Source organism: Condylostylus longicornis, unplaced genomic scaffold (assembly GCF_029603195.1).
Source record: "Condylostylus longicornis isolate FDR11 unplaced genomic scaffold, ASM2960319v2 ptg000018l, whole genome shotgun sequence".
NCBI classification, from domain to species: domain Eukaryota; kingdom Metazoa; phylum Arthropoda; class Insecta; order Diptera; family Dolichopodidae; genus Condylostylus; species Condylostylus longicornis.
The window spans coordinates 9775355-9899467 of record NW_026577987.1 but is presented as its reverse complement, the minus strand read 5'-3'; the positions used below and the strand labels follow the sequence as shown (position 1 = coordinate 9899467).

The window sequence follows — 124113 nt, the reverse complement described above, 5'->3', positions numbered from 1 at the left end:
GAGCAGAAAAATATTTATAAACTAAAAATAATTGTCTTATGCTTTTATAAAACTGGTTTACCTTCATTCGGAGGTAATTTTTTGTTTAAATATTATCAGAAAAAAATTATATTGATGAAACAGATTATACTATAAATTTCTTTATTAGGTAAGTACTTATTGTAAATACTACATACAAAATATTTTCGTAGTTCAATTCGGTTTTACCAGTTTCATGTTTTCATTCAGAATTCATCCGCCTTAACATAGTGACATTCATAGTGTGAATGTCAAATTTTAATTAAACTGCAAATTGAAAATTGTACTGCTAATATTATTAGTACATATTAGAGTCTCGATAATTTCGCTGTTAATGCCAAAGTCATCTGTTCATCGGTAATTGTCACCGTACCTATTCTATGTTTTCATTTTGATTGCTTTTAAATAGAAAAGATTTTATAAAATTTTTTTTGCGAAAAAATGGCTGGAGCAGGTCGTGAGGCTGTAAAAGCTGCTGTACGTCAAGTGCGGCCCATATTATCAGTAGACCGTGAAGAAGCCAAAAAAAGAGTTCTGAATTTATATAAGGCTTGGTACCGCCAGATTCCTTATATTGGTAAGTATTCAACAACAGCAGGTTATGTCTACTATTATGTCACCTCCTTAAAGAAATTTTCGCAATTTTCCTTCATAAATAAACAAGTTTTTTTATTATATATGCTTTGATTTTATTAATTAAGTATTTAAAATATAAAACACATAATATTGCTAAACTAATTACATACATACATACATACACAAGTTTTGAGAGTTTTGTTTGGATATTAAAAATTAAATGATTACTTCACGTCGTTAATGATATTTTGTTTTAGTAATGGACTATGATATTCCAGTATCTGTTGAAGATTGTCGAGCTAAACTTCGAGAAGAGTTTTCAAAGCAGAAACATGTAACAGATATTCGTGTTATTGATATGTTGGTTATCAAGGTAAAGAGTTGATTTAAAAATGGAAAAAATATGCAATCAAATATTCTATTTTTGATAGGGTCAAATGGAGCTTAAGGAAACTGTAAAAATTTGGAAACAAAAAGGTCATGTTATGAGATATTGGAAAGAAACTGTTGAACCTAAACCAACAGATTTCCTTTCGAAATTTATAAATAATCAAGTTTAAGTAAATAAAAGCAAAAGAAAACAGAGAAGTTTAGCAAATTAAAATGATTTTTGTTCGTTACAAAATTTTTTGTTTTAATTTGCGATAATATTCAAAATATTTAATGCGCGCGAACTACTATTGGTAGGTAAATTAATAGTTTTAAAAATGTAGTACCAGAGTATATAATTATATATATACCATTGAAATGTTTGGATTTTTCAAGACAAAAATTTAGCGAAAACTTATTATGTGCCGAAAATTGAAATTCAAAATTTCATATTCGAATAAAACGGAATTTCGTACAAGAGACTTATTTGTTTTTGCAATTTTTAATTCCATTTTCAAAAGATACAAAAATAGCGTGATTTCTTTATAATTTAAATATTAACATAATTTTTGATAACAGAAACAGTTATAAGTAAGTATATAACGTGTTTCGGCTTTTTAAGTTTTTAGAAACACAACAGAACCGTTTGGGCTTACTGCGCACAAATTTGGTCAAAATAATTGATTTCGAATTTGAATCAACAGTATTTTTTTATATTGATTAATTTGAAAATGTAACATTTATTATTTCCAAAAATTAGAAGCGTATGCCTAAATAAATAGTTTGTTCGTATATTCTTTGAAAATATTTTATTTTGTATAAGTACTACATGATCTTACATATAAGATATACATATGTATAGGTGTAACATCTTGCAGCATATATACGAGTATATTATTCTTCCTGAAAACCATTTCAATTCAGGTCTAATTAAATAGTTGTAAGTTGATACGTATTATTTATTTGAAGTAACAGGGTACGTAGTCATATTCATAAGTTTATATATTATTATCATCACAAGCACAACCGTTTTGATAATAGAGATTTAACAAAAGAGTAGTAACTATCAGTACTAGAATTATATTAATACATATTTTAAGACTTATACAATATTTGAATTCGTTTAATAGAAAATACAATATTTAATAACTAGATGCAAACATATTACAAAATAGATATTTAAACAAAAAAAATGGATGTTGACTCTGAACTAAAGGCGTAGTGTAAAGAATAAAAAACAAAAAAATAAATTAAATCAAAACTATTGTAATGTATAATCGAATAAAATCACTTGATGAATATAAATTAGAGTTATAGTTATACTGTATGTTTATGAATGAGATTTGATCATTGAAACGTTAATCTATTCGAGTATACTAATCTCTAGCTATATTAATATAAATATTTGTACTATGTACACATTTACCTTATGTTTAATGCTTTTATAATCTAAGCATCACAGGTAAAACCTTTAATGAAAAAAATCAATGTCCGTCTGATCTATCTAATTCTACATTAATATTTTAATCAGTTATATGCTTCAATAATTTTTTATTTGCGATATATAGATAGTGACATAGTCAAATATAGTTAAAAATGCGGTTTCCCTGCCACAGAGTAGTGCTAGTTTAAGATAAAGAGACAAATGCAAAAAAAAAAAAACGAAAAACAAAAAAATAAATTTTTAATGTACTACATGAATACTTTGTTGTTTATTTTTATTACAAAATTTATATTACATTAGTTACCATTCCGTTTATGCAATAAGTTTAATATTGCTGAGCATGAATTTAAAGCCGCCATCATAATGATTAAGTATTCAACAGGAATATTTTTCAGTTTTTGTATTTTTATTATTTAATGTATAAGTATTTATAAATTTATATTTATAGGTATATTATATAATATGTATATAGTATATAAATTCAACTAAATAGCGTCAAGGTATTTTATACCGAAACCTAATATCTATATACATAGTATGAAATTGTATCGGCGTATGTATAAAATATAAGTGTAGCAAGATCAAATCAAATTAAATCGAATTGAAAAGTGAAAACAAAAATTATGTTTTGAAGAATAAATTAATTTAAGTGCTAAAATATTATAATGTATTATAATATATATTTATACATATAGGTATGTATATTTTTATAAGTTCCTAAATATATGAATATAATGTTGTAGGAGGACGATGGATATCATTATTCATTATTTTCCATATTATATGAGTGAACCCATACAAAAAAAAAAAATTTCTGTTGTTCTTTTTTTTTTGGTTTTCTGCACAAATATTTAATATGCGTGAAAGCAAGACAAAGGGTTGACATAGGGCGTTAAAGTTATGATAATATCATAAAAAAATTATTCAGGTCATTAAAGAAAAATGTTTGTGTATTATGTACCATTTTATGGACTTAGTCAGAGAAAAGGAATTTTTTGTGAGAAAAACTTGTAATATGCTACACAAGATCTTTGTATAAATATTAAATAAACATTTTTGAAAAAAAAAAACATTTTATTTTCAAAATTTGTACACACAACACTCATATATGCAATATTTTTATACCTCTGAAACCTAAACTAATAAGAAAATAAACAGAAAATTATAATCTTTGTTAATTTATAAACAGTGCAATAATATTTATATTTGCTTTTTTTTTTGCATTTAATATGCAATATGTTGAATATCTTTGCACGCAAGTTATAAATCAAAACAAGTTCATGTAGGTACAGAGAAAAGAAAATTTTGAAATGTTTATGTGTATTTTTCCATTTATTGTTTAATCTTTACAGATCATTGAACTAGAATTGACATTAAATATTAAATTGGAATTAATTTTAAACATTGAACTCTATAAAACTTTTAGACAAAACTATTAAAATCATGTGAATTACGAGTATATGATTTTTTTTCTCAATTATATACCTACACTTTTAACGGAACTGCTAATAAATACATAGATATGTTAAATTTTCATTCAGACTTCTAATGTAGAAGATTATTTTCCATATTTTATATTTGAATATACAATCTGAACTTGTACGCATTGTACATCTGTTAAATTTATTTTTAGAGTTTTATATAAATAGTTTTGTTTTTTTCTGAATACTATGAATACGGAAATAATTTCATGGTAAATGTATTTTCATGGTAAAATTATATTAAATATCTTTATTTAGTTAATATTAAATTTTAATATTTGAAAAATGTTAATATTATTTAAACAAATATGATCAACAAGAGTTAATAAAATTAAATTATTAAATTTGCATAACTAAACAAATATGTATGTATGTATAATATGTGCGAGCATACAAATAATAATTTTTCTTATGAAGTAATGAAGAAATTTATAAATTTATTTTATACGCATTTTCTTGTATAGAAATGCGAGAAAGAATAATAAACGAAAAGAAAAATAAATAGTTATAAAAAAATGTACGAATATTATTATAGAAAAATAAAAAAAACAAAAATACACTATACATAGTAGTGTATACTTTGGTAACCTTCAACTTTAAAATTTTGTTGAAGAAGATTTGAAGGAAAAAACGCAATAAAATTTAAAAACCACATCAACATCGTGTCGCATCACATTGCATTGCAACTAAATATTTTCTTCTATCTCTAAAGTAATACATATAAACTTACTGACTATATTATGCTTTTATCATAGTTTATTAGTTAAATTAAATTTATTTAATAATAGTAGTTTTTCTTTTATATTTTTTTTATTTTCTTCTATAGTTTTTTATTACTTTTACTTACTTTAGTCTTCACGTATTCATTTAGCATTACTACTAACCTGTTTTTAACTTATTTTCATGCGATCACTAAAGAATTTTTGATTTTTCTTTAATTTTGTTTTTATTTCAAAAGAATTTTTTTACTTGCAAATTTAATTTTTAAAAGAAATGGTGAAAAGTAATTTGAAAATATTTTTACTTGGTTTTATCGACTACTTATTAGTTTGGATTTTGTGCCATAGAGCTGTAAGGTATGATTCCATTAAAAAATTATTAACACTTGATATTCCTTAATCAACCTTTTATAGCTTTCAGAACACAATTTAATTTGAAATTTCATAATGAATTTGAAATGATGAGTCCCCGCCTGCGACTTGGGAAAGTTGCGCTACATTATCGTTGTTATTATTAAAGTTTACTCTTTCTCTTGAATTTCTTTACTCCTTTTCCTGAGTTGTATTATATAATTAGATTAGTATTGTTGTCAGAAAAATTGAAATTAAAATTGTTGTCAGTGTTGTAGAAATAAATAATTCATTTTTTTTCTAATATTAGTTTCCTTTATTTGAATTAATTTGAAGAAAATTCATTTAATGCTTGATTTAAATTAATATAATTTAATTAAATAATATATTATTAATATTTTACACCACAATAATATAGTCAATTTTTAAAAATATTTAGAATTTAAATTTTTATTTTCTTTTTTCCAAGATTACACAAATTTCTACTTAAAATTAAAGGACACAAAAATTTATCATTTGGTACATTTTAAACCAAAAGTATATTAAAAAGAATGAAAAACAAGAAATTTATTTTAAGTAACTATTTTATTTTTTCTTTTTGCTTGATTAACCGGCTTATAACGGAATGTATTATATAATTTCGTTAAAAATAATATACACAATATTTTAAAATCTTAATGCAATTTCTTATTTCAACATAATTGCAATTTTACTTAGAAATTAAAGAGTAATACCATTTTTATTGAGGAAATGTGATTTAAAAAATTTTTCATTGCAAGAGTATAATGATTAAAACTCACATCAAACTTGAGAAGAAGAATAATTTCACTTCAGAGTAATTTTTCTGTTTTATTGCATATAAATAGGAGGAGAATAAAATATTAGCGTAAAACTTAATATAAATTATTGAATTGGATGAACTTTTTTTCAATTTAGAAGGAAATTGGGGTTTTACTATTCTAATCAAAATTGTCAACTTTTTATCATGGAGGGACGAATGCTGTGGGAAGTAAATTTGGTAAAGTGGAAAGTCAGACAGTATGGAACTACAAATAAGTATTTTTTAATAGTTCTTAATCCAGCAGAGCTTTTTATGAGAATTCAGTTGATTCGTTTACCCAGTTACTTCGCCAATCATGAAACTACCATTTAAAAATTTTGTTTCATTACATATATTTTTTCTAATACAAAATTTTTTTTCTAAATTTTTCTCTTATTCGCCTGAAATGAATGTATCAGGACAAGGGCTATAGTGTTACCGGCAATTTTTATTTTTGTAATAACTTTCTTTAAATAAAGTTTTCAAATTATATATCTATACGTGAATATGAGGATTATATCACATTAAAATCATTTTAAATAGGAGAACTGAAACATTCACAATTTTTTATTGAGTATTTATGCTTTATGATCTACTATTCAACCTAGTCCTTCAAAATGTTGATTAATACATTCATATTTTCACATTATTTAAATTTTTTCAAAACTGAAAATGTAGTTTTATACAATATACAAAGTTATGATATGACCACACAAATTAGAATTTTTTAATATTTTCTTCAATTAAGTTCCAATTATTAAATGGTTAAACAATTATATTTCACTAGAAAACTTGTTGTGTTTCCCACGTGTTAGGGAATTAAGTTGAATAGTGGATGTTGAAAACAAATTATTCATTACATTATTTTTTTCCAGACTAAATTTTTTTAGCTTGTTGTAAATTGTAGTTGTTAAACATAATTTTCTAACCGAAGTTGTCATTTTTTATAGTTGTCTAGTAAAATTTTTGGAACAAATCATACACTTTTTTGAAACTGATTCTATGATACAAGAATTATGCGGAATTATGTTCGAAATTTTAAAAAATTTATAATTGCTAGAGTTAATTTTTGTTTTCATTTGTATGCAAACTGAATAAAACTATAGTTGAGATCATAGTGAAAGTATTAAAATCTTTATGGACAGCTTTGTAATTCTGATAATAGTTGAAAAAAAAGCTAAAAATAAAAAATTTATATAGTTTAATTATAACAGTAAAACATATGTATTCCAATAGAATCATTAATTCTTCATTGAAAACGTGATACATTTTTTGCTGGGAACATATTACAAATATTATTTATATTTTATATAGTATATAGATTTGTTATAATTCGCTACACAACTTTGTATTTAAATACACAAAGTTTAAGCTTAATACATTAACATATTCAAAAATAAGAGGAAAAGAAAAATTTTGTGATTCATCCGAATGAATCATCTGTCAGTTCTAATAAAAATTAATATAAATATAAAACTTTAAACTTTTTGTCTAATTAAATTAAATTGAACTTTGATCAAATTTTATATTGCAGCTTTTTGACGTCGTCATATTTATTTCTATAATATTCACCTATTTTTCCATAATATTTTGTTTCAAAAAATATATGCTTTCTATATTCAATATGATAGTGTTATAATAGTTTCAAACATATTCAGTCAGTAGATTTATTATTTTCTAAGTTTTCTACTGATTTCTATATGATTGCACCATATAAAATTACAAGAAGCACGTTCATCACATAGATTTTAGTTGATCTCATATTCGAGCACGTTCTTTTCCTTGAAATAACTAAAGTTGATTCATCTATTACGGCGTTAAAAGAATAATAGTAAATAAAAAATAATTAAAAATAATATGAAATAAGTATGAAAAATAAAAATTATCGTAATAAAAATATTCCTTTAACGAAAAAGCTGTTTTTCTTTTATATTATGGAGTCTAGTATTTAAATACATTTTCTGTTTTAATTTTATTTAATTATAAAAATAATTCAATACAGTGTTGGAACCGATTTTGTCTGTCCATTTATTGAATGCAGTCATTATTAGTTATAATACTTTATTATCGCTCAACTGATTTTAACATATTAAAATTGTACGAATATTAAAAGTTGTTTCTAATGGTGATCATTTTGTCGCATTTTAGCCGTGTTATATGCAATTTATTTTTTATTTGTTATTAATTATAATTATTTCCAACTGGTTGTTTATTTGTTGTTGTACTTATATATTATGTATGTACTTAATTTTAATTTGCTTTGCAGGTAAACTATAAATTAAAATTTGAATTATGCTAAATTTACAGGGGATTTAGAACGATTATTAGTTAACACCTATTTTATCAACAAATTTTAGCGTTTTGTAAGTGCCATTATCTCGCATCTCTTTTGCCGCCAATACGAATCCAGCACGAGTTAACGTGATTGAGCTTATATTATAGTAATTTAAAATAAGCTGCATTTCTTTATTTCAATAAGTATATTTAAAAAATTTTACAAAATTGAAAATATGTGAAGTATTATCGCCATATTTTATTTCAAAAATACTTTTAATTTTTAAGATTTTTATAATTCGAATTTTGTACTAGCTATAGTCAAATAATGACGAAAATTTTCTTGGGTATTTACATAGAATTTCTAGACTAAATTCACAGTGGTATAAATATGTTAAATACTTTGAGTATGACAGTTTATTTTGCAGTGGACACTGATTTACGTTGGAGATTCGATTCCCAACTTTCGGCTGATATTAGAGCCCCTTAATATTCTCAGCAATTTTCATTTTAGATTTTGATGGTCAAGACTAGGATTTAAGTGTGCCTTCAATACACAGGAAGAAAATTTGGACAACCATGACCCCTTACGAATTTTAATCTTTTGAACTTTTTAATGGCAATTTCTTTAACGAATTTAATTTTTATAAAAATAAAAATTTTACCAAATTGCTTATTTTTCTTCTTCTTTTTTTTTGTATTTTTGATTATTTTTTTTTTCTTTTACTTTTATACAAATTTGTAAAAAGAAATAAAATAAATTTTGTGGTGCGACTTTTATTATATATGAATGTAAAAAAGCAAAAAAAAATATAAAGAAAGAAAAAGAAATAAAAACAAAAAATGGAAAGAAAAACGAGTAAAGAGCAGAACAAAGCTTAGGTATACAACGATCGTGGCTTGATCACAGTTTTCGTTCATTTTTTGTTTTCTTTTTTTTTTTCAATTTCGTATTGAAAAAGTTGTAGCGAACGGCGGCGCGACTCTTTTTCGAATAGTGTAGTATCTGGTGGTTCATAAACAAAACTGCTAAAATAAAAATATTTTTTTTTTTTGTTAACTCCCGCGCAAAAAAAAAAAACAAAATTTTTATTTTTTTGAACTTTATTTGGGTTTTAAATTTTGAGCAATAAACACCGCATTAAATTATTACCGGCAGTTTACAGTAAAATTTTTCTTATAAATTTTTGTTTTTTTTTTTCATTTTTGCCAATAATGTTTTTTAATATTTGCTTATTTTGTTTGATTTTTTTCTTAAGTGTTTAATAATTTTTTAAAATTGAATATCGTTTAATGTTAATTGGAGTGATTTAATAATAAAATTATTACTTTGCAATTTATAATTAAATTTAATTTAAAAAATATAAATGAATTGTGCAAGCAAACCAAAAAGTAAAAATATTTTTGTTGTTAGTGCAAGAGAACAAATACAAAACAAAAACAAAAAGTAATAAAACTAGATTATTAACCGTTCTTAAGTGGAATTTTCATTTTTAAAGTTAAATTTTTCGATATCAAACTGGTATACATTAATATATTTACAAACATAAATATTTATGTACATTTTGATATACATATGCACCTACATACTCATAAGTGAGTGAAAAAAAAAATATAGAAAAAATTTATTTTTTATTATTATTAAAAAGATAAAATCGTGTAATCTAATCTTATAACGGGAATTTTAAGAAAGAAAAAGAAAAATATTGAAAAATTTTGATAATTATTACTTTATTATTAGAATCAGTGTGCATAATCAGTTCTTGCCAGAAAACCTACATAATATGCACACACTTAATAAGTATATGATTATAAAATGTGCATGAAAGAGTAATAAATATAACTATTGTGAAACAAAAACATTGTACACACATAATATTTTGTTGTATAACAGTTATTATCACAGTTTAATTTGTTTTAACAAAAAATAATTACATATATATTTTTTTTATTTACCTATAAGTACATTCTAGGTAGTTGATAAAATTTCATTTTAAATACAAAAATAATTATTACTTTTAGAAAAAATAGTTTTGACTTGAGATTTCAAGCGCAAAGCCATAAAATTTTAGTATAACATAAAAATATTAATTATAATTTTAAATTTGTTATCGATTCAAAGGAAACGTGAAAATTATATTCGAGTGGTAAGTTTTTGTATAACAAGAGTTAATAACAAGAAATATAGAGCATTGGTAATTATAATAAATTTCTAATAAAATTTTTAAATACACAATTAAAATTGTAAATTTCGAGTCGAAAATTGTAATTTTAATTGTTAATTTAAACTTTGAAAAATTTTCTTCTAAAATTTGAAAGATCATAAGGAACAAAGAACTGTCATAATGACGTAATACCAATATAAAAAAAATTTGTACATATAACAACATACTTGAGTTTTATAAACTTTACTGTGTGGAGAGAAGAATGTGATTTATAAAACATTTATAATAAGTATAACACTATGTATATATATATATGTATATGTATATATATCTATAGTAAATGGTTTGTGACAGAATTCCTTGTTTTGTTTTTTTTTTTTTTGTTATAAAGGGAATAAAAAAAATTTCCTTTCATGTAGATACCTACATACATAAATGTATGCTATCCATAATTCTGACCAAATATGTTTGTTATACCAATATGCACATTAATATGTATATATACATGTGTGTACATAATATGATGAGTTCTTTGTTTGAAGAAGAAAAAAAAAATAAGATAAAATAAAAAAAGCCGGTATGAAAAATACTTTATTTGTGCTTCCTCTCAATCAAATATTCAAAAATATTTTATTAAAATTTATTTTATTATTGATGATTTAAAATATTCAATCAAAAATCTATATTTATATTTGTACACACATTATGTACATATACACACAATTTTACAATATTAAATTAAAAAATCAAATAGACATTCTTATAAATGTTATGTATGTATACGTATGTACTCGTATATTATGCCGTATATTATAATTTTAAAAATATGTACACAGGAATTTGCATTGTTTTCGGAAAACATGCGTTGAATACAATCAATTGTCAATTCAATTCGATTCAAATTCTAAAGTATAAGTAAATTATTCTAATAAAAAGAATTTAATAAATTTAATATTATGCTTTGTATTTTAATTTTTATTTGTTTTGATAGTATAATAATGGGTAAAAAACCTATTTGTATAAAATGAAGCATGAAATTAACAAATAATTTGATAGAATAATATTCAATAAATTTTTTATTATTTATTATACGTTCTATATTTCATTCATATTATTCATATTACATTCACATTCTTAAGTATTCAATTGAAATATTAAATGTGATATTTTTGAATTTTGATTAACTATTATATTGTTGTATATACTTAGGTAATTATTGTATATAATTTAAAAATAATAATGATATTATTTGTAGAATAAATAACAAATAATTTATGTTGTATTCAAAAACATTGAAAACTAATTACCAAATTGAAAAAACACAATTTGATTTGGAAATTCAGAACGGGATTAAAACCACCTCAGTATTTAAGTCATCATTTTTCTTTACAATCTTATAGGAACATCACAATCGACTTTCACGATCTTACTGATAATACAAGAAAATATTGATATTATCTTCCAATATTTAGTGATATTTACATCGATATCAAAGATTCGATAATACCGATATTGAAAATAATTCGATATTGAAAATAAGTGAATATCAACCATTCGATACCCGTTCAACAATTTTTGTTAATTTTTTTATTTCTCAAATGCTTATATTTTTATTTAGATTTGTGCTATATAAGTATGTTTGATTAAAAATTTACCACTGTTGCCAATTATACATAGAAAGCTGGCTTACAGGGAAGAGCAAGAAAAACTGAACGTTTTTCATAAATTGATATATATATTCATCTAGCCCATTAATTGATCAAAAGGAAACTTTTCTGAGCATTGAAAAAGCATTTAAAATATTTAGAAAAACATATAGGAGATCGACTTAAAGATTATTGAAGAAGAAAACTAGTTTTTATTCTAATTTTTTAATTCTGGTTCTACATACTTCGTTCCAGAAGTGGAAATTAATTTTGTTTTTATACAAAAATTTATTTCGATGTTTCGATTGATTTTTGATTGACTGATATTAATAAAATCGACATTTAGATTCGATAATATCGAATTGTCAATATTGTATTTTAAGTGTATAGCGAACATCGGGCATGAAATTGGACATATCGTGATGTCCCTGTAGTAATTTAAGACTTTTAAGTTGTAGTGTGAGTCTAACAATATTAAATAGGATCATTTTACGAGTAAAATTGTGTTGAATAAAATTCGATTTAAAGGATTTTTTAGAATATTTCTTAAAAGCTTAATACTCCATTTAATGTCAACGTACTCCAATTTTTTTTTTATAAATTCCTGTTTTCAACGAAACATAATGAACTTATAATGAAAACTAATGTTTAAACAAATTATTCTATAAATTTTTCATAAATTTTCGTCTTTGGTTTCTTTAAAATATTTAGATAAACATTGTTTTTCGTGCCACCATTATTTTAGTTTTACAATATTTGTTGTTAATAGGCACTTATTTGCTACACAGTTATGTAATCATGCATACTGATGTTAATCCTAATTACATATTATTTATATAGGAGATTGCAAATGATTTTGTTTCTTCTCACACAATATTATGTAATCAAAATATATTAGATTTAAATATTCAAACAAAGTATATGCTAAATAAAGATTTAAGCAACACATCATGTATTTGTTTCTGCATATACATTTAATATTTTGTGCGCGCATTTCTTGCATACTTTGCATTTCACATTAATTGTATTTTTGTTGGTAAATCAAATTAAATTTTTTGTTGATTTTGGTTTCTTAGGATCCTCTTTTTTATTATTTTATTGTTTTTCAGTTTTATTTTCGGTTTTTTTATTTAATTTATTATGCACGAAGAGAAATTTCGAAAAATTTTTATAAAAGACGATTTTTTGTAATAATATGTGACATTTTGTAGAAAAGAGTAAATCTCATGTTCCATATTTAATTTTTGGTACAAAATTATGTTAAGAGTAGGTTAAGTTGGGTGATAAGTTCAGAATATTTTTTGATTGTGTATGCTGAAATCAAAGTATTTTTTCATGTCAATGTTAATAAGAGTATTATGAATTAAGTGTGCACGATCGCCGATTGAAGTGTAGACTTAATATTAACCCGATTTTTTCAGCAAAACAATTTTAATTGCTGATTGAAGTACATTCCATATTAATTTGCATTCAGGTAAATCTTATCCAGATCTTAAATTTTCAATTATGATTGCATACTTTTAGGATACATCCAATAATAATAATATATTTCTTTCTTATAGACAATTTGTGTTACACAATATAGTATAAATGCAAATATGTTTTCGTTTTTGAAATAATGTAACTCAATAGACCTACACATAGTTTCAGTTTCCTTCGAAATACAGATTATAATAAAGTTTAATAATGATTCATCTATTTCAAAATAGAATATATATCAAAACTATATAAAGTTGGGATGTAGCAATAAATAAGGTTCCAATGCATTTCTTACAAATTTATGCCTTACTGTAAATATAGTTAGTTTAGATCTATATTATATTTGAACAATTCAATAAATTTTTCAATTATGATTGTATAAATAGGTATAGTTCTTTTTTGCTGCTCAATACAAACCATAAATGCGCATTTACATGTTTATAAATTTATATATTAAGAGTAAAAAACTATTAACATAAACTATACATTAATATTATTAATATACAATATTACAATGGATAAGTTTTTGATATTTTAGATTTCAACATTATCACAAATAAATCGTTTTATTTATTACAGTTTCAATAAAGAAAAAGGGGTCATTTTAGCTTATACCGAACATAACACACATACCAAACATAATTTATTTACATTAATAAACAAAATATAGCGATTTTAAGTGATAAGAAAACTTTTATTAAGTTTATGCGCGAACATATACAAAAAATGTTTTTTAACCCACGCGCTAAAATTGTTGTTAACTCAAGCACAAATATACTATACGGAATATTATAACGTATATAATACTCGTATGTATGTATGCATATACGTATATTACAATTTTCTGTCAACTTTTGATCAAGATCTACATATAAACACATACTTTATAAATCCATCTCTTTTTTTTGAATTTAAATTTAGAATGCTCTTTTTTTTTCTTTATAAAAATGCTTGTAAAATATAAACTGGTTTTAAACTTACTCGTAGTTTATTTTTTCGGATATTTCATATTCTACAAGTTTGCGAGTCTTATATATATATCATACCATTCTAGCTTTCCATTATATTTAATTTAATAGTAAAATTATTCAAATTTAATATACTTTCTGTTAAAATTATGCATGAAATATAGAGGAGAGGAATATAATTCACTTTCGTTCTAACACGTACTTCTTATCGACTATATTTTTGGTAATTCAACTCTAATATAATAAAGTAGAAAATCTATATTATTAAATGAAATAATCAATACTGATCTCATCAATATTTTAATTGTAAAAATTTTAATTTTGTTAACTATATTTGAAATTATAGTAAATATAGAAAAATTTTTTAATTCGCAGTGTTTAAGGAAATATTATGTAATATCAAAATATTGTTTTTACATTCCGAACAGCATGTTCAACAGCATTTATTGATTGTGTTGACATTTATGCAACTTCTAACAACTAATTGTTTATGATTCTTTTAGCATGAAAAGTAAAATTATCCAGATATTTGCGTACTCAATGAGGAAAATGGACTACTTATTAGCGCCTTGTATCTTACATCAATCACTAAATGAATTAAAATAAAATCCAAAACAACTTCTAGAATCTAAACTAGATTATGTTTATATTATGGAGAGATTTATTTATCAAAGGTTTGATTTTTATAGAATTTTTTTGAATAATTACGGATAAACAAAAAATTTATTTAAGAAAATTTCGTTTTGAGTTAAATTGGAATCAACTATGCAGCTGACTCTAATAGGACGAAAAAAATGCAGCCGATCGATGCATTAACGATATAAAACTCGTTTAACCAGTTAATGTCTCTTGTATAACACGCTTAAATATTCAAAATATCTTTTACAATTCCTTAATTGAACTCAATTTTATATAATTTATTGCTATGCCGTAATTAACTTTTTGCAGTACTGGCAAGGGTCTGCTAATATCTGTTTTGCAATATCATTCGAAGTATCTAGGTGATTGTACAGTTTCATAAAGTCCAGATTTGAACTTGAAATTTCTTATTGCCAATTATTACGAAAATAGTTTTGAATGTAAAAATTATTGAAAAAAATTGCCTATTTTTAGGCATTTCATTTGATGCTCAAAGCCCATATAGCCCATACACATTTTCATAATCGATTAAATTTTTAAAATACTTTGAACCATTCTAGATTCACATTCATATTACTTTAAAAAATATTGAAAATATTTAACTTAAGGGTTAAAGAAATTCAATTATACTTGCAAATACATACATTATAATCTTATAAATTAAAAATTCATTTATTAGCTAAGCTGTTAAAGTTCAATTAAATATTATTTATATTTTCACATAAATTCAATAACATTATTATTATATGTTTTTTTTATATCTTAATTAAAATTTACAATAAGAATCTTAAATACTTTTCCAATGACATCAGTAATGTTTGTAATGAAAAATCTCATTCAATATAAAACTTTTACATTACAAATTGACAATCGTTATTTTATTTATTTTTTAAATAAACGCTATAATAATTCAACAATCAGTACGCGTTACCATGACTGATTATCATATAAAGCTCTTTAAGTGTTTACTTTTTCCCAAGAGCGAAAAAACATAAAGTAAAAGAAAAAAACAAGAAATCATGCTGAAAATGAGTAATCGGCGCTTTTTTTTTTTATCAGAAACGAACACAACATTTAAGACTTGTGAACAAATCTGAAAAAAAAAAAATAATAATTTTGATTAAAAAGTTTCTAATTGAGTTTATTGCGGTCGAAATTTAAAGATTAAATCACTGAATATATTCAATCTGTGAACTCATTCATTCATTCTATGACTCAAACTTGTAAGGAGTTTTGTTTACAAATACGAGTACATTTGATTTCTTATAAGAGATGCGATGCGATGATTTTTTTTTTGTTTATAGCGCCAAAAAAATTAAAATTTGATTTTTTAATTATTTTTTGAATAAAAAATTTCCATAATGATTCAAATTTTCTCAAGATTTATTTTATATAATTTTTAGAATTTTATAATTATCATATGTTTAAATATTTATGTGTTCAATATATCTGTAATATTAATTATTAAAGCTTTCTCAAGTACTTTTTATTTAAAATTTGAATTTATACAATAATCTTTGAAATAATTATAAGATTATAAATCAGTGATGATGACTAATATGGATTTAATGGCGTTATTTAAATTTGAAGTATTATATTTGTATATATAGCTATATACGTGTGAGTATATTTAATATTACAGTATGCACTATGAATATTAATGAACCCGCTATTAATATTGATATTCCGCGTATTATTTGCAATTTAAAGTGTCATGTTTTAAATTGTGTGAATTATAAATAATTATAAAATAATTGTATTGTTACACAATTATTCTATTTGTACAGGGTGTATGGAAACCCTATGTTTTAATCCTGAAGAAGGAACTTAAGCGGAAAAAAATATGAAGTAGTTTTTCCCTTTTTTCTTCATTATGGTAAATATTCAATTAAAAGATGGTTTTTCAATAAAGAATATAATAAATAAAGGTCTGGTAGTATGAAAAATAAAGAAAAATGTGTAGACATGTTTTGAAGACAATGAAATTCTATTTCTGGCCGAAACAAACCGAAATAAATTTTTTGAATTTCTTAACTCTTAACTTTTTCCATGTTAGTTCATGATATACAAAAAAAAATTTTTTAACATTATTTTTAAGAAGCAGAAAATCAAGTTCAAATTATTAAAAATAATATAAAGCTTTTATCAGAGCAAAAAATTTTGCTCTAGTTATCATCTTTACAACTTACACAAGACAAAGTGTAAAAGTCAAATAAATTTCGCCTATAAATAAATTTTGAGGCACAATAACTTAAAAATCAACAAAATATATGAAATGTCGCTTAATAGTTTTTGGTTATGCGAATCTATTATGATGTCCACATTTCTGAATACTATCAGATCACCCTATAAACATAGATGTGGAAATATATAAGTACATTTATAATATTATGTTTATGTGTAAACAGATTTATACTTGTAGAACTGCTGTACGAAAAATAAGTGATTTGCGTGATATTGCATGCTGGCCGGCCTGAAAATCATTGTTTTGTAACAAAACAAAAAGTTTCTTTGACATAAAAGTTATGTAATTATCTGAGGCATTAATACATATGAATGTTATAAAGGTAAAGAATACAGTATATATGTTTGAGTTTGAATGCATACTTGTAAAGGTCACTGACTAACTCTATAAAACTAGCAAATAATTTATGCTTTTTTTTTTAACAATAATGTGAATTAATTTGAAAATTGTGAATTAATGAACTACATTCATTCAATTAAAAAAATCTACATAAGAACTTATTATTAGTGAATTATAATTAAATATGAGAGAGTGTGGCAAAGAAGTGATTTTTTATAAAATTAAATTTTACCAGATTAGATTCAATAAGTCAAATAAAAGCGAGGTAACAATTGAATTTTAGCATATTTCATATATTTTTTCTATTGGATCAATGTATTGTAGTTTCTGGTATATTCTTCTCTTTACTAACACTGTGTTTGGTGTATAATGTGTGAGTTACGAGTTATGACTCATTAGTTTTTGTTCTTAACGTAAAAAATTAATTAAAACTTGTTTAGTTTCAATTTTAATATTATTAGAAAGAAATTATTTTAAGATTTTTCATATGTCCGACAAAACAACATGTTAAAATTTGGTATAGAATTAAAAATTGTGTACAGAATATTTTCTAATTTAAAATTTTTGTATTATTTGTAAGTAATTTTAAACAGATGTATAACTAATTTTCGCCACTCGCTTTTATATTTTAACTATATATAAATTACTCATAAATCGTCTTCTTAGAATTCGGAATTGAAAATCTGTTCAGAATTTTGATGATATTGAGTTCGGGAATTGTGCCTTGGTACGGGTTTAGATCCAATTTTGATTAGCGTGAAGGTTGTTGACTTCAAATTTCACTTCAAATCAGGGTCGGGGTTGAAGTAATATTCAAGGTTGGGGTCGAATTTGAAAATTTAAAGTATATATGTATATTTTTGTAGGGAAGTTAAAGTCGTGCTGTTTCTGAAGTATTCCGAAGTCTGGTCATTTCCGTAAATTTTATAACTGAAAAACTTTTTCTTTCAACACAGTGTAGTTTTCTACAGTATTTGAATACTTGTTTCTTTATGTGATTGAGGAAATATTCTATTTAATATATTTTTTTTTTAATTCGAATAACTAATTTTTCGGTATTTTTTTCCAATACTATACCAGACGCTTAAATAATTTAAACTCCAATATACTAAAAACTCCAATAAAATGTATATTCATGTATAACGTGTAGATAATTTCAATCTATATGAAATTTTTATTATTAATTTTCGTTCAAAGAACTTTGAAAAATTTTAAAATTAAAACCATTTTTCGTGTTGTAGTTTTAAATATTTTTTTTCTGTTTTTTTTTTTTAATTTTCAAGTGTTTTAATTTTTATTTGAGTCTTTTTTTTAACAAACATATTTGCTGACTTAAAATTAATGTGCGAAGGGAATTTGATCTCTTAATTTTTAAGCTTATAACATCAGATTTATTTAATTCTATCCAAGCTGTTAAGAAAAACAAATTATTAGTATTTAACAATAATATGAAAAATGTGTGTACATACCTCTATCTATGTACGTCCTCAAGTTGGTTAGTACTACAATAATATTGTAATTAATATAGTAGTAAAATCTTATAAGCTATATAAAAAAATAAAAATTTTTTTTTAATATACTCGCGGTACAGTACCATTTCGTTATAGTTACATGGTCATTTTTCTTGTTTTTTATTTTTCATATCCAGGGTTAAATGGTCAATGATTATGCTTTTAGATGATTTTTTTTTTTTTGAAAAAATATAATAATATTGTTTTCCTCTATATAATAAGTAGCTGTATAACACAAATATTATAAACACAGTTGTTGATTAAAAAGGCAACCATATAGAAAAATGGAAAATTTGTTAGAAAAATTTTTCAAGTAAATTTTTATTAAATTGTATAAATTTTCTGGTTACTATTTTTTTTGTTTTAAATTAAGTATCTTGCATTTTATACGTTAAGTATATATATATACTAAGTATAATATAATAAAATTTTAATAATGAATTAGAATGATGAATGTATATCTACATCAATTCACTTTGTTGTTGTACAATTTAGTTAAAAAGAAAGAAAAAAATAGAGAAAGAAAAATTTGTTAAGTTACTTAAAAAAAATTTTCATAAATTTTCATATATATATATACAAGAGTATGTAGGTTGAACTAAAATAGATAAGGAAATCCGCATTTTTGTTTTATTGCATGCACACGAGACTGAAATATTATTCAAATTTAAATTTTATAAGAAATTATCTTAGAAATAAGGTATTTAAATTGTATACCATATGTGAGAAAATTATACTTAATATTGTATGCTAATATCGAATATATAGTACAATAAAAATTTAAAAATGAAGTGATTAAATAAAAATTTACAAATTAGCTTGTAAAAAAACATCTTTGCTAGAATTTTGAAAGAAATTAATTCAATACGGTGAAGGAGGCTGGTTGGGAATTTGCAAACTAATTTTGTATTTAATTTATATTATTCACTGATTTAAATTGTATTTTTTAAAGATGCATTAACTTGACTTCTGTTCAATCTGTACCTCAATGGGATGGAATTTTTTTGTTTAATTAAAGCTAAGAAGCTATTTGAATAATGAGTCATTAGATTAGACTCAAGATGAGGTGGTAAAATTCAATATCGTATATAAACACGCCGGTTAATATGAATTTTTGTTTACATATAGCCCATAGAGCAATAAATTATCACTTGTATGCGTATGTAAGTATTATGATATTTTCCATCTCTTATTTAAAAAAAAAATTTATATCTTATTTTTCTAAATTATTTTCGATTTTCGGATTATTAATTTCAATATTGTTGAAAATAATAATCCGAAAATCAAAAGTAATATGAAAATTTTTTGGCTTTCCTGTTAACGTGCCATGTATATAAATTTGTTTTTTAAGTGTGAATTTAATGTAGCAAGTACAGATTTAAAATAGGCTACAAGGCAAGACAAGTAACTAGAAATATTTCTGGAACTTAACCTATAATATCCTATAAAATCCATATTTAATTTTCTACATTTGAATTTTAGTCCATTCCATTCTAGTCCATTCGGTCTGTATATTTTTTGAACATTTTTTTAATAATTTTTGTGCACTGTGCTTCTATGTTTTTTTAAATAATAGAGGATAAAGCTCTTTTATCTCTATATCATCCATTTCTTAAGGCGGGCCCCTTTTCCAAAAGTTTGCTTCTATTGATTCATTATTTTAATGGTTTTTTTTTGTGTTGTTTGCTACATTAGGTATAGCAAGTCGAAAGTTCTAGGAATTTCATCAAAAGAATGATCAGATTTATGCTTTTCCATAATTAATTTTCTAATATTTTAACAAATAGGTTTGCATTTAGCTTAAATCATTCAAATTATTCTTCTGAAATTCTGCATAAACATAAACTGATTTTTGCCGTAACTTTTGAATAAATAAACTTTTGAATAATAACAAGTAGTGCCGCAAATTAAAGGTCAATATTTTTAATTTTGAAATTATTATATAATACAATATTTTTTTTTTCTAAATATTTAATTTATAATAAATTGTATATTGTATATTCAATGGTTATGTCGTCTTGTCTTTTATTATAATGCTTCATATGTTTCATTCGAAAGATTAGTAAAGAAACAATAGGTTTATAAGAATAACTAATGGAAATTGTTACATACAACTTTAGAGCAGATGGATGACGTGATCAAAGGAACGTGTTAAAGTAGAAAGATTTCCCTTTACTGCTATTATACTAGGCGAACTGAGCCACAGAAGTATGGAGAAATTACCGGCAAATTATTCTTCACATTCCTTTATACTGTTATCCAAAAAATTACCAAGTATTGTTTAAGAGAGATGTTACATATACAATCTTCTATTTGAAACACTGCACAATCGCAAGAACATATAAATATTTATTGTGCCTATTACACTAATGATATTATTAATTCTTATAAGAATAAGTAACAAAGATTTTTTTACAACCATTTACAATATTTATTTTAAAACTGACATAAACGATTATTAATAATTTCGTAGCAAAAAAATTTTGAGCATTTTTGGGCATTTTTAATCCCTCTTGACATATTATTTTTTCTTTTAAAATTTTGACAATTTCATTATGTCAAGATCATAATTTAAGCTGATTACAATTATTGAGATTTCTAATAATTCATTTATCTTAATAATAAATCATTAACCTCCCTCACAATGTTAATCACTCCCATAGTGAAAAATGTGGCTGATGTTAGAAAAAAATGTTTTGCAAACTTTCCATTTATTTCCTTTCTTTCAAATAATTGATTTCTAATGAGATTATTTATTATTCTTTTATATTTTCAAATTAAGTAATAAATGTTTTCAAATATAATTAAAAATTTTTCAAATAACAAAATTTAAATTAAAGAAACGAAATGTACAAATACGATAAACTTTATCAGTTAATTTTACTTTAATTTAAAAATGAAATTTATAGGTAGATACAAACAACATAATTATGAATAAATAAGTATTGTATGTTTGTATATATATATATATATATGTACATATTAAATACAGGTAATAATAAATTTCTGAGAATTCCGTTTTTCACTTCTAATTAAATGTCATCATTAAGCGATAAGATTATCCAATATCAATAAAAGAGTAATTAAGAGAGAAATAATGAAAATATTTTGTGTGTCTATATACATACATATATAATAATATTATTTGATTTATATGCCTGTTTCTATATTATTAAGTGATTGTATATTATAGCTTGGTAAAAAAGAAAAATGTAATAGAATTGGAAGGGGAATAATTTTGTTATTACAAGGTTTGATCAATAATATTATAGGGTACGTATAATATTTTTTGAATATTAAAAATATTTCTGCTACTTCTTAATAACAATTTTGTGGTAAATAAAGCGAAGGTGAAGAAAAATATATATATAGCTTACAACAGTTTCCAAAACAACATAGAAAACTGGGTCTTAGAGGTATTAAGAATTATGGATCTGCTGTCACTTATTGTACAAATGTTTCTGTACAATTTTCTATTCTGGAAAATTCTTGTTAAATTCAAAAGTTTCTTATTTTAGTTATGAAGGTGAAAATAATTTTATATTCTTGTAGTATTAAATTAGAAATTAGTTCCATTGGAGAATAAGTACTTACTTAGTTCATTGGTATTGAGGCGAATTTTAGCTCGAACCCATATTTATTTGGAATTTTTATGCTTGTGTAATTGCATTTTCTTTTAAATATTTTTGTTTGTCCCTCTTAATATTTAAAATTTTATACTTTAGAAATCTGTTCAAATTCCAAAAACTTTTATTGTAATTTGTAAAAATTTAATAGCTTTGAATTATGCGTGTAATAAAAATTTATAAGAATTTATTCATTTTCATATTATTTCGGTTTTAAATTTACACATGCCGTAAATAAAATTTATTATATTTAAACTTCAAAGTCAGAAACTATGATCTCAAATTAAGACCTAAAGCTTGACTAGAATTCGAGTTGATTTTTTTGCTGTATTAAATATTTTTCTTATTTAATAATTATGATATACGTGTACATACACAAGCTTCTGCAACCTAATTTTATTTGATATAATTTAGTAAAAATTTTTTAGAAATTGTTAAAGAACAAACAGATGCGAAAAGATTTCAGTTTTAATTCTAATCAACTCTGAAAAGCGTCGTCAATTCAAATATTTTGCTTGCCTTCTAATTCCTTACTTGAAAAACTTTAAATTATGGAACCAAGTTTCTTTTATAATACATTTTGTTTTATATAACAACATATACTATAAGTATACAGTTGCAATAAATTTCAAGGTAATTTCGTGTTATCTTCCTTTTTTATTTTGCAATTTTGATTAAAAAGGATAGGAAAAAGTTGAATATTATTTTAATACTCGTACGATAGCGTTTGCAAGTCAAATTCCCTCACAAATTATAACAATTTTATTTTTCATGTTTTAAGAATTTTTCTTTTATTAGAAATCATAAAATTTTGCGATTTATTGTCATTTTGAATCTGAATGTGGATAAAACTTTTATGACAAAATTGTATTTTTTTTATTTATTTCCTATTTAGAGAAAGTATGCGAATTTACAAATTGGTGCAAGTTCAAATTCGCCATATAGATTCACATCAATTAAATAACGTTAAATATGGTGAAAATAATTAATTTTTTTAAAATAACTATTCTATTCGCCTCAGTGTTCTTTTTGAAACTGAAAATTATACAGGATTTCTTAACAGTTAACAAATAACACAGAAAAAAAATCTTAGAAAAAAAATTTTTTTTTTTTAACTGGCTTTAGTTTCAAAGTTGGAAGTGTAACTTATGGGCAACATAATTTTATTTTATTAAATAATATTATTTTCATCTTTCATTGCATTCCAGACGAAAAACAATTATAAATTAACTTTTATTATTTATATGTTATCTTAACAGATTCCTCATGTCTAGCTAGACAAATGAAATTTGGTTTTTTAGTAATTTCTAAAAAGAGACGAAATCATAGATGTAATGGTGATCCAATAATATAATTGGAAGGTATATTTTCATAATTTTAGATATGATCACATTCTCAGATATCATAATATTACCATATCATTAATTTCAAACGCAATATTATCAAGTTTTTTATTTTTTTCTCAAGTTTTAATTTATCAAACGATTTTTAATAACAACAATTTGAATTAACATATTTTATAAGCTTAGTATCCTGGAAATTTTCTTTATATTCAAGTAATTTCGCTCTGATTCCAGTCGAATTCTAGCTTTAGGTTTAATTCAGCTCAAACATATACTTTTTCATATTCCTGTTAAAATCTTAAAGAGAAAATTTTCATTTAATATTAAATTTTTATAAAATAATTATAAATTTAATTAAATGAACAAATTAAACATTTAAATAAAATTATAAACTAATAATTTTAATAAAACTTAAATTTTTTACCTTCACATTCTGAAGTTTCCATTACCTGTACCTATATTTTTTTCCTGTGTAATTTTCTTTCGAAAAAATTCACTTAGACAATAAAATTTTTTTATTTCTGCAATAATTTTGCACAAAAACTAACAAAAAGGAAAAATGTTTGAAGAGGATTAAAAGCACGTAAGTTTCTTAATTACTAAATTGGATTAGAAAATAAAAAAGCATAAAATAAAAATTGGAATTTTTTTGTTTTTCAAATTATGTGGGTACGAGTAACATACACATACACAAACACGTGATGTAGGTGGGTGTATATGTGCATAAAATACAAATATAATTTTATCTATTTAATTTACAATAATATGAGAGAAGAGATAACATTTTGATTGAGAACATAAATTTACCGTTGATTTTAGACATGTGCTTTTAATAATAGAAAATTTTATTATATTTACCGTTATATAGTAGTTTTTTCTTTTCTTATCAAAATGATAATCAAACGGTAATGGCATCAATTTCCCGTCTTTTCACAAAGCAAAGAACAAAAATTTTTTGTTTCTATTTTCTTATCCACTAACATTTTTGCTTGTTTTTTATTATTTATTTCGTTACACGATTTATGAGTTTTATAAAGGTTCGTTTTTTTCTTTATCTGACTAGTCTTATACCGTTAAGAAAGTACATATCTATCTTAATATATAGCCAGGATATATTTGTATAATTTTATATATTTGTATGTGAATAAAATTTATATTTTTAGTACATTATTTTGTTGATGTGCTAGTCGTCCTAATTTAAGTGGATATGAACATTACATGTGAATTTATTTTCTAAAAGAAGCATTAAAATTAAAAAAATAAAATAAAATGTTTAGAGAAGAGGACATGGACTATAAATATAAAAAAAAAATAAGAAAATAAAAGAAATAAAATAAAATATATAAATAAAAATAAAATGTAGGTATGTAGTATGTGAAAAAGGACATTTGAAACAAGGTTATATAAAGTAGAAGCAGGCTTGACATTCATTCAATGGCATCTACATGGGTATGAGTAATGGAATATGAATTTATTTTCGCTTAAAATAATTTGTTAAGCAAATCGATTTTAAATAATATGCTTATATATATACATACATATATATGTCATTAAATATTATAATCTGTATATATATGTATATATGTAAGAACTAATAATAATATTTTAATCATATATAATTTAATTAATAATATAATTATTGTCTAATTGGTTTTGAATTAATAAAATAAATAAAAATCTTAATCTGTGTCTGAAAATTATTTGAAATTCATTTGAGAAAAACTTTAGAAATTCATAGTATATTTAAAATAAGAAATACTCTCGAATCTGAAATTTCAATTTCTTAAAGCAGTTATGAATTCAGAAAAAATTAATTAACTTGTTAAATTAAGAGATTTTCAAAAATTCATGAATTCATTTTCAAAACAATAGATGCCGGCTTAACTCTTCGCATAAAGCAAATATTCAAATATTTATCAAAAGTTTATAAAACAAAATTTTTATTATATACTTAGTTAAATTGCAATTTATGTATATGATATGGAAAATTGTTTAGAAATCAACAGTTAATTCAAATTTTATTTCAAAATTTTCAATACCTATAAGCAATTTAAATTAGTTCAAATTCAAATATTTTTCTTTTCTCTGCTAAATTAAAATTGTTTATTGTAATCCAGAGTAGAAATTTTGTTATAATTTTGCAATTTAAACAATAAATTCACTTTTTCTCATCTTAATCCGTCTGTATAGAAAATTTTGTATTAATCGAATTATTAAAATTTGATCACACATTTCTTTAATATTTTTCATTGTATATTTGCCAATCATATCACAACTCTATACCATTGTGCGTAGCATTTGTAATAATTATTAACTATATATGTTTAGATACTTTAAAATGTGAAAGTTAAATACAATTGATTTATTATAATAAATTGAAACAATAGGCTGCTGATTAAAAAAAAATTAAAATTGTATTAAATTCATATATAAAATAAATTCATTTTGGTAAATAATTTATATAGTATTTCTGCGTGTGTGTGTGCGAATATAAAATTTTTAATAAAAACAACGACACCAACATTGAATTGGTGCCGTTGTTATATATAATAATAACAGTATTTTGCAAAATTTTAAAATTTTCTTATGAAATTAAATTTATTTGAAAATAATAATCAAAAATATTTTGAAAATATAATTTCTATACTCTTCTTAAGTAATGTTTTTATAACACACTACCCGAATTTGATTTTCATTATAACAGCAAATTGCAATACACCTTGTATAAAGTTCGACGAGCCTTTTGGGAAAATATTATGTGCTATGTTGGTTGCATTTATTAATCTTTGAATAAAAACTATTATGAACTTCATTTAATGTTTATATGTATGTATACATAGTATTAATACTTTTAATTAATATGAACTTATGCATTATTATACCATGCTTGTAGTAGACGTTGTAATGTAACATTGTGTTATTTAATGGTCCAATTGAATTTTTATAAAAATTTCGGATTTGACTTATTATATTTGTTACTGATATTGAAAGTAAATTAGCAGCTATTATGGGGCAATATAAAAATTAAATGTCATACATATTATAACCTTAATTTTTTTATATTAAATCACTGTGATTGTTAAAAATGTTAAGTTAAAAATGAATTGACAAAAATATAGAGAAATTTCAAAGGCAAAGAGCTCAATCAATATTTTATTTATGAATATTGAGTTGAATGAAAATAAATTCGATTTATAAAGAGAAATTTTATTTTGCAATACTCATAATGTGCTTAATTTTAATTGATTTGAATTGACTTCTTAATTATTGATTTACATTATTAATTTAGAAGAAATTTTTAATTTACTAAAATGATATTGAAAATTTTTATTTGATTTTAATATTTCTCATTGCTACGACAAAATAAAATATAGTTAAATACACCAAAATCCAAAAGTGATTGTTAAATTCCAAAATAAATTTTTATGTCCAAAAAAAGTTTTGATGAATGACAAATTTTTGTGGTCTTCAGTGAATTTCTCGTCTCACAACATTAAAAAAATTTGGAACAAAATATATTAACAATTACAAACTGTAAACAAGAAGTTTAAAACTAAATCCGTTATGTTTTTCTACGGGTTCAATTGTATATACGTAGTATTAAGCGTCCGTGCCGGTAAAATATTATAGTGTCATAATGCATGACATACAACATAGAATACAAAACCATTCATCATTTTAATTCAAAACAAAAATATTTTTTTTTAATTTTAAAAATTTGTATGAATTTAAAAAAAAAAATAAATTTTTTCCTGTACCAATTTTAAAGCCAAAATTGTTAGTAACCTAAAACACATACTAAAATACTTAACAAAACGTAATAATGAAGCTTAAAAGTTCCTCTTAAAGTATTCGAGTAATAACGTGCTTGTCTCAATTATATTGTTTTTTCTCTAAAATTAATCAAGTTAAAGGTTAAAACTATAAGCATATACAGGTACGAGTAATAAAGTTTAAGATGTTGCGATTATAAAATGATGAAGGTTGAATTACAGAACCTTTTGTTTTTTGTGATTAAAGTCAAAGTTACAACATAAAGAAATTCAAAATATACTTTATTTTTGAAAGAGTGTGTTTTGAATGTTTTTTAAAATTTCCAATCTAACTTTTATATAAAATCAATTTTAAAATTAGGTCAAAATAACGATTGATGTTTTTTTTTTTCGAAATAAAATTGCTAAATTGAAAAATGGAGAGAGAAACACAACTCTTTTAAAAAATAAAATCAAACAACTTTTTAAATGTTTTATTCTGCTAGAGGATTACTTTTCTAATTAAACATGTTGTTCATATGATGATGGCATTTTAAAATTTAATATTATTTGCTATACTATATAAAAACCATTAAGTATACAAGAAAATATATATATATATATATGTATATGTATTACAGTTTTAAAAGCGTTAACACGTTTTTCTTTTTAATTTCTTTGAGTTTATAGAAAAACATTGGTTTTATTCTACAATATATACTTATATAATACACTTATATATATATAATATTATATTGTATGAAATATATGTATGATATATAACTACATTCATTACAAGTACATATACAAATATAATATTAGGTACATTATAAATAATAATAAAAAAAGAAAAGTTCAATATATTGTATGGGAGCTTTTAGTGAAAATTCTGTACTTACACAATATTTTTTTTCATTTCCGAGGAAAATAATTTTTCTCTTTACATATGTATTATGCATATGTATATGTATGTATGTATGTATATGTTAACTTTTTGCTTCATATTTATATGATATATATTTGTATATATTTTGTACATTAAATAAAATTAGGTTTTCGAGCTAAACCTCATAAAATGAATTTTACTCAAAATTGTACCTACATACACATTATTATATTATGTATGTAGGTATATTCTAACGTCTATTATATAAATATGTATTGTATATATCCAATAATAATGGAACTGAGCATAATATAATATACTGAAGCTTTTTGTTTTCATTTACAATTATAAATGCCTACAATATACATATTATATATGATATTGATATTATGTATAAAATTGTGTCTGTGTATATGTCAATATAAACTTTTGCTTTTCTTGAAATCTTAACTATTTTTAGAGGGATTTCAATTGACATTATGTATATATATGTATTTATATAAATATATATTATATATTTTCCAAAAACACACATATAGAAGAGAGAAAAATATTCGAAATAAATCGATATTTCTGTCATTGCAAAATAATAACATTTTTCAGAGTAGAAGTAAAATAATAATAAAATAATAAAAAAAAAATATTAAGTGAAAAAGAAAAACATCCTTAATACAATAATGTTGTCTTTTGCGTTTCTCATTTAAGAATTTGCAAAGCTCGAATAAAGTTCGCAAAAAATTATTTATTTATTTTTTTTTTGTTTGACTCTCGAATGAAAACTGGGAAAGAAAAATAATAAAAATTGTGTATAAATTGAAATTTTTTATAATTATTTTAATTTAAAATAAGAAAAAATTAATTCGGAAAAATTAAATTCGGAAATTTCGTAAAAAAAATATTGTGTGTATAACCATTTAAAATTGGAAGCGATAAAGGATCATAAAAAAATAATATTAGATCAAGATGTAAGGATTCTGTAAAAGAATAAAAAAATTATTCCCTTCTTTTTTATGGTTTTTGTTTCCTTCATTATTTAGTTTTTATGCTGTTCTTATTATGCCCTATTTATTTGAGATTTTTATTCATAAATTATCAGCTGATATTTACTTAAATACAAAAAAAAAATCACAGAAAAATCAAAGAAAAGTAATAATAAAAACAAATAGAAGACACAAAAAAAGAAATTATAAAAAAAAAAAACAAACAAAAGTGAATTTATTTTGTTATTTTTTTTTTTTTAATATTTAAATGAAAGTGAATCTTTTCCTATGCCTTAAATTAAAAGGATTATAAAAGTATCCGAGAGAACAATATAAAAAAAAAACTAAAATAAAATCAAAATAATAAAATGAAATCAAAGGGAACTGTTATATAACAATAAGGCACCTATATCTAGGTTTTAATTTTGTGCCTATACATTTTTATATACACACAATTATACATAATAATACCTATATAACTATATGTACGAGTATGTATATGCATAAAACTAATTGTATTTAAAGGAAAAAGAAATTATTTCCATTAGAATAATAAAAGTTCCCTGTGGATAAGTGAATTTGTTGCGATTATTTTTTATTACAAAAAAAACAAAGAGAGAGAAACAGGAATAAAATATAAATATATATAAAAATATTATATTAATATTATATTATTAATATTATTAATATATATATGTATAAGGTGTATCTACATAATCGCAATTAATAGAAATATTAATATATAAAAAAAATGTAGGTTAATTCTTGTTGCTTTTTATAAAAAAAGAAAAAAAACAAACAAAACAATAAAAAAAATCAAAAAAGAGAAAATTTAAAATTGTTGTAATTTTATTTAATGTGTGTATTATGGGGTACTCGTGAATCATATAATAATATTTATAAGGGCTATATAACCTCATTTTTAAGGGCATATAATATGCAAATCGTATGTACATTATTATTTGTAATTGAAGTACTTAAATATATATGTATATGGTACTTCAATAGGTTATTAAGTTTTCAAAAATAATTATAATTTTTTATTATTTAATTTTAATAGAATTACCATAAATTTTTGTGTTTTTGTATGGGGAAAATTTTTGAAAAGTTTTCTTTTCTTAAAATTTATTTTAATTCTTTTACAAAAATTGAAATATTTTTTTTGTTTTTCTATTCATAACTATGATATGCACATAATATATGTATATAAAATTTGTAGGTATACTTGCAAATATAATTTGTAATTTAATATATAGGTTTTCAATTTCTTTGTTTTTCCGAAAATTGTTTCAAAAAATAATTTACATATTGGGTAAAAATAGAGCGTGTGAAATGATTCTAATTACCAATAATTTACGAAAAAAAAATTGCATATTTTTAGGAACATTTGATAATTTTTTTTAAATTCAAGACAAAAGTATATTTTTATTTGTAAAGAGACATAAAAAGTAAAATTAAATAATAATTAGTAAATTTCGATAATAAACATTAAAATTAAATAAAAAATCGCGAAAGTCTCGTTTTAATTTCATCAAAAGGTTAAAATAAATAAGTGGTATATCTATGTGGATTTAATGTTGAATGGCGACTTGTCTACACTTATCATTAGTTTGTATATGAATATGTACTTATAATGAATAACTTGAAAAGTGAAAAGTAGGAAATTATTAAGAATAAAATATTAAAATAAAAAAATATTAAAAAAAGGATAAAATTATTTTTTGAAATTAAAGAAACAGAAAAAAAAATGGAATAAAATTGTACTAAAAATATAAATTTTTGAATATGTTAGAATGGCGACACTCTTGTTGTTGTCTGTTATAAAAAAAAATTTCCGCATATCCATGTACATAAATATATAAATTTTTTATGATGTCTGGGAAAAAAATGTCTGTGAGAGAATACTGCAAAAGAATTGCTAAAAATGTATTATTCAAGTGATATTTATTATTCAATAAACTGTGTTTCAGTATAGAATAAAATTAACTTTTAGAAAGTTAGCAAAAATTTAAAATTTTGAGTTCTTAGTGTGCCCAAATTAATTGCAACATCAGCGAACAACAAATTTAAAACAACTAATTCTAAAATATTCATTTTCTTCTTAAAAAAATGTTACAATACATTTAATTTAATTCAAGGTCAATGAATTACATATTACAAGTTAAAGCCAAAACTGTGGTTGTCTCTGAATTAGAAAAATATTAATTAATGGGTTAAGTGCTTAATTCTTAATGAGAAATAAGTTCTTTATAAAATTATTCGCACTTAAATTGTTGAAAGATTAATCAAATTCAAGTGTTTTTTTTTTGTTGTAATTTATTACAATATTGAAATATAAAATACTCGGTTTTACTAGTTTTAGAATGTATTAAAAGTTATTTAATTTAAAGCACAAACTGATTATTTTGTTTTAAATGTAAGCTTAAATTAAAATATTCTTACAAAATTATAATTAAAAGCAGACTTATAAATTGATACAAATAAATCAGCGATTTTAAACGTGTAACATGACAAAATGTTATTCGAATAGTTCGAATTTTTTATGTTTTAATTTATAGCTTCGGAACTCATGATATTTTCTTCGACTTTAAATTAAATATAGGAATATTAATAAAATTATCATAGAATATGATAGATTTAATTTGCAAAAAATTTAAGATTCTGATAAAATATAGAGTTCCTTAACTTGATTTAGATAGATTTTGCTTGTAACCACAGAAAATTTGTAGTATAAGCACATGTATAATTTGTCACTTGAATAATAAAAAATTTATTTTACAAATGGGCTGATAAAAAATAATAAATTGTTATATTGAATATTCCGTCATTAAAAGTTGTAAAATTGTGTGTAATTGAAAATAATCACATTTCTTAAAACTTTTAAGAACACTTAAAAGAGAGTATATAGATTTTATTATATAGTATTGATTTTACAAATAAAAGCTTTTACTATAAGAAAATTAATCTATAATAAAAATTATTTTTCTTCTTTTTATTTTAGGTTCAATCGTAACATCAGAATGTCAACTACGGATAATAAAATCAAAATACAATTAAGACCAACTTTACCAGGTTCAGGTCCAGGTATAATAAATCGACCTGATAAAAATCCATCACCATCAAAATTAATGATAAATCATGGTAAACCAAATTATACAATTAATCGTACCACCAATACACTAAGTCCAAAAAATAAACCATCAACCACCGAAACAGTAACATCACCGTCATTAGCATTCCCATTAAAACCAACAAACAATCCATTATCACCGGTACCATCAACAGCATCAGTAGGAGCAACATCTTCAACAACAAATCAAATTGAAAAAGTCATTTTAAAACATGTACCCTCAACAATAAATGTCAATTCAAATTCGGAACCAATAACATATTCAAATAAACCATCAGTTGTTTCACCAGTTAATTCATTTGTTTCACCTGGAATATCATCAAAAGCAGCTGCAACATCATTTGGTGTTAAATTAAAACAATGTAATAATAAGAAAAATATTCAAAATGGTGATATTCCGACAACAAATGGTCGAGATCAAAATCAAAGTGATGAACCAGAATTTGTTAGAAGACAAAAACAAATATTTGAAAAATTACAACTGAGGGAGCAGCAGCAACAACAACAACAACAGCATCATCAAGTAGAAACAAATACAATAACCACCAAAACTGAAATAAATTCTTCAAATGATTCAATTAATAATGATAATAATTACCAACAAAATGGACATAGTAACACATTAAACAATAATTCATCAATAAAACAAACTAATGGTTATCATAGCCAGGAGAAAACAACAACAATAATTGATAGTCATGTTAAAAATGTTACAAATCGTTTGGAAAATGTTTCATCAACAATAAATTCTAATATTAATAATTCAAATATAATTGATCAACAAAAGAGTTCTTCACAACAACAAAATAATAGTTTTAAATTACCACCGGGTGCAATATGTGGTAAACCAGCTATACCAGGTAAACCAGCAAATTTACAAATACCACCATCAGCTGCTAGATATCAACAACAAAATAATTTATTAAAAAATCAAAATAATTCAATAAATTCTAATAATGATTTGTCAACAACAGTAACAAGTAATACCGAAACAACAACAACAACAGCAACTACACAAAAACCAATAACACCGACTGTTAATGAAAATAATTTTGTTGATAATTCAATTGGTGTTAATTTTGAGCAAAAAACTATTGTATCATTTTCAAAAGATTTATCAACGGAACCAAATCGTTATCCAGATACTGTTAAAATAACAAAAACAATTAGTAATGGTAATGGAATTAATAAGAGTAATGATACTATTAATTTCAATGAAGATGATGTTGATGATGATGATGAAGGCCTTAAAGAATTTATTGCAATTGAAAAAACATCAAAATTAGCTGAAGAAATGGCACAAATAAAATTTGATATTAAAACTGATGAAGAAGATGTTACCATAACACCAGTTGTAATACGATAAATGAAGAAAACAAAAAAAAAACATAGAAAAAATCATAGAAAAAAAAAAACGTATTCAAATTCTATTTAAAATCAAAAATGAAAATATTTACGAAAAACGACTCCTTTTAACTTATAAAATAAATCCTTATATATTCATGTACATGTATATGCATAAATATGTATTTGTTATTTTCATTTTATACTTATACATTTATATTTATAACAGAGAGTTGTGATGGTGTTTAAATCCTGTGGTTAATTAAACTTTAACACATTCTATTTTTATAATATTATTAATTGTATAAAAAGGATTTTATTTTAAAATAGTTATTGTTTTTTTTTTTTTTTTGTTTTTTTCTCTGTATAGTTAATAATATGTTTGTATATGTGTTTTTATATATATTTAAGTATCTAATGTACTTTATTTTTTAAATAATAATTTTAATAACATAATTTTTGCTGTGTTTTTAGATGTAAATTAATTTAATAATAATTAAATAATTAATATTGAAAATTTGTTTTTTAAACAATAATTTTGTGCAACGAAATCAATCCTATAATGTCTTATTAATGTTGAAATTTGTTTAAAAAAAAAACAACCTATAAAATGAAGGAATAGAAATCAATTAAATTGTATTTTGTTCCGTCAATTTTAGATTTAATAAATTTAAGATGATTTTATTAAAATTCGAAGAACAATTTATCACAAGTTTTTCTAAATCTTAAAATTTTTTGAGCTAATAATATTCCAAAATTACTTTAGTAGATTAATTAATTTTTCAACAAATTAATTAAAATATTATATTTATTGTTAATGTAGTACAATAAGCTTCTGACTTGGGCCATTTTTGATAAAGCCAAAACAATATCCTGCTTTTAAGAATTGCATCAAAAATATGAATAAATCTGTAATTGCATTACTTTAGCGATATAAAAAGTTTTCTATAGATTTGCTTTATGTAATGTTATTTTCAATTTAAAAAAGAAACCATTATGGTATTGTCTGCTAAGATGCAATTTAAAGTGCAACATTGCCCACCGTCAGAGTGTCTTTTTTTTGATATTCAATTTTAATAAAATTTATTAGTTAGTCCGATACTTTACCGAATAAACTTGAAATAATATGAAATTTCAAAAAAGTTCATCAATTATTAGTTGTCTTTTAAATACATTGAAAAATATTAAATTCATTCTAGTTGCTGGAATGTAAGACATAATGTATTCGAATGATCAATATCTTACCTTTAAAAATCTGATACGAAAATCTTGATACAAAATTTTCATTATATTCAGTTCAGTTATGAATTGAACACTCACTATGCTACGTTTGTTCATTAAAAATACTTACCTTTGACATCTTTCCTTTTTAAATTTATCACATTCTAAATGTATTCGAAATTGACTGATGGTTATTATAACTTTGGTGTTATTATAATATAGTGCTATTTTTAACTAAAATATAAGATTAACGGAAGTTATTGATACTATATCCTGTTAGATCATTTTAGTTTTATTTACGTGGTCTAAATAATCCTGTAGGAATTTATGAAATTAAAACTTCTCATAATAAATTAATATTTGATTAAAAAATTGGCATAATTACAAAATTTTGTCGTCTTTACAAAATTGAATTTTTGAATAATTTTACAAATTGCCCTCAAGTCTTCTGGATCATTTGTCTTGCATGAATATTAGTTTTATAAAAGATCAAGACAAGTCTCTTTATTAAACTCTTATTAATTTTTATTAAATTGAATCAACAATTGTTGATAAAAGGAAAAATATTTAGTTTATTACAAGTCATATATGAAATTTTTATAAGCTCTTCTATTCGCTGAAAATTGCATATATGTATGTATGTAAATAGATTAATAAAATTTTTGTGATTAAAAAATAATTTGATTTTAAAAAATTATTGGTCTGTTTTAATGTACCTAAAATTAATCATAGTAGTTAAAAGGAAAGGATCATTATGGAAATCAAGTGAAGTTATTGAATACAGAAACTCTAACTTAAAATATTTTTTTTGGTTCCCATTTAAATTTGAATATTGTTCACCCTTGTTTTTTCAAACCAATTAGTTAGATAAGAATTTTAAATGCTTTTATTATAAACGAGATACGAGTAGCATATCCAAAATTCCATTAGTAATAATCCTTCTTATCAATATTGTATTAAAAAATTTTATGGTAGTTCGATAACGTAAAATTATCATAAAGGACTACACTTCTTATATTATAGAATATATTGCTTAGGTTTGGAATGACTTGTGATAATTTGGAATAGAATCGATTTTATTTTAATATGTACAATTAATTAATAGATAAAATATTGCAAATTAATTTTAATATTTTTTACCCAATTAATATAATTTTTAAGAAAAAATTTGTATATTGAATTTATATATGTATGTATGTATATATAGATATGTGAATAAGCAAATTAAATTCCTGATTAACTCTTGTAATAGATTTTTTTTATTTTAAAATTTTAGACTATTCATTATCATTATGTAACATCTTAGATTAAAAATTTATTAAAAAAGAAAAATTCTGTTGCCATATACAATTATTTTAATATTTTTATGGTATATGTATAATTTATACATATGAAATATATATATATATACAAATATGCATATATTATATACATTATTATAAATATATTACGTATATATTATAAATTTTATTGCTGTTATCGAAACTAATTTAGAAGTTAAATAAAAATGTATAATGATTAAGTGTTTTTAAATTATTATCTGGCATTTTATTAATAATTTTTTATTTTTTTTTTTAAAATTTAGCATTTTTTATAATCACATAATTTTTGTGGCATTTTAGCGAACGATTTTTTAAAATTTATTTTCTTGTTTTTGTTTTTTTTTTAAAAGAATGTTTAACAATTTTATTTTAAAAGTTTAAATATTTAAAATTTCTACAATTCTAATTCTAAAGATGGTGGTACCCAACCACCGAAAGCTTTTTCTAATTCTTCAGCAACAGCTAAACATAAACGATCTTGATTATGATTTGCAATCACTTGAATTCCTAATGGTAATCCTTCACTACCAATTCCCATTGGAATTGTTGTACATGGAAAGCCCATTGTATTAAATACAGCAGTATATGAAAAATTCAAAACTCTTGCTATCGGTTCGAAATGATATGGAGCAACTGTTGGATGTGTTGGATATAAAAGTACACCATTATCACCAAGTAAATCTTGAATTTCTTTTAAAAGAACATCACGTTTCTCAACAAATTTATAATAGATATTGGAACCATGACTAATTCCAATTTCTTCAAAGAGCGCATTAATAACACCCATAAATGTATGTTTTGAGCGTCCAATTATCATTTTACCTAATTCTGTATATGGATTAACATTACCATTTAAATTTGTTAATAATTTTTGAGCTCCAATACCATGTACATTTTGTACATTAGCATCAAATATTTCAAATGATTGACGAAGTTTTTCAAATTGAACTTGTTTTGGATTTTCATTTGTTTCATTACTGATATGTTGAATGATTTTTTTTAGTGCATCTTGTATTTCTTTATCAACAGATTGAACTAATGGTGCTCCACCATCATCAATTTGATAAAAAAATTTTATATTTTTTATATCGACTTTCTCATCTAAATTTAAATATTTTCTTTTGTCATTTGCAATAATTTTTAAAATTAATTTTAAATCAGTGGCGTGCCGACACATTGGACCCATACTTAAAAATCCTTCTTTTTCGTCATCATAAAATGAAGGAAATTGTCCATGATTTGATACAATAAATTTTGTTGGTTTATGTCCAAAAATTCCATTACAAAATGCTGGTATACGAATTGATCCACCCATATCAGAACCTAAACCAAAAGCTGATCCACAAGAAGCTTGTATACAACCTTCACCACCACTTGATCCACCAACAGTACGATTTGTATCGTATGGATTATTTGTTCTTCCATATATTAAATTAGAACATTCCCACCACATACACAATTCAGGTACATTAGTAATTGCTAATGGAATTGCACCAGCTTCTAATAATAATGTTATAGTTTTTGCATTTTCATCTGCTCTATAATCTTTTCTTAACCAAAGTCCAGCAGTATTTAACATATTTTTAATTTGAATTGAATCTTTTGTTGTAAATGGAATACCTAATAATGGTTTTTGTTCAGCTAATTCATCTTTTGTAAATTTTTTTGATTCGATTAATGTGTCAACAAGGTAAGCATCACTAATAGCATCTTCAAAACGATTTTCAACCATACAATTTAAAATTGGATTTATATCTCGTATACGTGAAATATAATATTTTACTAAATCAACGCTCTTTAATTCTCCATTTCGAATTTTTTCAGCTAATGATGTAACGGGCTCTAATAATATTTTATTTCTTATTGGAGGTGCTCGTTCACCTTTTCCATATATTATAGATACACATTGTCGAACGAATAACAAAAAAATACTATATACTATTTTTATAGATTTTTCTATAATTGTAGGCTTAGAATTTTTACTTTTTTTGCAACTATAATTTATATGCAATATTTCGTTATTCATTTTTTATGATTAAATCGATATTGTATGTAGGTTAGGTGCGTTTCTTTTCTTTACAATACTGATATTATTTAAAATTTTTAAAATTTGAATAAAATATAATGAAGAAAATTGTTCCGAATTTTAAACGAAAAAAAAAGAACAAAAAAATTCAAATTCAATCACAACGCTTAAGTTTCTAAAATTTTACTGACTAAAGTAAAATTTAAATTCACTTTGTGTTTATTTTATCACACATTATTATTTTGTACTTATCGAAGTATATTCTATCTATTATCGACTATTATCACATATTTTTTTTTTGTTATAATATTATAAATATTTATTTATGTGCGAAAATGCAGACCCGCTTGTTCTATATGTTCACTTTCTATAACCTAACGCTTGTCTGCTACCTATCCAATAATATGCTTTTAAAAGTGTATTATTATCTAATACTCATGTTGTTATGATTTTTGTTCCTGAAAATTTGTATATATACAAAAAATTACATATATGTATATAAATGAATATAGTGTTGAACTCATGTTGATATTGTAGTAGATTTACTACATATTACATAAGAATTTATTCCAGTCTATGATTTTATTTTATTGAATTAATTAAGGCATTTCATTTAAATATGTCATGCAATTGCTAAAATTTATAGTTAAAGGTATGTAGCATAATTAAATCTCTTGTTACACAATAAATATTTGAAGGGGGAAGATATTTGAAAAATTTTTAGAAATGTGGATTGAGACCCCCATTCTTAAAGCAAAATGTTTAAGGAAATGCCCCATTGATATATGGTTTGAGTTTGAGGTGAATTGTTTTTCAATATTTCTGCCTAAGACTCGTTTCTTTCCTCATGCCATCTATCTGCAATGCGATTGTATATAAAGAAATATTCATTATATTTTTCATATAAAAATGTTTAAATACATTTTGTAAAATATGTTAAATAAAATCAACAACATGTTGTTGTTATTATTTTGTACCCTGGAAATATTTACTGAAGAAAGGATAAAATAATTGAAACTTTTACTTAAGAAAAGGATAAACTAAAATTATTTTTATAACAACAAGAATTGTTGAGTGATTATATAAGATAAAGATACAGGTATTATGTGTACTATGTGGTTGAAATTCAAGATATGCACTTAAGAATTGTGTGGTAATAGCAACAATATCGATTTGACAATAAAATTATTATAGCTGCTTTGCAGTATAATTAAATATATTGGTAACTTTTAAAATGGTCTAATTTATACAAAAATTATTGCCAAAAATAAAAAGAAGAAAGAAACCAACATAAAATATATTTTTAAATTGTACGGGCAAAGGTTCAACATATCTATAGTATTTATTCTATGAAATAATTTAAATTTGAGACAATTTCTGTTTCTATTAAAATAGAAATGCGAGTACTAGTTCATTCGCACTACATGTATAATATTATTGATATTCATTTTTTTTATTTGGCATTTAATTGAACATTACATTCAATTGAAAGAAGATTGAGTAAACTCTAATTTAGCATAAATATATTTTTGTTTCTTTTAGTAAATAAAAACTTAGTTGTTATTTAATTAGCGAAGTGATAAGGTCAGGGTAAAAATTAAATCGAAATGTTATTAGAATTAATTGGGTAATAAAATGATATAGCGTAAAAATCAAATATTAAGTATTTATTTTTCAAAGTATTTTATAAGTAAATATTTGTATGTATGTATAGGTATATTGAAGCGAATTCCAAATATTTTGTTTGTAAAAAAAAATATAGTTATCATCCCAAGTAGCTGAAATATAATTTTGTTACATTTTAGTTGAAAATATTGTTAGACGACAATGACTTGGTTACTTTTTTCAAATTTTACAATCATTGAAATTAAATCAGAAGATAATTCAATTCTTTGTAGTACATACAACCCTTATGTCCTATTTCATTGGTGCAGTCCAAAAATTATTAAAGAATCAAGGAAAAAGACGAAAATCACCGTTTAATCTAATCACCCAATGCAATTCTACATTACAAAGATATTCACAAAGAAATTTGTTATTTTCAACAATATTATCTAAACTTGTTTGTAGGGCAATAGTTTTAGCTAATTCACAATGGTGTAATTATTTCGATAACCGATATGGGTTTTTTTTTTAATATACTTGTACTCTTTTGTAGTTATAAAAACAGTTAAGGTGCGGTTTATAAATTTTTTTCTGAACTTTATTTTCCTGTACTTTTCTCAAAGATTGCTTTAAAACTATAATTTTGTTTTTTTCATTTATATACCAGGGATCGCCAAATAGCAGTCGTAATTATATTTTACAAATTCATCAATTGCCGAATTTAAAAATTTGAGAACTGTAAAGTAATTTGAATATAAAAAAGATTTCAACATCAATATCATAAGAAAATTTGAATATTAGGTATTTTATATGTATTGGTAAATTGTGGGACTTCGCATTCTTAAAATAATGCGTGCGTGTATAGATTTACTTTGTATTTACTTTGTATTTACTTTACTTTGTATTATACTTAATTCTTAAGATTCACAATATGAGCAAGCAAATTGACGAGAACAAAACTTTCCGATGAAAATGTGAAAGCTTTTTTTGATGCTGTTTATTGTACTGAAAAAGCTTAAATATTGTATACTGTGCCCACTCTGAAAATATGGTCGTACATGATTTACGAAATTTTAATTTCCTTGAAATACCCATACATTCACGTACGCAATATATGTATGTGATGTGTGTTTAAAATAAGTTAATAGTCTAAATTAATAGAAATTAATTAATTTTGCCATTTTTTTAATTAATTTTGCCAAATATAGTTGGGTCATTGATTATAAAAGGTTCGCAAGCTCTATGAAAGTTTTTTTGTATAGTAACTATAGTTTTCATATATAATGTAAAATAAAGCAGGGCGGTGTGTTAAAGCAGGGTATTTGCTAAAGGTATCAAATGTTTGATTTAATTTTGTTATTTTAAGAAATTAATAATTTTTTATTGACAATTTTTTAAAAAATATTTTATTATTGGTTTAGCAATCTCCTTATTTCCTTATTAAACACTTTTTGTTTCTTTAATTTATTTGCTAAACACAATGTGAACATTTGTCTGTCGCATATTTAAAATAATATAAAACTAAAAAAATCACATTTTGCAAAAAAAAACTAACAAAATTAAATTTTTTAAAAGCCTATATTAAAAATTTTTTTCAAATATTCCCATGATATTTTAAATTTTATTAGCAGCCTGTTGGTGCTACCCATCCTCCAAAAGCTTTTTCTAATTCTTCAGCAACAGCTAAACATAAACGATCTTGATTATGATTTGCAACAACTTGAATTCCCAATGGTAATCCTTCGCTATTTAAACCTAATGGAACCGCAGTTGATGGTAACCCCATACAATTAAATATTGCTGTATAAGAAAAATTGAACATTCTTGTATATGGTTCCCAATGGTATGGTGCAACTGTTGGATGTGTTGGATATAATAAAACTCCATTCTCATTTAATAAATTTTGTATTTCTTCTAAAAGTTTATCACGCTTTTCAACATATTGAAAATATGCTGGTGTACCATATTGTGTTTGAAATCTTTCTATAATTGCATTACCAATAGCAATCAAAGTGTGATTAGAATTTCCAAAACAAAATTTCAAAAGTTCTGTGTATGGATTTATTTTTCCTTCTAAATTTGCTAATTGTTGATCTGAACCAATGCCAGATGAATCTTTCATATTTGTAAACCATATGTCAAGTGATTCCCGAAATTTTTTTAATTGAATACATTTTGGTTTTTTACTAAATTTTTTTTCAAAATGTTTGACGACTTCAAAAAGGGCATTTTCAATTTCTTTATCAACTGATTGAACAAGCATAGCTCCACCATCATTTAGTTGATAAAAGATGTTTACATTATTTAAATCAACTGGTTCATCTAAATTTAAATATTTAGAATTGTCATCACTAATTACTTTTAAAATGAGTTTTAAATCAATAGCATATCGGCACATCGGACCAATACTTAGAAATGAATTGTGTTCGTCAGAAGTACATGGAGGAAATTGTCCATGATTTGATACAATTAATTTACTGGGTTTATGACCAAATATTCCATTGAAAAAAGCTGGCATCCTAATTGAACCACCAATATCTGAGCCTAAACCAAATGCTGAACCACCAGATGCTTGAATACAACCTTCCCCTCCACTTGATCCACCAACAGTTCGTGTTGTATCATACGGATTGTTAGTTCTGCCAAAAATTGTATTAAAACTTTCCCACCACATACATAGTTCAGGTACATTTGTAAGAGCTAATGGAATTGCACCAGCTTCTTTTAATAACTGAATAGTTTTAGCATCTTCAACAGACTGATAACCTCTTCTTAACCAAAGTCCAGCAGTATTTAACATACCTTTTACTTGTATAGAATCTTTTGTAGTAAACGGAACACCTAGAAGTGGTTTTTGGATAGCTAATTCTTCTTCAGTTAGAATTTCTGATTCAATTAATTTATCAGCATTGCAAGCATCAATGATAGCACGTCGAAAACGATCCTCTATAACACAATTTAATATAGGATTTATTTCTTCGATACGTGAAATGTATGCATTTACAACATCAATGCTTTTTAGTTGTTTATTTCGAATTTTTTGAGCTAATAACGTTGCTGATTCCATTAATAATTCATTTTTAATAGAAGAAATTTGTTGTCCTTTTCCATAAATTTTTGATAAACAGAATCTAACAAATATTAAAAAGATGTGGTAAGCTACTCTGGCAGTTTTTTCGAATATAAAAATTATGTCAGAATAAATTGCACATTTCGAATTTCTTTTGGCATCATCGCTAGAATTTATGTATAGTACTTTTTCAGTCATATTATTATTATAAATTTGACTTCTGTCTGCAATATTCTTAAGTGAAAAATTTTATATTTAGTTGTTTAATACTACTAAGCTTGAATACAACTACTTTTAAAATTCAAATTTTAAAAACAAATTAAAAAATGTAATAAATTCAAAATTCTAGTCTGTATCTGGTTTATCATCGCATATGTCGCTGAAACTTTCTTGAATTTATACATTTATATTGCTATAATAACGATTATAAAAATAAATGTTATCGTTGGAATAAAAGTTTAAGATATCATTTAAAATAATAAAAGTTAATTGTATGTGTGAGAAATATTAATTTTAGCTGTTATTTTTAAATACATATTTCAGATTGGAATGTATTTACATTAATAAATCGTCAATTACTCAGTTGTGAGATTTTTTAGTTTATTTTGATACTGCCACTAAGGCTTACTTAATATCGGATATTTTACATGTTGAAATGAGAATTGCAACTTTGATTACGAATTTATGTGAAATAGCATATTATTCATAAGGCCTCGTATGCAGTGCTTATGGGTGCGAGTTGCATAAACTGAATTTCCTTATCTAACAAATTCAATGTTAAGTCAATAAAAGTCTCCGAATTATTTCTGTAGGTCAACAATTTCAAATAACTCCTTCAAAAATAATTCATTTAAATCACGCAGTTGCTTGGTTCGCGTCATACAGAGGCGAATTAAAGGGATTTTTTTGTTGACTATATTACCATTCCATTCCGCTGTATTTCACGTCAATAGTTTCTACCTACAACTTACTCTCCTTCTTCGGTTACTCGGAAAGTATATTTTCAAAAAAAATGTAATAATAAGAATTGCATATTGCGTCTTGCATGCGTGTCTATACATTTTGGTTTTCCTTCCTATCAATCATCTGCCAAACAGTCTCTAAACATTTTTAAATTGAAAGTTTTATGAAAATTTATTGTATAATGTTATAAATCTATATGTTAAGTATCTACATAATGTGTACGTTATTTTAGAATAAAAATTTTTTATTCTATAAACGCATCAGTGTACCCGTTTGTATATATTACATACATTGTACATACTATACGTAAATTGTTAGCATATACTATTAAAAACTTTTATATTTTGACATTTCCTTGGCACGGATAACGTCATTGAATCAACTTCACATCATTTTGTTTACTTTTAATTTGTATTACTCATTCCATTAGAAAATTTCTAATTAAACTTATTAAAAGTTCTTTGAAACAAAAATTCACCATCTTTGCTATTCAATACTCATTTTTATTAATTGAAAATATTTCTTGGAATACTCGTAAACCTTGCCTTCAATGATTATTCTATTGTGCATAATGTTATCCTTATTACAAAAGTTTATTAACCTTTGAACTTACTGATATATTTCTTATTTTTAGATTAAATCAGTGAACACCTCAATTTCTATTCGTCAAAATTTCATTTTGCAATATACGAAATTTTCCTATCAATATATTTAATAGTTTATTCTTAAGGAAGGTAGGCATGTATAGCACACTATTAAAGAACATATAAAGAGCACTATTTTGATTGTTGAACTTGAGTTGTTACAACCATGTCAATAAAACTTGAAATTTATTGTTTTAAAATTTTCTATAATAACAGAATATGTTTGTGCCCCATGCAGCAATTATTGTTTTATTTATTTGGCTTCTAGGAAAAAATTCGATTTTACTTTTAATAGTTCTCCCAAAAGAGAACTTGAATCTTGAATCTTTACTTCGATGTTTCTTGTTTGGAAATTTTAACTGATAAATTCTTTAATCTTAAATAAAAAAATTGTCGAAAAAATTATTCGAACTACAAGACTTTGCAGTTAAAATTTATGTCATTAACGCCTACTGTTATTAGATCGTGACACACAAAAGTCTAAAAATTACGCTGTAATTGTGTGATTTGAAGTAGTTTGCAAATGAATCGCTGCTTTGTATGAAAATTATTTTACATATGACTGTGGATTTGACGTCTATTTAAAAATGTTAAGCCATTTACAGGAATGCAGCTCTTTTGTTCTTTTTATCAATGATAACATTTTCGATCTCTTAATTAAAGTTTTCATGTCAATTAATTTAGAAAATGTAAAGGTATAACAATATGTTTAAAATTTTTGACAGGTATTACGCAAATTTTTTTATAATTCATTCAAACTTGACTAACGGGTTAATTTTTCATTAACGCAAAATTTTAAAGGTAGTAGAGTTTTACATTTTTTTTTTGCTGGTTTTACTAAATATATGTGAGTACACAAAAATAGAATTAATGATAAGCAGTTGTTCTAACTTCCATATAATTTTAGACATTCTCTAACTACGATACGATGGTTAAATCAGTATGTTCAAATGGAGTTATTTTGACTTATCAGTTAAAAAACCGCTTTATCTTCCCAAAGATAATAAGTTGATAATAAAATGAAATTTTGTATTTTGGTAATTTTTAGTTTGGTCATCAAAATAAATGAAACCATAACAAGAAGCAAAATAAATAATAAAAATCAGATAGGCGACATCGACCTAATAAACATTCTAATTCGTCATAAGAGCTTTTTTGTGATGAAATTGTGCCAAATTTGCATGTAAAAATTGCTTAATAATTTGGCTTTAAAATATTGTTGGCATCTAGTGATATAATTTTTGGCAACAAATAGTTAACGCACTTTTGCTTTTCACTTTTCTTTTTTAAATATTTATCTACTGCATTGCATAAAACAAGAGAGGTACCAAATTTCGAAATTCGAGATTTTAACGTTAATGCATATCTTCTCTAAACGTAAATCAACTACTTTTAGCGACATGTCGCTTTATTTATATGTTCACTTGTGCATTCAAATTTACTTTATCATCAGATTCATCATGGTTTCAAGTTTTTTAATAAGCTATCCAACTTTTCGAGGAAAACGGGTATCAGCAATTCTACAGGTCGAATTTACATTTTTGTTCATTCACAGTGAATTAAGTATTTAATTTACTTGAAATTTAATGTTAAAACAATGAACTATAGAAAATATTTTGGAAATATCAGAGCTCGGATACCAAATTTTTGCACTAAAACTAATTTTTCATTATCTGATAAATTCCAGTTCTATGTGTCAAAGGATCAAATTTTTTCAAAGAAACTAAATCGGACGAACTTTTCGGAGAAAACGGATCACCCAAGATAACCATCTACTAAGAATAACATTTACATTCTTGTACATATATCGTCCAAAAGTTTACTAGCTCCATTCAAATTTTAAACAATTATCTAAAAGACATTTTTATAATCTAAACCAGAAAATACAAATTGCAGTCGGTTATGTGATGATCACATCCAATTTTTTATATTGAATTATTTGAACCTATATAACCTAATTATCAATTTCTAAATGTTGGTGTCCTATACAAATATTCCACTATATATTGCAATATTATTTATTTCAATTAATAAATATAGGATTATGAGTTTTACGTAAACATGCGTTTTTGTTCCATTTCTATGTGCAAATATAAGCATATAAGAGCACATTAATTAATACCAATTAAAAAAATTATGAAAAACATGTTAATTTAAATTTGATTAATTTATTTTCCTTATTATAATCTAATGAAAATTTTTTATAACTTAAGCGCAAGGTAAAACAATACTCATTTAATACAAAATAATGGCAAACAACTTGTATCTTCTTTCTTTTACTCTATTTTTGTCTTATTTGTTAACATTATCCTTATACTTTTAGCACATTTTTATATCCTTGTAGTCTTTATAATAATATCAATGAAAAAGTCTTAGTTGGCGTGTAAAAACAAGTGGGAGAATGAAGCACCTGCCATTTTCACCGTAGAAAAATTTGGAATTTCTCATTAATTCTCTGTAAGTTTAATTAATTGATAGGTAAAAAAAAAACATTTGTTTCTTGAATAATAAGTAAAAAATTTTTTTGTTTCATTTTGGAACACAGTGTTTGTGGACAGGGTGTTTCGCGTTAGGTGGCAAATAATTTCAGGGATGATTCTTTGATCAATTTCCAGCAAAAAACTGTATGTGGGGGGGGGGGGGGGCGGAGTGCAGATATACTCGTTTTCGAGCTATAGCCTGTTGAAAAAAAGGTACCAGACTTTTCCCGCATATAAATAAATACTTATAACTTCGAAACCATACCACATAGAGTTATCATTGAGAGCGTGTTCTACAGGCGATTGATTGTTATTTATTTTGGTCTTACAATTAATTTGATTTGAGCTATAGTTTTTGCGATACAGCTCGTCATACATACATACATGTGGATAATATGTAAATCAATCATACGCAGCGGTTGATCTACCGTATACACAAAGTAATTATATGCAATGAGCTCCGGTAAAGTAAGTCAGAATTTCAATAAAAAATGAAAATTCAAAATAATTTAATAGTTACAGGTAGGCTTTGGTAAAATTTATAACTTAAAAGTTTTGCAAACCTAAATAGCTCCAAAAGTTACTGTAAGTTACAAATTTATTTTTTGAAAAACGTTTTACCTATGCAATATCTTTGATTATAGCTCTTATCACAGCTCATTTTTAATTCTCTATCTTCAAAAAAGCCGGATAATTTCTAAATTTCACTCAAACTAGTGAATACTGTTTTAACAAATATTAAGCAGGTTAATTTAAAATTTAACAAGTGTGATAAATTCTTATTTTCAGGTTCATTTTTATTCTCACTTGGTAAACTTATTCATTACAAGAAGTTATAAGTGATTAACCTGTCATAGCATGTTATGATTTATTTACCTAGCAAATAAACTGTAAAATGCTAAGTAATAATAGCTTATGTATACAAAAACAAAAACTTTGAAGATTTTGTTTTGGCCAAAAAACACCTTAACAATATTGAATGTTTTTCTTTTATTCATTCATACATTATTTTCTATGTACAATATTAAATCATAGTAAGAAAATACAATCGATAATGCAGTTCAAAACGACCTTTATAATAGAATCTAGTATGTAATTGTGTTTATATATCCCCTAATTTATTGCCATGTGACCGACTGTACGCATATTAATAAAACATATTATTAAATATTTTACTTAAGGGGAGATTTTGAATTCTCCTTGGAAAATAAAGTATGCTTTGAATATTATTAAAAAGATTTAGTTAGCTGTCGGCCTTCAATCGATTCATTAGTAGGTAAATCACATGTACATAATGTAAAGGATAACTAATGAAAACACAAAATAAAATAACAATAATAAATATTTACAATATTTTGAGGTCTGGGTTATGAATATTATGGACTTGAGTTTGCGTGGTTCTCAAGTAGGTTTTGTTGTGGCTTTTGAAAGAAGACGAATAAATTGTTTGAGGAAAATTTTATTAAAAAAATTTTTTGGTTTAGATTAATTTAGCTGAAAGATATAAAACTAAAGTACCAGCTACAAAAATTGCAGGAAATTGTAATCAAAGACCAGTTTCGGCTACTTATACTTTAAATAGAAGAACAAAATCAGAACATACAATAAAAAGACCATTATCAGCCGATGAAAGATTAGCAAGAAGTTTAAATAATTGTATAAAATTTTCAGAAAATATTTTGAATGAAGGCAAATTAACAAAAAGTGTAAATAAAATTTTTTACATTTCTTTTGAAGATTTTTGCTTTTCATCAAAACAATTTGATTTTTTTAGAAAAAATATTCATCGGCATCTTCATCTAGTTTATTAAAATTTTTATTAGAGGAACCAGTTCGAAGGCCGTGGTTGTGTCGTAATTCACCAGAAAATAGTCAAAATCTAAAAACTCTACGTCAACGAACTTATCGGCAATCGGTAAAAAAGAGAAGAGGAAGTATTCGCAAAAGCTCAAGTTCATATGAAGAGAGTAATAGTAGTATAGAAGAGGAAATAAATTACCAAAATAGTTGTGTGCACGATAAAAGAAATTTAGAGGAAAAATTACAAAAAAGGTGTTTCAGATTTAAAATTTTTATTATATTTAATAATTCAAACCAATTGTTACTTTCGAATTTTAAGAATTTCTGAGGATAAAGTAGTTTCAAATCTTCGTGCAATTCCAAACGAAAAAATGCAATCAAATTCAGGTTCGTTTAATTATAAGGGTTATAAGTCAACTTCAACATTATCTGAAGGTCAATCACAATTACCAAATATTTCAAATGACGACTTAAATGGATCATCTCATAAACAATTACCAGGTACTTTAAATAAATCCAAATCTTCTCCAGGAGATTTCTGGCACGATACAAAACCTGATCTACCTGGTCGAGTCTCTTTTGGAAAATCTGATATTTATGAGGTTGATTTGAGTGATATTGAAAACGAAACACCACCGGATATTACTGCAAGATCAACTGAATCTCATGTTATTCCACCAGCCAATATAAATTCGCAATCAGCATCAGTAGCACAATTACCATCAAGTTCATTAGTTGGTAATAAAAAAGCCGTTCATTTTGGAGGAAAAAATGGAGAAGTTCAATCTCAAACTTTTGAATACCCTAAATGCCCATCAGATAATTGCTCTTGCAGTAATCGTTCTTCGATTTCCACTGTAAGTGCTTTGGAGCCAAGTGACAATGATAATTCCCATAATAATTGTGTTAAATGCACATGTGATTTTGCATGTAATTCCATGGACTATACAAATTTAGCATCAACAAAGGTTCAGGAACCTATTAAGAACGACGACGTAACAAATGATACTGAGAATTCGGTTATAAAGGAATACAAAAATGCTATTAAAGATGTTGAAAATGTTGGAAAAGAACAAAAGATTTTTAAAATAGATAAACCAGAACCGTCAAAAAACGAAGAATTAGTAACTGCCTATTCCAATCATGATTTAAATAAAGAACAGGAAAATCAAGTTTACAAATCGGAATCGAAATTGACCCAACCTCGACGCAAAGCATCTACCTCTTCGAATTCAAAATTTCTAAAGAGCTATGATGCTTTTTTTGTGAATAATTTTGAAGAACGCGATATAAATGAATCAAGATCAGATATTTTATCATCTGAAGATAACACAAAATGTGAACATTTGAATAATTTTTCAAATACACGTTTTGTTAAAAAATATTCAAGTGAAATGTTTGAAGAGCAAAATGAACCACCGCATTCGAAATTACATATATCTAAATCGTTAAATAATATTCATTACAGTAGTAATACTAATAACTCAAATAACAGAAGTGAACGTGTCATTACAAATTATTTAAAAGTAGCAGGAACAACACAAAATATGACTGCACCAAAGAAAAAAGTTAATAATAGTTCAACATCTAATGTTGGTGGCAATAATGTGCGACAACAGCATTCTGCTCCTTCGAAGCGAAGCTCCAAAGCTGTGAAAAATCGGCGATCAAAATCAGCTTCTCTAACAAGTTCAGAAAGTTCAAATCATACAAAAATGAAAAAATCGGGAACGTATTCATGTTTGCGTGAGGATTCTATTTTGGATGAATTTCAATTAGATAAAGTTGACAGTTGGATGTCAATGCACTCAAATCAAAATTCTGCACGAACACCGCAAACAAGTGCAAGAAATCGTAGACTACAAAATTTTCAAAAATTTTCTAAAGTACAAAATCGTAGGGGTGATGGAGATCATTTAGGTGATACAGAAGAGGAAATTTTTGATAGTAATGGATCACCAGAAACTAGTGAGACATTGAAATCTGAAGAAAATTCTCAAGATGGTTCCACTTATGATGAAATAGTTTCGGTTATTAAAGAAATCGAAGAAGAGAAGAAAAAGCATGGTGAGCAAATAATATTTACGGTATTTTTAAGTGCGACTTTCAAAAAATTGTATTTTTAATTTTAGATGAATATAATTCGAAAAAGTACATGGATAACATAAATTCGAAAGATGTTAACTTTATGAAATTACAAGCTCTATTAGAATCTCAAGGTGTTAATAGTAACAGTCACACTGAGAGTACACAAACTTCAGGAAATGGTTCACCGGAATCTTCTGATAAACTAAAGTAAGTTCTTAATAATTAACGATTTGTTTATATATATTGAGCTTTTGAATTAATTTAAGAGATATTTTGGAATACCTGGAAGATGTTGAAAATGATTGTGATCGAACACTATTAGAGACAAGGCGATCAATACCAGAAACGAATAGAACTGAAATTGAGTTTTCAATTGAACCTGACATAGCGGAAGATGTACCTAAGTAATTTTTTTTTTAATTTTTTTATTTTGTGTGGTTGTGTATGTGTTTTCGTTCTCTGAATTTTACTAATAAATCTTTAATATTTTTTAGATTAGCAGATTTGTTAATGTTGCCAAATCATCAATTAGCACGTCGCATTATTTCCTTAAGTTTACGAGCAAATGAATTAGCAAATGGAATTCAATTGGCCAAGCAACATGTTGAACATATTCGTCAAGAAAAACAAAAATCATTACGAGTAGAAAAACAAAATACTTCAAAACGTATAGAAGAGCAAAAGAAACATTTTGAAAGCATTATTTCACGCCATCAAACTTTTATAGAACAAGTAAGTTACATTTTATTTAATATAACTAAATAAAGTTATAGTAGTAACTACAACTAGTTAGAATAAATTTCAATATTTAATGTGAATACAATGACGTCCTAACATTAACATTAATTTAATTTGATCAGTAACACAATTTAAATTGCTGAGTAAAATAAATTGCAGTACTAATTTTATCTTTTAAATTTTTTTCATAATCGAAACTGTTAATTTGAATTTTAGTTGCTGAAAGATAAGGGAGTTTTATGTGAAAAGGTAACAGCATTAACAAGACGAATGGATAGTCAAAATCAAGCTTGGGAACACAAGTTAGAAACGGAAGTAGCTAGAGCTACAGAAACTACCTTAGCTGGGGAAAAAATACGTAGAGAAAGATGGGTTCGTGAAAACACAAAAAAGATTAAGGTAAATATTCGCAACAAAAATATTGCAAAATTTTGTTTTACTCATTATGAAAACCATTAGTAGAGTTAACAAAATTTTAAAGAAAATATTGCATACATTCCGGCGAAGGAAAATTTTAATATCTGTACTACAGTTTAGAAATATTTGGTTGCAAAATATTTAAAATTTAATAATTTTTTTTTTTTTTGAAAATGTTAGGAATTAACTGTTAAAGGACTTGAATCGGAAATAAATCGTATGCAATTAAATCATCAACATGAAATTATTGAAATGAAAAGACAACATCAACAACAGTTATTGGATTCACTTGAAGAAGCTCGTTTGAAGCATGAACAAAATGCCAATGCAATTCGTGATACATTGGCCCAAGATCGTGAAATGTTAATTGAAAAAGAAAGGACTACAATTCGAGAAAGGTATATGAAAAGGAATATAAATTATGTTTTAAGAATTTAAGGTTCATTTTTAAACATTCTCTTCAACCATGTGTTATTTGTGAATTTAAGATTTTAAAATTTTATCTTGCATAACATTTTATAATTCAATACATCGCCCTACAAGTTCTTTATACATTTATAATTTACTAATATCCGAATTTTCAATTCAATTTGAGAAAATATCCTTAATAGTATATGTGAAATAAAAAATATTTAAAATGATTTTCCATTTAATATTTTTTCTTTAGATTTGAAAAGCAATTGGAAGAAGAAAGAAAATCTTTTGATGAACAAAAAACAAAATTAATTGAAGGTTTTACATTTGAACGTGATCAGATTCAAGCTGAATATCGTCAAAAAGAATCAGAATTTTTAACTAGAAAACAAGAGTTACTCGATGAAAAAGATGCTGAAATACAAAGAGTAATTGCAGAATTCCAAGAAAAATTAGTTCAACAGGAACAAAAGTATCAGGTGAGTTTAGAAAATTTTTCTTAATTCGATTTTTTAGTATGAATTGAATAAAAAAGAAAGAAAGTGTTTATAGTACAGTTCAATTTCCTTTTGATTTTTTTCAATTCTTTTATAAATTTCTTCTATTTTTATAATAAAATTTAAAAAAAAAATAAATTGAAAATCGTTTTCTATTTAATATTTGTTGTAGACAAGGATCAATGCAATTGAAAAACAATTTGAATCTGATTTTATAATTTGGAAACGTGAATACGAAAATTCATGTAAATTAAAGGAGGTTGAAAATGAAAATACCATAAGACAACATTATAGAACTGAAAGAGATCGACAAATTGATGCAATTGTTAGTAGAATGGATGCTGAATCACAGAAATGCCAAGAAGAATTTGAATTAAAATTAAGGTTTAAGAATTTTATTTTTTATAATTTTACAATGAAATCGAATTTAAAGAGAAAAATGAAAAAAAATTTAAAATATTAATGTTTTCGTAGAAAACAAGAATTCAATTTTAAAAATTTACGTATATTTTTTTAGCCGCTTAAAAGAAAAGTACGACAATGATATGAAAGAAGCCGAAAGTGTTGAAAAATCATTACGTGATAAATATAATGAAACAAGAAGTCGATTAGCTGAATCTGAAGCAATGGCTCAAAATTTTCAAGCTGAAATCAAACAATTACAAATGGAATTGGAACATAGTAAAAAGGTGAAATATTTTTTAAGGTATAATATTAATAAAATCTAAGATAATGCTCAGGCTCAGAGAGCAAATCAAAATAAATTCCAAATTTATATGGAGTTTAAATGGAACGGGTGTCGGAATTTATTTGTGTGAAGAAGATTGATTAATATAGCATTAGCTAAGAAGTAATTGAGCTGGTTCTTTAAAAAAAAATTATTAATTCCTTGGAGAGCTACATTGTCTTTAAAACTGAAAAAATATTAATTTCTTTTTAGAATTTATTAATTTGTAGGTTAATCTTTTATTAAATCGCTCATTCGGAGCCAGATTTGGTTAAAAATTGAATTTGACTGCATTTTTCGGAAAGATTTAAAAATTAGTTCCATGTTCCATGGCGTCGCTAATTCTGAAAAAATTCGTCTTTTAAGACAGTTACTTAGAGGAAATTATTTCACTAAAGAAAGTTTATAAAAAAATTGTCTAAAATAATTTTTTTACTGGTTTAAATGTGCCCCTAAATCTTTAAATAATAATCCTTAATAATCACGCTAGCAAAATAATATCAGAATTTGATATAAAACGCTCTTAGTTTAGCTATTCTGTTTAAGTTTACGCTCAAGTGTTAAGTGTTAGTATTAAAATTTTTGATACCACATCATTTGTATTAGTTAGTGTTCATTCGCAATTTTTGAACACACTGCCAGCTTCTTTGTTGCGGCCTAATTAGGTTACAATGATATAAACTTGTTAATGCTTTGTAAGGATATTCAACATCTTTTACAAGTTAATTTTTCCTTAACTTTTTTTTAATTTTTTATTAATTTTTCGTTATTTTCATGTAAAATTTTTATTAATAAAATGGCGAAGATGAACGATGATTTTCTTGAGATGAAAGAAAAAGTAAAAGAAAATGCAAGAAATGATGTTCTTACAGAAATTGCAAATATAAAAACTGAACGGGATAATGAAATCCAGAAAATTTACAAGAGGTGAGATGCAAAATTAACTTTTTCATTGCATTCCTCCATATTCAGTGTTTTGTTATTTTGTTTTCATTATCTTTTATTTTTACTATTAAGAAAAAGAACTACATATTCAAAATATAGAGAAATATTTTATATTTTTAATTTTAGAGTACAACAAGCTATTGAGAAAAAGGATTCAACTGTTGAGTTATTACAAAAAGAGAATGGAACATTAAGGGAACGTTGCGTTAAATTAGAAGCTGTTATACGGCAACAAAGAAAGGATTATTGTATTAAATAATATTGTGTCCTCTGATTTTTTTTTTTCATTTCTAAATTCATTTTATATTTTATATGATCTGAGAACTAAAAATTAATTAAATGAATTTAATACTTTGACAAAATTAAATTAGAAATATGAAAGAAAACTATAAAAAATAAAAGAGCAATCAAATAAAAATTTACTTTACTGTTGCTATTCTCTCTATATAACAGCAATGAAGTATTGTAATGTTTTTCTAACATTTTCTAAAATACAAGGATTACAAGCAAATTAATTTAATAAAAATGAAATGAAATAATATTTTTGCATTAAATTTCAACAGGATAATTTTAATTTTATGATTAATGATTTAGATTTAATTTAATGGTTTAAATTGAAAGAAATAATTTTTGTGTAAAAGTTTTTTATATACGAAATATAATCTTGGACAAAATATTTTTGATAAAAACATATTTAAAAGTTTGTGTTTTAGTTTTTTATGTAAAACATTTCTTAACATTCGCTTTTTTCGGAATTTTACAATTTATTATTTGTACAATTTATTTATTTATTACTGAGTGTTAGCAATAGTTTGTAGGTAATGTAGGAATGCCTTCACAAATAATGTTATTTGAACTTAGAAATTAGTGCTTGAACTAGAAGGCAAGTATAATTTTATACAGAAATCGTATGGTTATGGCTATATTTAGAAGAAAAGATGCTGTTAAATCGAAAAATTAGCTACTGAAATATCAAAAAAAATTTCCATTTTGTTATCCATATGATAACGTGAAAAATTTCCCATACAGTATAAGACTCAGAAATAAATGTTATACATTTATTATGAGTAACCATATTTTCCTTTGTTCTTTACTTTGTACACATAAGAATTGAATGGATGCCGCAATATTCTAAAGTAATCTGGAATCAAAAATGACTTGCAGGGCTGTATCAATTAAAAACTCCGTATGATATTTTTCGGGCCATAAATTTTTCCAAATAATAACGTTGTTAAGTTAAACGGTTCCATAACAGAAGAGAGGTGCCATTTTAAATGGTTGTTAAACATTTTTTTAAGTTGAATAAAAAACTTTGATACAAAATAACATTTGCAATAACTTCTAAACCAGAACAAGTAAGGAGCTCATATAACAAATTAAAGCTCAGTTGATCAGATTACCAGTTGTGCCAAAATAAATAAAGCTAGAATATTTTAAATTACAAATGTTTCGAACTTTAAAAACTTGTGATTCCGAAATCTGATCATATTGTAATTAATGTGGATAAGAAGACCATCCAATTTTTTCAAATCATATTTAATAATGCGACTCTCTGATACTGGTCGAATACTTAAAATTCCAAAAAGTAAAAAAAAACATTGCGCTTTCATACTAGACATCCTATATATAATACATATTTACTTGTTTATCTTTTCATTGGTTATATTCATTGGTTTTAACCATTTTCATCAGTTCTAAGTTATTGTAAAAAATGGGGATTTTCGATATTTCAACTTAGTATTTCATCAACTTTCGGTATTTTAACTTAGATCTTAATATAGCATATGCAACTTAAAACTTCAAAATAGCTATGGTAAATTTTGATAATTTTTTGTTACAAAAAATGCTTGTCCGAAAATAAGGATTGGGCTTAAAGTTTTTACGGAATTTTTAAGATTTTTTGTAGCTACTCACTACAAAATATTTTAAGTTAGAAGATTAATGTAAGAGAAATTTAAAATAATGAAGAGTACCTTATTTTTTGTAATTTTCGTGCTGTTTTATGATTAATAAAATATTCAGTTTTTGCAGATCTACTACTAGTACATTTAAATATAAAAATGTATAGTCAAATATTTTTTGATTTTAATCTTTAATTTTCACTTTCATAATAACACTTTACACAAACATCTATACAAATATTTTCTCTTTCTTAAAGGTATTTTTGTTTTGTGGGGTGAATGAGAACAAAGATAATTTTAAAATTATTTAAATTGTTTTATTGTAAATAAAATATAAAAAAAAATAAATAAATAAATAATAATTTCAGTGACAAAACGCTGAAAATAAAATACAAAAGAAAAAAAAATTGTTTTCTCTGAAATTCAAAACAAAAGAACCTGTGAAATGAAAATAAAAACAAAATGATGAAAATTATCTAATCAAAACAAAAATATAATTAGTCATCTTGAAAATAAAAGTTGCGAACATTTTCAAGGTTATCTAAACATTAAAATTCAACCCTCTCCCGGCATAATCAAATTTTAGGCATAGCAGGCAAGTAAAACAGTAATAGGTCAAATTGAATTTTTTCTTGTTCTTTCTCAACTTTATTTTTTTGTAGATTTAATTAATCATTTGCAAACATTGAAATATTCTTGTAGTATAAACACAGATACATATATACGTTAAATGTACGTAATACTACTTAATACTACACTAATATTTGTATGTGTATAAAATATAGAAGCATGAATATTTTCAGTAAAGTTTAATTGTTTATAACAAAATTATAACCTTATACAAGAAAATACGGTATGGTATAATATTTTAATAATTTGCTTAAATGTTTCATTTTATCACAGAATTTAAATTTTAATACATTTCCAATAAAATATACTTTTTAGTTTTTTTTCGTTCATCTGTTCGTGCGTCCATCTAAGTTGTCGCCAAATTGTCAGAAAATTATTCATACGAGTATTTTATGTGACCTTAATAAACTATAAAATTCGTTCAATTTATTGTAGTTGGTTACTGATGGTGTGGAACAATTATAAAAGAAACTATGTACAATTACAAGAATTTCGAAGAAAAATAAAATTTTCTCTTGGAAATGTGCTAATTTATAAATGATTACTCTGATCCAGAATTATCACTCGATTTCATAACATTGAAATTTGAGATTTCGTCAATTTATTGTTGTGAGAATTCTTTCCAGTTAATTTTTTTGTTTTCTTTAATTAAAAATAACATTAACCAAAAATGTAAATGTTTAGCTATTGGCAGGACTAAAACAAAATTAATGGTATATTAATAAATATATATGTACATTATGAAAAAATGTTTTAGGGCTTCCAGCCGGTTAATTTTTTTTTTGATTATAAAAAATTGAGCCTAAAAGTGAATTTACTTTTACTACTAAAAATTGAACTGGTTTTCTTTACTATAGTACAAAAAAGTGAATCAGTAGTTTAAAAACTAGGACCAAACCTTCCAATTACTTTGACTTCTGACAAGAGTTTCGGAAATCCTCTATCGTAAGCTGAAAAAATTAATTCCTAAAATTGCGTAATTTAATAATAAAAGATTTGCTGCGGCAAGTATAAACGAAAAGTCTTTAATGAATGAAATGGGAGGAGATAATTTTCCAAATATTTTCTTAAATTTGTAACACCTTAGCCATGCTGTGTTATTCAAAATATAAATAACTTCGAAATTATATTAATTTATACTGGTTATAATAATTACATTTGATATTAATTTTTTACATATTAGTGTGCTGAATAATATATTGGTTAAACTTTTTTGGTCGTTCCTAGAAGCTTCTTTTATAATGCTCATAACATTACAAAAAATAAGAATAGTTCAAATTGAGATATTATTATTTCTATCAAATATATATATATATATTTTCCGTAGTATTTGTTTCAGATGATTATTAGAGAACATAACTAGAGCCTGTTGCTTTTATGTTCACATATTTTTACTGAAGAAGAACAATAACATTATAGTAGTTATTATGCAATACTTAGCTAATACCGTAATTTATTAACAGAAATTGAGAACTAATACATATGCATAAATTCCTACAATTTTAATTCAATGCTAAGAATGATAAAAGCCCTATTATGAATAAAATAAATGAAAAAATTTTAAATTTTAATAAACCTTTGAAATAAAAATACAATAATTACATTAAAAAAATACTACAAGCATATATGTATATAAATACTCACTCAACCTTAAATTTTTATTTCTCAAATGCTAAATTATAGTGCAAAAATCTATGTATATACTACCAATTTTTTGCCACAGCGTTTGGTAACTCTGTAAATCGTAAAATATTATGTTAGAATTTTATACAAAATAAAAGATTGAGAAATTAAAAACAAGTCAAATTTATTGTTTAAATTTATATATTATATATTTATCATGTATTAAATACATATACATACATATATTTTATTTTTGGTATTGAAACAATTGAATTTTTGTACATGCTTGTATTGTAAACATATGTTGGTGTTGGGAAAATATTAGGAACATTTCAAAATCGTAATTAGTTTTTTCATTAAGATTTTTTTTTTTAATTATTATATGAGATCATTTTTGGTATACAATTAATTACAATATTAGATTTGAACAAGTACACTTTTGAACAAGTATCGTTTACATAATATTGCTAATATGACAGCTAAATATACATACATAAGTAAAGTGTGATATGTTGGAATTTATTAATTTCATTTAATTATAAAAAATTAAAATTTGGACTAAAAAGACTGTTTTATCTGTTTATAAGAATTTTAGTTATTTACAATTGCGACACATTGAGTAATTTTTCCTTAATGTGCTAGAAACCTGTAAAAATATTATTCTTAAATCTTAAAATCATTTTGAATGTGAATGCTACACTTGATCGTAAATTGATATTAAGAAATTCTAGAGTAAAAATTTGGCTAGGTAGATAATTAAAGTACTAATTTCAAACATTTTTTAGACTGACTAAACATTAATAAAACGAATTCCATAAGTCTTTTTATGTACTGCTATTCAAGTTAACTTTCCATATGACGCATAGTTTATTTTCAAGCAGTATATTACTGCTGGTATTAGTTTCTAGATAGGGGCAGTTTGTTATATAATGAAACTTTTTTACACTCAAATTTTTTAAAAAATTATCTTACTAAGATGATATTTTAAAATTGGCGTTACATATATACTTATTCAAAGCTGTAAACAGTGTGTGAATGTGTATTGTGTTAATAATTGCTTGATTTTGCATGCATTAATAAAATAACTGTTATTGAGTTCAGTAAAATGTTTATACTAAAGCTTGTTTTCGGAATTAAAATATTCTTTGTTAAACAATATTCGAAATTCAATTATAGCTAGACTTGAATATGAAAATTCGAAGAAGGCTTGTTGAACCAAGTAAATTCAAAAAACACTTAGTTTTAGCTTTTGTTAAATTGCTTATTCATTCAAGAAAACTTCAAGATTCAATAATTTCATTGAACATTAATATTTCATTTTAACAGACTATTTAAAAATCACTTTAGAAATAAAATAATTTGTACTTGAACTGCTATTCAAAAATCTTCTGAGGCATATTTGGAAGTCATTTATTATTGTATGCTGTTCTCTGTACATTATTTTCAAACTTCTTCATCTTTTAATGATGAAAATGAATTCTTTTGTCCTTAAGTTTACAAGATTTCTGGTAGCTTTTATTTCTTCCTCATTTCAAGATTCGAAATTGTTTAATTTTTATTTCGTTTGTTTCTTTTTCCTTAAAAAATTACTTGCTTCTTGTTTTTTTTTTTTTATTATTTGTATGAATATCTGACGATGATAAAAATCTGAGAATATTACGTACTTTTATGGAAAATGTTAATGAAAAATAAATAAAAACAAGTTTCTACTTTATTTTTTTTTTTTGTAATGGGTTAAAAAACTTTTGAGTTTTTGCTTTTTAAATTGCTCTTTTCTTATACTCCATTTTGGTTTTTGTGAGTTAAAAATATGTATACGCATTTTTCGGAGATTGTATTTTTGGAAATGATGAAAATTTTTAAAATTGTTCCAATTAAATTGAATTTTTTTTAGTGCTTTATTCTTTTACTTCTTATTTTTTTCATTTAATTTTTTCGGATATAACCGTGCCTCGAGTGGTGGAGTATTCATGAAAATGATGTTGAAGAGAAAATGTTTATTTTTAGTTATATTTTCAATTAGGAACATATAATTGAATTTGGTTTAAAAGAAATGTTATTTATATATATGTAGAATGACGAATTCGGGTAATATAAAATTTTAAATTCAAAATTGTGTGTAACAAACACCTGGCACAGCTAAGTTATTTACTTCAATGTGTTGTTTTGTACAGAAGTGTGATTTATTATTTGATATAGTATAAAAATTATATGCCTGTGTAACAAAGTTAAGCTTTTCAATTTAGAATTAATACATGCAGTTTAAATATTTAAATTCTTCTCTGGAAAATTTGAGAAGCTCTAATAAAAATGGAGTTTACTTAAGAGTTCCCTTTCGTTTAGAAAATGTGCTAAACCGAATTTAATTCTGAAAATCATAATTATGTTTTTCCAAAAATAAATTGATCAAATTTATTGAAAGGCGTAGGTTGATCTGAGGTTAATCACCTTAAAAATTTTGTATAAGATAAATCAGAAAAATTAAATATTTTGATATCAAAGTTAAGGCGAATATTTGCAAAATTGTGCCAAACAATCTGCCGTATGTTTGTATATAAAGTTTGCAGTTTCTTAGATAAGAATCAAAAGTTTTTTTTTATATATTCAAAATAATGAAACAGAAAAAAAAAATGTATATTTGAAGCAAATTTGTCTGATTTTGGTTTAGAGAGAAAAAAAAAATTAAGAAGAATTTTGAAAATTACAGTGAAATTCTTACATATCGATTTCTTTAACAGTTAACTGTTATTTCCGATAGGTGACTGTACACTCAATACGTGCCTTTATAAAATATAAAAATTTTTCATTTGTATGTCTGTTGCGCTAGAAAATTGAAATACTTGATTAATAGTGAAAGTAGAATTTAGTAAAAAAAGAACATTATTTTTTTTTTCTCAGGTGTCAATCACTCAGTGTTGTTCAAATTAATCTATCTATCTATCTTTTCTAATATACAACTGAGATATTGAAATTTTTTTATGAAATTTTGGCAAAAGAAATTTTTTTTCTCATATAATTATCTGAGAGCTCATCTATCACGATCAATTTTTTAAATTTCTATATATCTAACTATGTAGATGAAAAGCTAGGTAAAAGTTTCACGTCGAATAAAAAATTAAAACTCTACATTTATTGCATTTATTAAATTTTATTTGAATGCTAGGCAAAAATCTTTGTATTAAGATTTTTTTACTCCTCTTGTACATTTTTTATATAGAGATATTTACTTTTTTTCATAATATAGAAATTAGTCTGTTATATATAGAAATTAGTCATAATATAGAAATTTATATGAAATAGTTGTACTTCGATTTTAATTAACATAGGTATAGGAAAAGTAGAATATATACGTACATGCACATGTATAGTTCAAGTTTCATTTCTATGTAGGCCCAAAGCAGGTTCTTCATTAACATCTTATGAATTATACGACCTGATCAAGTTTTCCTTTGAGAAAATGTACATTCTTATTTATTATATAAAAAATAAAGAGTGTGCCAATTATTTGTATTTAGTAATTTTTAATTTCACTTTTGAACATTTTGTTCTCAAAGAATTTGTAGAAGAAATTGTAAAACCCCGGGATAAAGGATTTTAGCTCACATATTAAATTATTTGATGAAAATTTAACAAAAAACAAAATATTTGAACTCTGTTTGTCAACGAAACTATGTATATAACAAAGGATCTTGGAGAGGGAAAATTTATTAAGATCCAAATTTAAATTTTTAGAGGTTTTTTGTATAATTTTAAAATTCAATGAATTTTCACAGTATTTACTAGAGTTTCCAATATTAATCGGAAAATAGTCCAACACGATCGGTTAAGTGCTATAAATACATCAGATTTACTCTTATTATTAATATTAAAATAATCCTAAATTCCTGTGTTGTTATAATTGCTCGATTGATTAGATCTAAGTTGCTATTGGTACATTATTTTATGTGCTAAATAAACAATGCACGGTTCACCATAATAAATAAAATTAGTTTAAAATGCGATTCAATTACATAATATGATTATTTACTATACATAGTGTTAAACTATGCTTTTGTAATTCAGTGAAACGTCATGGATGACGTCTATTACTTATTTGTGATTAATCATGTGGAAAAAATGTAATACATAATATATGTATGTATGTTAGAAGAAATTTAAACAGAAATTACTTCATATAGGAATATGCGAATGTGTTATATGCTACTATACTTAAAATATGAACTAATTGAAAAAAAAATCAAAAAATAAACAGAAAAAGAGCAATAAAAATTCTAATGTTTCGTATACAAAATATTTTTTTATGGTTCATTAGAAACTTGTGTAAATTGATTTCTTAATTCTTACAAGTACTTTTGGCTTAACATTACAAGTAGTTTTGGCTTGGTAAGATGCATGGATAAGACTTTTTAATAAAATTAAGGTTTGAATTTTAATTATTTACTTGAAAACTGTTGTTTTCAAATAACAAAAATCACAATAAATTGTGGAGGATATAAAACAGTATTGTGTTTAAAAACCAAATTTACTCAGTAAGTGCAAATAATTATAATATGTTATGGCTACAAAAATTTTACTTAAATACTATTACTATTAAGTATTCCATTATGTCTAGCAACACTAAGCAATATTTTAATTTCTCAACATTTTGCTATCAACATATTTATTTGAACAAATTTTATTTCAATAGCAAAAGTTGAGCAACTTCTTTATATACATGACACTAACAGCAATGTTTTACTTTCGATACCTTTTATATTTATGCGTACATTCAACTAAATAACAATTTGTATAGATATTGCCTATTTTTGTTTTACTGCCATAATGATGCTATCGCTGTGCTACTAAGTCTTTTTCTGCATTTTAAATATTTGATGAATTCAACATTCATCTTTATTTACTTAACTTCAACAATCAACAAAATTTCAACAACAACAATAAACATCATAGCATAGTGTTTAGTTAAGTTCAATTGTACTGCGGTGTGGTGAATAAATAGATTTTCTGTTGTAATTTTTTGTATTTTGAAATTTCAACACTACTATAATACAATTTAATAATATTGTTGTGTTGTAGCAGTAGGCATAAATTTTTTAGCGGTAGAATAGAAGAGAAAAAAAAATAAATTTTTTAGAAAAAGTTTAACCGCAGAGCTGTGAACATTGCGTTTCGATTGAAAATTGTTTCGATTATAATAATTCTGAAAATAATACATAAAAAATATTTAAAAAATAAATAAAAGCAAAATAATAATAAAAAGAGTGAAAAAAAATTTAAAAAATTAAAAACGTGTAAAATATCGTGCGGATTTAATAAAAAAAATCTAATATAAAAAACTTTTACCAAAAAAAAAAAATTTTTTTTTGTGGATTATTTGGCAAAAATTTTAAAACATCAACTCTGTGAAAATGTTCAGCTCATTTACAGGTAATTTACATACATATCTACATTTTATATTATAATCTGATTGTACCTTCTTTAATATTTTTATAAATTTAATGCAATAGTAATAGTCTCTGCTCTATAATATTTTTGACATTCAATGGGAGAGTGAGTAAATTTTCCAATTTGAATACATATTCCTAACATTCGTACTAACTATGGGAAATAAACAACAAAAAAAAAAATGGACAATAAAAATTAAAAGTCTCAAGGATAATAATTTTTACTTTAACTTATTATTAAATTGGCGTCAGACTATTGATTTCTATTATCCTAGATATTTTGTAATAGTTATTTCTCTTTTGTCTTCATTCTCAACATATGTATTTGAAGTAAAATTATGTCATCAGGACTTTTTTCGATTCCTTGAATAGTTGAGTTCTCATAATGTGATTCAAATGTAAATGTATTTGTGAAATATTTTAACAGGATTTTGTACATACATACAAATATATACAATGTATATAATTATAAAATGTTATTTTGTATACCGATTTTTATGTGACCAGTATTATATATTGCGTAGAAAGGTGAATATAAATTTTATAAGGATAAAAATTATAATAGTGCACCATTTGTATAAGAAGAAAAAGTAATAAAGTAATTTTGAAATTTACATTTTTAAAATACAGCCAGTTCTTTACAATGTTATACCAATTTTTTTTTTAAATTCTAACAGTTATAATGTTATGTATGTATTTGAATGTGTAATACAGCATGATGTAATTTTATTAAGCAAAAAAAGAAAAAGGTTTGGTAATATATGAACTGCGCAAAATGTTATTGTCTTCCAAGGACATTACCGCATTAAAAAATTTTCAAAAAAAGGAACAAAAATAAAGAAAGAGAGTAGAAGAATTTTAGAATTTTGATTTTAGAATCAGCTGTTTTTCATTTGTTTTTATCATGTGGTAGCCGGAGCAAACATTATGCCAGAGTAGAATGGAAAATTTAACTTGATTTTAAATAAATTATATTAATATTTAAAATTTTAATTTTACTTAATGTACATACAAAAATACATTTTATACATATAAGCCCACTCGTACAATTTTAAAATTAATAGCTATAAACTTATGCATACATATTATGTATGTACATTAATTAAACTTTATATTCCCCCAAAAATTAATGAAAAAAACTATGACTTCATAGAGAGAAGTTAATTAATTATTATTAAAACTTTTCATTTTATTAGTATAAATTTTATTAAATACAAAATAACCGGAAATTATATTTATTAATCTTGATTGTTTAAAACTTTTTTAGTAAGCAATCATTTAATATGCTTGGATTTATTTTTTTTAATTATGACCGCATCTTTAATAGTATGCATTACAACTCTACATATTATAGACATATGACGACGACTACATATGTATATATATAAATATATGTAAACATATTCGAGATACTTGAGTATTTATTTTAAACTGGATATTAGTAAAGTGTAAAAATGGAAAAGGAAATCGAAAATTGTTGCATTTTTAATGACCTAAAGAATCTCAAATTTTTTATTTTAAGACCTACACAATTTAATTTTGTTCATTTTAATTGGAAGTTGAAGTTTTTAATTTAATGGTTTTTTATTTAATGTGAAACCGAAAATGGTAATAACTGGTAATACATATACAAAATAATCTGTTTTGTTTTTTTTTTTTTACTAAAATTAATTTAAAATTTTTTATCCTCCTCTTTTCGAATTAAAATTTTAAATCAATGAAATAAGAATATTATTTTTTAAAGCATTAAAAAATATGCCAAAAAAAAATTTAAAATTCAAATCATATAAAATTGTTTTCTTTTTTCGTATGTACATATACATACATACAATATATATACATATTATTTTTTGGAAAAAAAATTTACATATTTTTCAGGTAAAGGTTATTTTTAGCTAGAGTATAAATTATTGCTAAGTTGATATGAAAAAAATTCAAATAAATTGTAGTAGAAAATTTAAAAAGAATATTTTTTTTTAAATACTTTTTTTTCGCGATTTATCACGTTTTAGTTTCTTATTTGATTTTAAAATATAATATTATAAATTATAAATAAGTGTACCTACATAATACAGACGTACATAAGTATATTAAATATTTTTTAGTTGTGTATTTTGTCTCGGTTTACCAATTGAATTCGAAAGAAAAAATGGACATGATAAAATTTTTAATATATAGAAAATTAGTTTCCGCTTAACTTTAGTTAAATGAGTATAACTTACAGTTTTAAGAAGAGTTACCCATCGTATTTGTATATAAAATCAATTTTTTTTTAATTCAAAATAGCGTATTTAATTTGAAAATACTTCTGTTCTTAAGCTTATTTTTTAAAATATACTTGAACTTAAGGACTCAGGGAAATGTGCAATTTTTACTTTTGCTATAACAGTTTAATTGCAATTAATTGTAAAAAATTATAATCTGTTTGATTGTCTAACTGCATGTGGTCATACAATTCCATATGTTTGCCTTTGAATACCTCTGAAATATAAATAAGCAATCAAATAAAAGCAAAATTATAAATTGCATGTCTGTCTGAACCCTAATAGTCTCTATATAGGTATTTCGAACTTATACTTTCGAACTTACATATATTCGAATTATATGTTTAGATTATTTTTGATTGTATGCTACTTATTTTAACTAAATAATTCGAACAGAGATTGAATTTTTTTTGAGATAAGTTTGAAGTAAATAAAAACTAAAAATAGAATAAATTCTTGAAAAATTTCTTAAAAAAGTAATAATTTTCAAATAACTAATTGAAGAATTAAAATATAATTTTGGATTGACAACATTTTACAGTTCTTAGAAAGTATAGCCATTTACAAATGATATTTGAACTTGATTAACTTATTAATAATTATTGTTTGGACTAAAACTTGTTTTGTTTCAAATCTTGGTACAACTTTCAATTGTTTGGTATTTAGTACTTCATTTCAGCAATTCGAACATAATATTAAAATAGATTTGGTACATTTGTAAATTGTTTTTAATATTGAAATAAAAATTTTCAATAATAGTTAAAATATTCTGGTAAATTAGTTAAAATGAGTCTTGATTAAAAAAATTTATTTAAAATTTAGATGTTTTCAGTTAAAAAATTTATTGTAAAAGTTAAAGTACAGCACTAAACATGTACATATGTATATGTATGTACACTCATATTGAGAACTTTTCGAAAAATATGAAAGGGTGAAATTTAAAAGTTTCCATTTTATTTCTTTTGTCCACAATTTCCTATATACATATATGCACATATGTATGTATGTATGTAATGAAAATACAATTTTTCTTTGTGCTCTTATTTGATCTGTTTTTTTGTACACGGTCTATAGTTTAGCTATATTAAAAAAGAGAGAGAGAGATTTACGCTTTAAATCATAAAAATATTTTTATAATAACAAAAAATATAATTTTTTCTTTTATTAAATTATAATTTCATGTTATTTTTATTAATTTTTTTTTGTTCAACTTATTTATGTATGTATGTATGTCGGTATATTTAAAGTATGACTCATATATTTAATATAACAAAGTGGTCGAAACAATAACTTTTTTGTTAATAATTTTTTTTTTGTTATACTTAATTAATAAACTACAATATTTATAAAATATCGAATGAAAATTCAGGTTAATAAAACAATATTAAAGAGAAAAAAATTCTTAAAATTAAATTTATAAAAAAAATTTAAAATAAAAATAACAAAATTATGAATTCATACTAAATAAATTAATTTAAATTATTCTGATTTTTACTGCAAATTACAGTTTACAAAAATCAAAATGAAAAATATGACTTCATAATTCTTTATTTAAGAATATTTTTTTTATTTCGAATAATTTATGGTACCTAACTTACATGTGTACACAAATATACTATAATTATAACTAAATTATATATATTAATTATATACATACCTATACCTAAATATATTGATTACTAATTTTTAATAATAATAAATTGCCTAATAACATGTTAGATTAATTTATTTCTATTTGTTTGTGTTAGAATTGAAAAACGGTTGAATGAAACGTGTTCATTAAAAACCCTTTTTAAATTAGTGATGATTTAACTTCATCTTTTCATATACATATAGTTAAACAAAGTACCTATATGAGACATCAATATATTTTAATATTAAAAATACTTAAATATGCTGGTTTATAAAGGTAAAAACTGCCTTTGTCAGCTGAGAGATTTCATTAATCATAGTTAACTCACTTAATTTTTTTTTATTAAAAGTAATGATTCATTCACGTCTTAAAATCAGGCTCACAATATATAAATAAAACTTACTTTTCTATACTGCATATATAACAAAATATATATACCGACATAATTATAACAACTTAGAACGTTGATAAGTTTCTTGTATAAATTTAAATTAAAATGAATGAAGTAAAATAAGTAATATATTTGAATATTTTATGCACGCTATACAATAATTATTATTGTAAGCATATAATAACCACATAATGTATATGTATGTACAAGTGTACATTTAAATAAAAATGCTTCTATATTTTTTAATAAATAAGTATATACAGATGTACATCACAGTTTTATTTACTGAATGTCAAGGTTAATTTCATAAATAATTATTTACTTTTAGTTTCTGATTCAATTAACTATATTTTTGTATTGGAATATCAATTTAATATAGAGTTCTATGTAAAATTAAAAAAAAAAATTACCCTTGACAAATGATTATCCTTAAAAATTAAAAAAAATACTGATAAAATTTTTTATATATGTTTGTCACTACATATATTATGCATAATGTGTGTATAAATGTAATTTGTTTTAGAAAATTTTGCTATATATGCTTATATGTGTATGTGTATGAAATTATCAATAAAATATCTACATGATTATAATGACTTAATTGAATTATTTTAATATGATGAACACATTTTATGAATTAAATGTAAATTTAAATAATGGAAAATATGTGATTAAATAAAATTTATGCTTTTAGAATTGATAGTAAAATAAAATTTTATAATATTCATTTTTTTATTCATTAAAATAAAAAATCTTCAAATTAGTAGAATAATTAGAAAAATTTGATACAATTACTTCATTCATTATTTTTATACATCAGGTTTTCTATAAAATTATAAGAGAAATTAATTAGTACGCTTATATGAATGCAGTATATACATATAAAAAAATTGTACAAAAGCGTTATATTCTCATAGTGTACCAAATGTTGATTATTCTACCAATTATCTAGCTGAAAAACTCTCATAATTTATAATAGAAGAAAAAGATATATAGGATTTTTTCAATTAATATTTTGTAACACATTTACAATTAATTTAAATTTTTGAAAAATACAATTAATTAAATTTTGCAAGAAAAAATATCCTTATAGATAAAGTTCCAATTTATACACAATTAAGTTCGAATTTATTTTAGGTATAAGAATTTTTTTTTCACTTAATAATGAGATTTATTGAGTTTTGTATAAATATAATAGAATCACAAATAAATAAAACTTATAAAATTAACAACCCTATACATAATGTATTAAAGTATTCGAAAATTATACAAATTCCTATATATCATATACATACGTACTCGTATATGAATTGTGTTTCTATCTAAATTCCATGTAAAAATATTGTTTATTTTTAAAAATTCAAAAGATTTTTCTTAGTTTTAGTTAAATATTTTTCCGAGATTGTAATTACATACATAGATACAATTAAATTGTTTACAAATAATATGTTGTTGCTAGGCTCTATATATTTAATACAAACTATATAAGAAATATTATGCTGTATATCCTGCGAATAAAAATGTGCTTAATACACCTGTTTGAAGTATATATACTGTATTAATTTATATACTTATATATATACATATTTTTATGTATTATATTGAATTTTAAGTGAGCTCTATAACAACGAGAAATTTGTTAAGAAAATGAAGTTCTTTTTGTTAAATTTTTATTTTTTAGAAAATATTCAGGATAAAATACTATTTACAAATTTAATATCATTATTCATTAAATTAGTTTTTACATTGCTATTATTAGTGAACTAATAAAATATTGTCCGATTTTGAATTACCTCATAAATTGTCTTCATTATTTTGTTTTTATCAAATTTTGCTAATGAACAATTTCATCGTAAAATTATGGCAATTTTCTAATATCTCAAAAATATGCGTAAACTTTTGAATTTAAAAAAAAATTCTCAAAACATAAATTTTTGATATAATGTGGTATATGCTATGGGTTCGATATTCTATTTATATAAGAAGAAGAATAAATTAATCAAATTTTTTTTTCCAAAAAAAATGTACGGTATATACTACGTCGAAATTACCCTTGGACGTCTACTTAAATAAATTTTGAGATTTTCGTGTAAACTATAATTTTTATACCCGTACGAACGTATGTTCGAAGGGTATACTAAATTTGCCTTACCGTTTGTAACGCTAAGAAATAACGGTGTTAGATATAGACTCAAGTGTATGTTTTTGATCAGCGTCAAATTCTGAGTTGATTTAGCTTTGTCTGTCCGTCCGTCCGTCCGTCCGTCCGTCCGAACGATAACTCAAAAACTAATTGAGCTAAGTTCACCAAATTTTCACAAATGATTTATTGTAGTAAGTGCCAGAACCCTATTTAAATTGGACATGATCGGGGTACCGGTTCGGGTAGCTGCCATACAACTTCAAAATTTATTTGGCTATATCTCAGAAACTATAAAAGTTATGGTATTGAAATTTCACACAAACGAATATATTAGTAGGGCCAATGTGTCAGATAAAAGTCGTTGAAATTACTTGGCTCCTTCTGGTACCTGCCATACAACTTCAAAAGTTATTTGGCTATATCTCAGAAACTATAAACGCTGTGATATTGAGATTTCACACAAGTAAATATATTAGTAGGGCCGATGTGTCTCATAAAAGTCGTTGAAATTACTTGGCTCCTTCTGGTATCTGTCATACGACTTCAAAAGTTATTTGACTATATTTCAGAAACTATTAAAGCTATGGTATTGAAATTTCACACAAACGAATATATTAGTAGGGCCAATGTGTCTCATAAAAGTCGTTGAAATTACTTGGCTCCTTCTTGTACCTGCCATACAACTTCAAAAGTTATTTGGCTATATCTCAGAAACTATAAAAGCTGTGATATTGAGATTTCACACAAGTGAATATATTAGTAGGGCCGATATGCTTGATAAAATTCGCCAAAATTTCTTGGCTCTTTCTGGTAGGTGCCATACAACATCAATAGTAGTTTGGCACAACCAGTATTTTGAATAACACATACTACTGAAATTTTGCATAAATTAATATGGTAATACGGCAACTTAAAGTCATAGTCTGCCCCATAGTTAGTTATGGAACATTAGTTATTCGCACATAGGATAACAAATTCGTACGGGTATCACAGAGTTGACAAGGTCAACTCTATTTTTTTTCTCGTTTTTTTGTTCGAATTCGTATTTTATTTTAATTATTTTTCGTTTTTGTTTTTTCTTTAAATATTTTATAATATTGTAAATATTATTGGAATGAAAAATATAATCAAAACAACTCATTTAATATTTTATTAAAAGCATATGCTAATTTTAAAAATAGAAAATGAGAAAAATCTAATAACCTCCATTTAAATTTTTTTCTTTTTTATTTTTGGGGGGAAATTTCATTTTACTGTTTGAGCGGTAACTATGCATTATTTAGAATTCATTAGCTATAATTTTTATATATATACAAAATATAAATAAATGTTTTAATATAATATGCTATAATATTCTTATTTGAGATATTTAAATATTTTTAGAAGAAACCTAAAGAAAAAAATTTTGTATTATAGAAAGACTAAGAAAATTAGAAAATTTATACAATATTTAATTGTATATACAATATTCGTGTATATACACTAAGTGTACTATATAGCATTTTCTTTTTCATCGAAAAATTTTATTAGATTCCTTCTCAATATCATGTTTTCTCTCAAATATTTTCTTGATATGTAAATTTTTTTCAAAATGCTTTTGTTCATATAGACACACAATAAGAGAAAGATTAAAAGTTCTTTGATTTTTTTTATTAAATGAAAATTTGACATGGTATCAGCGATAAATAATGGAACTGAATACATGAATAATATGAGTAGGTCTTTATATTGTATTTTATAATATATATGAAGTTAATAATGTCAATACGTTCATAAATTTTATTTTATTATAGATATAGAGAAAGTCCTAACATATTATATGATTTAATATGATTTACTCATTATAGTTGTTGCTGGATTCATGTATAACAACAAATTTTGTAAAATATGAACAACTATATCATTATGACAAAGAAAGTTTACCTATATAATTTTATATTAGAAATTAAATAATGAATAAATTTAATATCTTTTATGATATAAATTGCATTTAAAGATATTTTAATTGAATCGCTCACGCCAATATTTTAAAACTATAATACGCACATTCATATATTGATAATTTTGATATAATGGCCATAATATGAGATAGTGAAACTATTTATAAGACCAGTTATTACTCGTAATGATGTTATATTTCGAGATATTATTTTAGATATATACCGCGTAATATCCGTTCAAATATTAAAAAAAAAAGTTTTTATAATGTTGTTTTTTTTTTCATGAAAACCAGAAAAGTTATTATTAATATTTTACATCAAAGCTGTATAGATACACACATACATAATCTGTATTACAAAAACCGGTCACCCACATTTGTTAAAGGCTTAAATAAAAAACGTGTGTTTTTCATTAAAAGAAGAAAAATAATAAATGATTTTCTTAGATCATAACTACGTTTTAGTTTTTTGAGCCTATTATAGTAAAAAAAAATAATCACCATTATTATGTTTAAAAAAAATAGTTTGTAAAATTATATGATTAATTATAAGAATTTTCAATTCCTTTAGAAAATTTTTGTATTAAAAAATGTTCGTCTTTTGTTTTTAATTCCAACTTTAGTTATACAATAGAATTTTAGTGTTACAAATTGGATTTCTCGAGGTTATTATTAAATTTTATCATTATATATTAAATATAAATTGGTTGTTTAAGAATTAGACAAGAAAATCATATTAAAAATAAATTAATCAAATTAAATATTAAGTACATATAGGTACATAAGCACTATTTGTAATGCTAAATTTTCAATTATTTCAAATTATTTTACTTTCTGGGTAAGAATTATAAAAAAGCCATTAAAAACCAGAAAACATTAATTAACTGACGATCATCTATTTTACTTGCGTGTTTCTCTATATAAATTATGTTTCTATGCTAGCATTAATTATACTAATTTTGTTTTTAAGATTTTTTGCCCGAAAAGTATAACCCCAATTTAGCAATATAAGCCTATTTTGAAAGCATTAATGATCAATTTTTGCCTACATTTTAGGTTATTCAAGTACTACAATAAAATTTTAAGACGTAAGCTGTTATAATTTTCTTTAGTTCAATAATATTTTCGGATTTTATTTAAATATTCCGAAAATCCAACATAAACGTTTAAAATTTTTAGGAGTGAACAATTTTTAGGAGTTTTTGATTAAGCGATCATTTATATCAGAATAATTTATATCAGAAAAAATTTATAGAAAGCAGGTTCAAGAATTTAAGAATCTAGGGTATATTTCTATGATTATGTTTAATTCTTAATCTGAAAATTAGAATGGTTATATGAACGTAAATTTTTTGAATGTTTCTGAGAAAACATTTAAAATTTCTTGAAGTTTTCGAGAAATTTTCAAAAATTATACTTTTACAGACCAGTTTTCTTAACATTTAATAAAAATTAGTAATTGCTATTACATATATAAGTAATGAAATATAATCTTTATCAGGGTTACGTCATTTGTACGCATAATCTGATATTATTTGTTTTGTCTGTGTTAATAATCTGCTTTGTGAACCTTAACCTTATATTGTCTGAGCAGATATGTATAACATTTTTGTAATCTGTATTTCTGCTTATATAAAAAATAAAACGTTATTAATTGTTGGACCAGACTTTGATTAATTCGAAATTTTTAATTTTTCTATATAGGTGTACAAAATATTCAATTTAGAATTGTAACCTGTAATCATTAAATCTTTCATGGGTGGTAGTAGGAGTATAAGTCAAAAATATCAACTTTTCACTAGAGCAAAAAAACTTAATAAAACTGTTCACTTTTGCTTTGAACAATATATTTAAATGCATTTGTTTCAAAGGTTTGTAAGTGTCGTAGCGCTATGAATTTTTGATAGAAGATGTATTTTGAGCTCTAGATTACATTGGTGTACTTATCAGGTTTTTGCAAAAAATTGACTTATACTCCTACTACCGCCCATCAAAGAAATTTATGTTGAGGAAAATTTTTTAAAATTGTTATTTATTCTTATGAGAAATTAGAAATCTAGTTTTTATAGAATAATGGAAAATTCATTAAGAGTTTTTGAAATTGCTTAAAAATCGCTTTTTTATAAATAATCCGCATAAAAAAAGCGACCTTATAATCGCGGATATCATAAGATTTTAATTCTTATTCAAAAAACTTTTGTATTTCCTCGATAAAATATAAAAAACCAAAATAAAAAAATTTTTATATATTTAAGAAAAAATAAATATAAAGAAAATAATTAAAGGAAAAAAAAAAGTAAATAAACAAATTAAAAATAAAAAAAAAGAAAACGCTAAAATCTTAAAGTAATAAAAAACGAATAATAATAAAAATAAGATTAAAAGAAAATATTCATAAAAATTGTTCAAATATTAAATGAAATTTTATATTTGTTAAAGAAGATTATCATTGTCTATAAAGATGTTTGATCATCGTATCATTCTTAAAATACAGTAAAACTAGAATAGTATCTAAAACCTTTCGCTTGATTTCAATACATACACATTTCCTCTCATCAAAAAACTTAAAAATATGAGATTTCTTCTTTCATTATTGCAGAAAAAATGGAAAAACTTTCTGATTTGTATAATATTTGAGTTTATATAACTAAACTAAGCTTTTTTAGTAAATGTATTTTGACGGCCCCAAATAGAACTATTCTAAGTAGACTTTTAACAATATTGTTCTGTGAATAAACTGCTTCTGTGAATAAACTGCTTCTGTGAATGATTTATGTGAACTATGCCCATGTATTTTTAAATTTAATTGAAATTCTACAAATATAAAAATATTTTAGTTGTACTGACAAAAGATATTTTCCTGGAATATTATTTAGTAGTTCGTTAATAAAATAAGATCTGCGTTAATAAAATATTGAAAATTTTTAGTATTTATTAATTTATATTTATAGTGCGCAAAAAAATATAAGTTTTAATTAAAGTTACAAAACAATTAAGGTTTTTTTAAAAAAGTTACAATATTTTCATAAAAAATGCATTTGTTCTAACACTTCCAATATTTGAAAACACTGCTTTCTACAATATTTTACAATAAGATTTCTATACATACAATAACAAGTATACTGTAATATTTTCCAATCGCCGCGCACAGCTTTGTGGAATGTCTTTAATTCTTAGTGTATAAATATACTAAAAATGCTATATTTAATACGCGGTTGTGAGCCAACTTACGGTATAAATTGTCATTGTAATTAAAAGATGAAAATTTTAATTTTCAATAGTTTGATCTATTAAGAAAATTTTCAAATTTTCAAATATTTTGCCTTTTATTTTATTACGATAACTTTATTTATAAAAAAAATGAGGTTTTTGTGTTCTCCTGAAAACCTGTCTTTTTGAGTTACAATAGTTGCATTCGGAACTGTCTATTTATAGCAAAACTGTTTAATTAACTTTCCATTCATAACTGAATTTTCTTTGGCGTTTGTAGAAATACAATTCATTCTAGAAACTTGTACAAATATTGAGGGAAATTCTAAATGTTGGACTTATATTTTAAGCATTTTAAAACCGCAATTGACATACTTTTTATTGAATGAACTAATAAATTTCGATAAAACTTCAACTTCTATAAAGTTTCTCTAAATTTACATGTTGTTGTTCATATTTCATTGAATTTATTGTATATACTCTAAAAATCTTGCTCACATTATGAAAACAAAAACGGAATTAAATTTTTCATTTCAAATATCTATTTTGGTTAATTCTTCTTAAAACGTAAATAAAAATATTATGTACATACATACATATGTATGTATATGTATTGAAAATAGTTTCGAATTTATAAAGAAAGCTTTAAATTTGTTTTCTATTTCTTATACATTAAAAATTCAATAAATAAATTAATTTTTATACGAAAAAAATAGAGATACATAATATATACATATGAACAATAGTATATCAACAGGGTGCTTAAGAGCTCGTGGAACTAAGTAATAGATTTGAAGCAAACCAAAAAAATTAAGTACTATGGTGCTAAAGGTAGTATTAATTTTTTAGATTTACTTCCAAATTAACAGTTTGCCTTTATTAATTTTTTTTACATTTTGTCCTTATAATTCAGTAGGTAGGACAATACCCAGGAAATACTCATTCTTATTCACATTTTGTAAGAATTTTTTCAATAATTTCTCATTTAACTGGTGTTTATTCAAAATTTTAATAACTATGCCATATAAACTTTATGTAAATAACTATGTATGTGTCAAAAATCTCAATAAAACATGTCTATTGACCGTCATTTAGAAAGGTTTTAGATATTATCTCATGCATTGAGTCTCATTCACCCTGTATACAAAATACACACTCATGTTATTACACACAATAGCATACAAAAAAACTTGTACAGAATAAAATGTTAAATGAAAAAAAAACCTTATATTTCCTTTTGTTTATTTTTAAATACAAAGGTTAAAAATATAGTTTCGCCTGTTTTTTTTCTGTGCCGAGTCTTTCTATTGAACAATAAAATTAAAATCGATGTTCTTTTTGTTCTTTTACTAAATTTTCTCTTTCTTAATTGAACTTATAGAACTCAAATATTTGTTTTATATTTTTGAAATTAATGTTCACAGGAATGATTTCGCGACTGACACCATTCATCTCATCAATTTAAATTCTATTGTTTATTTAATGTCTTTATATCTAACAAGTCCCAATGCTCAGAGAGAAACTTGAAAGCACACCTTATTTTATATGGCCTTTTTTAAATCGAAGTGGCTATTTTTTGAGAAGAAATATTAAAATAAATTCACACTTATTATAAAGCAGGTAAAATTTAGAACATATATTTGAAAAATCAAAAAAATATATTAATATTTTCATTGATAATTATTTTAAAATTTAAAAAAAAAGCGGAAAAACAACAAGCACATCCTTCACCTTCAACGTTTTATATGTTACTGAAAGCATTTTATTATTTTTAAGTGAACAGCTTTTTTTTCTAATAGGGTAAGTTAACGCAAGATATGGGAAGTACCTGTGGTGTCAAGTTGAAAATATAATTAATGAAATAAAATTCTTAAATATTGATATAAATACATAGTAAAGAAAAAATTTGAAGAGGGAATTAGAAAATAATATCTAAAATACAATCAAATATTATTTGTTAAATACAAATTTTATATAAACTTCAAAATTTTACCTCTATTTTTATTTGAAAAAATATTAAAAACTTACTATCATTTATATCAATTACCTAAGATAAAAAAATATTTAAAATGTTTGGAAAAAACAATCATATATTTTTATGACCGGATTTGAATATTTTTCTATTTTTGAAATAAATGGTATTTTACCAAATGACTCGAAAGTTCCGACTGTAAAATAACAGGTATTTTAAAATTTTTGTTCAGGTATTTTAAAATTCTTTCCGTTTAAAATTAAGATAGGTCATACATACACATGCAGGGACATTTTATAAATAGATTGCTCTTGTTTACCTGCTAATAAAATATGAAAAAAGAGCACAGCAAAATTTTTGAAGCACTCAATATAACATGTTTGAAATAGTTTTAAAATAATTATTTAAAAAAAAATTTATTGGAAGTAGGTACATACATATTTATTTTTAATAATTTAAAAACTAACTGAAATTATTTGAAACAATTTTATAAGTAACGTATGAATAATCGAAATGAGATAATTCAAATTGTTGAAATGTGTCAACCTATATTACTTTTAATAACATTTTTGTTAGCCGACACTACTCAACTTACCTTATTGGGAAATACAAAATGTGCATAAAAAATCATACATCCTTCCTCATTAACATTTGAAACCATACTGAAATATGAATTTGAAATTTTTTTTCATTTTTTCTTTCCTCCTACCTTTCTTTCTTTTTCGTGCAATAGAATTTAAATGGGAAGCTTTTTAAAAAATGTGTATAATATCCTGAGATTTTTTAAAATATTAATCTCTTTTTTACGTAAAAAAAAAGAAAAAAATAATAAAAAATATGACACGATCAGTGGCATTTAAAGAAAAAACCAACAACGAGGCCAAAAATTCGTAACATTTCGTAAAAAAAATTGAGTATTGGGACTTGTTAGATATAAAGACATTAGTTTATTATACAATATCAAAAAAAGTTTTATCTTAATCTCATTGAGGAAATTACGGTCTCATTGTACGAGTATGCGATTATTATATTAAATTCTTTGTTTTTGTTTATTTTTTTTTCAACACTATCTGATTATGTTTTGTTCGAGCTCTTGTTATACCCTGCACCTTCGTGAAGGGTATATTAACTTTGGTATGGAGTTTATAAGAGCCATCTGCCGTATGGACATATCTATATATATATTTTTGCTCAGCGTAAAATTTTGTGTTGATTTACACATGTCCGCTTATCCGTTCGTCCGAACGCACGATAACTCAAAAACGAATAAAGCAATCGACAACAAACTTTCACAAGTTGTTTCTTTTGTGTTTCTGTTGTTTCAAGCACGAACCCTATTATTTTTGTACCAATTCGGACAATGCGTTCTGATAGATGCCATGCAACTCAAAAAGTTTTAAATATTTCAAAAACTAATAAAGGTATAAGTATGAAATTTTGCTTACGTATGTCCAGTTACGTACTACATATGTTCTAATGTTCTCCAAAAGCAAATTTTAAATATTTCGAAAAATATTAAAGTCAGATTCATGAAACTTGTCAGTGACCAATTATTTGTCAGACATATGCGTGAAATTTCTATAGAATGGTTTCACAGGTTCGAGTAATTGCTATACAACAATGAAAGGTGCTGGGTATAATTCAATCGGTTTATACCGACTGAAACGTTTTTACTTGTTGTAAAAGTAATTTCGATTCTCCCAGTTTGATTATCAATAAATTTATATGGAAATGTGTAGAACTAAATTTTTTTAAATATGTATTTGCTAAAAATTACATAAAGCTATATACAAAACCAAAGAGAAAACAAAAAGTAAAATTACTGATGAAAAGGTCAAAAAGGTAATTTTTGGACATGAAAATTAATAAAAACATAAAAGCAGAAAAAAATTAATTTTAAATTGGACTTTACACATGAGTGATTGTTCAAACCGCATTGCTTAATTCAATCAGAAGGAATATACTTACGGTGTAGAGAAGTGGGGGGAACATTCAAATATTATTTTGACGCGTACATTTCCTTATATAAGTATGAATGTACCTATACATTATATATGAAGATAAACTAAAGTGTGAAACATGTACGTTTGAGTATTTTACCATTATGTCGAAATATTAATTGTTGACATTATATGTAAAATTCAATGTCAACAAAAAATATTTTAATGTTAAATTTTTTTAACGTTGAAAATAATAAAATTCCTTTCTTAAATTTGTTTATTAAAATTATGGGCTATAAACAAGATACGTACAAGTATATATACATAGTAAGTATTTTAAATGGCCTATTATAAAGGTAAGAATATCTTTGTGAATTTAGAATACAGTTTTAATTTTTTTCAAAACAATTTGTTTATTAGACGTACATACATAGGTACATTTTGAATTTATATTTTAAGGTGTAATCAAATTTTTTCCATTTGGTTTCATATTTCATTACATAGTACTTGATTTATGTCAATAATATTCTGTCAATATACAAATTAATGTTTTGGTAAATAAGAGAAGTAATGGATTAAAAAACAAATACAGCAAAAAATTTAATTTTATAAGGTGTTGATGTCAAATTTCAAATATGTGTACAGACATATTATTTGCATTACATACAATGTTTAATTCGGTAAATATATATTGACATAATTATGTACGAACTTACATTTATTTCAATTAGAATTATTAACGTACCATTTAGAATATGACGTTCCGTTTTTAAAAACCCCTAATTTCTGTTGTTAACCTGAATTCATGGAGCAAACTTTTCATGAATTGCACACGTTTGTCTAGGATATAAAATGTCTATACCTTAACTAACAAATTGTAAACTATCAGAATTGTATGAATTTTTCTTTGCGTTATCCTAGTTGTTACAGAGGCACTATAAAAGGACGGGTATTTTATGTTAGGCTTTTTATAATTGTGTAAATTCAATTTTATACAAATGTTAAATTATTAAATGTATAATTTGAACAATTTAGCACTATAAAATTTTTAGCACTATGTGTGTACTATTTTGTTAAGGAAATTGAAATTAAACTTCTTTCCGCTTCGAAAAGAATTTTAATTTCCTGACCATTTTAATTGCATTAAATAATTTCTTAAACTGTATTTGCATAAGAACTATCATAGATAATTTGCAACATTTATTGTTTTACTTTTAATGTTATGATGTTTTTATTAGCGGAATTTAAATTTGTGACAATAATTATATCTGAAATCGAAATTGATAATTTTTCTAAATGCAAATTAATTTGCAATTCATTTTAGTATTAAACATTATATTGATAAGTTAACTTGACATTAATAAGTATCTAAATTTATTTAGACGGTTGTTGCGTTACCACTACTCTGGTTAGTGTAACTAACGTATAACTAAACCTGGGTTAGTATAACTGACGTATAACTAAAGTTTAACAGGTCAGGGCAGTGGCGTTACATATTTAAAATTTTAAAAATGTTGAAGTTTCAGTTTAAAGGTATTTTAACTTAAAAACTATTCACAAGCCATATTATGCTTATATAATTTATTTAATTAGGTTATAGCTTTATGACGAAAAACTGTTAAGAAAATAAATTTTATTATAAAGGTTGGGTAAAATTGAAAACTTGCGACGAAGATGTTTTGCTACTAAATAATATTCAAATTTACTTTCTTGTTAATTATATGTTAGAAATGTAGTTTTTCATTTTTCAAATATAATAATAAATTTTAAATAAACTATTTATTAATATATAATGTTTTTAACTAGATAACTAACATAACTTTCTCTTTTTCTCTGTATAAATTTATATTTTTAATATTGTATACTAATCATGATGCAGATGCTTCAAAATGTGAGTACTTAAATATTCTAACAAATAAAATGTAGTATTTTTTTTTTTATTATTTGAGAAAAATTTACTTTATTATTATATGGAAAATTTTATTTTATATTTGCTATTTATATAAAATTATATACATACATATAGTTCTTATATAGAAAATTCTTGTAAATATTTTTATTAGCATATAGAGAAAATATTCACAAATAAAATAATTAAAAATAAATTTTGTTTTCTATTTTCTTAATTTATAATTTTTCACTGCCATCACACAGAATAATATTAATTTTCTTTTGCAAAAATTAATTTAAAATTTTTGTACCATGTAGTATTCATATTGTAGATTTTGTATATATACTTATAGTAAATAAGTACCTAAACATATACATAAATACATATATTATACATTTTAACATTGAAAATCAAGATTAATTGATATTTTAGTTGTTATTAGATGAAAAAGAAAAGAAAAAAAAATAAGGAATAAGTTTTCAATTTCAAAAGAAAATAAAAATCTTTATTAAAATTAAATACGTTCAATATATATTTTTTTTTTTCATTTCAAATGAGAAAATTAATTCTTTTTTGGATCATGACATACCGCTTATGAATTCGTTGGGTGTATATGTTTAACCTTGGCAATTAATTTTTGCAATTAATTATACGTTTTACTTATAGATACTGTTAGTATACTTCTAAATATATTAAATATATAATCGTGTATATGTGTATATAATATGATCTTATACAAAATATTAGTACATAAGTACTTGTTATGTTCATTTATTAATTAATATAATTCCATTCCCAATAAAATAAGTACATATAATAATATATTGCCTTTTATACGGTAGCTAGATGACGTAGAGATTATTAATTTAAAACTACCGAAATTACCGTTAATATTACATTAAGTTTGTTTTTCATTTAATAAATAAATTTATATTAATTTTTCGTAAGTATGCAATCAAAACTATTTGCAATACTTTTATTGATACGCGGATAATATTATTGATTAATAAATTAAATCAAATTTAAATTAAGTTAAGATACGTAACATATGAAAAGTATAATGTTTTTCATATCATTTAAAATTATCATTTTAATATTATTGTAAAACCACAAAATAAATATAACAATAAAATTAGTTGAAAATTAAAAAATTTATCGCCTCATTTCTAATTGGGCAAATTTATCGTTAAAATAAAAATAACTACATTTTATGAAGTATAATTTAATTGCCGATATGTGCTTTTCATAAAAACTATTCAATATGATTGACTTATCAAATTATTTCAATAATATGGAAATAATTTATATAGGGTTTTTGAAGTATTGAATATGGATTTCTTTTCATAAAAACCGGATTATGTTCAAATATTTTTATATACTAAACCAAATCCGCATAAAATTACACATCACACTTCAATGAAATTTTTAAGCAAATCAAGCAAAATCAAAGTTAATGCTTAAAGTATCATAATTATGATTTCATTATAAGTACAATCTATTAAAAATCATAATGAACTAAAATTATAATCATATTAATATTGTTTATTTACACTAAATATTTAGATACCCGTAGTTATAAAATATAGAGCACGCCACTGGTTATTATTTTTATTATTATTACCATTCTCTATTATGATTAAAACATTTTTTGTTGTTTTTTTTTTTTTCAAAAGGAAGAGAAACAAACTTAAATTATTGTTTTGATGTCATGATACTATAAATGAATTGTATACAATTTTTATTATGTGGCAATGACGGTGGCCACCGCACATTTTTAATATTTTTTGTTTTAAAATACATGGTGAGGCATGAGTTCAGAATTAATATAGAACATAGCAAATGTTTTTTATCATTATATTTTTTTTTAAATTTTTTCTTGTTTTCATTAATGATACTTCTTTATGATCTAATGTTATAATTTTATTTGATTAATTTTAATGTTGTCTCAAATTTTGTTTGTAATGCGATGTTTATGTATTATAAAAGTTTTTTCATCTTCTTCTACAATGTTCTACGATACAATGAAATTCAATAAATTTTTAGGGTGAAGTCATGCTAGTCAAATTTATTTTAAATATTTATCACATAATTTGTGGCTACTTTTTGTTTTTTATTTTATTAATAAGATGATTAATATTGTATAAATGTATGTACGTACAAATGTACCTAATACATGCACATATATAATTATAATTAAATAAAATTGTTGTTTTTATTATACATTTTAAAGAACACCATTAATATTTATTATTGGAGAAATTTTTTCCAACGCATTATACTTTTTTATTAATTTTTTAATAATACCTATATTTATATTTTATATAATTGTACATACATAGGTACATACTTTACATATTAAAATTAGTTTTTATATGTACATACATAATACATAGCCATATTTCTATTATAAGCCCTGATTAGAAGCATTTTTTTTCTGTTCGTTCTTTTTCTTTTTAATGAAAAGCATTTTAATACCATGATTTTGATATTACGAAAAACCATTCATTTTTATGCTGCACATTTTTTGATGGCATTTAAAACCAGTTTTGTTTATTTGTTATATTGCAGTATAATGTTTGATTATACATTTTTTCCTGTATTTATGTAGATATACACATGCATTTTCACATTCATAAATACAATTATATTATGTTGCCGGCAATATTTAATAATGTTATAAATGGGTATACAGCTATGACTGTAAATTAAAATTCCATATGTTTAAATCAATTTATACGAATGTGTTTAGTCTATATGTATTTTGAAATATACATACCTACAGTTTAAAAAAGAAGAAAATATTATGCAGCTTTAAAATTTTAAATTTTTTTTAACAAACAGCTGATCTAAAAGATGTCAATAAAAATTAAAGATTTGTTGTAGAAGAGAAGATAATTAGATTTTTTTCAAAAATGCCACATTATATTTATACATACATACATACGTATGTATAGAAATTGCTGTAGGTGAGAGCTATAACCAAATAGGTAAAAAAGTGGAATCAAATAAAATCTCTGTGTTATCGAAAATATCTAATTGAACAAAACTTATGTGAGTTAGGGTGTTCATTGCCTGCAATGTATTTTGAAATTTAGAATTAATTTTTCAATTTTTATATCTGATATACTCACGATACATATACGTATAATGTAATGTTTATAAATAATTAATTAATAATACGTACATATATATGCATGAAATGTACAAAAAAAATGCAGTAATGGAATTAAGAAATTATTTGGCTTATGTATAAACCAGTTAATGATCAATTTGAGCAATATATAATTTATTTAATCTATAATTCAATAAAGTATAGTTATTTTTCTAAATCAACAGTTAACAGGCATCAATTTGCATTATTTTTACAGTTTTTATATTACAATAATTGTAAATATATTTAACTGCTCTACTAATTTTGAAATCTATTTCATGATGAATTTATTAGTGGATACGATCATGCATAAATATGTATGCATATACTACTTAATAATAAAATTATGTATATTTGTATGTAAGTTTTTGTATGAAAAATAATATGCTACCTGTTTTTCAAGTGATAATAGTGAATATTTGCCCATAATATGCGTCTTGTTTTGTACTTGGTAATGTGTTTGTTAAACTATAAAAATTCTTTTTCAATGTGTCATCATAAGTCATCGCACACTTACTTTTAATATTATGAATTAAAACTTGTTAGCAAATAGTATGCCATCTATGTATGTTTTGCTTCTCTATGTTATTATAATGATTGCCTATAAAAATACGGTATCAATTTAAATTGAGAATTCCATAAGTGTGAATAATATTTAAAAAATTTATTTAAAACGCACGTACTTATAATACATTGTATAAAGTGTTGGTGAAATTTTTATTTACTCAATTTTTTTATAGACATACATACATATATACAGTTGTACTATATGTATTATGAGATCCATTTAAGTGGTTTTAATTTTTATCTCTTAAATGAATTTTTGAAAATAATTCAATAAAATTTAAATGCCGGCAATTTTATTCTCGCATTTCTTAAATTCTATATTCATTTCTTTTATAAAAAATAATCATATGGTTGTGTATATATGATATGATTTCATTTCATTTTATGTATGTATATGCACAATATAATTTTCTTCATTGCGTGGAGTATTAATCTAAATTTATATTTATGTATAACCAATAATATGTGTATGTAATAATCGAAGATTGTTAGGTATGTTGCTTATACAATAATTGAAGAAACGAAAGAAATAGTTATCGTGTTTGCTTCATAGTTGGCAATATTGCTTTTTTATATACATATACACATACAATATGTATACGTAGCCATATATATTATTTATTTATTAACCGATTCATTGGTATCAAAATGCGTAGGTCGAACTTTATAAAATTTATACTTTTTATGGTGATCATGTTTTTAGGGTATGATTCCAGGATTGCTTTTCCGTAACTTAAAATGAAAATATGTCGTAACACGTACATATATATATGTATAAATACTGAAATACTGAAGTGCAATAAGCGATCGGTTTTGTAGGAAACAATATTGTATATGCACATGTTGTATATACAAACATATATGCATATTTACACATACATATGTATTGTATACGCATAATTTGAATTTATATTAACCTGAGATTGAATATTAAAAATTTTAAGCACATATGTATTAAAATATTACTATGTATTTTCAATATTATTATATACAGTACAACTCGGTTATAAGAAACTCTTGTTTTAAGAAAACGCTTTTTATTTTACACAAAATTTTACGTTAATTTCAATGTATTTTTCTATAATCCTTATATTTTCCAATATAATATGGAAGAGGGATGTGTTATCGAAATTATACCAAAAAATATCAAAATACACGAAAAGTATGTTATATAGCATGTCATGATACAAACTTTTGTATAAGCCAAAATATAAACCGACACAGAAAATACCACAATTAAATGCATAATTCAAATCTGCTTTTTTCAATTAAATTTAAATTCGATGTTAAAATTTAGTGTAAAATAAATTTCTAGTAAATTCACACTTATTAAGAGTCCAAGTCCAAATAATTAAATACTGAAAAGGCTATATTAAATTTTAATATTTCAAAAAACAAAATTTGTGTTTGTCAGTTTGCCTCTTTTAAAATAGTTCATGTTTTGCACTTTTGGCATTGTGTTCAACAAACTTTTGTTTAACTTTTTATTTTTTAGAGAAAATTTTCTTTTATATTGTAGCTGATACAATGAAATTATCAGAAAACTTGAATTTAATTTAAGAGCGGTGTACTGTACTGCATTGTAAAAAATAAATACAAAAAATTAATAGTGATAATTATAAGATTAAAAATTTTTTATTGTAATATTTATTATAAATCAAATTGAAAAAAAGACAGAGGTGTACAGGGATTTATTACAATATAAGGGTATGCAAATTATTTGACATCAAGCGTTGTAATATCTCTGTTCGCTAAGTTATCATTAAAAGTGGGTGATGAGGCATCGTATACATGCGTTCTTTTATACCTACGTGCACATAATACCAGATTTTTTTTAAATAGATAAAAAAGCCACCTTTTACGATATAAAATTGCAAAATTTTATGTGGGTTAATAATGAAAATGAAAGAAAAATTTATTAACATTGTACAAAATTTTAATTTATTAATTAATTTTGACATACATTTTATATATGTATGTATGTAGATATGCAAGTATACAATATAACGTACATACATCCAAAAATAAAGAAACTTAAAATAAATTTTAATTTTTCATTCAAAAAAATTTAAAAAAACATTTATTATAAAATTGTTTTTAACTACTTTAGGGGCAATGTCTTATATTTAAAAGAAAAATTTATCAACATAGAAAGTGTGCGTTTAATGTATTCCTACATAATACAGAAACACTTTGCGGAATGTGACATTTAATTAATGCAATCGCCACCTCTTATAAAAACTCGTTTGTTAAAAAGCATTTTTTTTGACATTTTAATTATAAAATAAAGAGGAAAGAGAGAGAACTAGAAAAATAATAAAAACAATAAAATATATAAATAATAAAAAATGCTTCTGATTTTATAAAAGCGCATCCGATGTAGGTTATTAAACTTTCAAGGTATAATTTACAAAAATAAACGCACTACATATTACATATAGCGACCTAAAATTCTTAAAAGAAAAAACATATCATACAAACATTAAGAAATCTCAGGAAAAATTTGATTTTCGGGAGACAAACGAAAAAACGACAAATTAAATTTTCAGAAACCGGTAATTAAAATAATTTTAATTAACGTAGATTAGTGTTTGTTTTATTAATAAATTTAAAAAATTAATTAAATTATTTCATAAGTAATTTTGAAAATTTTTGTTTTAAATTTTTAATAATAAGATAGATCAATGATCAGATTTGTGTTGCTAAACAGGAACAATAAATGCGACAACAGCGTAAATAAATATTTGCAATCCTTGACTTCCAAAATACAGTAATATTGTATGCAAAAGTCAGCAATTTAAAATTATAACAAAAATTGTGTACTAACACCGTGCTACTGCATTTTGGAAGCCAAGGAATAATAAATAAATCGAACGTGCCCAACAATCTTTTTAGCATAATTATTAATCTAATATTGCTGCATCATAGTAATGTTTATTTTTGAAAATTGAATTACATTACTTTAATGCTTACTGTTTATTTAATAGATTTAATATATATAGGTAGTCCAGGTCGATCAATATTTATTTATGGCAAATTTTTTACATTTTAAAGTATATCAAAAAGTTTTCAATTAGAATATTTATCGTCTACCATACAACAAATATTACAGGGTGATGGATTATATGAGTTTCTAAATTAATTTTGTTATTATTCTTAATTTTGTAGTATTAATTCTTTTCCTAAAAATTTTCCTGTTCTTTTCCTGTTTTAATAAATAAACAGAAATTTGTTTTTTTTACAGTATCATTCGGATAAATATAATATACATACAAACACAACTCTAGAATTCCAAAATCGAAAAACTTTTACATGAACCCTTTATGGAAGCCCAAATGATGTCAATTACATTTTCTAAAGTTTGTCGGTTTCCTAAAATCAAAAATTAAAATTTTTTAATAAAAAATAATAAATTTAGATTTTTCTAAATTAGATTGAACAAATTCGAACTATGAGTAATTTCTTATTAGATTACATTAAATCCAATATCATATCTACGTGCCTATTTATTTTTTTATTTGTATATACAATTAATTTAAAAGTAACAGGATGTAATTTGTACATTTTGTGTACATTGTTCATATTTTATTTACACATCATATTTTCAAATTCATTGTACAAAATATCAATATTTTTAATATAAAATTAAAATATTTTCGCATTTAAATAATTTAACTATCAATAAAACGCACTTACCTTAAATCTACACACAATTTACAATATAATGTACACACATGGTATACACATATGTACTTCGGTAAGAAACTATACACGTTATGTCAATAAATAATACCATTCAGTCTCTGTCTGTTAATTTTTAATAAAAAAAAATTCTGATAAGAATTAGTGTTAAAAAAATGTGTTACTTTTAGAGATCAATAATTTGTTTAGGTTCAGACTATTTATATTTAGAATAGCTTGATTATTTTTATTTAAAAAATCAACAAAAATATTTTCTTAAGTAATAAGAAACGCACCACCACACAAAGATTCCAAAGTATAAAAAAAATAATAATAGAATAAAAAAAGGTGCGTTGCCAAATGCCAATACCTCCTATGTTACTTTTAATATATATTTGTTGTTATTATTATATTTTGAGTATAATAGCAACAGAGGTGAAAATTATGCAGTCATTTCAAAAGAATTTAAAAAATGTTTCATGTTCTTTTCCTCCATTTTTGTTTCATTATTATTTTTTTCTTTAAACAATTAATGGAAACGTTCAAGAAAAAAAAATTTTTTTTTTTACATATTTTAGTTTTTCTCTTTCTTTTTAAATTTTTTAATAGATGTGCTAACGAACGAATGCTGCAAATAAAATACATTCTTATAGAGTGTGTAAGTATAGCGAATTGTGCGCTTTGGAATCAAAGAAAAATAAAACATTAATAACGAAGAAAATTTATTGGATCTTTTTGTTGTTGTTGAATAAAAAATCAGAGTTGTCTGCTTTGGTATTGTAGCTATTGCCAATGTTGCTTCACTTCTTTTATGATCGCATATTGTACACATATTATAAATACAAATATGAAGATATGCTCGTATGTACATATACGTACATACATACGTACGTGATATTTGTGATTTTTCTATACAAATGTTTTTTTGTATTATTGTTTCTTTTGGAATACTATTTTCGAATTCTAATGACCTAACCTCGTTTGAAGAAATGATGAATAACAAAAAAAACATTAAAAAAGCAACAACACTTTTATTTAATTGTGCTGCATTCTTTCATGTGTTGAAGTTGATCTCCAAAACTCATGCTTTATTGTAAAAGTATGCAATATAAATATTATGTTTATATTTTATGTACTTATATTAGAGTAGCTTTGCATTCAAAAAACTTCTCTATTTTTTTTTATAGAGTGAAACAATTTTTTTTCAGAAATAGAAACTATAAAAACAAAAAAACTGTGTTTATTTCGACATAAAATATTTCAACTTTTGAAAATAAGCAATAAAAATTATTAATAAAGTATGGAGAAAAATATTGGTGAATAAATTTCAAAATATAAAATGAATTTTCACAATTGTACTCATATGAATATATGTATTGAATATAAAGGTTGCCAGATTATGTAAATTACATATGCATATTAAATATGCATTTATTAAAATAGTACACTTTTTCACTACATTTTCAAATATTCGTAATATTCGATATTAAAAAAAACTAAGAAAAATAAACAGTAAATATTAATAACCTCAAATAATTAATATAAATAAAACTACGGCAGGCTAGTCACCTACCTAGTTAAACTCTATGACGCTATGATACTAGTGCATGAGAAATCATGCACTAGCCCTATGCTCCTTCTAGGAGTGAATAAGGAAAAAAAAAAAAAACAAAATAGTACACTTGGCAGAAGTAAAAATCTTGTAGGTAAGATTTTAAAAATTAATTTTTGGCTTAAATTCAAATTTCAATTTTATGAAACAGATCTAAATTAGTTTAAGTAAAAAGCTTACCAGTCTCATCTTACGGTATTTGTTATAATAAATTAAATACAATATGTATTTTAATTTATTAGTTTAACGGTATACGAGTATAAGTGTGGGAATAAGTATATCGTCCATTATTAATAATATAAACTTAGAATATTCGAATTAAATTAGTAATAGCCAGGATTATCAATATCAAGTAGCGTTCATGGATTCTCTTTGATTTAAGTAAAATTTGATGGCAATTTTATATGTAATTTCGTTTGATGAATTAGAACAGCTATGTTAATTTCGTTCGGAAGAATAGAACAGCTATGTAGAACTTCTAAACAAAATCCATAAAAATTATTTAATGATTTACAAAATTCCGCCTTAAAAATTTTCAAATAAAAATTATAATTTGGTTTTGGTTTTGCCATGAAATTAGCGAGAAAAAAATTTTCGATGTTGATGTAGTTAAGTTGTTGTTACCCCAAAATATCATGTAAAATTCATATTTAAGAATTTGCGTTGCTTAAAACTTCATATATTTGAAAATTGTGGTATTTTAATTTTAGAAGAAAAATTTTATAGCTTTCAATTATGTAATTTCATTTTTTTATTGTGCATAAAATTCTACATCTCCCTAAAAAATATTTTGTATGCCCATATAACAATTTAAAATTTAAATAATTAGAAATATAATACTTATTTTAAAAATCACAAAAAAAAAATGTAAATTATGTACACATATGTTTTATGTTCACATTTTTAAAGGCGTAGAAAAATTTTAATTCCCCAAAAATATTGCAAATTCCTTAAAATAACAAATATTTTGTATAAATTAGAAATATTTGTTCTATAAAAACTCCATTTGAAAATTTATGTTATTTTATTAGAGCATTAACTTTATTAACTCATAAAATGTTCTGCTTTGAAAAAATAATACTTAATATACATACTTAAATGTATGTATGTATTTAAATAATTTTTAAAATTCTCAAAGGTATAAAGCAAATGTTATACAAAATTAAAGTATTCATTCATTCATTATTTTAAATATCTTATTTTATTATTATATAATCACTATCGAACAGCGGTCTTGCTAATATAATTACAATTTTTCTATTATATTATATGTATATTATATATACATAAATATAAGCATAAGAAACGTGAATCTAGGAACAATTGAAAATTTTTAATTTATCATTGAACTTGAAAAACTTAAACTATAAAAAAAAAAGTAAAATGTTTTTACTTTTTATTCTTGATTTTCTCATCTTATAAAAAAAAATTAAAATTCTATTTCAAAAATTTTTTTTCATATGAACATCGAAAAAATTTTAGAAGGTATCAAGGGGCCTTTAAATAATGCGGCATGTTGGTACTTTATACATAAGATAATATTTTTATTGTTGCTATAAGTACCTTTGTATGCAGTCCCCCAAATCCACATTCGATTTTCATGAGAAAACTTGTACTATACTCATGTGGATATACATTGTTCATATATATATATAATATATACATACATATGTACATACATAGCAAAAAATTGCTTCGCAAATTTAAAAAAAAATATGAATTCTGAAAAATATAAATTGTATATTTATTTGTACATTACAAATTCATATATATCTGCATGCAAGTAAGTACATATATAAGTACATATGTACGTATATATTCATTATTTTGTATAAAAACATAAGTAAGTACCTAAGCAATTTTTAATTTATTCATCGTATAAAATGCTTCTTCTCTCCCATAATATTAAAATAATGTTATTGCGCGTATACTAATATTTTTTTACATTGAAACCAAAAATAAAATATAAAAATCGCATGAATAGTACAGAATAATAATAGTATATATTATTATGTATATATGCATGTATATAAACTACGGGGGGAGAATAAAAGACTCCGCATATACTGGTTGACCTTGGTTTCAGTCAGTTATATGTAAAATATATAATTATACATAAATATATACAGAAGCTTTGTTATGACATCATCTCTCGAATATTTAATTCCATTTTAGGATATTATTCACTATATACAATTATATAAACATACAGTATAGTATATTTATATAAATATACTTATATAAGGCATAATACATTTACATTTAAATCATTATATTAACACTTCACGGCACATAATTAACTTCATATAGGCTGCTACTTTGAAATCGTTAGTTGAGTTTTCATTTAACATTTTGTTATAATATGAAACAGCAACTGAATACGAATACAATTATTGACTGATATTACAAAGTATGTATGGATGTATGATATTTTTTTTGCGACTATAAACTTCAATCCAATTCACATTTTCATTTTGACTTCTATATAAACGGGCTATAAACATAACTATTTATTAACTTGTTTTCAACCAGATATGACTGTTTAAATTGCTTAGATATTCTAAGAAAAGAATCTCGCAAAATCGTCAGCTATGTATGTATAATGTTGTAAATATTGTTATAATATGAATAAATATAAAACAACATGTATTATAAAGTTATATAAATAATACACATACATACAAATATATTAGTATTATATGTTTAAAAATACTTTAGATAATGCGGTTACAATATTATATATATTTGGTTTTTGATTCTCCCATTGTTATAACAAGCTATGGTCATCATTTTCTTTCTGGTTTTACAATCGAAATATACATGGTATGCATGTATGTATATCTGTAAAAGAATATAAAATATTAACCACTTTGAAATGTGTATAGCAATATAAAAATTGTAGAGTTTTTAGTAATAAAGAACAAGAAAAAAAGGGTTAAATAAAAACTAAATCAGTTTCATTGTGGTGAATTAATTTTGTATAATTTGTATGTTATGTTGAAATACAAGTTAAAAATTTGTTTTTTTTTTTATTTTTATGTTTTTCTTTTGTTTTTTTCGGTTCTATGTCATTTAACAGCAATGTTGGTCAGTCAGTTGATACTTGTTTTTAGTTCTGCTAAAAATAAAATTATAATTGCCTTTTTTTTTGCTTGTTTTTAAATTTTGAATCATCGAGATTTTAAACATATTACTTGTTAATATATGTATATACATAAGTAGGTAGGTACATGTGTACTTAAAAATGTATTATAGTCGATCGTGTATTTTTAAGGTACCTATAAAATTTTATTGAAATAGTTGTTATACAGGTACTATGCTTATGAAATATTTTTAAAGAATTAGAATTTTTCTATAACTATTATATATTAAATTCGAATTTATAAAAATTTATTTGAAATTTGTGATTTACTTAATTTTGAAGTATACGTATCTACATATATTTCAATAAGTGTATAAGGACGTTTCATCTACTACCTAAAAACACAAATTTTTAAAAATTATTCAGCTTCCTAATAAAAAATATTACTTTCAATATTTTCCCATGTTGCAGCTTATTCAATTTAATATTAAATTTAAAAGTCTGATTTTTCGAAATTCAGTAATTTTTCCATGTCGTTTTCTGAAGTGAAAACTGTTATACTATCAAAACTGTTATACCATCAAAACTGTTATACCATTTGTTGTAAAATAAATAAATTTAAAAATTGCATTTTGAATGCATAAATATACCTAAACATTTAATTTATGATTTTTTTTTCAATTAAATTAAGAAAAATTTAGTATTAGTTTGGGTTTTATTATTAATATACAAGTACAAATAAAATAATTATATATAAGTACTATAAAAGTTGTTAAACATTCATAGAGCTTCTCAGTTATTTTTTTTTTTCATACATGCAATATTATAAAATTAGATAACTATGAGATCATATTTTCATTTATTGACAGTTTAATTTGATTTGATTTTCCGCTAATAATAAAATTATTACAATTTTCTTTTATTTTTTTTCATTATACAATATGATCTTTTCTGTTTTTTTTAAATGCGGTTAAATTGCGCACTTGTATTTTACAAAAAAATATACTTATATATGCATATATGTATATCTTTGGTGGTATTTTATTATAATTTGTATAGATATACATATTTATTCATACATAAATAATAAAATATACAAATATACTAAGATGTATCAAAAACTACATTTATACATAATTCTTATTACACAAGAATTAATTATACATACATATATACACATGTATGCACATAATATTAAATGGGATTTTTGAACGTTCATATTATATTTCTAATCACGTTTGTAATGCAAAAAGTAGGCGCCATACTTAGTCTCACTATAAAAATTTTACCCTTGTACCTACATATTATAAACAATGTGTATTGTTGATTTATGTACTTGGAATAACACTTGCATTATAGCATTAACAAGAAGCATGAACAAATTTAATAACAATATCAAATTAAAGTTCAATTTTATATTCATATTTTTAATTTAATGTGAAGAATAAATTACAAATTTGAAATAGCTAATTGTAATATTTATTTTTGTAAAAGGCGCGCATCGTAAGTAGGTCAACTTGTTAAACAAAGATATTTCAATTTAGTAATTAGAAAGAAAACAAAAATTCAAAAAGTTTAACATTAAGTTTTACTAATCATTTGGTACAAAATCAAATTTCCAAACATAATTTTATATTAGTAACAAAATTTTAATGGTAATGATTAGAATTTAAGACCATTCGAACACACTGTTGCATTTATGTTCTCAAAAAATTTTTACTAATCAAACTAAAAGTTCCGTGGTCTTTTAAATTTATTGTATAACTAAATTTAAGAAATTTGTTTTTGTTAAGATTGTATAATGAATGAAACTGTTTCCATCAACAACGGCTAAAAAAATGTTATCTTTGTCAATAAAACGTTTAATTGACCTTTTATTTGGCATTCCTATTTTTTGTTTAATCCATTGACTTCAAATTTTTTTATTCATTTTATATTTTATATTGAATTGCGCCAATAATTCTTAACTGTTAAACTGATGATCCTTAATTGATGACTGTAAGAGTTTATAAAAAGTTTCCATAGAATTTTTTGTAGTTTCACATTTCATTTTTTTGTTACAAAGCAAGTCTTTTTTTACAATTTTTACGACTAAAAAACTTACGATCGAATGCTCTAAAAGACCCATTAAGTTATTAAAATTAATTTAAAATTTTTTTATATATTTTCTACTTTTCCATGTGGGTTTCTGGGACAAATTTCATGATTTAATTGTAATTAAATGTATAATTGGATTTTATGATAAACTTAAAATATTCATGTAAAATTAGTTGCAGTTTAATTTTTATTTGTCGTGATATCTTATGATGGTAGTAATTACAATTATTGCTGTTTTCTCCCCCTTTAGTAAAAATACATTTTAAAAATTCTTATTATTTGTAAGAAACATTTTTCATTTGATTATAATTGAGTTATCTGTATACAAATTTGTAAAAATATGTAGATGGTTATATAAAGATCACACATTGTTACACAAACATGCTTTTACATAAATTAGTTCATTGAAAAGGCATTTCTATACTTAAATGTTCTTTTTGTATTTTAGAAATGTTGTTTTTATTTCTTCTTGATTTTATTATTTAATATTTTGAATGTTTTGAAAATGCCTTAGAGTGTATATAGTTGTTTAAGCCATATAAGTATGACTTTATGTTACTGGAATGTAGTAAATTTTATATTATTTATAATTGCTTAAATATTTATTCAATGCATTCTTTATAGTTGCATACACCACCAATTTTGAAAAATTTAATTTCTTAATTAAATTAAATTCACTCCATTAATGTTATTTGATTTTATTACGCTGTTAAACAGTTAGAATGTTATTTAATTTTTATACCACAGTTCTAGTATAACAAATATTTTCTGTGTATGAATAATTGAATTTAATTTTTTTTCTCTTTTTCTATGAATATAGCATCTTTGAAGAATTTTGGTGATAAGACCGCTAATTTATTCCATCGTAAGAAGGATGATGCTGAAAAATTGGCCCAACAAAAAGCTACTGATGCACAAAAAATGGCTGAAGATCAAGCAAATAAAGTAGGGCAAGCTATAAATCAAACTAAATCTGATGCTGAAAATTTGGCTTCTAGCACAGGTATAATTATTAATATATATTAATTACATTTATTGTTTTCTTATATTTAACAATAAGTATGCAAATAACAATTGATTTTGTATAATTTTAGCCCGTGATGCCGCATCTATGGCAAATGAAGAAGCTAATAGAGCTGGTCAAGCAATTAATTCATCAATTAATTCAGCTCAATCAACAATTAATCAAACAAGAAATCAAATTGATTCAACTGTTCAACAAGCGAATGCTGCTGCAGCAAATGCTAAGAATATTGCACAAAATGTTGCTGATTCATCAAAACAAGTATGATTTCAAAAACAAATTTGTTTACTAAAATTATAATATTATGTTTCATAAACTCTGTTATATACAAACTCTAGAGAATTTTTTTTTAAATATATAAAATATATGCTTATTTTAATTGGTTTTTATTTTTGTATTTTAGGCAGCTGCAAATGCTGTAGATCAAACGAAAAAAGCCGCTAACGATGCTATTAATAAGAGTGTTAAAGCTGCTGAACAAGTTGCAGATCAAAAATTAAAAGAAGCCGAGCATGCTATTGATCATACTATGAAACAAACAAGCCAAGCTGTTGATCAAAAACTAAATGAAGCTAATAGATATGTCGATACAAAACGTCAAGAAACTGAAAAAGTATTAAATTTAATTTCAATATACAAAATAATATTCTAAAAGAAAAATATTATTTAATTTTAGTCAATTCATGATACAGCTGCTAAAGCTCAGGAATCAGCTAATAATCAAGCAGCAAGCCTTTTAGGAAAACTTAATCTTGGAAAATAAACACACCATTTTCTAATTTACATTATATACTTTTAATATTGTTTTATATATTATATACATTTTTTTTTAAATTATTATTTAAGATGATTTTAATTAATTAAGAAAAAAAAAAACAAAATAAATGCAAAAATGAAAAATTAAAAAAAAATTTAAAAATAAAATTAATTAAAAAAAATTATGAATACGAAAAAAAAAAATACAAAATAGCACTCAAGTTTAAATCAAAAAAAAAAAATATTTCAACGTCCAATTCATAAAATGAGAAAAGTAACAATTTAAAACTTAAAAATAAAACATACACATACAAAATTTATATAACATGCATACAAAATTAAGCCTTAAATTAAATGCCTTAAATTAGTGTCAGCTTTTAAAAACAAAAAATTTAAAGCATACTATAATAGAAAGTAGCTATCAGTTTAATAAAGAAAATTTGTATAACAGTTTTATAGGCAGCAGCACAGCAGGTTTAAAGTAAACTTTGATGAAATAGTAGCAAATTTATACTTTCTTATATGTTATAAAAAATATTTAATAAATACTGTATAAAAAATTTTATACACATAAAAATTAGAATTCGATGTTTTTTGATCAATGAACAAAATTTATAATAGACATGTATAACAAAATTGTTATAAAGATCAAATTTGAATAATCAACAATTATTTATATTTGATTTTTTACTGAAATGAAGATCACAATTTCATTTGGATTTGAAATTATGCATCCATTTCGGATGAAACTAGGATATAAAGAATTGTTGATCATATTGGTTTTTAGAATGTTCAACTAAACAGATTTTGTAGAAATATAGGCATTTTATATGATTTGTAAAATTATGATGTGCAAAACATAAATTACAAAATTAATGTTATTCTTAGTTTTCTGTATAAAATTCTTTTAATATTCAAGAAGATATAATTTTTTTAAATTAATGTGTCTTTTTGTCCACAATATTTTTCTGAAAAATGCCGAAGAATTTGCTAAAAATATGCCATGTACTCTGTCAATTTGGTAGATGCGTTCAGAGCTCCATATTAAAAGATAATAAAAAAAAAGTTGGTGTTGTTAAAATTATTTTATCGGTATCACTTTTCCGTATGTGATTTCAATTAAAAGTTATAGTAATCTTCGTTCGTTTTGAATCTCACAAATTCTTGAATATGATTTTTAACTGTTTAGTCAACGTAAATATAAGGAAGTTAACACATAAGGTGTTATTTCTATTTTCTTTTAAAAATATTGTCAAATATTATTATGTTATTCTATTACAAAATAAATATATTTAATGTTTTCATTTTTAAAATAAAAAAAACTATTGTTGACTTTTACTGTATGTCAATTGTTTAATGAAAAAAGAATTATGCACACAATTATATTTTTACATATTACATATGTTTTATGATATTATTTTCTCATTTAAATATTTTTTATTGAAAAAGAAAAGAAACAAAATTGAAATGTTATGTAGATTATAAATTATAAAAATAATTGTAAAATAAAAAAAAAAAATTAAAATTATAAATGTTAAAAAATAAAATTATGGTGGTTACCATATACAAAAAAAAATATATAAAAATAAGAAAAAGAAAAACCCCAACGACCATAGTTTTTATTTTTCGGAAAATTGCATATAGTTAGGGGCAAAAAATCTGCTCCAGCTGGATAATTTTAATAACTTCAGATGCCAAATTGGGTCTAGGTTTCGAAAATATTTTTTTCAAATTTTTAAATTGCACCCAATCTGAGAAAAATGCATTTAAAAATTTCAAACCATATAGGTACCATTTCTTACAAAAATTGGCAAAAATAAAAAACCTATCAATTTTCTTTACCAAGAAAAGTTTCGAAAAAAAATTTTTGATTACTAGATTTTTTTTTGTTTTTCGTAATACAAAATTTTAATTTTTTTTTTCAAAAATTTAAAATTTTTTAAAATCAATTTTTCTTTTTCAAATTAAAAAGTTTGTATAAAATTTTCGTTTCAATTCCATTTTTATTTGTTCATTTCAATAAAAACAATAAAATTCAGATTTTGTAAAAAAATAACGGTTCTTAAAAATGTCAACTGTTTTTTCGAGTGATTCTTGTCATCCAAAATTAATGAAAGTTGATAATCACAGCGTTTAAAATAAGTAAAAAGCAAAAATAGTGAAAACTAGGGCCTTTAAAATCTTGAAATAGAAATTATTTTTTGTGCAACATCTTCTGTACCATAAATTTTTTTTTAATGTTTGAGGACTTAAAGTAAAGCTTAAACAGCTGGGCAAAATTCTATAAAAAAAAATTTCAAGGTTTTAAAAAGTTTCTATTTAGAAAAAAATGAAAAAATAAAACAAGGGAAAAATTTGATTTTGCCTAAAGTCCGAATGCTTTGTATTGCGAAGATACATGAAATATAGAATCAAGCAACATGTTTATTTTAAGCCCTTTACTAGACCTTTGAAAAACTGTTTGTTTGAAGTTCCTACCTTTTTCAGAACGGAAGTTATAATCAAAAAAAACTTGGATAATTAAAAATTTCGTGAAAATTCATTAAAATCTCTGGAACTCGGAAACCCTTGAGATTTGGCATCCAGTCTGGAACTAATGTTCTGAATCACGCTGTATAGTTAATGAATTTATTCTTACTTACACCATATTATTCGTATTTTTGCTATTATATAAGCAAAAAATCCAACCTAATTTTATCAAATCAATTTTGTCCAATCGATAATTTTGCAGATAATTAAGATAATTTGAAATTTGAAACAAAGAGGTAGAAATTTTATAAATAAGGAACTCTAATGAAAAGACATACTTTAAGACAAATTCCATTGACTAAGGGGACATTAGGATAAAGTTTAAAAAAATTTATTGTACCATAAAAAGTAAATAAAAAGGGTATTAATATGTAATTTTAATTTTCAATGAGAAGATCTAGTTCTTATTTCTTATTAGATGTAAATAAATAAAAAAAAATTAAAGGAAATAATTGCTAAAATTTGCTAATTGAAACTTCGTACTTACCGTTTAGGAGAAAAACCAGATAAATAGTTGAAAAAAAAAAATTTGGTTCATGATAATAGTTAGTTACCGCAAAAAAAAAATCGATATCAGTCTGCGTTTTTGAAATCTCAGCTTTCACTAATAGCAAATTTTTAACAGAAGAGTGGTGTTGGTTTAATAAGAAATGTTGTTAAAATGTTTTTGAATATAATGTGCTGATTCAGATTTTGTCTCACTTTTTGATACAAGAGATTTTTCTCTTTGATTTGAAACTATTGCCACATTACTACATTTTCAAAAACGCACCTAATTTTAATAATTTAGATTAAGATTAAGAAATTTAATAAGATTAAGAAATTCGAGGAATTCCAAAACTTAAAACTTAATTTTGTGTATATATTTATGTCGATATGTATGTATATATATTACGTATAGACATATGTACACGACCTGTCTCTGTTTATGAACGATTGGGTTAATGCATTTATTCGGACTCACATCATTTTATTCATATTTTAACTATTATCTAAGCAAAATATACTTTTTATCAAATCAATTTTGTCCATATGATAAAACCAGGAACCCAACACAAAATTGTGTAAATTTAAAAATATTTTAGGAAAATTTTCAAATTTTAAAATCTGCATTAGAGTGTGTTTTGCAATTCTTTTTTGTAAATAGCTAGGTATTATATGCATTTTAATTTTAAATTTTATTTACTTCATTGTAGAATTTAAAAACTGAACATTATAAATTTTACCGTTTAACATAACTGGCAATGCTATATTATTAAAACCACTCAATTTTTTCAACCACATTAATATTTAAACTAAGTAAATTTATAAGCATTATCCTAAAAGTATGCAATTTTTTTTAAGCTTTCTTTGCAACATTTGAATACTACATGAAGGTACCTTCCTTTTATAATATTTAAAACAGATGTTAGCTACATCTAGCTACATAACAACTATAAAAATAAGAAAACTTTTACCACAAAGTTTTTTTTCGCAAATTTATTAAAATTTCATTTATAGTTTTTCATTTTTCTCGTTTTCACTCCCATCTCGTCTTTCCTTTCTTTTTGAAATATTATTTTTGATTTTTTAATAATGGGAAAAACTTTTTTTTATAACATTAATTTGGTGTTGAAAGGTTATAAAACAGAAAAAAAAAGAAAACAAAAAGAAAAATACAAGCAATAAAATTGCTTTCATCTTGAGAACAAAAATTCTCTTTTCTTCATTAATTTTCTTATATTCTTTTGAATACCTATTTCATGTTTTAGCTCCTTTCACCACGATTCCTATGTAATATACTCACATAATTTCCAAAAAGAAAATTGCAACATTGTTACACAATTCATTCCATAATAATTTTAATGTGGGCAATCACCTGTTTATAACCAACACCTAATATAAATTTATACTACTTTTACATACACAAATATACATACATAAATATAAAAGAGGGTAATGTAATTGGAATTCATGAAATCTGCACTTTATCTAATATTTTATACACTTTGCAAATAAATTAAAGAAAAATGAAAGACTAAGAAAAGAAAAACCGCTAAGGAGAACGCAAAAAAAAAACAAAAATTAAATCGATAAATGGAAATTTTTAAATGAACTTTAAATTATTTTCACCTTTAAACATTTTAAATTGAAGATTTTTTTTTTTAAATTAGATTTAAGAGGAAAATCATACATCTTATATGCTTGCATACAATTTAATTTAAGTGGTCAACGTATAAATTAGTTTTTTTTTTTTTTTTTAACACAATGTTGTCGACAATAAATTTTCTGGAAAGAAGAGTGAAGAATACAAGAAATGGGATGAAATCGGAGAGTAAACTACTTAAAAATCAAAGAAGTTTTACATTTCTTTTATCCTGTTTCTTATTTTTTCCTTTATAGCTCAACTTTAACTCTATTTATTCTACTTTTTTTATAGAAACTATGTAAAGAAAAGAAAATTTTTGTATTTTCTTTTAAAATTTGCTTTTTGATTCTTTTTTTGTTTTTTTTTTTATCTAAAATTGAAAATCTTTTCGATTAAATCAGGTGTTATGCAGAGCAGAGCTGCTTGCTTCTTTGTATTTGTATAAATTTAAAATGAAAGAAGAAAAATTCATTTATTTTTGTTGGTATTTTTTTTTTTTAGTATTGATGCAGAGAAAAAAGGATTTAATGTTATTTTTATTTACTACTTAAGTATTAAGAAATAAGTAAAATGCATGTATGAACATATTATATAATAAAGTTTTTCATTCATACACACAATATTGTAAATCTACACGAAATTCTAGAAAATTAAGTCATAAAAAACTTTTCAAGAATTATGTTGTTCTTCTTGTTTTCCTTCTTGTTTTTTTTTTAATAGGAGTAACCCTTTGATGAGGGTGAAGTTTTTAAAATTTCTTGTAAGTATTAAACTTTTAGTAACTATATGTTATGCACATCCCTTCATATATGTATACGAGAGAAAGAGAAAAGGTAAAAAGTTTGAAGTTTGCAAATGATTTTGTTTCTACATAATTAAATTAGGTGTATGTGTATGTGAAGTATAGGTGAAATGTGATATATACGAGAGGTTCCGATAAAGTTGAATAATTTAGTAATTTTTTTTTTTTAATGAACTATTTGAAATATAAGAAGTTTTTGAATTACACTTTTTGTATTTTAATTTTGGAACATAATAAAAAATGCAATTAAAAATTTGTTCGTTTTGTAAGTAAATTAAAAAAAAAATATTATTGAATTTAACTTAATTTAACATTAAGTTAAATTATTGAGTGTAATAGGCACATTACTTATTAATTTCGCAACTATGATGTTGTATTAGTAAAATTCATAATATATTATTGAAGTTAATCTACTCCAATTTCATACGCCCACTTTCTAATATAATAACATAAAGGGGAAGTTGTCTCCATCTAAAGAATTCAACAAAATGCATTGAAATTCTTAAATTTTTTTCAATAGGGTCTTAGTCGTGTAAATAAATTGACCATTACATGAGACAGAAATTAATAAATTTTCCTTTTGTCATTTAAAATTTTTCATATGATTTCAAATTTTCTTATGATTTTGTCTTTCATTAATAATTTAAATATGTATATAATTTTGATTTAATCAAAATTTCTGACACACATTAATGCCATATGTACCTAAAGTCCATCAAGCTCCCAGAGCAAATCAAAAATAAATTCCAAATTTATATGGAGTTTAAATGGAAGGTATGTCGGGATTTATTTGTGTGAAGGAGATTGATTAATATTTTTAGATCTACTGATTCTAAATATTTTATAAAATTTAAAAATTAAATTTCAAAAAAATCGGTTGATAAATTCCATCTGAAAAATGCATTACCCACATATTTACTTATTTAAAGGAAAATTCTTATAAAAAAAAAAAAATCCAACATACAAAAAAAAAATTCTTTTTTTTTTTTTAAAATGGTAAAATTTGGACTTGAACTCAAACCTATTATTTTTATACAGTAAAAAAAAATTTTAAACATTTTGTAAGATTTAGACCTTAAATACGTTGCAAAAGCTGACCAGGTATTAGGCATAAGCCTTGCGTCCCAATTCAAAAAATCTAAAATGGAAAACATTTTTTAAAACCTCAACCGATAATAATCAATTCGTTTCTCATGCAACTCTTTCTACTATCCAAAATTAATGTGAAGAAATTTCGAATATAAACCAAAAAACTTTTGTTTAAAAAAAAAATTAATTTTTAAATATTTACAAGGATACTGTTTCATTTTTCTTATTTTCCATTCAAAATTAAAATATTAAATTTTTTTTTGTTAAAATGGTTAAATCTGAATTTGAACTCAAGCATGTTGCTTTCCTTGCTATATATAACTGGCAAAGCAAGATGACATCACATTAGCTATTTTAATGAAATTACTTTAGTTGGAGAGCGGTAATTTTAGTTTAGGAGGAGTTTAAAAGTTTAATTTCAATATTTGCTTGAGTTCAATTCTTAAGCTCTAATTTCAATGTTTGTTTTTCTGTTGTTTTAGGCAGAAACGGATGCAATCCTTCAATTTTAATAGGGGTACTATATACTTAAAAGAGTTGGTCAAACCAAGATGTTAATGTAAGCATATTATTAAAAAAATAATTATATTCTGAAATGTGTTGTTATTTATTTAATTTGCCTTATTTGCCAAAATTTGCTCTATGAAATTAAATTAGGCTTATGCCTAATGTCAATGTAGCTATAAATAAAAAATTTTTGTCTTATAATAATATGTTTATAAGACAAAACGACGTAAGAACGTAAGAATAAAATACAAAATTAAATTTAAATTTTTTCCTGAGTGTTTGGAAAACTTCATATGTTTCTTATTATTTTAGGAATTTTTTTATGTTATATTTTGTATAATTTCAGGTTAGTTTTAAATATTAGACCATCATGTCAGATTTTATAAAAAAGTTTATTAAATTCAAGGAACTAATTTCATTGAAAGAGTTTTACTAAAAATACACACTTATTATGTATAATAAAATTGAATTGCAACAAGAAGTTTTTCTGGTTTAGACTCTTCATTTTTGACTTACAATTCTGCAAAACTGAGTATGACAATAGGCAGAAAATTTCGACTTCTATATTATCAGGACGGTTTTGTTAATTTTAATCATTATATTCGAGTTATAATTTTGGGATCTTTAAAAATTATTAATAAAAATGTATTCTATTCAAGCCTTGATGTCCTTTTTGATCAATTATACATATTCATTGCTAATAATCAATAATTTTAGGTAATGTAGTTGAAAATACATATATAATTTAATCCTTATACATATTTGAATTATTTTAATTAAAAAAAGAAGAATTTCCTTAATAGAATTACAGGGTATTTTATGTGTGCAATAAATTGATTTTATAAAAAAATTAATTTTCAAAAAAAAATATCTCTAAAATCAACTTTATGTAACAAAAAATATTATTATCCTATATAATAACTTTAATCTCATACTATATTTTTTACTAAAATCTATATTATTTAGAATCTAATAAGAACCAAATGATCAACCCAAAAAATATATTAAAATTTAACTTTATTATGTAAAAACAAAAACAAAACATATTTTTCAATAATGGACAAAAAATAAAATAAAATAATTCACTTTTATATCATGGAAAATTATTTGTACACCATCAATATAATGTAGCATCCTTGTTCTTTTCCTCTTTTTTCTGTTGTTATTTTTTCCTCTTTTAGTAGTCTCATATCAGCAATACGGCATAATATAAAAATTTAGTTAATATAAAAACAAAAAAACAAAATCAGAAAAATATTAAGAGAAAAAAAAATATCAAAATGGATACAATGTAACGGATAGCGAATGGTTATTGTTATGCTAATGATGCAATTTTAAAATCATTACGGCTATTTTTATAGTCGCATATTAGGATAACACAATTGAGCCTCCTCATATATAGTATATTTGTATACTAAAGCCAAAAACAGGCAGAAAAAAATATATGTACGATATATGCATCTATATACATTTTTATTAGTGAGACTTGTATTACATTATCATCAAAAGGATCAAAAAAACGACAAAATGTTATTAGATTATACACGCTACCGAAATTTTTGTTAACTCTTTTTTTTTTATTTTTCTTCTATTTACATGTTTTTTAGCAATTTTCTAAAAAAAGCTTTGAAAAATAAGTGCTTATTAGTTTTACTCTGTGCGTACTTCTACCCGTCCGTCCGTCCAAGGACATGTCTACAAAACCGCTTATTCCTTGAAGATAAAAGGCTGAAATTTCATACATACATGGACCTCTAAGAGTTTTAGTCCGTCAAAGAACAAGAAACACCAAAATAGAAAATACCATTTTTCAACTATTTATTGCAGCAACAACAATAAGTGTTTTTCAATTTCTGTAAACGCAGAAAAATAGTGGCTGATTTCTTCTACCGCGGAATACCATACCTGAACTTTAAAAAACAAAATGGCCATTAAAATTCACCGTTATCTAAAATTCGTGTTTTCCAAAATTTTGATATCGTCTTTCTCTTAGACCTCAGATCGAAGGAGTCTAAAATTTTAGCAACTTTTAGACACTAAAACATAGTTCATTTCGTTGGAAAAAAAATTTTCCATTTCCTCCTCCTTTAAAGTTATCGCCTCTTGAAATTTGTAAAATTCGAGTAAGCTTTTCGAAATTTCTATAATTGTAACGAGTTAAATGCCATGCCACCAAAAAATTAATTATTTTTCTTAACTTACGCAATTAATAAATTCGGGCATTATGTTAAAGCCTGTTTCAATTTTTCTTTTTGTTTTATTTCAAGGATTGCATACATTTTTCATCCTGAATGTATGCAATTGTTAAAAAAAATTAGTATATGAATGAAAGTAACCTTTTTAATAATGTAGTAAGTGCAAAGTTTGCTTTTAAAAACAGTATTTTCCATTGTTAAAGGGAAAAGTGCTATATTACAAACCATTGGTTTGCCCCAACTTTTTTTCATTACATGTACAAGAACATATGTGTGTACAGCAGGTCCCTCTTTTTATTATTTTGTTTTTTTTTGTTTTTTATTGCTACTGCATCAATTTTCCATTATATGTTGTTTTGAAAAAATCCCCTTTAACACTCTTCTGGGTTTCCACTCTTTCTTAAATGTTTTTTTTTATTAAAATTATTTTTTTGTTATTGTTTCTTGATTGTTGTTAATGTCGGTTGCTTCCCTAAAATTTACAGAGTTCAATCCTGTTTTCTACAAAAAAAAGTACCAAATAGCTTATATTATATGTAGTGCGTATATTAAGTGAAATAATCCGATAACAATTTTACGGCAATGAAAATAAAAATAAGAAAAAAAAGGACAAAAATAGCATGGAAAAATTAAAGCAATCAAGATACAATGAAATAAAATCGTAAAATTGTTATTGTAGAGTTGGAAATCTTTCTTCCCTATATACAATATGTATATATGTTATATGTATAGGATTTTAGGAGAAAAAAACTAAATAAAAAATAAATAAAAGGAAATAAAGAAGTTAAATCCTTTCTTTTTTTTTGGGTACTTTATTTAAAGATTTTTGTGAGAATAATATAAGAAAATTATTTCATTCACATACATTGTTGTTGCCAGTGAACCGAGAGAAATAACAAAAAAAAAAAATTCAATTTAAGTTGATTATTAAAATATACGAGTACTAGGAATTTTTTTATTTTTCATTCTTGTTTTAGAAATTTTCTTATTGTTTTTAATTTACAATACAATCTAATTCTATTATTTGCACAGGGCTTTCTGTAGGCGGCTTAATAGAGTGTTCGGGTTTGTATTTGTAATCAGTTTTATATTTTCTAAGCTTGACAGCACATTTTTTTATTGAAGCTGTGATTATATGAATTATACAATTAAGAGATGTTTTAAGTTACTGCGCTGCCAATTAGATTCAACCAAACATCGTAATTTTTTTTTAAATAAAATCTTCATTTTAAAGATTCAATAAAAAAAAAACTTCACGAACCCTTTGAGATTTTCAATTCAGGTTCAATTTAAAAAAGGCTTTACTATGGGGTTAGCATGGCGTTACCATGGCATGGAAATGGCGTTACCATGCATGACCAGTTAAATAGACCTTTTGACCGAAATGTTTTTTTTTTGTGAACATTGAAAATAGAAAAAAAAATATAAAAAATGCCAATTTTGAAAAACTTCAGTAAGATTAAAAAATCTTAATTTTGAAGATAAAACCTTCACTTTTGGTAACGCTGCTGCGGTATATTATATGCCCCGTGTGAAGTCAAAACTGCAGTAATTCGGTATTCACATATAAAGCTTATGTGAATATAGCTTATGATTTGTAATTGCAAATTGTATAATTCAAGTAAATAAAAAAGTATAGCTATAATTATGTAATTACTGTTGAAATAAATAATTTCTTCCAAAGATGTTCTCTATTCCCAAGTTGGAGAATGACAGACAACAAGTTGGTAAATGACTGCAACTTAAGACTTTATGTTAAGATATGAGGAAACACGTACATATCTGAGAGCTGTTTTTCTGGAACAAATTAGTTCAAAGGCTCAAACGCTTGAACGCTTTTAATTGTTTTTAGTAATGTGTCTTAACCTGTCTGACTACAGCATTTCTAAAATAGATTTTAAAGTGTTAAACCTATAAGTTTAAATTTTATTTGTGATTTAAAATTTTAATTTTTATGAAGGCCGAATTAAAGAATAGTTCACAATTACATTCCATATATCAAATTCAATAAATGAATTAATTATTAATTTTTACTTAGTCGTCTTAAAGATTTAAATGAAAGTTTTAAATCGACAATTTTATTTGAGCAATTATGTAACAAATGATTAATTGAATGTTGTTTTCAAACAAGAAGTAAGGCGTCTATACAAATTTTATTCAAGTCATAAATTTTAATATTGTAAAAATGTTTCATTTTGTAGTTTTATATTTTGTACTTAAATTCAAACGGTGCTGTATGTGTGAAAATTCCTCGTATGTACAAATTTATTTCACTTTAATTCCCATTTCAAATTGCATGTATCACGTTATTTAACTTGTGATTTACATTAATTAATTTTATTACGGCTATGTTATTAAAAATTATTTGAAAACCTATAATTACGATAAGGCAGTATGCATATTGACTGCTTTACGTGTCAACTTTGTATAATATACGAATTTAATATCGTTTAAATTTTAGTGCTTACTTTATGATCCTTAGAATAAAAAAGAAAAAAATATTTTTTTCATTGCCATTTTAAATAAGGGTTAGGGTTTATTAATTTATATAATTTATATAATTGATTATTATTTATATAATTGATATATATGTTGCTCCTTTCAATATGCACTGCAGATATGCCTTTACTTTCATAATTTTTTTTCAAATAAGGTGTTAGCGTATAGATTATCTTAAAATGTTTAAAAAAATTAAGAAATTTGCCACCGTAATTTAAGTTTTTTTAGTGTTAATCGCAATTTTTTTTATCAATTTTGTTGATTTTGTTTTATTGAAATCAATTCACCATTCCAATTGTTTTTGAGAAATTTGCATAAAATGTTTTGGAAAATACATGAATAAACATATTTGCTTCTCTTTGTCTGTCCTACTATCTATCTACACCGTACAAGATAAAAAATTAAATACATTCTAATAAATAAATTAAATACTTCTTATATTACAACCAACTATAAACAATTTTCATAAGCCTATAGTTCTTAAATGCTATAGGCCGTTGTCAGCCAGGTTCGCAAAATGTAATTTTTACTATATTTACAATTAAAACAAAAAATGTTACAGAAATTCTTCTCTTATCCAAAAGTATACACCTTATGCATTAACTAAATCAATTAAGCAAACTGGTCTTTCACAAACCATGGGTTTAATTAACTATATTACTTTCTTACAAAAATTTTAAATTTGATTTAAGAAAAATTTTAATGAAAAGTATTGTAACGTAAAATACAAATTCAGGCTCAGTCTTAAAATAATCATATTTTTGAAAATAGAAATGAGTCAATCAAAATTTGAAGCATAAAATGAAATATTTTAACTTTTAATAACTTTGATTAACTTTTGTGAAAAAACTAGAACAGGCGAAATTGACCGCGTTATTTTTGTGATGAATTTTAATGAATGAATGATTTTAAGAACTGCATTATGGTTGCCACAATGGCAACTACTGGCCATATTCGTTGTCACTTTGCTAAATCAACTCAAAATCCGACACTGTTACATACAGTTATGTCTAAATCTCAAATCATTATTTCTTAGCTTTAAGAACGGTAAGGCAAATTTATAATACTCTTTCAACATATGTTCATATGGGTATTAAAAATGAAAAATGGTATGGCAATTCTACATTCGTACATTTATCTACCTCATAATTCCTTTTGATTTATGATTTATTATTTTATTGTTGATAAGTTTTGTTTAACTTTTTAAATATTTTATTAAAATTTCATTTTCACATGCACATTTTTGCATATATAGAGTTTAAAATATTCTCTAAATGTTGAACATTAAATAAATTCGTAATGTAGACGAGTATTATATCCGAAAGTGATCCATTAATTTGATTGCAACAATTTGATAACCAACATGAATCCAGTGACTATGGGTTTATTATACAATAATAATAATAAAAAAACTATGTTTTCCTTTTCTGTTTTTTTTTATAATTTGAATACTTTGCATTTGTTCTTGCTTTCATTTTGCTGTCATTTTAATTTATGTTTACATTATTGTACGGTCACCTCATGGGAACTAATTACATAAATTCCAAATTAACTGTTTTTTTTTCAACAATAATAAATTGTTGTTCTTTTATGATAGAATTTGTAAAAAAAAAATTATGAATGAAATTTACCTAAGTGGCCATAATAATTGTATGGAAAGTGTAAATAAATAATAATCATTTTATTTTAGAAAAGTGTAAATATTTTTTGCTCTTAATGTGAGCTTAAAATTTGCTTGTAAACGTATGTTTACATTGAAAATTATAGAACTAATTTCTGTTAAATAGCTTTCCTGTCGCTTGGAAAATTTTGGAAAGTTTATTTTTTTTTATACATATGTATAAAGATTTAGTGCAAAAACATACATAATTGTTATAATAGTTACCCATTTTTCATTCATAAATCGCAAAGTTTTAAAAAAGAAATTAGTTTTAGTAATATTAAATGATTGGTCAAATTTAATGACATTTGATATTGCTTTTGCATTTTGTTTTGTCTTCTTTCTTTGAAAAATTTTTATTTCACATTCTCGCGTAAAGGCCTGTTTACATTTTGGAATTAAACGAGAAAAAATATACAGTTGAATACGTCAACTCTATCATAATCTTAGATTTATTACGTCATATACGTAATAAATAAACGCATTAAGAATTCATACAATCAAATTAGTTTGTGTGAAATTTGGTGATTGTACCTTGAATGGGGTTAGAAATATGTACATTCGAGAAAGAGTCTATTATTTTTACAGGCTGTTACCACAGCAAATTAGAAAATTCTTGAAATTTAAAATAATTTATGAAAAATTTGAACATTGTAGCCTAACGTACATAGGTTACGAAATCTAAATATTTTGTTTTGCAATTATACGGCAATTTTTTGAACCGCTCTTAAATACAATTGAAGTTAAGCCTAAATATAATTTGTTGTTCTAAACAACATGTGAATATTTTTTACACTTAGCTTAATATGGAATAACTATCGCTATGGCAGAGGAACATGAGATATGGGTTAAATCAAGTTAGATTTTGAGTGAGAACACCCAGTGTTCGGATTTGAGGAACTTTACTTCCGAAGCAAAGCGATATAACGCGTCCAAACGAATAAAAAATAGGAAGTGACATTTTGAGTTTTTGGATTTGCTTTTAAAGGCTATGGCGCTTCAAAGTTGGAATTTTTAAAAATCCTTTAATTTTTATATTTTATTGTTAACTCTGGCACTATGGTCATTTTAGTATATTCATTTTAAAGCTTATAAAATTCTTTTCATTAGTGTCAAAGATGATCAAATCGCTGTGTACGTGTTTAGATCTTAAATCTCTATATTTATGACTGTATTATGTAAATGAGATGCGAATGATGGTTCCAAAATTATTGAAAATTTTCAATTACTAAAGTGTATTTTAATTTATTATTTAATATTAAGACGGTACATCGTGAGGAGAATATAATTTTTCTATTACAAAATTAATTTTTTGACTTTAGTTTTCCATTTCTGTTTTCAATTAGTTTGTATTCCATTATAGTAATGATCATTGTAAACGAACCTTTATTAAATAAAAAAAAAATATTAATTAAATTTATTATTAGTGTTAGTTTTCTCTTTTCATTCAAAATTTTGTTTTTACGATATGAATTTGAAAATGCAACTAATAATGTTCAACTAACCGTTTAAATTCGAATGATTTAAATATAGTCTCAACATTACATAAAAATTGAACGGATAACATTGTTTAAAATCTAAAAAGTTAATGATTATTTAGGCCATTTAGGGTGTAAAGATTATCAGAATCGATAAATTGTCAAACAATATACAAGTATATGCAAAAAAAAGGAAATTTATTCTATCATTAAAACCATATTATTACCACATATATAAATTTTTTTTAGAAGAAATAATTTCATGAAAATTTAAGCCATCATAACAATAATTGTCATGCCCTTAATATTTGCATTATAATTTTGTGATAGAATTGTATTAGTTGGATATTCGCATCCGTTGGTGATCGTTCTCTATAATTTTAGGGAAAATATCGGCTTTTCTCCATTTTTTTTATTCGAATTTGTATTATAAAATAAATTTAAATTAAAATGTTGCTAAAATTTTCGAAATTCTTTATTTATACATCATTCGCATACTTTTGTGTATCTTTTAAATTTTGTGAATCACAGCATAATCCAAATTTTTTAGAAAATCGTCATGTTATTGTACACTTATTTGAATGGAAATTTAGTGATATTGCTAACGAATGTGAACAATATTTAGGTCCAAAAGGATATGGTGGAATACAGGTATTTAAAATATAACACTAAATATGTTATTGCTGCAGGTCAATATACAAATATGCGTATATATCAATTTCTTTATTTAACATATTAAGGATATTCTCTTCTACAATACCCCCAAGAAAAAAACAAAACAAAAAATATAATTTTATTATATAAATAACCATACAGGCAGTTAAAATTTTATTGACGAACGTGAGATGATTTTCATATAAGAAGATTGCCGTATTTAAGAAAAACATTTATACAAGCAGTGAAATGTTTTTAAAAAAAATATTCTATTTTTAATATTTTCTATATTTACTCATAATTGCAAAAAGATAAATCTGTTCCTTTCTAAAAAATTTATTTTCATTTTACCATTGGAATAAAAAAATTTCAAACATACTTTTAAACTTTAACATTATTATAGCTATCACCTGTTAATGAAAATCTCATAAAAAAAGAAATTTATGGTCGTCCATGGTGGGAAAGATATCAACCAATATCTTATTTAATACAAACACGTTCCGGTAATGAAGAAGATTTTTTAAATATGTCAAAACGATGTAACGATGCTGGCGTTCGAATATATGTTGATGTTGTATTTAATCATATGGCAGCTGGACATGGCAAACCTACAGAAGAAATGTTAGGTACAGCTGGATCAAAAGCAAATGCAACAATACGTGATTATCCCGGTGTACCTTACGTTAATGAAGAATTTCATTCTGAGTGTATTATTTCTGATTATACTGATGGTAATGATGTACGTAATTGTCAACTTGGTACGTTACCAGATTTAAATCAATCAATTGAAAGTGTTAGAATGAAAATTGTTAATTTTTTAAATCATTTAATTGATTTGGGTGCTGCTGGATTTCGTATTGATGCTGCAAAACATATGTGGCCAATGGATGTTAAGGTATAAAATATATTTTTAATAAAATTTATTTTAAATACCATCTTACTTGTGTGAATTTTAAGGCTATTTTAGAGAATGTAAAAAATTTGAATATAGAATTTAACTTTCCACCAAATTCGAGACCATTTTTCTATCAGGAAGTCATCGATTTGGGTGGAGAAGCTGTTTCTAAGTAAGATAAATTTTGCGTTTATTTTTTAACCTATTTTTTTTCCAAAAATCATTTTTTAAATTAATTGGTACATTTTTGTATAGAATTCTTTTGATGTCCACTTTTCTAAAATATTCTATATTTTTTTTTATTTAAGAACTGAATATAATAGTTTTGGTGTTGTTACTGAATTTTTATATTCAAAGGAAATTGGTGAAATTTTTAATGGTAAAAAGTCATTAAGTACTCTAATAAACTGGGGTCCGACAATAGGTTTTCTACCACATTCAGATGCATTAGTTTTTATTGATAATCATGATAATCAGAGGGGTCACGGAGCTGGTGGTGAATTGATTTTAACACATAAAAAACCTAAAAAATATATAATGGCTACTGCATTTATGTTATCACATCCATATGGTATTAAACGAATTATGAGTTCATATCAATTTAATAGTACAGATCAAGGACCGCCAGCCGATGAAAATGATAATATATTATCACCAATTTTTGATAATAAAACTGAAGAATGCTTAGCTTATGATAAAGAAAATAACGTGTCATGGATATGTGAGCATAGATGGCAATCTATTGTTAATATGGTTGAATTTTTAAAAATTGTTGAAGGACAACCTATTAGTAATTGGCAAGATAATGGACCAAATCAAATTGCTTTTTGTCGTGGTAATAAAGGATTTATTGCTTTCAATAATGATCCCTTTCTTGATTATAAAACAAAAGTAGTTGCATGTTTAAAACCTGGAGAATATTGTGATATAATTAGTGGTAAAATAATAGATGAAAATCGTAATGATCAAAATACTAATGGTGAAAATATTTTAAATGAAAATAACACTACAAGTCCCAATAATCAAAATAATAACAGTAATAATAATAATAAAGAAATCAATGAAAATAAAAAATGCTCGGGTGAAAAATTAATTATAGATGCTGATGGTTATGCAAATATTAATATACCCTTTAATGGGAAGCATGGCGTTATTGCTATACATGAAAATTCTAATATAAAAGAACTATAAAATTTAGTTTGTAAATGGTTTTTTTTTTGGATTTTTCTCATCATTATGGAAAATTGTGGTCCTTTGGAATTTTAAAAGAAAACAAAATTTTTTACGATATAATTCAGGATAATTTTCAGTCTTTATGCTTTAAAATTCATTGTAACATTGGTTTTGTAATTGGTGGTCAAGGATGCCATAAAAAAAAAAAAAGAAAAATTAATCGAAATAAATTTTTATTAATTTTTGTACTTTTCTCCAAAATAATAAATTTTTATTAATTTTTTTTACCGTAGCAAAAATAAATGAAGTTTTTCAGACACTTTTTTTAAGATTTTGTACAGTATAAAAACTTAATTGGTTTTTCAAGAGAGGCAAGTATTACTTTAAATATGAAGTAATTTTCAATATTTTTATAATGAAAATTTGCTACAATTTAAATTTGTTTCGTGATGGTATTTATCGTGATATACACATTTAATCTCACGTGGCGATTCTTCAGAGAAAAATTTTTAAAAAGCATTCATTGTGTGACAATTATATTTTAATATGGTGGAGTGAATACAACAAAATTAATTTTTTATACTTTTTAAATACAAAATTTTTTGGGAAAATACGTAAGGCTCACTTTTTATTTGTGCAAAAACTGTTAATTGCAGATGTGTCGTATAAAATTGTCTTAACTATTTTATCGAAAAGTATTCTATATAATTAGATAGACAAATTTGAGTATATTAGTCTTACCTATATAAGCGTAATTCTCGTTGTATGGCGTTATTTTGATATTCAAGTGCTTAAGACAGGAACATGTAAAGCTTTAAATCCTTCCTATACAAATTAAATATAACGCATTTAAAGTTTTTCAGTTCTAATTTTAAAAACAGAAAATTCGAAAACCCGCCTTTATAAAAGTAAATGGTTTGTTGGGATGGAATAGGAAACTATTATTTGAAATTATTCTTTCAATCTTTCACAAAATATTTTATCGAGATTTGACATGACCTGGAAGATGAACAAAATATTAGCCGGTGTTTATTTGTAAATATACTTACATAAGTACATACTTGACTTATTAAACTCTACAATTCTCTTTTCGAAAAAGAAGTTCATAAAATTGATATGTGCATTATTTATTCTTCTTAGAGTACCTGAGTTTACAAGTGTTGAAAAAAGTTTACATAACAAATTTTTATTAACATAATATTATATTCATAACAAATTTGGTATAATAAAATACATATACATATAATATAAAAATGCGTATGTATGTGAGCTGAAGTTTTCTTTCTCTTTCGTGTTCAATTGTTTCACGTCGTCTCTTTTAAATCTTAAATCAACGATCAATATTCATTGAATTCAAATAAACTTAATTATTCTGTAATTCAGTATTGGTAATTGAAATATATTTAACCTCAAAATTCACAGTATGAAAGTATTGCCTCATTATGATTTGAAAAATTAAATGCTGACAAGTTTTGGTTAAATATTTAGCAAAATCTTCATATTAGTTGTAGTGCCCACATACATTGTTTGAATAATAACTACATAATTAGGATTGAGTCAGGTTATAAAAATCGAATATATTTAGTAAGTTATAAACCTAATTCTAATTGTATTACCGAAAAATTTTTTAAAGTCACATATTTATAAAATTATAAAAACTATTAAACAACTCAAATGTAAAAAACTTGAAAATTTCTCAAAAGATCGTTAGTCAATGTATTATACATTATGGCAACACTAATTTAATATTTTGAAATTCACCATAATTCAAAAAAGTTCACCATCTATTAGAATTTTTTAGGTATATTAATTTTTAAAATGTCTTCGACTGAATCTGTTTTTGTTGATCAAATAAATTTAGTAGAGAATGATATTAATTTTGACACTCCAAATCGTAATGAAATTCTTAGAAATGGTCTCAGAAGACCCTCAGCTGAAAATCTTTTAGGAAGAGGAAGTTTTGGGACAGTTTTTAAAGGTGTTTATAAAGGTAATATTTTTTAAATGACAATAAATTTAATTACTAATTATAATATATTGGTTCGAAACAGGTAGAAAAGTTGCTGTAAAAATTATAAAAAATCAAAATAATGGTGATAAATTTCCAGCTGTTATTAACGAAATCAATATTCTTAATTGGGATCATGAAAATATAATAAAAATTTTGCATGTTAGAAAATTTTCAAAGTTACCAAAAATATGATAACTAAGGAAAAAGTTGTATACATATATTTTAGGTTGAAAGTACATTAAAACAAAGTGCTGTTATTATGGAAAGATTTCAAGGGCAATGTTTACAATTAATAATTGATCAAATTGAATTGTCAGTCCAACATAGATTAAGGTATATTTTTATAAATTTTTTAATTAAAATTTAATTAAGATTTTTTTAAATTAATTTTAGAATTGCAAAAGATATTATATGCGGTTTAAATTATTGTCATAAAAATGGTATTTTACATTTAGATATTAAACCACAAAATATTCTAGTAGCATTTGATTTAGATACAAAAAATGATATTTTAAAAAATTATTCGTGTAAAATATGCGATTTCGGTTCATCACAAATTATTTCTAAAAATAAAATAGAAATTAAATTATCAAATTTATTAGCACCAATTGGTACAATTCGTTATATGTCACCTGAAGCTTTAAAGAATGAGAATTTAACTCCTGCTTCTGATATCTATTCGTATGGTGTAACAATTTGGCAGCTTAAATCAAGAATATTACCCTATTATAATATTGATTGTAATGATACAGTAGCATATAAAGTTGTTAAAGTAAATTTACGGCCTAGTACACCAACTGAAGATATTGAAAATTGTTTTCAATTTAATAATACTCATAATGATTGTATATGTCAACAATTTTCATCAGAAATATCTAGTGACAGGAACAGAAATTCAAGTAGCATTAATAATCTTCAACCATTACGTATGTTATCTTCATCTCCTTTTCGTAGAATACAAAAGGAATATAAAAATTTAACAAGTGAAATAAAGTATAATAATAATTTTAAAGAAAAAAATAATGAATTATTAGATCTTGATGTAAATTTTTACCAGAGAAAAGCAATGAAAAAATTAAAGTTTTCAAATATAAGTGAAAATTGTGAACAAAATTTAAATTTGGAAGAAATTTTTGTTAAACGTAGAAATTCTCAGTGTGAATTGAAAGAACAGCTTTATAAGGCAATCTACACTAAATGTTGGAACAATAATCCACTATCAAGACCTTCGGGAGCCGAAATTGAAAATAATATTACGAAACTGTTAAAATAATGTTATTCTTATTAGTTTTTTCTTAATTTATAAAAGTTGTGTTACCATTCTTTAAAAAGCTTTATATTTTGTATGTTAAAAATGTTGTTGATCATTAGTGTCAATTTTTTACTACTTCGCCGATATAAGATAATTTCTTTTATTTTAAACATTCATATAACATTCTTTTTAACATAATATTGTACAATTGAAAAATTTCATCAACAATCTACAGGTCATTTTGTTAACCTGAAAATAACTAAAATTAAATACATTATTGTTTATAAGAATTTATTTGCATGAACATATTGAAAAACTGAAAAGTGTTTAGTAAGAAGTGGTCTTAATATCTTGCCTGTTCTAATCATATTATGTATAAGTAGGTTAATACAAAATTAAATGCCTTATAAAATACCTTGAATGAGTTTATATTTTTAAAATTTTAATAATTTTATAGTAAAAGTCGTAATAGACGGTAAGGTGATTGCCTAATAAAAGAAATAATTTTTCTATATGTATTCAATTAGTAATTCAAATTAACTTAAAAGTTTTATATTGCTATCCTTTTATCTTAACTTCTAACTCATTATAAAAATGGATTTTTTATTTAGTTGTAAAACGAATTTTTTTAATATTTAATTTTTCCAAGTTTCATCTAGTTGATATTCTTAAAATTCTTTAATTGAAAATTTCTTTTTTGTCATTAAATCTGCAATGGTGCATTTAATTTTTTATTTAATTGAAATAGATAGAAAATAAATTTTTAAAAATCTCTTCCAGATTTTCATTTCACATTTTACTATTCAAATTAAGGACAAAATCCTGTGAGCTTTTATGCAATTTAGTTTTCGTTTTTCTATTTTTGTTTTTATATTCAAAAATAAAAATTAGAAAAGAAAACAAAGGAAAAACAAGTCATTAACACTATCCAGAATTGTGAATGTAAATAAAATAATACACAGAATATTTATGTAATGTACAACTATGTATGCGGGTGTATGTATGTACAATTAAATATTATCACATATAAAAAAAATGTCATCGTGCTTAAACGTTTTAGACTTTTGTCAATTAAGAACACAAGTTAACAAAGAAAAAAAAAATGTAAAGTTAAGGAAAAATAGGGAGAAAGCGTTTCAAGATGAATTCAAGTGCAATGTAAAACAAAAGTTTTTTTTTTTCAGTTTTATTTCAATCGCCTTTAATAATGAATAATGAAAATTGTAAAAGCGATGAAAAATATGAGATGATATGAATATAAAATGAATGAGCAATGAAAAAGGGACTAAAAAAAAAAATAATAAAAAAGAAGTTAAAGAGAGAAATAAAATTCCATTTAAAACGACTTAAGTGATTCATTTAAGAATAAGAGAATATATTTTTCTTTTTAGGCATCACACTAATTTGCAACGCTTCCTTGTTTCAACAATGAACTCTTAAGAATTGAATAAAAATTTTATCATTACAATATACATTGTCCTTTTATAACTCTTAAACTTATATCTATGACAAGTAATATCTGATGTGAGAAAAGAATGCTGAATATATGAAAGAAGAAAGCAAAGGTATTTAGAAATTTTCTTAAAATAAAAATTTATTTGTAATTTTGAGAATTATTAATTGATTTCAAACTTTTTAAAATATCAAAATTTAAAACTACAGAGCATAGGAGAAATCAACATAATTTATCTATATTAAATATTTTCGACTGATTTTCATAATTGTGGTTAAGAGACTATTAAGATTGATAGTGCAGTTAGATATAATATTTAGGGATCTTGCAAAGTAGTAATTAATTCTAAAATATTTAAAATTTTTTTCTACTTTCAATAAAAATTTTCAATAAAAATTTAAGTCAGATATTTTATAGTATCAGTCATTGTAATATATTTGAGCTTGGGTATAAGGTGTACTTGGGGAATATGAAAAAAGTAGAATTTGAGTTTTATTCTCCGATTTGATGTCAATTAATTTAATGATTTAGTCAATAAATCATTTTCAAATGACAGCATTTGTGTTATAATTGTGCGATTGTGACGGTTTTGTTATTTGAAATTTGAATATTTTTTTCAAAATTATATTGTAAGTTCTTCTAGTAAATTAAATCTGTAAGTTCAATTTCTTTTTCAGGTTGGTTTGTGCCAGTTAAACCATTCAAATGTTTCAGCTGCGTTTATTTAAATACTTTTAAATTTGATACATTTGAGTTAGCCAATTCAACATTGTCTTTCCCTATTTTCTAAACATTTTTGATTGTTTTCTTTATAAATTTTTTAATTTTTATTTTATGTCTATCCCGCAAGACGCTCTTTTTTCAGTCATGACGTTTTACTTATTCTTCCTCTATTTCGATTTTTTTTCTCATTTCCCATTAAATTTTTTTTTGCTTTCTATCAACTTATGACAATTTTTTTTTTATTTTTGTAAATTGTGTGTATATGATAAAAGGCATATAATAATAAAAAGAATTTAATAAATGAGTAAGTAGCTAAGTACCTTAGTATGTAGGTTTGTATATTAAGAAAAATGATGAAAAGTAATATGTATAGAGCTACGGGATAAAAAAAAGAGTGTTGTCTTAATTAAAAAGTTCTAAACGGTCGGCTAAAAATGTTATAGAATATTATAGTTGTTTTGAACTGTTATTCAATTTACTTTTATATGAATATTATACACCAATCTGTGAGGGTTCATACATACATGTATGTACGTAATGGAATATAAAAAAGTTATTATTGAACGCCAAAATAATTATCATTTGCGGCTTATTTGGTGCTATAAAAGAATATAAAGGTGGGAAAAATCGAAAATAATTTCTGTTATAACAAAAAATGAAAAGAAAAATTAGTGAATCTTTGGTGTTGAAATATGGGTTATGTCTCTGCACATACGTAACCTATAATGTATGAGTATTTATGTATTTTGCTTAAATTATTTTTTATAATTTTCTTAAATTACAAATAGATTCACAAGGTAGAATATGAGTAAAAATTGGAATTTAAGTAGTAAGTTTCCTTCAATTGAAAGGAAATTGTAAAGGTGAGGCTATGAGTCTTGTAAAACTTTTTAGACACTTGAATCCTTCAACAAATCAGCAATATTATTCTTTACAAAATAAACTATTCATAAAACTCATATTGTTATTTTCCAACTTTGTAAATTTTGGTTCATTGCAACCAAATCATATACGGTATTCTCTAGTCTATCCGGGCTTGAAGGCTCGCTCGGTATTAGTTTAATTGCCATTTAAATAAATTAAGTAAATTTAGTTTTAATTTTTAATAAAGATTGAAAATATTAAATTTTATGAGATTTTTTTTTAAATTTTATGACCATTATTCCGTAAAACATCGCATGTAAGTTTATAACTTTTTGGAACATGTCAGTATTTTGTGTAATTTTTTTTATTTTAAACTCAATGTATTTAATTCGTTAATATTTACGCCTCCATTATTTTTTAATCAATATATTTGAATTACAAGTTTGGATCCCAAAACCATCTTAATCTTTAAATTTTTTTCTTTTAATTACTTTTACATATTTGGGTTTTATAGCTATAAATGTGATGAAATTTATCTAAAAATTCTATTTCAAATTTGATCTTTCTACCCGATATTTACTTTTATCTAAAATTATACTTTTTTTATTTGCGAAAATTTTGTAATTATTATACCGCTAATATTTGGGTCATTTCTCGAGAATTCCTACCTACGTATAAAAGAAAAGGGCAATATAATCAGATTTTTATTATTTAAGAACTTTCTGCGTTTTTATTTTATTTTTAAGATTGAAATATAAAAATGAAAACCATTAAGGACTTAAATATAAGTGGGAGATGAAAAAGTGTTAGGAAATTATTACAATTTTCAATATTAAGACGTTAAAGATATTATATCAAGAATATAATTGTGAAAGAAACTCACATTTTTATATTTTTATAATAAAGAAGAATAAAAAGAAAATTGTAAAATGAGTATTTCCAGAATTAACTGCCAACTAACAGTGCTCAGTTTATAGATTTTATAAATAATTTCCAAAAATTTGAAAAATTATAATGGTGTAGCAACAAAAAATTTTGATAGATTGTTTTTTTGCTATATTCAACAGTGTTGAAGTTAGTCTTGCTTAATTTCTGTCCGGAATCAAAAAATTTTTTGTTTGCATTATGCCATAAATACTGGATTAAATACAATTTTTCTAAATATCGAATTTAAAAGACATATCAAAAGAGTAGCAGCAAAGATTATGCATTCTTTATGGAATCTTAGGTAGCAGTAAGAAATATCAAATGTAAACATAACAGTGCAATATAACAAAATTGATGTATATGTAAAGCCTTTTTCAGAGCCAATATTATGAACTTAAATGATATTCAGAGGCGAATTGTGAATGCGATGGTAATATTAGGAAAAAGTACAGGACAATTTTTGTTTCTGTTGTACTATCCCAATTTGAGTATTAATAAAAAACTACACACTACCTATAATATATAAATAAAATTGATGTTTAGTGTGGAAAGTTATACTCGTTATACACGTATTGAAATTTTTTGGGAATTTAATTAGGTAATAATAAAAATGAAAATTAAGAAATTAAAATGAATTTTAAGTAATTTGCATGCCTCAAAATGGGATTTAAAAATTTTATGAACACTATAAAATGAAAGGATTCTAGTGTGCTGAAAGAATGTTATGAAAAAGAATAATATTAGAAATTCGAAAGCCTATCATGGTTTATTTTATTTCTTTCTATTAAAATATTTTGAAGTTTAAGAGAACGAAACTAGGCCTTTTTGTTTCATTAAAAATTTTGGGCGAAATTTGTTCTTTTTGTTAAAATTGTAATTAATTTTAAATAATTAACAATTATTACATTAATAGGAATTTTGTTTTATTTAATAAGAATTTTTTAAATTTTGTTAGATTAAGATTTTGTCTCTTCTCGAACTTTGTAAAAACTGTGCTCTAGCTAAAAAATATGCAAATTATGGTTTATTGCATTAAGATTTTTTATTTTCGTGTTTAAACGAGTTTTATTTCATTTCGTTTTATAAACATTTAATTTTAGTTTTCATTTAACAGTAATTCAACATTTTAAAATTTTCATTATACAAAATTCTATACTTAAAAATTTTATCAATATATTTATTTTTTGATAAAATTTAAAAAATATCCTTGAATATTTTTTTCCGCAAAATAATCATGATATTTTAAGTATAAAATCAAAAACCC

General features: G+C 23.7%; 8 protein-coding genes across 10 annotated transcripts; 6 read left to right on the top strand and 2 right to left on the bottom strand.

The window, feature by feature from the left end:
• The first annotated feature begins 367 nt into the window (after window positions 1-367).
• LOC129606327 (NADH dehydrogenase [ubiquinone] 1 alpha subcomplex subunit 6) lies at window positions 368-1768 on the top strand. Its single transcript, XM_055516591.1, has 3 exons — window positions 368-595; window positions 852-967; window positions 1026-1768. The coding sequence occupies exons 1-3, from the start codon at window positions 460-462 to the stop codon at window positions 1152-1154; spliced, it is 381 nt and encodes a 126-aa protein (XP_055372566.1). The 5' UTR covers window positions 368-459; the 3' UTR covers window positions 1155-1768.
• A 23476-nt stretch (window positions 1769-25244) lies between these two features.
• On the top strand, window positions 25245-34373 carry LOC129606354 (probable serine/threonine-protein kinase cdc7). 3 transcript variants are annotated; one of them, XM_055516651.1, is made up of 2 exons: window positions 25245-25462; window positions 32633-34373. In XM_055516651.1, the coding sequence occupies exon 2, from the start codon at window positions 32652-32654 to the stop codon at window positions 34125-34127; it is 1476 nt and encodes a 491-aa protein (XP_055372626.1). In that variant the 5' UTR covers window positions 25245-25462; window positions 32633-32651; the 3' UTR covers window positions 34128-34373. The 3 variants fall into 3 exon arrangements, with proteins under 3 accessions (XP_055372626.1, XP_055372625.1, XP_055372624.1); XM_055516650.1 differs by lacking the exon at window positions 25245-25462 and adding an exon at window positions 29411-29616; XM_055516649.1 differs by lacking the exon at window positions 25245-25462 and adding an exon at window positions 30100-30122.
• Window positions 34374-34503: 130 nt separating this feature from the next.
• Window positions 34504-39058, bottom strand: LOC129606248 (fatty-acid amide hydrolase 2-like). Its single transcript, XM_055516457.1, has one exon. The coding sequence runs from the start codon at window positions 38672-38674 to the stop codon at window positions 37043-37045; it is 1632 nt and encodes a 543-aa protein (XP_055372432.1). The 5' UTR covers window positions 38675-39058; the 3' UTR covers window positions 34504-37042.
• A 2684-nt stretch (window positions 39059-41742) lies between these two features.
• LOC129606395 (fatty-acid amide hydrolase 2-A-like) lies at window positions 41743-43613 on the bottom strand. The gene has a single exon (XM_055516706.1). The coding sequence runs from the start codon at window positions 43545-43547 to the stop codon at window positions 41904-41906; it is 1644 nt and encodes a 547-aa protein (XP_055372681.1). The 5' UTR covers window positions 43548-43613; the 3' UTR covers window positions 41743-41903.
• A 5201-nt stretch (window positions 43614-48814) lies between these two features.
• Window positions 48815-55321, top strand: LOC129606472 (centrosomal protein of 131 kDa). The gene is made up of 16 exons (XM_055516813.1): window positions 48815-48841; window positions 48921-49073; window positions 49211-49344; window positions 49556-50574; window positions 50764-51043; window positions 51125-51303; window positions 51369-51531; window positions 51591-51728; window positions 51819-52056; window positions 52279-52461; window positions 52660-52877; window positions 53147-53372; window positions 53563-53774; window positions 53908-54079; window positions 54923-55044; window positions 55189-55321. Exons 1-16 carry the CDS (start codon window positions 48815-48817, stop codon window positions 55319-55321), a joined length of 3597 nt encoding a protein of 1198 aa, XP_055372788.1.
• An 8991-nt stretch (window positions 55322-64312) lies between these two features.
• Window positions 64313-98135, top strand: LOC129606197 (protein DR_1172). Its single transcript, XM_055516356.1, has 5 exons — window positions 64313-64640; window positions 97051-97233; window positions 97325-97515; window positions 97658-97867; window positions 97931-98135. The coding sequence occupies exons 1-5, from the start codon at window positions 64622-64624 to the stop codon at window positions 98015-98017; spliced, it is 690 nt and encodes a 229-aa protein (XP_055372331.1). The 5' UTR covers window positions 64313-64621; the 3' UTR covers window positions 98018-98135.
• A 15263-nt stretch (window positions 98136-113398) lies between these two features.
• On the top strand, window positions 113399-115718 carry LOC129606471 (alpha-amylase 1-like; the record flags this gene model as incomplete). Its single annotated transcript, XM_055516812.1, has 4 exons — window positions 113399-113548; window positions 113955-114446; window positions 114509-114618; window positions 114755-115718. Coding segments are annotated over 4 exons (1635 nt in total), but the record flags the coding sequence as incomplete, so codon positions are not given.
• A 1719-nt stretch (window positions 115719-117437) lies between these two features.
• Window positions 117438-119007, top strand: LOC129606470 (serine/threonine-protein kinase mos). Its single transcript, XM_055516811.1, has 4 exons — window positions 117438-117609; window positions 117671-117789; window positions 117857-117963; window positions 118024-119007. The coding sequence occupies exons 1-4, from the start codon at window positions 117438-117440 to the stop codon at window positions 118901-118903; spliced, it is 1278 nt and encodes a 425-aa protein (XP_055372786.1). The 3' UTR covers window positions 118904-119007.
• The last annotated feature ends 5106 nt before the right edge of the window (window positions 119008-124113 follow it).

Coding starts and splice junctions, on each gene's coding strand:
- LOC129606327 (XM_055516591.1), top strand. CDS start 460: ATGGCTGGAGCAGGTCGTGAGGCTGTAAAAGCTGCTGTACGTCAAGTG. Junction 596..851: donor CCGCCAGATTCCTTATATTG/GTAAGTATTCAA, acceptor ATTTTGTTTTAG/TAATGGACTATGATATTCCA. Junction 968..1,025: donor TTGATATGTTGGTTATCAAG/GTAAAGAGTTGA, acceptor TATTTTTGATAG/GGTCAAATGGAGCTTAAGGA.
- LOC129606248 (XM_055516457.1), bottom strand. CDS start 38,674: ATGAATAACGAAATATTGCATATAAATTATAGTTGCAAAAAAAGTAAA.
- LOC129606395 (XM_055516706.1), bottom strand. CDS start 43,547: ATGACTGAAAAAGTACTATACATAAATTCTAGCGATGATGCCAAAAGA.
- LOC129606472 (XM_055516813.1), top strand. CDS start 48,815: ATGGACTTGAGTTTGCGTGGTTCTCAA. Junction 49,074..49,210: donor TATCAGCCGATGAAAGATTA/GCAAGAAGTTTA, acceptor TGATTTTTTTAG/AAAAAATATTCATCGGCATC. Junction 51,532..51,590: donor GAATCTTCTGATAAACTAAA/GTAAGTTCTTAA, acceptor AATTAATTTAAG/AGATATTTTGGAATACCTGG.
- LOC129606197 (XM_055516356.1), top strand. Junction 97,234..97,324: donor AAATTTGGCTTCTAGCACAG/GTATAATTATTA, acceptor GTATAATTTTAG/CCCGTGATGCCGCATCTATG. Junction 97,516..97,657: donor TTGCTGATTCATCAAAACAA/GTATGATTTCAA, acceptor TTTGTATTTTAG/GCAGCTGCAAATGCTGTAGA.
- LOC129606470 (XM_055516811.1), top strand. CDS start 117,438: ATGTCTTCGACTGAATCTGTTTTTGTTGATCAAATAAATTTAGTAGAG. Junction 117,610..117,670: donor TTTTAAAGGTGTTTATAAAG/GTAATATTTTTT, acceptor GGTTCGAAACAG/GTAGAAAAGTTGCTGTAAAA. Junction 117,790..117,856: donor ATATAATAAAAATTTTGCAT/GTTAGAAAATTT, acceptor CATATATTTTAG/GTTGAAAGTACATTAAAACA.